The 144,179-nt window shown below is 42.2% G+C and overlaps 1 long non-coding RNA gene across 1 annotated transcript; it reads right to left on the bottom strand.

The window, feature by feature from the left end:
• Positions 1-75,823: 75,823 nt before the first annotated feature.
• LOC117871564 lies at positions 75,824-141,525 on the bottom strand. The gene is made up of 3 exons (XR_004644281.1): positions 141,324-141,525; positions 77,663-77,825; positions 75,824-76,583 (listed from the first exon to the last, which is right to left on the bottom strand). It is a non-coding gene; the product is annotated as an uncharacterized LOC117871564 (long non-coding RNA).
• Between the last annotated feature and the right edge of the window lie 2,654 nt (positions 141,526-144,179).

Genomic DNA, 144,179 nt, shown 5'->3' with positions numbered 1-144,179 from the left:
TATTTTGTCAAAATAGAAAATGTCAGCTGGTAAAACAATGGTTGAATGGCAAAGACAAGCCACTTACACTGCCATAAAGTTCTGCCTTCTCACATATTAAATTATTTATTTATCTAGCGTATTCTAACTGTGCCCATCACCATAGTATTTGAGCCCCTCAACATCTCAGATCCCACCTTTAATTCTGTTGGCAGCTGAAGGGAGAATGCCCATGTGAGGTGCAGAGATAGCCAGGAAAGAGGTCAGTTCTTATTGTACTGGAGCCACTTCTGCTTTTGTTGGTGACAACTGCCAGGCACAGTCTTTCACTCCTAAGTCACCACTTCACATCTAGTTTGGGTTGTGTTAATTTAAAATGCGACTTGCTATTTAAAATGAATTGTTGGTTTCAGTCCATTTGCTAGTGAACTTGTGTCCACATCACAAACCATCGAGAGGTGGCTGTGGAGTAGGAAGTACTCACCCCCTACCAGGTCAGGGTTGAGGCATATTGAAGCCTCCTGGGGAATTCTATACTGTACTGCAGATACATTACTGCTGGGTCTACAGTAGTTAGTACAAAACCTTTCAGTCCCAATTTTGTCTTTACTGAGGCAGGATGCAGCCCTTCGTGGGCATTACTTGCATGTGGTTTAAAAAGTGTTCATTTAACAAATCATTCAGTAAGACCAATATCACAGCTACCAATTTGTTTTCCTAAACTGATCTGAAGATTGTGGATTAAATCCACACCTAGACAATAACAAACTACTTTCAGCTAATTTTTAAAGGAGTCTGCAAAGAGTGCCGGAGCTGCTGAACATGGGTGGAATCCTGGCCCCTTTGTATTCAATGGGACTTCAACTGAGTTGGGATTTCATCCTGGAATGTTAGCTTTTAAAGTGTCATTCTGATTTGCACAGTTTTTTACAATCTAGCTGATCATCCAGGTGACTTTCATAATACTGGGGATCCCATCAGAGCAAAGGCTGCTGCTTTTAATTAAAACTTGCTTTAAACTTAAATAATAAAAAAATAATGAGTTTAAATAATATTTAATGTTGGCTTCCACTCTGCAGACACTGAAAGACGTTTACAAAGAATATGGGATGTAGAGGAAAAGGATCTAAAAGTTTAGGGTCAGATTCTGATACCCTCACTGATGTTGTGTTCTCCCTTACTCAATAAATTGTCCCATTGACTTCAATTGGAACACTTCTAGAGTAAGGCACTTTTCATCAAGAGTAAGGGAATTGCTGTCACAGGCTGTGTAGACATACCCAGAGTGTTCACACAAGATGTTATTTTTCCCATTCCTAAAATGAGCAAACTTACTCTGAGTGGAGAAGTGACTTGCCTAATAGTAGTAAATAGTAGTCAGTGGCAGAGCTAGGAATGGAACCTTGCTTTCCTGATTCAGTCACTGCTACATCCACCAGACCAGCCCTCCTTAAACTATGGGGCAGAACCTTGAAGCTGGTGACAAGGGGGGACCTGCTAGGTCACAGTCTTGCAGTTGAGAAAGCAGCAACAAAACTCAGCAAAATCATTATACACCTCTACCCCGATATAACACAACCCGATATAACACGAATTCTGACGCAGTAAAGCAGTGCTCCGGGGGGTGGGGGGGGAGGGCTGCATACTCTGGCAGATCAAAGCAAGTTCGATATAACGCGGTTTCACCTATAACGTGGTAAGATTTTTTGGCTCCCGAGGACAGCGTTATATCGAGGTAGAGGTGTAGTTATCAGTGCAGAGAAAAGGAGCAACTTGCTATTTCCCCACTTTTCCTCCTGCCTCTGACTCTCCTCTGTTCCTCCTCCACCCACTCCCAAAGAACACCCTCCCCTCCACTCCTGGAGAACGAACGTGGCATTTCAACAAACTCTACGCTGGATTCACAATCTCCCTAGAGCTGAGTTGTTTGGGGGAAGGCGAGAGAAGCCATTCCAAGAGTATCCCCCACATCTAGCACACCAGTGCCCATAACAAGTTACTGTAATTTAGAGCCTCAGGCTGCTCTAAATTACATTATGGGGTTGGTCCACACTTGGCAGCCCCTGGGATCATGGCTTAAAGCTAACCTTGCTCCCCCATCTCCTCAGGTCTGGCACAGCAGCCTCAAAGCTTCATTGAAGGACAGAGAAGCATTAGAGCAAAAATGCAAAAAGAATCAGAGTTGACCAGAGAGTAGGATAATTTCAGAATCAGTGTTTTTGCCTGATATAAAAAGAAATGTACTCCCCTGACAGTCAGAAGATGTTCTTCAATATGGGTTATTTTCTTGGCTTTTAATTATCATACGTATCTCTCTTTCTCACACTCATCAGGACGCTGACAGACCTGCATCTCAGGAAACACCATTTGTGTGCCATTTGAAAAATCCCACCCTGCAATGCATGCACTGGAGATGCATCAGAAAAAAAAAATCACAGTGCTGATTTTCATGAGATTTCTCTTCTCACTCTCTCCCAGCCTCCTTTACGCAGACACACACCTTGCTGGGTTTAAAGCCTCTGCTAATGGGACAAATATGGTCTACTCTATAGTTTAAGTTGATCTATATTACACTGCTCAGGGGTGCAAAAAAGCCCCCTCTCCCAAGCGACGCAAGTTTCGTGCTGTCCGCACCAGTGCTATGTCAGTGCAAGACGCTCTCCCACTGACTTAGCTTCCTCTTCTCACCAAGGTGGAGTAACTATGCTGACAGGAGAGTGCTTGGCCATCAGCATAGTGCGTCCTCACCAGATGCACTACAGCAGCGCAGCCGCATCAGTGCCACTGTGCCAATGTAGCGCTGTAGAGTAGACATGCCCTATGTTACGTGACCCCAGTGATGTGAAGTATGTCCTGTGATTTGCTGACTGTCTTGAATGGATTATTCATAATGTATTAAGCCAAGATAAGCATGTGGAAAACAGATTGGTTATTTCACCTAACGCCAATTTACCTGTTAGGCTGACATCACATCTTGAAAAAGCTGGAGATGGAAATAGACCTGTCACTGTGCCAGGTCAGAAAGGATTTCCCCTAACTCTGGCCAGGTTGAAGGACTCCCACCCTCAGCCTGCTCTGTGAGCATTGGACATCCTTTAAGGATTTCAGAAGCGCTAAGCGGGGCTAGCTCTGTTTCAAACCAGCAGTCATCATTTGGAATCAAACCCACCTTGTCCTACATAAGTTCTCTCACCCTGAAGTCAGTAGAACTCTTGTGTAAATAAGACGAACAGGGCTTCTCCCTTGTCAGGTATTTTTAGGAGAACATTAGTTTTCCCACATGGAAAACACTTAAACTCTTTTTAATTCCCAAATATGGGGCAAAACAGTTTTATTTTTTATTTTCACAAAATTAAAAAAAAATAATTTGGGGGAAAGGCGAGGCAGTGCTGAGAATTTGGTGGTGGTGTTCAGGGGTGCATCCTTACAGTGAAACAGCTGACAGTCGCTGAGTAGTATCTTATGAAATATCCACATTCCATCCTGAAGCCAAAATGAGATCATTCCATTTGTTTGCCTACTGAAACTAAACTAAACTAAATTTAAAAAGGCCTGCGTGAGTAAGCACTTTAAAGCAGCTGAGGACACAGTTGCTGAATATTTGGGGATCAGCATGGTACATTACGGGATCCAAGGACTCCAGGAGATCAGAGGTCTCCTCAGGACATTTTAAGAGCCTAGATTCCAAGATGCCATTCCCTGTGAAATATGAGGATGACCTTGAGTATTGCAGACAGTCTCCTGGATAAGCTTGCCACATGGCCTGTCTGATTAGTGAGGACCCATTAACAGCAAACTAGTTCATTGAACTGAAGAACAACAACAAACTAAACTTTGTCAGAACATAAGGCAATATCCTGCTTCAACAGTCCAATCATTAATAATAGGAGAATCCAAAACATCTTAAGCTCCCAGGCATTGCTTCTCATTCAATTTCATTTGTCTGTCACATCGGAGATGCTCTGATCAACACTAGACTGAAATCCTGGCCCCACTGATGTCAAAACTCCCATTGATTTCTCTAGGGTCAGGATTTCATCCTGGAATCTTAATGCATCATTTGATTAGTTTACTCACTCACTAGGGCAAAATCCTGTCCTGTGTTTCCTCAATCCTACAAGGTGCTGAGCACTTGACCCCATTCCAGTAAAGCACTTGAGTTCATAATGTTTTTACCCCTCAGCTCATAGAGAAATTTAATTTAACCACCTAAGGAATCTCATTGCTCCCAATGGCAGTATGTACATGCTCAAAGGTAAGCATGTGGTTAAGCGCTTTGCTGAATCAGAGCCTGGCGAGATCAAGTCCTTCAAAGGAGATCAAAGTCCTTCAAAGGAGACTGTGAAGGATATTGTAAGGGTCACTACATGTGTGCCCCTACAGCCTTCCCTGAGCCATAGTGCCAGGGCAGGGAAGAATGACAAAGCTTTCTTTGCTTACATGGTCCGATGTCACTCTGTCTCCCCTGGTCCATTCCCCAATGCACCTTCTGGAGCTTACTGTAGGACAGGATTTTGCCCTTAAGAAGACCTTACTACTCACCTACTGAGATCTTTGCTAGTCTTGACGGTAAATATTCCCCAGACTTTCTGTAAAGTCTACATCTGATCCCTTCCACCTACTAATTCTGTCTGAATATAAAAAATCACCATGACTACAAAACCCCAGCTAGGTTTTTAAAATATATAGACCTGTCTTTGTGTCAGACCAAAAATATCTGTAACCACAGATTATATGCCAATTGCACCTATTTCTCCATGAATGGAAGAGCTAACGTACTACCCATATTAAGAACCTGTGCAATCTGTGCGTTCACAAAGCAATTCATTCAGTGTTTAAATGTAAAAATAGTTTGTTTAGTTTGATCGGGTTATGAGGGAATGGAAAGGGAAAGACTGCTAACATTTACTGAAACAGGCATCCTGCAGGTATTAGAATCCTGCAAGCTTCCCCACACAGCTCTGCGAATAGAGTTCACTTTGACTTCCAACACCTCTGCTATTGCAATCTCTTGAGCAGTGACCGCCTGTCATACCAAATTGTGGGGTGGGTTTGTAATAGTCTGTAATATTGACATGCTTGAAATGGCAGGTAGAGAGCTTTCTTTGTCAGAGAACTGAGCTATGTTGGTACTGTTAAAAGCTAAAGTGAGATAATGTACTTCAATATAAGCGGGAACACACAGAGTGGAAGGAAGCAATCAAGCACTAAAGGCCAGATTCTGCTACCCTTGCTGACAATGAATAGTCGTACTCAAGTCAATGGGACATTTTGTGGAGTAAGTGGCACTCAGTTTAAGTATAGGTGTCAGAATCTGGTGCTAAGTTTTTGGATATTGTTTTCTATACTTAATGAAAGAAGGAACTCAAAAGAGAAATTCACTATATACATTAGCTTTGGGTAATACAGATACAATAGCACTTGAAGCAGGTATTGTAATCACAATCTGGTTACTCTAAGCCCTGGTCTACACTACAAAGTTAGGGCGCCTTGTGTTGACCAATTTGTTCATCTCCCACCAATGTAAGTGCCTTGTTATGGAGATACAGTAAAACCACCTTCCTGAAAGGCATGGAGCCACGGTTGTCCTACTGAGGTCGACACAATACAAATGTAAATACTGCATGATCTGTGTCAATCCTACGAGCCCTCCAGCAGCTGTCCCACAATGCCCCATTCTCTGCAACAAGTGATCATTCTGGTCACAATTGTAAACTCCACTGCCCAGGCTCATGGAGACCAGAGGTGCCTCCTCTCCTCTGTTACAGTCTGTATCCTTATGTTCACCCCTTTTACAAAACTATGTTAAATTTTGTACAAAAAATACTGTGTAAGGTATCATTTGAAAACTCATGATCTGCTGATCATTATTGTCCTGGTAAAATGTGTGTGGCAACATTGAATGTAAAAATATAAGATTCCACTCTATGATATTACCAAGACATCTTCCAACATATTCTGGAGGGCAGTCACAAACAAGTTCCCCAGAGGCAAAAGGCTAGTCAATGCCTCAGCCAGGTGTCAGTGAGCTCAAATGGACCATCACCTGAGTGAGTGGCCACTCTTCAGCAGGAAGAGGGTGTGGGCAAAAAATCTACATTTTGACAAAGAAGTAGCTTAAGGTTCCTGACCACACAGACTTGCTGTCTCCTGAACATCAGCTGGAAATGATTCTTGCACAAGAGAAAGAGCTATAAGAGGAGAGGACAGATGCCCCAAATCATCTCTCCCTTGCTCTCTACCATGCAATCATCAGCACCCGAAGGACAAAGGAAGAAGCATTGGACTGGGTGAGAGATCTTGACAGAAAGAGGTTCAGCCTGTAAGACTGCTGGAACATGTGGCAAGAGAGACCTTTGCTTTGTATTCATTTAGCATGTTAAGTTATGTGTTAGTTGCGTATTATCTTTTTATTTCCTTGTAACCAATTCTGACTTATGTGCCTCATTATTTGTAGTCACTTAAAATCTAACCTTCTGTAGCTCAAAGGTATTTTGTTGTTTTATCTAAACCTGTGCGGTTGGATTGAAGTGTTTGGGGAAACTCCATTTGGGATAACAAGATTTGCGCATATCATTTTCTATTAATAAATGATGCACCTTATATGACCTTGTATTGTCCAGGAGGGTTCAGGATAAGATGCACATTTCTGGGCGAAAACCTGGGACTGGGAGTTTGCTAGTGTTGCCCTGTAACGTAATTTATTAGTGGATGGCTAGAGCACTTGTACAGTATAGCTGGGAGTGATTTACAGACAGGAGGCTATGTGTAAACAGAGCTCTCATACTGAAGCAGGGTAAAAGGCACCCCAGGTTGGGAATTGAGGGATTACCGCTGTCCATCTGTCAAACCTGTACCCTGGGTAACCCTTTAAAGCCTCCTGTGTGGTTTTGAAATGTCTTTCCCTCATTGCCCAGAATGGCGAGCACAACTAGCAGCTCTCCCTTGGTGTGCAACTGCAACTGACCATGCTGGCCCCATGCCCGAGGTGCACTCCTCCTTGCAGTAGACAGGAGGTACTGGATCTCGTGGGCCTGTGGGAAGAGGAGGCTGTGTAATCACGACTATGGACCAGCTGTAGAAAAAAGGACAGCTACTAAGAGACTGCACAGGGGATGCAGGCACAGGGGTGCGACAGGGATCAGAAGCAGTGCTGTGTGAAAGTAAGGGAAGTTCAGCAGGCAGACCACAAGGTCAGGGACGCCAACTATTGATCTGGCACTGAGCTGCAGACCAGACACTTTTACAATGAGCGGTACACCGTACTTTGTGAAGCTCCAGCCAGCACCAGCACCTTGCAGATCACCGTGCTTGGAAAGTGGGATTTTCAAACAAGGTTAAGGGAGCTAGGCACCCAACAAGTTTCAGTGGGAGTTGGGTGTTTAACTCCATTAAGATCTCCTGAGAAGTCTATCTGTAATAAGCAGTGGCCTGACACTACTCAGACTGAAGCCAATGGTAAGAATCCCATTGATTTGCATGATCAGGCCTTTGGATTAAAATCTGAGCAAATGCTGTATGGTGATTTACACATTCTGCTGCAGAACAAGTGAAACACCCGTGAAAGGTCAGAGCAAAAAGTTTGCAATCAAACCTCCCTCTGTGACACAGCTGAAAAAGAAATAAAACAAACTGAAAAGAAGGAAGGGGGAGTCTATGGGCAAGGCCTTCATCTGGTATAGATCAGCATAGCTTCATTGAAGTCAAAAGAGCTGCACTGATTTAAAACAGCTGATATGGACAATCTAAAATTCAACGAAAAGATGCAATGATGGATCTCCTAAGTCTCTAGCAATATTTCTTTGTGCACTTTTCACTGACTGGAGGAAAAGGTTACCTACTGCAATAATGTTGAAAAATACAGCTTAGTTTGGTAATAACAAAACATTTTCCCGGTTAGTCTCATGCATTTTCAATGCCTACTGGCTGCAAGGCCTGTATCAAGTGTCTATTTGGAATACTCAGGCAAATGAAAAATAACTGGAAATGATATTGGGACAAAGGCGAATTAGCAGCTGAACAGTGGCTAGCAATAAATCAGTCACAAGTATTATATTACACTGGATTTTTTTCCTGTAAACGATTACATGAAGACCCAAACAAGCAGTAAACCATACGAAACAGAACATAATAGATAGTCATTTTCCAGTTATAGATTGTTAATGGCTTGCTCTTGTGAGCGTAACACTATGCAGACACTGCTCCATCGAAATAGCTCCAGCGCTTAGCTTAAACAGAGAGGCAGAATGGTCTTGTGGTTAAGGCACTGAACTGGGTTTCAAGTGATCTAAATTCAGTTACAGATTCTGAGCAAGCCACTTAAGGTCTCTCTACCTTAGTTCCCAGTCCATAAAATGGGTTAATAATTGTTCCTTTGTCTTATCTATTTAGACTTAAGCTTTTGGGGGCAGAACTGTTTCTTACTATGTGTAAATACAGCAGCTAGCACCAGTCCTGCCAACAGCAATTGCAGGCCCCAGGGCAGAACAGTCAATGGGCCGAGCTGCTGCCGGCTGCACTTCTGGTGCCCAGCAAACTGCCAGCTGCACTGCTGGGCGTGCTCGTTCAGCATGGCTAGGGCTTCCGCATGCCCGCCCGGCTGCCTTCACCACCGCCGGTACCACCCCACATGCTTCTAGGAGCCCTGTGGCCTGCCCAGGCGATTTAAAAGGGCCCAGGGCGATTTAAAAGGGCCCTTTTAAATTGCCCAGGCCCCTGGGCAATTGCCTCCTTTGTCCCCCTGCCTAGCGCAATGGAACCCCTGAACTAGGTGGGGCTATTACACTACTGTAATACCAATATTAAACAGGTCTGCTAGAATTGCAGCCCAAGTAATTAACTGTTATTACTCCCATCTTCTACAAAGATATTTTATCAATTTCATCTATTCTGGAAATTATTATTATTTTTCTTTTACAAAATTATTAATGTTTTTGTTTCCAGTTACAGAAAATGAAATAATGCTCCATGGAAATATTCCAGATAAAAGGTGTTGGTGGTTTTGTTTATATGTTGCCCAGAGGAAGTTTGGATACATAATATTAGCCAGTACACATATGCTAGGCACAGTATACACCACATTCATAGGTATTATGCACACTGTATCAATATTATATATAAGGTTTGGGAAGTTGTGTTAACTGAATGTATTATGGTCTCTCCACAATTGTGTTCACCCATGTCAAGTATATGACAACTCTTTGCAAAGCTGAAGTCAGCTTTGCATTGGAAAATAGGAAGCCTGTCAAAGTCAAGATAATGAATGATGTTGGAATGTACCTATATTCCCAATTGGTTTGGAATATTGTATCCAAAACAGAGATAAGAACAGTACAGAACAAATTAGGAACTGTTACAAACTGGTGGGTTGGATTTTAGTGATGTGTAGAGTTTAACTTGCAAAATTATACTATAAATACTGCTAGCTGAAATGCGTATTTTTGAAGCACATGTTCTGTATAAGGTGAATACGCTGCAAGAATTTGCTTTCCTGAAGGAGGGTATAAAGATCTTCTTTTCATATTGTACTGTTTTGGTTTTAGACAATACATTTGGCTAGATTCAGTTATTTGATCTCTTGAACATTTTTAAGAATGAACTACAAATGTAGTCAAACTATTGGCTACACCTTTTAGTCAATACTAGGAATCTTGTGGACACAGGGAAAATCCAATGTTGAAATCAATGGGGCTAATCCAATGTTTCCTCAATACTTTCTGTAAGATTTTAATTTTTTTGTAATGTTCATCAAGTCAAATGAAACAAACCTCCAAAACCTCCTTTAAATATATGCTGACAGTGTCTCTCAAACAGCAGGTTTGAATTTTGAAAAGGATAATAGAGTTTCAATACTATAAAGAGTCTATTCATAGATATAGTTCAGTGGTGTATGTGGGAGCTAGAAAAGTTGTTTTCGGTGTATTTTTAACAGATTTTTTTAGCATCCTGTGTTTGAGGTTGCATTCTTGGAGATCAGAGTTTTTGCACTGAGTAGTTTAAGTTATTTTAAAATGTTCAATTCGAAATTTTGAAATATGTTTTTATTGCAACGCCAACAGTTGAAAAACACTGACGGGTCCCTTCGCACAGGAAGCTGCAAGATGCAGTATAACGAGGTGGATTGTGCTGGATTTCTTGAAAGTTTCAAAGGGCATGATTCACACCATTTTATGTTGAAATCAGTGGGGCTACCCTGGCCTAAAATAAAAGGAATGCGATGGTGAATCAGGCCTTGTGGACCTACATCTGTACCGACATATGCACAAAATGATCCCACTGGATTCCACTCTGATTATACCCTATACAGTCTCATTGATTTAAAGATTCAGTGTTCAACCCTGCAAGGTGCTGGGCACACGGGCCTGGATCCAGCAAAGAGTTTAAGCACATGCTTAACTTTAAGCATGTGAGTAGTCCAATTGGTGTCAATTATGCTCCTGCTCTGTTGGCAACTTGTGATTTAACACAAGTCTTACAATATTTGGTGTAGAGCAGGGTGGGAAGTGATTTTTCCATTGCATGAGAATTTTTAACATCTCAAAAATTTTCACAAACAAAAATCTGATCAAAACAAAAAAAAATGGATTGGGTCAATTGAAATGGGTTTGTTTCAATTTCAGAACAGTTTGTTTCAATTTTGACTTTTGATTTTAATTTAACTTAGATTTCAAAATGGAAAGCTGTTTTGACCTGAAAAACAGAACTTTTTCATTTAGAAAATGTTGAAACAGGACATCCTGACCATTTCAAAACTTTTTTTCAAAATTTTTTCAAAACAGGAAATTTGCTGAAAGCAAACTTTTCCCACGAACAGTTTCAGTTTTGAACAATTCCCTTCTCATTCCTTCCCCTCCCTCTTCCCTGCTGGGCCATACTCACCATGGCTGGGGCTGGAGAGCAATTCTGTGTGCAGACAATCCAAGGCTGAAGTGTCAATAAGCATGTCTTGTTTAAAACGTTTGGGGAGCAAGGGAAGGGAATTCTGAGTCTTCACTTTTGTGTTTCATTGTGGCTATACTGACAATGATACCTCTGTGTTCTATCTGTAGCTACAACTGTTGTGGCATTGAGGGGTCCCCCTCCACACCCACAGAACATCTGATCATGATAAGGAGGACAAAGAAGAGGACTCGTGATGATGTGTAGCACTATAATGCAAGCCAGAGCTACAGTAGACTGTGTATAGAGAGTGAATCTGGCAGGGAGCATGGAGAAGGAAAGAGTGGATAGGAGAAAGGGCCAGGAATCCAACAGGAAAAGGAGAGGGAGATGCACCAGGACATAATGGGGCTTCTCCGGCAGCAAACACAGATGCTGCAGACTTTTGTTAACCTTCAGGTTCAACAAGCATGGGCTTGCTTCCCTTTGCAATTAATAGAGAGCAACGTTTTAGCACTTTCCTACCCTCCCCCACCATTCCATCTGACATCAGGGGCTGAATCTCTATGCCTACCACTCCATACCGGGGGACAATAAGGAAAACCACAGATTCACCTACTCTGACCTGAGAGCGCCACGGCTGCTGTATGTACACCCAAAATGAACTGAAATGGACATGAAAGTTCTTTCCCTTTGTTAAGTTCTGTTCCATTAATGTATTTCTGAAGTTTGTATTGTATTTGTTTTTTAATTGCACATTGGGGTTTTTTACACTGGTGTTAGTACACAATAAAAATCTTTTTTTTTTTTTGGAAAATAATTCATCTTTATTACTTCACAATGCAGAATGCCTAGCATTAGTGAAAGCACCCACTACTTGTTACTGTACAGGACATTGCAACTTGGGCTCTCAAGCCTAGGGGACACAACATTCACACTTCTATTTTTAGAGTGCTAACTTGAATCCTGCTACTGCAAGTTTGCTTATCTGAGCTGTGAGGTTCACTCTTCGCTGCAATATAGACATATCCACACTGTCTGGAAGGATGTTACAGTGAGGGGAGGAGGAGGAGGAGGATGCCATGTTGGCTAAACTCTACTCTCTCTGAAGATTTTGAGCCATTATTATCATGGTTCTTCTATTTTCATCCTCTTTGGGTCTGAAAGATGAGGGGGCTATTTTCTGTGCCTACCAACACCGTTGCCTTCCATCAGAAGTTACCTCTCAACTGCACCTCATGAGTTACAGGACTATTTTATGACCCAAATTTACCTCCACCTCATTACTACTATAGTTTAACATGAGAGGGTGGGATTTGTAAAAAAGTAATTAAGTGACTTAGGAGCACAAGTCCCATTGATTGTTGTTAGAACTTGTGTTCCTAGAAGCTTTGGAAAAATTCCCCCTCCCCCGCACCCGCAAAGTCTTGAGACTAGAGCTGGTAGGATATTTTCCAATGTAACAATTTTCAACTACAAAATGCCAATTTGTCAAAAATGAAACATTTCATGAATGAGTCAATTTTGACCAAATGTTCTCTCACAAATTTTTGGAGGAGTGGAACATTCAAGTATTCCATTTCAAAACCCTTTTTTGTTTTAAGTTTTTTTAAATTTTATAATACAAAATTTTAAAGAATCAAAATCAGAATGAAACAATTTTATCAAAATGAAACATTTTGATCCAGGCAAAACAAGATTTTTATTTTATTTTTTTTAGAATTTCATTTGGTGGAAAATTTCAAATTTTCAAAAGTTTTCATTCCATTTTGGAAAAAATGGCAGAAGGATGGATTTTTCTGTAAAAAGAAGAATATAGTTCCCACTCAACTCTACTTAAAACTCAGGCCACATATATCTTCATGTGAAGTAAGTGAATAATACATTTTTCAAACTTCTTCTGCTTCAGTTTTTAGCTGAGTCCACATTTCAAGCCTGTCACACATTGTAAAACTCAGTGTCACGTATCTGGGCTTTTGCAGACTGGGAACAATGTAGGTTTCATTGTTTTTGACTTCTTAGCAGACCTCACTGATACTGCCAGGAAAGGGCAGAGGGGAATATGAAGAGCAGCCGTTCCAAATTGCGAGAATGATACAGAGAAGTTCTGCCCGTCTTACTGATTTTGGTTTAATTTTGAAGTCACCGTGAAAGCAGCTCTTGTGATGAAGGCTTTTGCAGTAAATTTCAATGAATGTTTGAAATTTTACTCTGTGTTTTATTTTAGCTATTTTCAGATCTAATTATTAAAGTTCTCACACCTTTGGATCCCTGGCACTCAAGACATAGGGCAAGGGAGCTGATGAAAGTTGACCTGGTTAACATCACGGTACTGGCATGAGGTAGGAACTAGAACAGCAGAATTGGGGCAACTGGAACAGAGAGCATCCTGATACATCACTCATTCTTACAGCCTGAGTAACCTCTCTCCCTGCACCCCGCACGCCTGATTCACCATCCAGAGCAACTTCTGAGTCCCATTCTATGGTCCTTTCTGACTCTAATGCCAGTGGGCCATGTCAGAGAGTAAGTACCTTAAGTGCCTTTCCCCTCTCTCTGATTGGAAAGATGTACTTTAGTTCCTCTCCTGCTTTCCCAGGTCATGTAGGTGAATCATTCAAAGCCATGGGGCCTGAAGCAGGTAGGATGCAAGTGAGATCACCACATCTTAAGGAATGGAAGTTGGGCTGGTAAGTATCCAGAGAGGTTAAAGAGGAAAGTGGCCAGGTGAGGAAGAAGAACAGGAGTACTTGTGGCACCTTAGAGACTAACAAATATGATATGCATCCGAAGAAGTGGGCTGTAGTCCACGAAAGCTTATGCTCTAATAAATTTGTTAGTCTCTAAGGTGCCACAAGTACTCCTGTTCTTCTTTTTGCGGATACAGACTAACACGGCTGTTACTCTGAAACAGGTGAGGAAGAGCTAGATAGATCCTGGCAATGGTGTTATTTCACAAAGGACTCTGCATACCTAAAGCAGGTCCTGTGGAATAGTAATAGTTTTAATGGTTCCAAAAAACAAACAAATTCCCAAGCTTTTTGTGCATGTGGGAGTCAGTGAGCTGAACAATGATAGGATGAAAGATCAAGAGACAGAGTCGTAGGTGCTGACTCAAAAAAGGGGAAGGATGTTTTGCAGAGGAGCCATTTCAAAGCCAACCAGAAGGAAAGGGGACTAACAATCCACCAATAAAGTGACACAAACCATTACATCAGTTACCATTTTTTGCCATTTGTGGCAGGAATGGTTCAGCAGTACCAAGAGAGGGATATAACAGCATGGCAGGATCTGTGCCCTGGTATAGGGATGCAGGGCATTTCTGTCGACCCTGTAAGAAAGAGTTGTAACCCTGCATCAAGCTGATTGAGTAGATTCTGCTGACTCATTTGAGAAGTGCAGTTTGTTATTTCTACCAGTATATGAAAGGTGGGTGTGATGGGTTGGATCACAGAAACCCCTTTGGGGATGCCACCTAACGTGCTGAGACTACTTCTAACCCATTTTCCCTGCCAAACCTTGCCAGTTTGAGCCAGACACGCTAGCCTGCTATGAACCCAGACCCAGGTCTGAACCACGTCCCCCAATAGCTGCAGGCTTAACTGAAAACAGCTTAAGAAGTGTTCCTGTCTCTAAAACTCAGATGCCCAGCTCCCAATGGGGTCCAAACCCCAAATAAATCCATTTTACCCTGTGTAAAGCTTATACAGGATAAATTCATAAATTGTCCACTCTCTATAACACTGATAGAGAAGTATGCACAGGTGTTTGCCCGCCCCCCAGGTATTAATACATATTCTGGGCTAATTAATAAGTAAAAAGTGATTTTAGTAAATACAAAAAGTAGGATTTAAGTGGTTCCAAGTGATAACAGACAGAAAAAGGTAAATTACCAAACAAAATAAAATAAAACACGCAAGTCTATGCCTAATACAGTAAGAAAGTGATTACAGATGAAATCTCACCCTCAGAGATGTTCCAGTAAGCTTCTTTTACAGACTAGCCTCCTCCTAGTCTGAGTCCAGCAATTACTCACACCTCCATGGTTACTGTTCTTTGTTCCAATTTCTTTCAGGTATTCTTTGGGGTGGAGAGGCTCTCTCTTGAGCCAGCTGAAGACAAAATGGAGGGATTTCCCAGGGGCTTAAATAGACTTTCTCTTGTGGATAGAGACCCCCTCCTCTCTCCTATGCAAAATCCAGCTCCAAGATGGAGTTTTGGAGTCACATGGGCAAGTCACATGTCCATGCATGACCAGTTTTTACAGGCAGCAGCCATTGCCCACATGCTATCTTGAATGTCTCCAGGAAGACTTCTTATGTGGATTGCAGTCTTCCAAGATCCATTGTCAGTTAAGTGTTTTTTGATTGGGCACTTAATTTGCACATTCCTTTCTCGAGAAGCTGACCAAATGTTTTACTAAGGCTACTTAAACTCAAACAAGTATACAGCCAATATTCATAACTTTGAATACAAAAATGACACATGTATACAAATAGGATGAATATATTCAGTAGATCATAACCTTTGCAGAGATATGTTTTATGCTACATATGTCATGTAACATAAAACATATTCCAGTTATCAAGTATCAGGGGGTAGCCGTGTTAGTCTGTATCTACAAAAACAACAAAGAGTCTGGTGGCACCTTAAAGACTAACAGATTTATTTGGGCATAAGCTTTCGTGAGTAAAAACCTCACTTCTTCGGATGCATAGAGTGAAAGCTACAGATGCAGGCATTATATACAAACACATGGAGAGCAGGGAGTTACTTCACAAGTGGCGAACCAGTGTTGACAAGGCCAATTCAATCAGGGTGGATGTAGTCCACTCCCAATAATAGATGAGGAGGTGTCATCAAATCTCCTGGAATTGACACCTCCTCATCTATTATTGGGAGTGGACTACATCCACCCTGATTGAATTGGCCTTGTCAACACTGGTTCGCCACTTGTGAAGTAACTCCCTGCTCTCCATGTGTTTGTATATAATGCCTGCATCTGTAGCTTTCACTCTATGCATCCGAAGAAGTGAGGTTTTTACTCACGAAAGCTTATGCCCAAATAAATCTGTTAGTCTTTAAGGTGCCACCAGACTCTGTTGTTTTTGTATATTCCAGTTATGTCATATTTACATTCATAAGCATATTTCCATAAAGCATTATGGGGTGCAACATCACAGTGGGAGCTAGGAATACAGACAGGGAGATCCTGCAGGAAATCCTAATTTTATCTGATGACCTTTAAAAATCAGTCAGACAACAGTCTTGCAAGCAAAACACCTTCTTAGTCCAAATTCTTTACCAAAGAATCTCTAATGAGGCAGAATCCAGCCATTCCTCCTTTCATGCCTCCTCCTAGAGGTTGAAGGATGTTTTGCATCTCTAGGATTGTCTGTGTAAAATTCCCAAACAAGAGTGTAAAGACTCAAGTGATCCAATTAAAAACAAGGATTAAATTTAGAGAGAGGAGATTAGATTAAAAAATAGAAACATGGTTTAATCCCAGTTTTGCCATCAGCTTCCTGTGTGACTCTGGGCAACTCACTCAAGGGAAGGTTCAGATTCTCTGGAATATTACGCTTCTGCTGGGTACACCAGCTGTCCGGGAACTGGATTCTCTCTACAGCTGGTCAAAAAAGTTCCAATGCAATATTTTCCCATCAGAAAATGGCGTTTCATCTAAATTGAAATTTTCCACTGGGAAAATCAAAATGGAACATTTTGTTTCATGTCAATGTTAATCTAAGCATCTACCTAAGCCTCCGCAGTGCCTCCTAAAAGTTGTAGTTCTGGGTCCCCAGTGCTCCCATTATCTCCTATAGGCCCAGCTTCCTAGACAGACTACATCTTCCATGTTTCACTGTGATTTCTATGGTTGAGCTGCCATGGCGCAACATAAGACTTCCATATTTCAATATTTCCCAATAAAAACATTTTAGAACGTTTCATTCCATGGTCTGTGAACAGTTTTGATATTTCAACTTTTCATGCAGATTCAAGGCAAAGAAAAATGTTGAAATATTGAACAGTGGGACGGAAATTTCATTTTTCAATCAGCCCTAACCCCTTGCGCAAATCCCAACCGTAGCACAAGCTGGAGCAGAGCAAAGGCAGCATATTAAGACAGAGAATCTGCCCCTCAAACTCATAACATCTAGTGTGACATTCTGCAGCAGTTCTTATAATTAGCTTCATTTTAGGTTCAGTTACAGTCAATAAAAAAAATCATATGTGGCAAGAGAAACACCTTCTTTTCCCCCTTTCAGCAGGGCAGCCTGTCAGAAAGATAACCTTTGCTTCCAGGTATCTTATCTCATCCTTTCCCCCAGACCTGACCGGTTATACAATTTTTGTTTCCCTTTTGTGTGCCTGACTTTATCTATCATACTAGAAACACACTCCTCAGAGTGATGCTCCCGAGAGTCTATCGTTGCATGTCTGTATTCCAAATCCATTCAGGACTGTATTCATTGCTTGGGGTAAACAGTTTCAATTCCTATTTTTTCCCTACCATCTTTGCATCTATTTACCCCAAATATCATCCCACACCCCAGAGATCATCTACCCTTTGTTTTCTCCAAACTATCATGTTAATTGTCCTGGCTGGGGGTGTTAGACTGAGTCAAGCTCACTCTGCTTTGAAGGAGGCAGGGCTTATGTAATTCTCATGATTCAATCTTCACATTAATTCTACTTTACGCCAAATGTGAATCATGGACAGATTAATCTATCACAGTTAGAAATGGCCAGGCTTAGGGAGAAAGCTGCAAAATAGGTTTAAGTTTTATTATATGAGTTACCAATCATGCCAAACCAAAGGAAGTGGGTAAGTTTGACCTTATACCACTTCTGTAACCTTTATTTGGAACAGTGATTTTAACCTATGGTCCGCAGACCCCCTGGGGTGGGACCTAGAGCTGAGCGGGGGTTGAGCACCCCCCAGGACAATTGAAAGCCGGCACCTATGCCGTCAGTGGGAATATCACAAACCAATCCTTATAATATTATACCTAGAAGCACCACATTTCAGAGTTTGTGAGTTAGAGTCTCAATTTCACTAACACCCTTTACACCACCGGTATGATGTAAATGAACCTTAGGGTAAAAGAGACACTGTCAGGCAGCAAAGGAGCTGCAGTTAGGGTGACCAGACAGCAAGTGTGAAAAATCAGGACGGGGGTGGGGGGGTAATAGGAGCCTATATAAGAAAAAGACCCCAAAATCGGGACTGTCCCTATAAAATCGGGACATCTGGTCACCCTAGCTGCAGTATCACTTTCTTACCCTTGCCTCCTTCATGCCATCTAAACCCCACAATTACCCATCCCCTTAATTTACTTCTGTAACTCCCATTACCCTATTTTCTTTCCCATAGCTCCCTATGCTCAGAACCCTTTCTGATGTGTTTCTTATTTCCCTCCTTAAAGCTCTTCCTCATAACACTAGTTCCATAAAGAATCCCTTCCCTTGTGATGCTTCCCATTTTTCAGCTGTATGTTGTCTGGTTGGATTGTAACTACATTCTACAAGGTAGGAACTTCGTTCTCATACTAGTCTATAAAGTACATAGCAAAATTTTGGTATCATATAAATATAACAACATTGCTATTTGTAGTATACATAGCAAAATAGTCATCCTAATTGCAGGTCAGCAGGTACCATAGGGCAGTTGGATACTCACGAATGTATCAGTGTCAATTATAAGTAACCCAGACGGTTTAGAGAAGGAAACAATTTAATAATCATCATGTCAGCAGCCATGTCTTCCCTTGTCTTGTAGTTTTAACTATGACTGGCATTGCAATCATGCGACAATGCAGTTAATTAGCCTTACTGAATACTTATTTTGAATGGAACACCACATTGCCATCATGAACCAGAATACAGGTCAGTATTCAAAAACACACGTGAATAAGTCAACAGGTGTAAAGCTGCAAAAATTTCCACAGCCTTTTTATAGTATGGTATTGCATCTTCATAATATATTATAGACTTGATACTCTAGAAGTTACAGCTCAGAAGAAGCAGGCAAGTGAAGAAAAAATGGCAAAGGAGATGGGAATGGATGAGGCAGATTTGAAAACTCAAACAAAAAAAAGGAAACAAGAAAATGTGGTATTGCCAATTCATGCACGTTGGAGCTTTGCTTTGGTCTTTCAGGTCTTATTGCTTAGCAAATAGTTGACCATGAACGCAGAAATAGGAGGTAAATCTCTTATTTCGGTTTGTATGTGTGTCATTGTAAGCAAAATGGAAGGAAGAAAAATACCTAGGATTAATTTATTTATTTTTTGTTCTATCTGTGCTTTCAAAGGAGTTGCAAAAGCTGGTAACCAAGCAACTGCTTATTACAAAAATCTAAATAATTATGTCCTCTTGTTCGTCAGATTTTAGAACACAATGATCAACCCCCACTGCCTTACTAAAGGTCACTAATGATATATATCATGTCTCCCACAGCAATTGTTATTGATGTCATAAATGTATTTGTATAAACCTCCCCTTACTTTTTTTTTTTCAGTTGCCAGCTCTTGAGCTGCAAATTGTATATTACATAGAAGCTAACCGATACAAAGCAGGGATTACAGAGCGTTAAGTGACTAGGTGAATGTTTAAGTGTGCTCCTGGAACTGTTATTGTTACCCTGATATTTATTTAATGGACTAGACACACATACACACACAATGGTGAGAGGTGCCAATTATAGAACCTAGACAGATAAATCTTTGTTTGATTGGACCAACAAGAAGTGAAAGGGTTCAATCCTGTGATCCTTATGTGAGTTGCACCACTTATGACAATGATTTTAATGTCCAATCTTTTCTTTGTTTTTACATAATGATAACAGAAACAGAATATTTCAATCTTTTTGTCTTTTGGTAATTTAATATAGCCTAACTCTATCAAAAATATGGACCCAGGGTTGCATGGGTGTAACTGGAAGCAGAGTTCGGACCATGATTTGAAGGACATATGATTGGCCATTTACACCAAACTGATCTCTTTTGCTCCACCATGTACATTAATCTTCTGTGCATCTAAAAGGGTGTGCTGGGTACAGAAATTATTCATCCCCTATGACACCATGATATGCACAGTATTCAGCAGCACAACAACAGAGTATTACAGGTACGTGGGGAAGATTGAAAAGAAAAATACATCAAGGCTTTGTAGCATTACTACCATAGCTGGCAATGCAAGTTTAAAGAAACAGGACGAGAACAGCTTTTTATTAGGAAGAAGACATAGCTTCAGGGTGTAAAGTGGCTTTAGAAATGTACTTACAAAATTGATTCGATCCATAGATCTGTACAGTGTGGGATGATTTGGGGTATTTCCCCCCCATATATATATATATACACACACACACACACACTCCTTCAGTTTAGCTCATTTAAAATTAACTTACAGTCTCACCTATGCTTAAGCAGAAACTGTTACCCTGGCAACACTGAAGATATTCTAAATGTAGCATATGATGTAGGCAACTAAACGGGTTCTGTATAGAAAGTGATGTTGGCAATAAATGTAATAAGTTCTTTAAACATTTCATCCTAATGGAAGGTCAGCAGAGACAATCAACTCCCAGGGCTCAGAGAGTGACCAGGAAGGAATGGTCCCCCGTACAACATTCCACAATGGGGTGCGTGGGGTTGGCTTTTGTTGCTAGTCTGGTTTTTGTTTGTTTTCCTTTGTTTTTTTCCCCCTTACTTAAAGCATCAGGCATTAGCCACTGAAAGAGGCAGGATACATGATGTGCTACTGTGGAAATGCCCCTGGACAGCTTGTCTGGGGAACTGAACCTGGACTTCTAGATTTAAAACCCATGACCTTCCATTACTGGAGCTAAAGGTCAAGGTTTGTGAGACAAGGTGGGTGAGGTAATATCTTTTATTGGACCAACTTCTGTTGGTGAGAGAAGCCTGTGGCTCAGAAGCTTGTCTCTCTCACCAACAGAAGTTGGTCCAATAAAAGATATTACCTCACCCACTTTGTCTCTCTAATATCCTGGGTCCCACACAGTTACAACTACACTGCATACGTGGTTTGTGAATTTAGTAGCAGTTATATATGTGGTCCAGCCACTAGAGGGAGACAAAGAGACAACAGGTTAGTGTGGGTTACGATACTTTTCTACACCTATGTTCGTATTTCTCTCTTGTTTTACGTAATGCCCCTGATTTGAGAATCTGCCTCCGTGTTACTAATCTATATTGATATGCTGAAATAATGTTTTCAGCTTGCTGGGCTGTAGTGCGCCACCACTCGTTACTCGAGCTGCCATTTTTTCTGTGTAAAGAGGGCAGGGGCTGGACTGCTGAGTGCTGTGATTAGTGCTAGTCAGATCCTACGCAGCTGTAAACCAATGTATGTCCGAGATAGCACCACCAGTGGCACCAGCCTGGAGCAGTCTTCGCACTCAGTGAGTGGAAGGACTTCATTTATTATTAGCCCCACTGCCCATATTTGGTGGGACAAAGGGGAGGTTTTTGTGGCCATGCCCCTCTTGCATACCTGTCCAGGACTAATCATAACGCAGACCTGAATGATAAACATGTAGGTAACGAGTGTAAGGTTGTAACAGAGGAAAGCCTTCTCCTCCTCGTTTTAGTGAATGTAATGCTTGAGGGAGGTACCAGATAAATAGTCCTTGAGGCTAAAGTCCTTCAGTTAGCCACATAGCAGGCATGGCACGAGCAGCAGCAATGCAAACTTCCTGCATACTGCCCTGCCAACATGAGAATTCAGTCTCCATGACCCATTCAACCTTTTGGCCTCTCTGCTGAGATTGCCAACAGGGGGACCAATTATTGCTGTGAGTGTTTTTATGTTATGGACAGCTTGTTCACAAGAATTGGACTGAGACCACTAACTCACTTCACACAGGCCACAAAACAGCTACCAGAGCATAACAGTTTGCAGTTACTATTGACCCGAGCTGGAGTCAAAGCAATAACCTAGAGCAAAGAGCTACAGAGTCCATTACCACATCATCCAGCCCCTCACAAAGTATTCCATATACACACACACAAGTACATTCCAATTTTATGAACTATGAAACTTCCTTTTATACAAAATGTCTTTGTGTTCTCTAGCCTAGTAGCAGGCTATTGCAGCTTCCCCTCCCTGACTATATGATATCCAGATCATTTATACAAGAGGAGCTAATTGTGTTCTCAGTTTTCCTGGCTAGCTACTCGGCTATAGGTTCCATTTCGTATAAGGTCTGTAGTAGACTTGGAGGGAAGCCATGTGATCTGGGTCCTCAGTGTGCAGTCTGCAAAGAGCCAGCCAGGCACAAGGCTTGTATGGAATGGAAGGCATAGGAGACCATTGGCTGGATCACAAACGTTGCCAGGATGCTGCTGCTACGCAATACAATCTGTGATGACTTCTGAATGATGAATTGCTCTATGGAGTTTAATTATAAGAAAAAAGGGGCTAACGACATTATCTACCTTGAACTCTCAGCTAATTAAGAAAAAATCCAGGGTTGAGCAATTAATACTAAAGGTATTTTCAAGACAAGTGGAAGGATCTTCCCCAGATTTGGGATATTATCTGAAATGAAACTACATCTTTCAACATAGTTATGGGTCCTGATACTAAGGAAAACAAGTTAATTCCTGTACAAGATTCAAAGATGAGAATTTAAGTAGCCAAGAGTGAAGAATAAAGTAATAAAAAATTATTATTTCATCTGCTAGCTGATACGAAGTGAGGATGAACGATGTAAAATGGTACAATTAAAGTCCTGGTGAAGGATTATGATAATATTTTTTTTTAAATTCAATGGCTATTAGCCAAGATGGGTAGGGATGCAAAACCATGCTCTGAAGTGTCCCTAGCCTCTGTTTGCCAGAAGCTTGGAATGGGCGACAGGGGATGGATTGCTTGATGATTACCTGTTCTGTTCATTTCCCCTGGCATTGGCCACTGTCAGAAGACAGGATACTGGGCTAGATGGACCTTTGGTCTGACCCAGGATGGCCGTTCTTATGTTCAGATTTTATGAAACTTTTGGATGTTCACTTTCGGTAAATGAGATTCACCTATAAAGACCTTGGTTTGAGAATGGAGCTGAGGCGAGATTCTCTAGTGTAAAATGGACAGGAAAGAAGTGAATTTTTAAAAATATATATATTTGAATTACAGAATAAGGTGAGATTCTATAACCGGGGGGTGGAGTCTGGGGGGCAAAATAAGAGCACTATCTTTCTTTGCTGTCATTTGCTTTTTCATATTGAGAAGCACCTACCACTTTATTCCACAAGTGGCCCCCGTGATTTCAATGAGACTCTTGTAAGGATATCAGCCCTTAGTGATGCAGATAAAGTGTAAACTACCCATGTAAAATCAAATGACAGCTTCCATGGACCATCTGTGTCTCAAAGCAGTGTGGGAGCAGAAGTGGCCAGACTTTCAGGTAACAAATAGTAACTTTCAATTAGAGCCTTGTTGCCGTCTGTGCTCCAAATTCAAAGGCAATTGTGGCTGCACACAGAGTACAGGATCAAGCTCATAAACAAGCTCTCCTTAGGGCCACTAAACTGTTTGGACGGGTTGTTGTTTTTTTTCTTTCCTTAATTAAAAAGCAGCAGCAAGTGAATTTGCTCACCAGGTAGCAATTTTCCAGGCTCTCACAGCTCCTATTTTTACCACACTTTTTCTCCTCCAGATTTTTTTTTTAAACTTATAGAGCCACTTAGTTGACCAGTGTGTCCTGCCACTCACGATCCCCGGGGACGTCAGGTGTGCTGGTGCTCAAGTTGCTTATTGCTGTTGGTTACTCTTTATTAGCCAGAAACATGAAGTCACCCTGGAACTATATCTATTGCTTTATGTTCTGTTTCTTTAAAGATTTTATCTTACTAAATGATTAGTTGTTTATACTTGTATGGAGGAGTAAATGTAGAATGGAATCCCATCATTTACATTATTTAAATAGTTTCCGATTTTGGAATATGTTCTTAGTCCCTTTTTCTATTTATTAAACAAACCTCAATTTGCTAATCAGACTTTCAATGCTGGCTAGATTCAACTCTCTTTTCTATTTTCATTGGGGGTTTTAAAGCCAATGGGGACTCATGCTTCCAAGTGACTTAGGAATGTCTGAAAATGTTACCCTGGTGCACAGCGGCAGGTATTCACATTAGTGACAGATATGTGGGGTCCATTTCTCTGTTGTCCTGCAGTTGGCATAATCTCATTTAAAATATGTCTGAACTTACGGTGGCGTGTAGTGGACAGAAACTGCACGCCCAGCAAGCATGGGTATAAATAGCAGCATAGATGGTAAGGCAGAGCTTAGGCAAGTAGAGTTGAGTGCCCTACATGCCTGAACCCTAGGGCATACACCCTACATGGCTCACTACGCAGCCAAGCCGTGCCTCCCATGTCTACACTGCTCTTTTTAGCAGTGTAGCATCCCGCCGTCTCCCTGATGCCAGAGCCTTTCCCAGCCACAGAGAAAAGGGTCTGACAGTGGAGGAGGCAGCGGGGAAATGCTCCCTACTGCCTCACAGCTACTTGAGCCTTTCAATGCTACATGCAGCTACACACCGCAGTGACAAGTGTGGATGCAGCCTGCCTTCCACTGCAGCATGTAGCAAAACAGGTAGTGCCTGTACTCTACATGCCGCCGTAAGTGTAGACACAGTCTGAGACTTGTATAAATTGGGTAAAAAAATCCTACCCAATCAGAATGCTAGTGTATTGCCATCACTATGCACTGCTGTAACAGCACCTTGTGCAGTCATTAAAGAGAATTACTTAAACAGTCACTTACATTGATCGGGGAGTGGTCCAGAGAGAGAGAATACTGGTTAGCAGTTGGGTGCGGCCAAGAGACACTGCATGTGATTCAGAGCACACCAGTCATTTGTTCCTCTGTCTCTGCTCGCAGCCTGCCAACCACCATCTGTGCAGCCTGCAGCCAATGGCAACAGTGCTACCTAATATATTGTCAGTCAGTACTACTATCAGGAGAGTATCTGGACCAATGGAGAGAACCAAAAGGCCAGATGTGTGAAACTTGGCTAAACATCCAGCCTATATGGCATGGCCTCTAGCACTGAGGCAGTTGACACCGTGCAGACTAGAATATAATAGCACATAAGTGGCCTTTCTGTATAAACATTCAACATCCACATATCATTCCCACCTCTGGAATGGCCACACTTTTGGTCTAGTGTTGTTATTCTGTGCCCCTGTCAAAAGGTATTCATATCTACAGATGCAGACTGGTACACTGCCCCTGCAAAGCAGCTATGCAGCTCTAGGAGTAGGTACCCTCATGGATACGATGGATGGCTGCCCTGTAACATCTTCAGTCATTCCTCTCCACTCAGGGTCCTTGCAGGGATGGCTACTCTGCACCCAAGTCTAGCCCTTTTGTGACAGTCTCAGCAGAGAGACCAGGGGCCAAATGGCTATTGGAGAATTAACAACCACTTCACCCCCTGCAGTTCCAGAGAGTGTTAGGAGATTTGGCAGTTGAGGCAGAAAACAGGTTATTAGTGCCTATTAATGCCAAGAATACCTCTTTCTGGTCTCTTATGCCCCCCTACTCAGGCCCTCAGTAGCTCCCATTATTTAAAGACTGAGGTATTGGCAGCGCCGTGTAGGGAAACTGCTGCCTGTACTGTACTTCTTCTAGAGACAGAAGAGTCTAGTTTGCAATGCCATAAACCCAGCACTTTTCATTGGAGCTGATCTGTTATTAGCAAAGAAACAAAAGCAATGTGAACATAAGGACCGAGGCACTGCGTATCAGAAAAGCTCATACAACTAAGGGCACATCTGCACTGCAGTCAGAGGCCGGACTGCAACACATGCAGACATACTCAAGCTTTGATCTAGCTAGCTCCAATAACAGCAGCAGCAAAGCTGCGGTGACATGGGCACATACCCAGGATTCCAGGCAGGCTCGTACAGCCTGTGCTGCCACGGTTTCACTGCTGGTGTTATTCGAGCTACTTAGATCGAACCTAGCACAGGTACGTCTACACATGCTGCAGTCATCCCTCTTATTGCAATACTGATATGTGATGTTTTAATATGCAGACTAATGGCTATATACATTACAGCCCACGTTTTCTAGACTGGCTGGATAACTGCTCAACAGATTAGAAGAACTAACATTCGGGTTTCTTTGTATAATGCAGATGTGAACAAACTACGGCCTGTGGGCCACATCCGGCCTGTGGGACCGTCCTGCCCGGCCCCTGAGCGCCCGGCCGGGGATCCTAGTCCCTGACCCCTCCCCCGCGGTCTTCCGTCCCCTCAGCCATGCCGCCGCGATCTGGCCCGCTGCTCCCACTGGACAGCGTGGGGAGTGCAGCTGGCTCTAGCCGGCTGTCGCGGCTGCAAGCTCCTGCTACTGGTAAGGGGGTGGGAGGGTTGGATAAGGGAGCGGGGGGTCCTGGGAGGCAGTCAGGGAGGAGGGGGACGGTTGGATGGGGTGGAGGTTCTGGGGCAGTGGTCAGGGGCTGGGGAACAGGGAGGGTTGGGAGAGGGAGTCCCGGGGAGCCTGTCAGTGGGCAGGGATGTGGATGGGGTCAGGAGGGCAGTCAGGGGACAGGGAGCGGGGGGGTTGGATAAGGGGGTGGGATCCTAGGGGGTAGTTAGGGGCTAGGGGCCCGGGAGGGGGTGGTCAGGGACGAGGAGCAGAGGGTGGTTGGATAGGGGGTGGGAGTCCTGGGTGGGGGGCTATCAGGGGGTGTGTGGATAGGGGTTGGGGCAGTCAGGAGACAGGGAGCGGGGGGGTTGGATAAGGGGGTGGGATCCTAGGGGGTAGTTAAGGCCTGGGGGCCCCGGGACGGGGTGGTCAGGGACGAGGAGCAGAGGGTGGTTGGATAGGGGGTGGGAGTCCTGGGTGGGGGGCTATCAGGGGGTGTGTGGATAGGGGTCGGGGCAGTCAGGAGACAGGGAGCAGGGGGGTTGGATGGGGGCAGGGGTCCTGGGAGGGGGCAGTCAGGGAACAAGGAGCAGGGGGGGTTGGATGGGTTTGGGATTCTGAGGGGGGCAGTCAGGGAGCGGGAAGTGGGAGGGGGTAGAGGGACCAGGCTGTTTGGGGAGGCACAGCCTTCCCTACCTGGCCCTCCATTTAGTTGCGCAACCCCAATGTGGTCCTCGGGCCAAAAAGTTTACCCACCCCTGGTATAATGCATTAGTGTACCTTCATGTCCTTTTTAACTCTTAGCCACAGTTGGTGCTTCAATATGTGATATGGCAAATCAAGGAGCCAAGTAAGTTTGAAGCATGCTGCAAGAAAACAAGTTTTTACATGAAAACATAACTTTAAATCTAACAGTGGCAAAGGATTGTTTTTTCAGCTTTCCAGTACAAGCTGTTAGTCATGTTAGTTAATGTTAGTCATTTTTTTGGGAAGATGGCATTATTAGGTTTATGAAGAAAGCTTGTATGGATTGTAAGATTCTGAGTAAGATGAGGTGTTGACCCAGGAACCCTAACTGTATTTCATGGAGTGCTCTGGGACTGAAATACCAGCCTATAAGTAGCTGGGAAGTGTCAAGACATACTCATCTCTGTATATTTTGATCAAAACACGGAGAGTGGTAATGTCAAACTACTGGTCATTTTATTAAGTTTCTCTGAAAAGCATCCTGGGAAATGTGGGACTGTTTAATGAGTTATTAAAAGGTATGAGATTCCTGTTGCATTTTCATCTGACAGTGTGGCCTCAATTACTGGGAACATACACACACAACTTGCTAAAGCAAAATTGTCTGAGCATGGTTATAGACTCTCTCTGCCATTTAGATGATATTTGAAGAGTCAAGAATAAAAGCTGTTTCCAAGACATTTGAAAATGTATTTCTGGCACCTTGGGTCAACTGTCATTTTATTTTCAGTGCAGACACATAACTACTCCTTATGGAACCTGATTAGCAGAAATGGACTGGAGTCCAAGCCATCTTGTACTCAGCTATTCCCTCAAATATCCCTATATAGGGTAAAGTTCCCCTTTTCAATCCGCACCACAGTTCTCTTATCGCTAGTGCCGATCTCGGTTGCTTTCCTGCACATCACTGGCAAACAACAGAAACAACCTAGCTGCCAATTATTTTCTATTTTGGGTACATTTATTTTTATGGTGGATATATATTTCCTGGGACTATTACAAAATTGTGTATTTACTGCAGTAAACATGATTCAATTTGATATTAAGGCAGGGGTTCTCAAGGGGTCGCCAAGGCTGGTGTTAGATTTGCTGGGGCCTAGGGCTGAGGCCGAATTCAAAGCCCGAGCCCCACCGCCCGGAGCTGAAGCTGAAACCCAAGCCCCACCGCCCAGGCCTGAAGCCCCAGGGTTTCAGCCCTGGGAACGGGGGCTAAGGTAATATGCCTCCTGCCCAGGGCAGAAGCCTCTGGGCTTCAGCTTTTGGCCCCAGCCTGGGGCAGCAGGGCTGGGTGGGCTCGTGCTTGAGTCCCCTCTCCTGGGATCGTGTAGTAATTTTTTTGTCAGAAGGGGGGTCACGGTGCAAATAATTTTGAGAACCGCAGTATTAAGGGGAAGGTTATTTCTGAGTGAGAGCCAGACACCTCTCGGTCTTCCAACATTTACTCTACTGTCCAAAGTCACAGTATTGAACCTATATCGCCTGAGAGCTAATTCAGTGACAAACCTATACGTAACTGTACCTTACTGCACAGCTTAGGGTGTCACCATCTAAACTGTAATCTCCCTTCCTCACTGCCTCTGGTTTGTTAAAGCCTTTAATGCACAGTGCACAATATCAAGGTTGGATGGCGGAATACATAGCAAAAATAAACCCACCGCTGAGACTATGCATGGAGACTGATATGTATTTTCAGATTGACGGTCCAGTGTTTACATCAGAATATGCCTCTAAAAAGCAAATGTTCTAAAAAATTTGCTTTACTTTCCCAGTTTCTCTCTCTCACACACACACTTATATGATATACTGAATGTGAGCAAAAAGAAAACAGACTGAACATTGGGAAAAATTGACTGCAAGATCTATTAGGTTGCCGAATAAATTCCCTAGAAAATTGGGGAAATGTCCCCATCACTTGGGACATTTAAATGTATACTAGGCAATGCTCTAATAAAGGGAGTAGAGGTCAGAAACACTTAAAAACTTCGGCTTTCTGCCCTGGGCCCCAGCGAGTCTAACACTGGCCCTGGGGACCCCATGAAAATGAACTTGCCCACAGTTTGAGAACTGCTGGTAGAACATATAGAACACTATAAACAAGTCATTGTCTACTTGAAATTTTAGTTTGTACTTTTTATGTAATCTGTTGTCAAACTAGGCAAATATCTAGATGAGCTGATGCACCCCCTGGAAGACCTCTGCATACCCCCAGGGAGACACATACCCCTGGTTGAGAACTACCGGATTAGATGACCTAAGAGGTCTTTTTCATTGTTAGTGTCTATGATTCCATGATATGTAGTACATAGTTCTTTCAGTATACCTTATGTTTCTGATTTTTCTCTCCCACCCAGTCAGACAATTCAGCAGCAGTTCAGTCTATAAAATGGCACTGAATAACTATCTGTCATTTCATTGCAGCAAGATCATCAGAACCTGCCTTTTTGTGGTGATTATGAGCACATTTTTGCTGGAAAGGTCACAAGAATGAAGTGCCACCATGCTACTGAGGATCTGTACTGGACTAGTAGACAAGGCTGATGATGGCTGCTTAATTATGTTTTCACTGTGATGCAGTTCAGGAAATATTAATAAGAGTGAAATTTCAATGATGAATTAATGAGTAACTGAACAGCATTTGTGCAGTGTAAACTAGGGGCCCCTGCGGCATAATTTAGTTCTAAACGTCTTGTACAGCAATGGGGCCTTGAACACAGAGAAATCAAGCCACAGTGGGGATGTGATGTGATCCAGGGTTGTTGTTTTTCTTTGAGACGGGAAGAGGAAGGGAGAAGCAGCCTGAAAGCCAAATAATGTTGAGCCCAAACCCATCTAATTAGAAAAACTCATCTTGGTATCAGAGGCAATACGTGGGGGGCACAAAGGCTCACATGCCCCCTCCCCCATTTGCTGCTTGGCTTGTACTGAGCATGCTCACGCAGACTGAGCATGATCAGTAACATCTGCTGAAGCCTCTGCCTTCTCTGTCCCATCCCCCACCCCCTCTTCATCAGGTACAGGTCATCTCTGCTTGGTATAGAGTCTGATCTATTGATAGAGCAGCAATTGGCCATTTCATGCACTCATGTGGATGTCATGCACATGCACTCCATGGTATACAATTATAAATGTTTGAAGAGCAACTCTTATTTCGTGGTTATTTTTACCACCACACTGCTAGCTCTCTCTTTGTTATACCAGTTATGCTAATGGTTATATTGTAAGTCTGTATATGGTTATATTTCTTTCCAGATTCACGTAGCATGAGCAAAGCAACAGTTTGACCAGCATTTCCAGTTGCTAGCACCATTCAGGCTTGGCCATCTCAGTGGCAAGCTACTGATACCATGGCCCCAGCACCACATGAACATTGGAAGAAAAAGTAGAAGGAAAATTCAGTGACCACATCCATTTGAAACAGAACCTGGATTCCCACTGCCATCAGAGGGAGCCTAGACACGGGAGCCAGATGGCGTGAATGTTGGTGTCTTACGGATGTCACTGCCAGAGGGAAACAGACTAGAAAGCTCTAGCTTGGAGCAAAAAGAAATAAGGCTGCTCTGTTCAGAAGGGCTGGGGAAGCGAACAGATTGCCACTCAGCTTCCTGCAAGGAAGAGCCATGCCAGACTGTCAGTGAGGCCAGAAGTGGCAGTTTAGCTGCAGCTAGTTAATCTGTGCCAAGTCTTCAGCAGCCAGACTGAAGGGAGCCAGCATGACCTCCCGCTCACCCCACAAGACATCCAGGTTCCAGGTAGCGAATGCCAATGGCAAAAAAATCGCCTTGCTGCATGTATCTGTGTCTTTTTGGATGAAATATATTCTCGTGCATTTATGTTAATGTGCTGGTGAGGCTACTCTGGTTGTAGGGAACGTCAAACATTTTGGGGGTCTTTTTTTTGTGTTTGTTACTGACAACACTTTTATGGCTGCAACATGAAAAGCTGGCTGACAGTCTACAATAAAAATGGAGTGAATATTGCTCAATCTTCCCAACAGTATTTGCTACCCCTTTCTTACTCTGTTTTCTGCAAGAGCAAATTTTTGTTCCCAAAAGTTGAAAGAGAAAAGGTCACGCGTGATGATGCAAATATGTATTCACACAAGTAATCGTGCTGAAATTGTTAGCAGGAGCCATCTTGAAAACTCCTTGTGTGTGTGGGTAAGCCAACTAGGAAGCAGAAACAATACAACTTAGGTTGGAGGTATCCAATCATTCAGCATGAGTAGCTAATTACAGATACTCAGAAGCAACAGTCAGAGTGACAAGTACACAATCAATTCCTAGACTGCTAAAATAAATATATTCTCATCAACCATTTGTTGGAAAAAGAACAAGTACACCTATATTAAAGTCTGTTCAAAGATAGTTAACAAGCTAGATGTGTCAGATAAATAGTTCACTGCAAATAGTTTCTGGGCTTTATCTGGAATAGCAGCTCCACACAGCTTCCTTCATTAAGGTCCCAACTTAGGCAAATTGTTAATTTTAAGTGCACACTCAAATACTTAGTTGAAGTGAGCCCTAAGATGTTGGGGAAGTCAGGGCAACAGCCTGCAAGATGAACTCATGTCCTTGCGGCCTGATGAAAGTCCACGAGGAAGCAGTGAGTGTTACACTAGTGCAGAAAAGGCAGGAAGTAAAACTTAACTATAACTTGCATTTAGTTTTATTATCAAAAGCAGCATTTTCCAAACTTCTGAAAGTTCAGCCTGACCTCCCTTTCAGGAAAAGGAAACCAAACAAATCCCACTTCTCCTTGCAGCCGTGTCATACTCATCTTTATATGTCTTCCGTGTCCCCCAGTGCTCACCATTTTGGGAAATGCTGGTTTAGATCATCATAATATATTTCGTCTCCTTTCTTACAAGCTTTGATGAGCAGTAAAATTGTAACACTGTTGACATTTAAAATGAGCACCAATTCAGATGAATTCATTTCATGCAGTTAATACCTCATAGCTATTGTTTCAGGCTCTCTGCAAACTCAAACAGAAGTTACACTCACTTCATGTTTTCTTCATAATCATAAAAAGTAGAGACTTTTTTTTTAAAGTGAAAACTAAAACAAAATAACGAGAGGTGTGGCCCCTTCTCTGACTAGTGCTTTATGCCTTCTCAGTTGTGCACACACACCAGTTTGGAAAACACATATCTTAAAATAAATAAGACAGCATCCATTTGAAAAGTAAAACTGATTAGGAAAAATCTTTACTAATCTAGATGTTAAGGATTATGAAATGATTATGAAAGGTGATGATATTATATATGTTTTCTATCTCAACAGGGTCCCGTTAAAAAGAATAATTTGATGTGAGGAGACAAGACCCAGGGTTGGAGGTTGTCGGGTTTTGTTTGTTTTTCTGCAATATTTGAGTCAGAAAAATCTCAACTCCCCAAGGTAAAGTGAGAGAGCTAGAGGACTATCTTCCAGAACCATGGGCACAGCACTAGTGACACAGAGGCTGAAGCAAGTTTGCATCGTTCTGCAGCACTGCATCAAGCACAAAGGAGATTTCTCCTGACAGTGCATCGTTTTAAAAAAATAAACTAAAAAGGACCTGATTTCTAAAATGTGGGTTGAGGCTCAACTCATCAGAAATGTTGTGGCAGCTACAGCTTTGTTTGGGAATCAGCCATACAATTACAGCTGACCAGTGGCTATGCTAGTTGCAGGCAGGTTTAATTACTAATGTAGTCTGGCTCAGATATTAAAGGTAAAGAACTAACAGATTTTCTGGAAACTGTTTCAGCAGAGGTTCTGTCAAACTTTATTGAGCACAGTGTACTACAATAACCAACATCGTGATGTTTAATATCCACTAGGTGACTCCACACATTGGAGCTTAGTTTCCTGTACCAAATGCAGCTTACCAGCTGGATATTTACATAGCAAAGGCTATTGTACCTACGTGTTCTGTCCCAGCCAACCCTGGGACTTGTGTAAAACCTGGGGTTTATTCTTCAGGTGCTGTCTATATTTTGGTTCACAAATCTTAGCCAACAGTACATTGTAATATTGTGTTCTGGGAAATATTCTCTGTTAGTAGGGTAGGAGTGAGATTTATTCACAGGAATAAAATTATGTAAATACATAAGGCTCACTATTAAAATCAACATTTCCCAGCAGTCATTGCATACTGCGTTTATTTTCTATTCCAAGTATAGGGGAGCTGTGCCATCTCTCATACCACGGTTTGGTAACTGATGATTTTTGAAGGACTGTGCTATATTTCTTTTTGCAACAAACTCATGCTCTACCACAAAATAGGATAAGAACAGCCGATACCAACTTCCGGCCAAATCAACAACAATTTACTGTGCAATCTGCTCAGAGATCGCGTTTCATCCATGATTGTCATTCTGACCAAGAATTATATGTGTGTGTGTGTGTGTGTGTGTGTGTGTGTGTGTGTGTGTGTGTGTGTGTGTGTAATGCAATTGACTTTAATGGGAGCAAAAGCAGGGATTGGTGAACACCGCAGAGTTCAGAAGTTCAGCCTGATGTTTGAATGGGGTATCTGAAGTAATTTTGCTAGGAGGAGTTTGGAGGAACATTTTGTCCCTGTAAAAAAAAGCCTCTTCCATGGCCATGCTCTCATCAAGTCATTAAACGTTTTCCACTCCCATCAAAATAAGATCCCTGCTGCTAAAATCATTGTCCACACCTGTTATTCTAACATCCTCCTCCCTGGAATCCCCACATCTCACAAGCACCTTTCCTCCCATCTCCTGTCAACTACTTCACCCACACACATTCCTCAAATCAAGAGCTCGGTGGGAACTGGAATGTCCATGCTGTGGGAAATTTAACATTTCCTCACTTTTTTTTTTAAAGCTGATTTGGAACACAAAGAGTCAGAAACTTTCCTGCAGAATGGAAGTGTCTGAAACAGTTACTTCAGAAAAAAACAAAACAGAATTTTTCAAAAAATTATGGTCTCACCTTCCCAGGCTTCCCCACATCCCACCTGGCATCTGCCGAGGAGCTGGGAAGACCTACCTCCAAAGCAGCTTACCAGGCAAATAACAGGTGAACAAACTGGCAGGGAATCAGGCAGGTTTCGATCAGAATACTGACTACCCAATTTCCATTGGAAACCTGCCTGTTTTCCATCAAAACCGCCATGTTCCCATAGATCATTTTGGTTTTGATTAATTGGTTTTGACAAATCAGCATTTTCTGACAGAAAATGTTATATCAGAAAATTTTCAACCAACTCTCCTCAAATCCCTTTTCTGGCTTCTGGCCTCTTCCCACATCAAATTCCAGCAACACAAATTGCCCTCTCCTTCAACAAACTTTTGTTCAGCTTCTCAGGGTATAATTCCAATGAAGCAAGTGGGATGTTCGAATATGGATTTGTGGGCTGAGAACAGGCAAAGCAGTCCAATGTGCTGCAAGCCCATGGATCTACACTGATTTATACCAGGTCAGGATTCAGCTCTGAAGCTCACTCCAGGCAACAAGGACTATTCAATGTAACAATCCCTCTCTGGAGACCTGATTAATGCGTGTGCATTCCTTAGTCAACATCATTATGATTTCAAAATCATAATTTATTGGCAAGAGTTAAACCTGCAATTTCAATCCAAGACCATGTTTAATTCATCTGTTCATTTCCAGCCATCTCATTCTGTAACGTATTCGCCTCCTGCATGGCTAAAAAAATAGAATATTGCTTATGACAATTTCTTCACACCACTGGTTTGACTCTTACTAGGTTTACCGATGAGTTAAACAGCAGTTGTAGTCCCTTCATAATTATGTCCCTGGCTCACCTTGGCCTAGTTTAGCTAGAAAATCTGGCTTTAGCCCCAGCAAGGTAATTAATTTCACACTCACAATGTCTTTTATATTGCAGCTTTTGGCGGCTAACATTGTTTCAAAGTCCTAGGTCACGTGATGTCCTTAGAGCTCCATTAGAAGCAAAATAAAAATGCTCTGGGGACGCAGAGGCTAGGATCTAATAGCTTCACTGGCAAAGCATGTGCATACAGTATTAATTGCTGAACATTCAGGGCCGGCGCAAATCATTAGGCGACCTAGGCGGTTGCCTAGGGTGCTACAATTTGGAAGGCGGCGACCACGGTGGTATTTCGGCGGCGACCGTGGCAGTATTTCGGCGGTGCGACCTTCCGCTGCCTCTGTGGGAGGCAGCATTTCGGGGCGGGACCTTCCGCCGCCAGGGACGGCAGAAAAGCTGGCGGCGCTCCTGTGAACATGGCATACATGTGGTGATGTACACACACACACACAAACCACGTATGGGTGATGATAGACATATGAAAAATTGCATTGCCATATAGTAAGTCAGCATAGCCATGTGATGAATTGCATTTATTGTGTATCTTTGACAGCCTCACCTGCCTCCTGCCCACACAGCATATACTCTGGGACTTATTCCAGGATCCCAGCACTTCCCCCAAGCAGCTTACAAAAGCCTATAAACAAATCTTGTCCAAAAGTATTTCCTTTCCACAAATGGGGGGGGGAAATGCACACTTAACTCCTGCACCAGTCTTATTTCTCATGACTCTGCAAGACTAGAAATGGAGGCTTTATACATAGGTTTGGCAGAATCTGATCTTTATTTATTTTACAATTTTCACAGATAACACCAATGTTTATTTTAAAGCAATTTTATCTATTTACATTTTCACAGTTGTGTGGAACTATGGGTTTTAAGCATTTTTTTCCTTCAATTTTTATCAATTTAAATTTCCACAATTGCAGAAAATTATGGCGAGTAAGAATTATGTAATGACAGTAGGCATTGGGATTCAAAAATGTAAAGCTTTATTAAACCATTAGAACACAAATTGTCAACATCACATATCAAAATATACAAAGTAAATATCCTTAAATCAACAAATCATATCTGTTTTTACTTTTTATTCACTAGTCCATTTGTAACAAGCCTAATTCAAAAGTCGAAATCACTGGATTTTGGCTCTATATTTTTCTCTTTCTTTATCTGTAAATTTCTATTATTGATGGAAATATATTTTCATCAGTTTGCGCACGTATGGCAAAAATCAACATTTACAGAGAAACATCTAATCCTTTCGAGGCTATGTATACAATCAGAAGGGGGATGGCCTCAGCCTTCCAGAGGGACTTTTCCTTCTGCACCCCCACAGCACTAGTCACAATTTCAGCCTTAGTTGTCAATTAGCCACTGAATCAATTTATAGAATTAAAAAACATTTGTTTGCATCAGAAAATCTAAAATGAAGGAAATGTTTATCCGGGTGCACTGGAATAAAAAATATACAGGAAGCAAAGGCCATAACACCATTACTTTCATGTTCTCAGTACTAGAGCTGCTGAAGATTCATAGATTTTAAGACGAGAGTATATTATGATCATCTAGTCTGATTACCTGAATTACTCAGGCCGTAGAATTTAGAATTTCACCCAATAGTTCCTGCATCAAGCCCAATATCGTGTAGTTAAACTAAAGCCTACCTTTTTTGGAAAGACATCCAATCTTGATATAAGAACTTCAAAAGATAAAGAATCTTCTACATTCCTTGGCAATCTATTCCTGTAGTTAATTACCACCCCCTCCCCATTGTCAAAGATTTGTGCCTTATTTCTGATTTGAATTTTCCTAGCTTCTACTTCTATCCATTGGATCTTGTTATGCCTTTGTCTGCTTGATTTAACTATCCTTTTATCAGAGATCTTCTCCTTACGTAAGTACTTATGGAATATAAACAAGTCACCTCAATCTTTTCATTGATGAGCTAAATAGACTGAGCTCCTTAAATCTCACTTTTTTGGTGTGTTATCCACACCGTAAATCTTTTTGGAACACTCTCCAATTTTTCAATTCTTTTTGAAGTGTGGCCAGCAAATCTGGGCACAGAATGTCAGCAGTGGTCTTACAATTGCTGTATATTGTGGTAACACCACCTCCCTACTCCTATTCAGTATTCTCCTTTTTTCACATCCAAGCATCATGGTCTCATATTATACTTAGATTGTAAGCTCTGTGGGGCAGGGACCATCTTTTTCTTATGGGTTTGCCCAGTGCTTAGTAAAATGTGGCCCTCGTGCCGGGGGGCTAAGATCTGCCACAAATAATAATTAATAATAATGTTAGTCCTTTTGGCCACAGCATTGCACTGGGAGCTCATTTTCAGCTGGTTATCCACCATGAATCCAAAGACCTTTTTAGAGTCACTGCTTTCCCAAATACAGTCCCCCAGCCTACAAGTATGGCCTACATTTCTTTGTTTCTAGATGCATGGCTTTACATTTAACTACTAAAACACATAGCGTGTGACTGCAACCAGCTTTTCGAACAATACAAATGATTCCGTATTACAAGTTTTGTTACAAACCTAGAACTCGGGGCAGGTTTGCCAAGTGCTGCCAACCTTTCAGGGAATTTGGAAGAACCCCGAGACAAACTTCAGACAAACCTAGCTGTGTTGTATTTTTAGTGGAAAACTCGATGTTTTCCAGGTTTCTGACTGAAGCCATGTAAAATGTAATGCTTTAGCCTGTGTTTTGTTTTAGATTTAGGGCAATGTTCAGAATGTACAAACCCATTCAAACTGAAATGGTGAGTTTGGACAACTCTAATAAGATGAAATTCTTCCCTGCAGCCATCACAAGGTCCATGCACCGCCGAATTGCCTAATTCACTTGAAAACCATAGGACTTTGCTGGCCCCCAGCATGGGGTGAATTTCAAACATAACGGATAATTGCTTAGAACAACACTTCCTCAGCTCTCGTCCCCTTACAGCCCTACGCTACTTGTGCTACATTGACGACATCTTCATCATCTGGACCCATGGGAAGGAGGCCCTTGAGGAATTCCACCAAGCTTTCAACGATTTCCACCCTACCATCAACCTCAGCCTGGACCAGTCCACACAAAAGGTCCACTTCCTAGACACTACAGTGCTAATAAGTGATGGTCACATAAACACCACCCTATACCGGAAACCTACCGACCACTATACTTACCTACATGCCTCCAGCTTTCATCCAAACCACATCACACGATTCATTGTCTACAGCAAAGCTCTAAGATACAACCGCATTTGCTCCAATCCCTCAGACAGAGACAAACACCTACAAAATCTCTATCAAGCGTTCTTAAAACTGCAATACCCACCTGGTGAAGTGAAGAAACAGATTGACAGAGCCAAAAGGGTACCAAGAAGTCACCTACTACAAGACAGGCTCAACAAAGAAAGTAACAGAACACCACTAACCGTCACCCACAACCCACAACTAAAACCTCTCCTGCGCATCATCAAGGATCTACAACCTATCCTGAAGGACGATCCCTCACTCTCACAGTTCTCGCCTACAGACAGCCCTCCAACCTGAAGCAAATACTCACCAGCAACTACACACCACACAACAAAAACACCAGCCCAGGAACCAAACCCTGCTACAAACCCCGGTGCCAACTCTGTCCACATATCTATTCAAGGGACACCATCATAGGACTTAACCACATCAGCCACACCATCCGGGGCTCATTCACCTGCACATCTACCAATGTGATATATGCCACCATGTGTCAGCAATGCTCCTCTGCCATATACATTGGCCAAACCGGACAGTCTCTATGCAAAAGAATAAATGGACACAAATCTGACATCAGGAATCATAACATTCAAAAACCAGTAGGAGAACACTTCAATCTCTCTGGTCACTCAATAATAGACCGAAAAGTGGTAATTCTTCAACAAAAAAACTTCAAAAACAGACTCCAATGTGAAGCTGCAGAACTGGAATTAATTTGCCAACTGGATACCATCAGATCAGGCCTGAATAAAGACTGGGAGCGGTTGGGTCATTACAAAACCTAAACTTAATTTCCCCAATACTAATTTCTCCCTACTGTTATTCACACCTTCTTGTCAACTGTCTGTAATGGGCCAGTCTCTTACCCCTTCAAAAGTTATTTTTCCTCCCTCGGTATCCTGCTGTTAATTGATTTATCTCATTAGACTGACCTCACACTTGGTAAAGCAACCCCCATTCTTTCATGTATTTATACCTGCTCCTGTATTTTTCACTTCATGCAACTGATGAAGTGGGCTCTAGACCACAAAAGCTTATGTCCAAATAAATTTGTTAGTCTCTAAGGTGCCACAAGGACTCCTCGTTGTTTTTGCACAAAATATGCATTTACAGGACGGGAGGCCATGTCTACACGCCGGGTGCTATACTGGCACAGCTAGAGTGCTTGCAGCTATGCCACTATGGCGCTGTTGCGTAGATGCTTCCTACAGTGATGGAAGCACTTTTTCTAATTGATGTAGGTAATCCACCTCCTCCAGCAGCAGTAGCTAGCCATCAACCTAGCCCCAAATTATTGTGATAGCTGTTAAAATGTCAAAAACATTGTTTCTGTTGATCTTCACACATCTACACCAGGGGGTTAGGTTGGCTTAACTGTGGCACTCAGGGTGAAATTTTTACAACCCTGAGTGACGTAGCTATGACTTTTAAACATAGACCAGGCCTAATAGTGTTCAAATGATGCTCTAAAGCATATAGGGTTGGATCTATAATATTTTATTAATTATTAAGACAAGTTTCCTCGTATCATGTCCCGCACACAAAAAAATTAAGAAAAAACAGCTTAAAATAACATTCCTTGCACTATTTGCCAAAAAGTGAGAGAGAACATTTGCACTCTTCTCTGCACTGAAAGTGCAGTAGGAAGAATGGTCGATCGTGGCCCTGTAGGCTGAGTTTTGATCTTCTTAGTGAGTTTGACTGACAAGTGACAGTACTTTGGTTTCTGTTTGTTATAGAAAATTTTTGTGATTACTGTTAAAACTTAAAAACAAAAGAGTTTCTGGTTTCCCCACTACCACCAAAGATATTTGAACAATAGCAGTGATTACCTTAGACAGAAGAATACATTGTAATTTGGTGTACATTTAAATTCTCTTTCATCCCATTTTCAGTCAATTATTATTATTATAGTGACTCCTGGTTGAGCCTGGAATATTGTCATCCAGATGACCTGCCCTGCTGACATTCAGAGAAGTCAGATAGAGACTGTGTCTCCATCCACTGTCACAAGCCAAGTTCAGAATGTGGATATTATCCTCTCACTGTAGCATGCAATCCCCAATGAGGTTCCTCACATCCTGAAGCAGAAGATTGAAGCCTCCTGTGTAAGTGGGTGCTGAATTTCATCCAATGTACTTAACCCATGACTAAAAATCTGCAATTCTCCCCTTTGTACTGTCAAGAAAAGACTGAATTCACCACCATGCTCAAGGCCTTGCACCCGGCCTATCAACCACTATGTCCCATTATGTCCTGTTTACAGAGTAAGGAGCCCTTGTGCTGAGCTTCTTCACAGGAGCAAATTTCATCCAGAGGGAAGAAAGATTGAGAAGCTCCAGCATCTCTTTGTGATTTCCACCACCTCCATTACCAGGGTGCCATGCATGCATTGTTTAAGACATCCATCACTTGTACATAATCAAAATTTTAAAACCTGTTCTGGTTGTAAATCTGAATTAAACGAGAGAACAATACCCTTCGGGGAGCTATTGTGTTTAAACACTTTCTTCAGTGTTCTCAGTTCTAAATGTGATGCACTCCCCTGCATGCGTGTGCTAGAAGGGCAGACGTTAACTTGCTTAAAGCTATTTACCCTGATATTTCAGCCAAAGTTCAGGAGATGTTATGACCTTAAGGAAAAAGTGGGGAAACAGAAGTCATTTACAAACAAGGGTTTAAAGCTGGTTTATACGTTTATTTATATAAAGGACATCTATATGGGCTGGTCATATTGTGAGAGAAGTCTGCACAAGATTTCCACTCCACAAAGGAGGAACTACCATTCTGTAGCTTGGTGTGGAAAAAGCGGGAGTTCAGGGTATTATTTTTTATCTGTATCATATGCACCTCTGTTTATCTGTATGATGCTACACTGTCTCAATGCACAGAGTTCAATCAAACGCAGCTATAAGGAGAAAACCCACAGGAAACGAAACAATGAAAGATAAGACACCTGGGGTAAACAGCTTCAAAGGAGTTAAAACACCAATGCCTGGGACATCAACTGATGAGAAGTTACCTACCTGGCTCCATACAGGCAAGAATGGTTTGCTCTCTCCAAGGCTGAGCTTAGGATCAAAAGAGGATATTAAATTGTTATAGGACCCCAGACTCATAAAGGCAGAGGCTCTGCCAGGGGCTGCCCAGTGAGCATCAGAGCGAGCTGACAGGCTGTCAAGGAGACACAAAGAGAGAGAGAGAGAGAGAGAGAGAGAGAGACGCATTCAAACAACAGCAGGGCAGTCAACTTTCCCTAACTTGGAGATGGAGATAACTGGGTTAGGTGAAATGTACCAGAGCTTGCCAGGAAAGATTACAGGTTCGGTAAGAGGAAATATGCACGTAGACACTTTGCTCTGCATGCTTTGGCCTTTGGGCGAATGAATATTTAATGCTTTGTTCTGTAGAAGCTGGTTTTGAGTCACTTTACTCCACTTGCTGGTCACAAGTCCCAAAGTAAAAGGGCTCACAGGTGCCAAACAAAACTGGGCCTGTCACATGTACACTGCAGGGAGACATGGAGACTGCAGCCCAGAGATCCAGTCCCAGGTGATTGAACTTCCCCAGAGGAGGGGGAGGGGAATAAAGCCTATCCCCAGAGGGACTAAACGGAGTCTCAAGTGCAGTTCTCCCTATAACCTGAGACTCAGTGGGTATGTTTTGCAGTACTGCCCATCCCAAGCATTAAAATATTGTGAGCTAGGCATCCAAAACACACTACATTAGCTGAAAAATCATGAGATTTTAAAAACCCATTTGGGTTCTTTTATTTGCCTTCTGGTCTTTGAGCCTTTAGGATGCACTCAAGTCACATTTTCAAGCTTTTCTTCACAACCACAAGAGTAAAAAGTTATTCTTTAAAAAAAAAATGAAAGCTCAGATTCTTGCATAGTCACATCACTCAAGGAACTGCAGCTCTAGGAAACGTATCAGATATTGTGAGACTTATCTTATACAAATCATGAGAGTTGGCAGCACTGCTTGGGTTTTGCAAAGGAACAAAGCCAGAACACAGATGCAGAAAAATTCATAAACGAGGTGTGTGATGCCATATCTATGAGGTGCAAGTAAGTTTAAAATTTGGAAATATATGTGCCCATGTGTGTCTGAAAGAGGTCTGAACCTGCAAGTTTTACTTCTGATATTACTTTTCAATACCCTAATAACAGCAAAGACTGATCTGAGATACACCAAGGCATAAAGAAACCAAAGGAAGGTATTGAGTATTCAGGCTTTCCCTGAATAAGGCCCTTTTTCTCCCAGAAAGACACAGAAAACATGATTACTGACCACAGCCCTGGATTTCTGTATTGTTTTGGTTAATTTTTAGTTGCTAATTTGCACCTGAGAGGCTACCTTGTAAATATTGCCAAATTTTCCTGTCTCATATGTTTGAAGTTTGAAAATTACAGTTCATATTTTTTAAGTTCCCTCCAATTTGAGTCATTATCTCTATGAATCAAACTGAGCTGCCAGCATATTCTTTTTGGTTATTACTTTTGGTAGCTGCGAGTGCACATAAGATTTTGTTTTTATTATTATTATTATTGTTAGCCTGAAGTACAGTGCAGAGCCGAGTTGCAAAACTAACTAGTCTCAAACCTTTAAAGCTCACTTCAAATTATATTTTTCTTTAAATTACAGATTACGTATGAGTAAAGGGGAGAAAAAGCTTTAAAGCCTGTGTGATGACCGTGGGTCAAGCATCCTAATCAGGAAAAGAAACAGCTTGTCTTTCAGAGGTTTCAGTGAGTGAGTTCTGGCATTGCTTGAGTCATTCAGTTTGGAAAATGATAATTATCGGGTTTTGTTACACTAGCCAGTCAGTCAGCAAAGTGATCTGCTTGAGATTGGCACTTTCAGCATTCTTCACAGAAGAGTTTTGTTTACTATAAATTGATAATAGCTCTGCATTTTCAAGTGATACTTTTTTGGGGAAAATATCTCTTCTGAATGGGAGAAAAATATTAAAATGGCTGGTAAGAGATAATAGTAACGTATCAGAAACGTCATCCGTGTGGAAGTAGGAGTATCAGTAACAGATAAAAGCCATACAAGATAAGCAAAATGATGGGGGTTTGGGCATTCTGCCAGAGGAAGTCTAGGTGGACGTATCTTTTTTCAATCATGAACTCCCACTAGAGCCTGCACTTTATGAGTCTGACACATCTAAATTACATTCAGCAGCATTTAAATGTTGAAATAATAGGATAAATTCAAACCAATTAGAGAGCATATGGAATATTGCTTTCCTAATGGTATGCATAAGCATCTTTTGTCAGTTCTATCAGATTAAAGACCCCAAGTGCCTGCAGTGATCAGATCTGTGGTGATAAATGGGCACAGTGGTGCAAGCAGAGCTGCGTGTGAGCTCTGAGGTGGGTCTAATACAGGAGAAGGAATCTGCATTGCAGTTGGAGAATTCTCCCTTTGTTTCAGGGAAGCATGGAAACAAGACTGCATTCTTAGCCCAATCAAAGTCCATTGTTTTATCAGGTCAATGTCGTTAAAGAAGCACATTTTCATATTCTCACCTGGCATCACTGCCTTAAAATGAATGCCCCACAGAAAACCCCAATTAACCTTCAGCTGACAATGAGACAATGAATAATTCTTTCTTCTCTTTCTACTGCACAAAATAAAATAAAAACATATTCTGAGCTTGGAAGCGCAAAAAATATTTACATACAATAGCAGAAGGAAACAAGCTGTGTAAATGCTCTGAAAAGTCAAAAATAAATCACCAACCAAATTAGAAAAAACATTAAGGACTAACACCTCAAAGCTAGGAAGAAAAGAGCAATTCAACACATTTTTTTCAAGTGGTTCTTATTTACTATATATTGATCAATAAGAGCATCCACATCCTGTATAAGACATAGAGAAATATTATAGTCCGTCCCTCAAGAAGCGTAATGTCTTAGACCCCAATTCCCCACTAAGAACCGCACAGGTAGACCTCTAAATCAACAGGATTCTGCATGAGGGCTAGGTCCTGCCACATGTTTCTCAGTGAACAATTGGGGCTTAAAATGGGCAAACATTTAAAGAGGCTTTTAGATTTAAATTTAGTCATCAATACTTTTTTTAAATGAAAAATAGCTTTGTTGACTAAAACCAAATTTTTTTGTGGAAAATTGTAATTTTGGTTGAAATTTACTTCAAAACAAAATGAGAAGCCAGAAACCAAAATATTTCTGTAAAGAATTTTGGAAATTTGGTTAAAAAAAAATTCAGTTGTCAAAAACTCATTTTGCTTTTAAATGAGCCCTCCCTCCAAAAAAATAAAAATAAATCAACAATGTTTTTTGAAAACCACAAAATGTACAGGCTTGGTCTATCAAAATTGTTTAAAACTAGTATGTGCTCATATAATTAAAAATTGTTATCATAATGCACGTGGGCGGGGGGAATTAAGGCTGCAAAGCAACTTTAATTCTGGTATTTCAAGTGTTTGACTTTGCAACCTTAATTCTTTTTATTTATTTATTTATTATTATTATTGGTAAATGTAATTGCGTAATTTTATTTTAAAAAGCAAATGGAAAAAAAACTTCATCATGTGGAATCATAGTGACCCCAGCTTGGCTCATCAGCAGTGTTCAGATCTTTATATGCATAGCACAGACCACTACCACTTCAGCTAACAGAGTAACTGATAGCAGTAGTAGGCTATCTCCTAGGTGAGCCAGCCACTAAAAGGGGATGGGAGACATACTTTGCCAGTGGGTTTAATAGCTATTTCCTGACAGCAGACGAATGTAGAGATACAGGACAACTGGGTTCAATTCCAGAGGAGTTCAAGTGCAGAGGAGTATCTGTTAGGGGTTATAGACCCTTGTGCCCCTACCCTGCCTCTGTCTCCCTCTGCTTCTAACTACCCCACCTCCTGGCTCCTGCCCCCTGCTCCACCACTGTACCCCCATGTGTACCTATATACCCCTCCAGTACTCCACCAGTTCCTGTCCTCACTCCACCCAGCTCTTGTGCCACCCGCCTCCCCCCACATCTCCCCAACCTCTGTCTCCTGCATTTCTCACCCCTCTGCATTCTAGTGTGACTGACTCCTTGTCCTCCTCACTGCCTGGGTCCCCGCAAGGAGTGCACTGAAAGCACAAGAGAGACAGTCTCCCCACACTCAGTTCCTGTGCCTGATGCCACAGTGGTCCCAAGCATCTGACTGGAGCAACTGCAGGGAAAGTCTTCCTTAGCCCCTGCACTCGTGGGGTGGAGCATGTTCAGTGAAGCCAGATTCTTCAGAGAGTTTAGTGGCCAAAGTCTAAGTGTCTACTGAGCATGTGAAAACTGAGACTATTTTCAGAGGGTTATAACTTGGCCAAATTTGGATGGATTTTTATGGGATGGTAAAGGCACATCCAGGACAATAGAGATCTTGCATGATCTAAAAAATAAAAAGGAGTCATATAAAAAATGGAAACTAGGACAGATTACAAAGGATGAATATAGGCAAACAACACAGGAATGCAGGGGCAAGATTAGAAAGGCAAAGGCACAAAATGAGCTCAAACTAGCTACAGGAATAAAGGGAAACAAGAAGACTTTTTATCAATACATTAGAAGCAAGAGAAAGACCAAGGACAGGGTATGCCCACTGCTCAGTGAAGAGGGAGAAACAGTAACAGGAAACTTGGAAATGGCAGAGATGCTTAATGACTTCTTTGTTTCAGTCTTCACCGAGAAGTCTGAAGGAATGCCTAACATAGCGAATGCTAATGGGAATGGGGTAGGTTTAGCAGATAAAATAAAAGAAGAATAAGTTAAAAATCACTTAGAAAAGTTAGATGCCTGCAAGTCACCAGGGCCTGATGAAATGCATCCTAAAATACTCAAGGAGCTAATAGAGGAGGTATCTGAGTCTCTAGCTATTATCTTTGAAAAATCATGGGCGACGGGAGAGATTCCAGAAGACTGGAAAAGGGCAAATATAGTGCCCATCTATAAAAAGAGAAATAAAAACAACCCAGGAAACTACAGACCAGTTAGTTTAACTTCTGTGCCAGGGAAGATAATGGAGCAAGTAATTAAGGAAATCATCTGCAAACACTTGGAAGGTGGTAAGGTGATAGGGAATAGCCAGCATGGATTTGTAAAGAATAAATCATGTCAAACCAATCTGATAGCTTTCTTTGATAGGATAACGAGTCTTGTGGATAAGGGAGAAGCTGCGGATGTGGTATACCTAGACTTTAGTAAGGCATTTGATACGGTCTCGCATGATATTCTTATTGATAAACTAGGCAAATACAATTTAGATGGGCTACTATAAGGTGGGTGCATAACTGGCTGGATAACTGTACTCAGAGAGTAGTTGTTAATGGTTCCCAATCCTGCTGGAAAGGCATAACAAGTGGGGTTCCGCAGGGGTCTGTTTTGGGACCGGCTCTGATCAATATTTTCATTAACGAGTTAGATATTGGCATAGAAAGTACACTTATTAAGTTTGCGGATGATACCAAACTGGGAGGGATTGCAACTGCTTTGGAGGACAGGGTCATAATTCAAAATGATCTGGATAAATTGGAGAAATGGTCTGAGTTAAACAGGATGAAGTTTAACAAAGACAAATGCAAAGTGCTCCACTTAGGAAGAAAAAAAATCAGTTTCACACATACAGAATGGGAAGAGACTGTCTAGGAAGGAGTACGGCAGAAAGGGATCTAGGGGGTATAGTGGACCACAAGCTAAATATGAGTCAACAGTGTGATGCTGTTGCAAAAAAAGCAAACATGATTCTGGGATGTATTAACAGGTGTGTTGTGAGCAAGACACGAGAAGTCATTCTTCCGCTCTACTCTGCTCTGGTTAGGCCTCAGCTGGAGTATTGTGTCCAGTTCTGGGCACTGCATTTCAAGAAAGATGTGGAGAAATTGGAGAGGGTCCAGAGAAGAGCAACAAGAATAATTAAAAGTCTTGAGAACATGACCTATGAAGGAAGGCTGAAAGAATTGGGTTTGTTTAGTTTGGAAAAAAGAAGACTGAGAGGGGACATGATAGCAGTTTTCAGGTATCTAAAAGGGTGTCAGAAGGAGGAGGGAGAAAACTTGTTCACCTTAGCCTCTAAGGATAGAACAAGAAGCAATGAGCTTAAACTGCAGCAAGGGAGGTCCAGGTTGGACATTAGGAAAAAGTTCCTAACTGTCAGGGTGGTTAAACACTGGAATAAATTGCCTAGGGAGGTTGTGGAATCTCCATCTCCGGAGATATTTAAGAGTAGGTTAGATAAATGTCTATCAGGGATGGTCTAGACAGTATTTGGTCCTGCCATGCGGGCAGGGGACTGGACTCGATGACCTCTCAAGGTCCCTTCCAGTCCTAGAATCTATGAATCTATGAAAAACAGGGTGACCCCTCCTCCTCCTCCCCAACACACACCCCTTCAAATTTTAAGTCCCTGCTCCAAGGATGGAGGTGCCAGAGCTCCTCAACAAAATGGTTGTACTTTTAAAAAAATAAAACAACAGGAGCAAAACAATGTATTTTCCCCCTAATCTCATTCTTGGAAATGGCTGAACCATTTTAACTGAAGTTTTCTGAAAAATGCTCCCTGAGGCAGAGACACCCAGCATGGAAATTTAAACCTGGATGGTTAAAGTTTGGCAAACAACTGAAAACAGGATCTTATAGTGGAAAGTGTTAGGTAGTCTTAAGTACAGACAGCACTACCAGTTCTGCCAATAATAGCTGTGCAGTTTAAGTAACTCACTATGGCAGCATAAATCCTGTATACACTTTGGCTAGCACTCTATTGCCCCTTCCAACTGATTTCTTTTATAATTGTTTCTTGCACTTTAAATCAATTTAAAGCTTTTAAGATACATAAGTGTGAGGCGCCAGACCCAAGCGGGTATAACCTGAAGTATTAGCTCTAGTGATTGTAATGGATTTACATGGATTTATACAGCTCAGGAAGTATCCCAAGCAGTTTAAACTGTCTAGAAGCGTAGAACATCTGAAGCAGATGAATACTATCTACAACCTCAGTCTGTTTCAGATGTTCTAAGCATTAGGTCTATTTAAGATAATCTTGGTCTCAATTGCCTCCTATTATCTGATTGAAAATTGGCTTAACTGGGTACCTGGGCTTATAGGGGGTCCTTGGGAGATGTAGAGCCAGCATAGCAGCTTCTACTTCCCCACCCCCAAGTCCCTAGTGTAAGAGGCAGACCACAGCAAGACGGTCACCTGTGTTCTGGCAAGCCCCAACTGTTGCAACAGCCCCTTGGGCTGCTGTAAATTGTACTCTAAGCCCTTCTCTGTCTTGACCTAAGCACTGCTTATCCAGAATAGAGAAGCACGCTCCAGTTTGTGCATGTAAACATATCAGAAAAACATGCATATCCTCCAACACTAACTTTAGCACGTCAGCTGGAGATATTTAGGGCCCAGGCATATATGCCTTGAGAATATCTGAACAGCACGCAAAGCTCTTAAATGCTGCAAGCAGTGAGAATGCAATTCCCCTGCTCATGCTTAATTCCTCCTTTTACAATAATCTTCCCACCTCAGTTCACTTATCCCCACTCTCTCCTCCTCACTGCTATTCACTTTTAAGAAGTGCCTTCTCCGAAAGGCCAGTGCAGCTCCAGGGACTTGACAACTCTCATGATTTTATCATGAGTCTTATGCTATTTGGTGTTTTTCTTAAAGCCCTAGCTCCCAGAGGCATTTCATTACATGAGAAGTTAAGTTTTCATTTAAATAAAAAAAAAGTGACTTTCTAGCCCTTGTGGCTGTACAAAAGAGCTTGAAAATGGGACCAAGGTGAAGCCCAAAGGCTCAAAACCCAGAGAGCAAATAAAAAGAACTAATATTTTTTATTCTTTTAAAATCTCATGATTTTTAAGCCAGTCTCAGGACTGGCTTACAATTTTTTGAACGCTTTGGGTCAGCACTACTGGCTATTGCCACATAAATACTATCATCTACTTACATATTTCAGCAAATTTAGTGCTGGGTTCTCTATTTAGCCACATAATAGATACAGCATGAGCTTACTTCACTCCACCCCGCCAATATGCCGATAGCCTGACTTGAAGGGACCTTTCTGAGTGAGTGGGTTGTTCTGCCTCTTATCAGCCTCAGCTCCTTTGCCAAACGTGCTAACTACAGTGCCACAAAGTATTAATTGTGGCAATGGATTCTTTGTGCAAGGGCAAGAGAGAGAAATGGAGACACCTGTTCACTAAGAAAAAGAGTGGCCTCCACTGAACACCACTGAACAAATAATACTAATAATACCCAGCAAGCAGCTTCCTTCCCAATGTTTTGGGGAGTGATGATTAACTTGCTCCATTCACAATGCAAATGGCAAAGCATTTTCTATTTCAATACTGCAGGAATAGCTCACTGTTGGCTGTGAGATCAGGGACTCAACAAATAAGCCAAGAATAGTTTGGCTCACTTGTCTGAACTGCATTAATGCAAAGCTATGGGTTTCAAAGAGTTTATGATCTCAAAGGTTTTGAATAGGTCCCCCATTTCCTTCGCAAGAGCTTTTCTCTGGATTTAAATTTCTCTCTTGCCCTTATTTTGCTTCCTAGTTGTTAGGTTTTTTTTTTATTTAATTTAATTTTTTATTTGCCATCCTTTAAAATATACTCAACGTCAGATGAACACAAGTTTAAAAAAGCCTGTCTTGCAGCAAAATGGGGATTGGGGGACAGATGAAAGATGTACTGATTTACTTAAAAGAGCAAAATTAAATACATATCACACCAGCTTCTTTAATCTCCCCATGTTGAAAAACAAACAGAGCATGTTATTTTCACACTTCAGAATTTGTTTTTATTGCAGTTATTAACAACAGTTGTTGACTGAAGAGGGGGCAAATTAAGGTGAATTTAAAAGCGCTCTTTCCTCCTGAACCACACTAAATTCATCAGGATATAAAATGGGTATAATAGTTTGGTCTAAAATTTTCCCTCAGACATTGGATAGTAAAATCAATGGGAGGTATATGTATACTAAGGCAGCAGAATTTGGCCCTTTGGATTTCACTTACTTGGGATAATGTAACATTGCTGCACTCATAACTCTGTCTCCTTCTGCTGCATGAAAGTGAAAAGGCCATTGTTAGTTTCAGAAAAATAAGATACCTCCATATCTTAGTATATCCACTGATTTCTCTGGGAGTGTACCTTGGGAAAGAAAGACTGCAGGACGAATTCTGATCCTTGCACCAAACAAACTAAATGCTAGGTCTCAAATTCCCACTGCCTTGCCTAGGCCTGGAGAATCCTCTGATAACCTTTGAGAAGGCAGGACTTCACCCAGGAATCACTCAAATGCCCACATTTATTCCAACACCTTTATCAGCATGGAAAGAAGCAGTGTCATTGAAGGGAACAGTTAATGTGAGTCTAATAATGAATCCCCAAATGTTTACAAAGGTAACACCAACATAGCTGTACTTATACCTCTGCTTCCCTCTGCCACGTTTACATCAGAAAACAAACCAGTCTGAACTGCCCCTTCAGCCTTGGTCTGTTAGCCCCAGAATAGGTCACCTCCTTGCCTTTGGTATGGTAACTGACCTTTGCATGCAGGGTAGGCCAGCAGTGGCCATGCACTCATCAGCTCCCTAGGCTATTTCCCAGCACTTAGTTCAGGCTCAGTTTGTGACCAACCCTACCTTCAACCCTCTACAGCATCTTCCAGAGTGCCACTTTAGAAGATCCTCCAATGGGGAAAGAGCAGGTATCAGGAAGTGGGGTGTGGTATTTCCTGCCAGATGTCTAAACCAATCAGGGCTCTGAAGAGCACAGAGGCTCACTCCTTCGTAGCCATATGTTGCTGATAGGCAAAATGGTTTCTCCACACTACACACGTGCTGGGATAAGCCTCCACCCAGCACCTGGCTAGAATAGCCAGGCCAGGCGCTATGGAGATGTATAAGAGATGGGGAGAGAGGAATCCTCCCAACCCGGACTGAAAGCAGCTATACAGATGATCTATGGAGACTACTCCAGGTCAATCAATAACATAAGTCCCCTGGCCCACTCACTCCGCCTTCAGGCCCGTAGCACTCTATCTGCTTTCTGCATGCCATTATGTACCAGGGAGCCCCATATATCTCAGCTCTATGCTTTTCAGGGGGGTTACAGACCCTGGAATCCTGCCCCACCCTGCTCCAGTGCAGAGAGGAGCTGCATTAGTTAGCTCCAGGGATGTGGTGGCAGAGGCAGGATTGGCCCCACTGTGTAAAGCTGTGTCACACTGTATATTACATTATAGTGTGCAATTGTCAACCGGTTTGTTCAATTCCTTCTTGATTATATTCAGCTTCATTAAACCTAAGTAATGACCTTGCTTCGTTTTAATAGCTACCGTATTTCCATTTTAAATGTCTTACTGAATATTTTCTTCCTCTTTTAGACCTTTCTGTGACCTCTAAGCAGTTTCATGCCCAATCCCATTGTTCATTTTCCTTCTCATTCTGTTTCGTTCCATGCAGACAGCTTCCTCCCTATGAACTTTGTTGAAGCATCTCTCTGGTTTCTGCCTTTCAGTATCTCCAGGGGTCTGATTGTGCATGCAGCCCTTGAAACTGAATCAAACAGGCACCTTTGTCCTGAGATGATGGAAAGTTAGCTGCTTTGATTCCTGTTGCTATTGTGTGCAGGGCTTAAAAGTGGCAAAGCTTAGACAAATCCGCCATTTTATGGCTATTGTATAACTCTTTGCTCTTGTGCCTTTTTTTTACATGAACACACACTTTCAGCACAGGCTACTTCATATAATTAGCACCCCCACAAATATGTTAATTTGCATTTGATTCTTAAGATATAACACAGGTGAAAGTAGTACAATGAAAGAGTGGAACGGGCAGTGAAGATTAAACCTCTGTGCACCTACAAAAGCAAGGAAAACCAGAGTGAAAGCAGCCGCAGCCCCATTCACTCAGTCCCTTTGTGTTTCTGCAATGCCACCTGTGTAATCGACCATCAGAGATTTCCCCTAGATAATATCACTTGTACAAATACATAGTGTGAGACACAGCTGCCTCTATCTAGCTATATGCTTTTGTAATAAAATACGCTTGCCTAGAGAACACTTAATAGATAAATGCCTGATCAGGAGATATTATCAAAGGTAAGGGAAAAACTCAGGGCATTGGAGAGTTGTGGGTGGCATGCACATATATAAAGGGCTGGTAAAGGGGAAGAGGCAATCCCCTCCCTTTTGCTTGTCAATGGAGTTGGTCATTTTTGTTTCTCTTAGAGGAGTGTCCTTGAATTGTCCTTCCATGTGTATTCGTACTATATAACAACAGGGAACCTTATTGTTAATGGTATTTTAAGGGCTATATACTTTTTGAAAAAGACTTTTTGAGCCAATAAAGGTACATCTGTACTGCCATGAAACACCAGTGGCTGGCCGGGGTCAGCTGACTCGGGCTTGCAGGCTGTGGCTATCAAATTGTAGTGTAGACATTTGGGCTTGGGCTGCAGCCTGGGCTCTGGGACTATGGGGGGGTCCCAAAGCCTAGGCTGCAGCCTGAGCCTGAATGTCTACCATTTTATAGCCCCCACAGCCCGAGTTCCACAAGCCCAGTCAGCTGACCTGGGCCAAATGCAGGTGTTTTATGGTAGCATAGACATACCCTAAAGGACAGTTTGCTGTTCTGAAGAGTATATATAATCTAAAAGGATTAATAAAACACCTATTGCTATGATATGTTGGATTAATCAGAGGTTGTTGAGGCACAACAGTACATGGAGTGTTTAATAACAGTGGTGGTAGTTTGGGGTTTAGTTGAGTTCATTGTCATTTGATGCTAATATGCCTATTACTTTACTCTGCATGACTTTCAAAAAGCAGGTGCTCTTTGTAACTACTGCTCATGTTAGAGGCTGGGAATTGTATGGCTTGAGGGTAAAGCCCATTCTGACCTCAGCAACCTACACATCCCAGTGGGCTGCTAGGATGTATAGGTTACTTCCATAGCATTGTTGCTGGTGATGTGGGTTATCTGTTTAGTTGGAAAACTTAAAGAAAATTGCTTTTTTAGGAGAGTTTGTATTAAAGGGTGTAGCAACCTGCATGGAACCCGGAGGGAAGGGCAAGGGTTGCAGGAGAGACGAGTTTGGAGAAGGCACTAGGAAGTTAGTCTCCATGCACATGGCTAGCAATGCAAAATTGCAATTGTAGGAGTTCTGTGAATAGTTGTTTTAACATTGAGCCAGTTGAGATTACCCAGCAGATGGGCCAAAAAACATAGTGGGAGCAGTGGTTGAGTGGCCTGTGTTGTCCACAACACATATGTGGCTGTATTTAGAGGTAATAACATGGTGTAAGTTAGAATCCTCATTACACTAAGACTACCTTAAACCCAATCCCGCCCACTGTAAAGCTGTGTAAGGGAGTCTAAATTGGTGTAGTTTACATGCTGAGGAACTAGACGGTATAAGTTAAAATAGTGTGGGTATTAAACCAATTTTTTAAAAATCTTAGTTGGTCAGACAGTTTCTACACTACATTTTGGCCTGACAGAATAAAGAAACCTCAAACTTGAAGTGTGGTATTAATTTACCATAGAAAAGTCAGTTCCTCTGTCACTATAGCTCTGCTACCAGTATCACTATAATTATGAGTTTAATATCTGAAATTCATTGATTTCATATTTGTATGCATGTATGCTAACTAAAATTAATTAATTTTAATTGCATACACCAATTACAACATAAGACTCATTTTCCAACATATTATTCCTCACTGATTACATATCCTCTAAGATTGCTTTAATTTTTCATTTTGTGCTTTAAAGTCAAATAATAATATGTATTTCTAATTAAGCACACTTACGTATCTCACTGCTGATTAAATCACTATTTAATATTTTATAAAACAAGCCACCTTTAATTTCCCCCACTGAGAGCAACAGCCTTGCAACTCTTTTTATCCCCTCTGGTTTCACAGATCTTGCCATTTTCAGACTAGACTTCTGAGTTAGTACATCATGTTGCTAGCGGCAGAATTCTTCCATCTTCATAGTGAACTATCAATGAAGCACCTTGTTGACAAGAATTAATTCTCAGGGAAAGGAGATTTTCTTGACCAAAGTACTCTGATTTAGGGGGTGAGCAGGAATCAAGCCCTCTGCCCTATTCCCTAGAAGAGACGGAGGGGACATTTAGGGAGAGATTTTCAAAAGTGCCTAAGGGAACACATGTCCCATTGAAAGTCTCTGGGGTCTTCACCTTCTAAATCCCTTAGATGCTTTCAGAAATCTCCCCTCTGAGGCTCTCACCTGTACTGGGCTGGGAGATGCATAGTGGAGGGGAAGGAGAGGAAGTAATCTTCCCTCCTGTCCCAAGCTGCAGAGTGGTTGTGGAAACACTCAGAAGCTACATTAGCCCCTGCGATTCTAGAATAACCTGGGAAGTTCTGACCTGGCCTCCACAGCCAACTGTGTGCTGTGAAACCACATACCAACTTGTGCAGTGGAGTCACACTAGTTTCAATTCTAGGTAGTAGTTGGGGGAAGTGGAGAAGTAGATAAGCAGGATTAACCCCTTATTGAACTTGACTTATTTTTAGCGAGAGGCCCAAGGGCTTGTCTATACCAGGCAGTAGTATGCATCAATGGGGTATGAATTCTAATGTGTACTAGTGTGTTGCACACTACTTGGTCTATGTAAACGCTACTGGCACAGATGAAAAGTTCTCTAGTATGTGTTAACATAGTACACTGAAATGGGACTACAGTAATGCACAGTATGAAAATTTCTGTGCATGCCAGCAGGGTCTACAAGGGCCAGTTAGTGTGCAATACATTCGTGCACATTAGAATTCACAGCCCACAGGTGCACGTTACCACACCATGTGGAGAAGCCCCAAGAAAAGGCCCGAATTCAGCAAAGCACGTAGGGACTGATCCAAAGCTCACTGAAATCAATGGGAGACTTTCCATTGACTTTAATGGACTTTGGATGAGACCCTCAAGAACATGCTTATTACCCTCAATGACACGTAAGTACATTCATACGTATGTTATTGAATAAGCATATGCTTAAGTCCGGTGCTGAATCAGACTCCAAATTCAGATCTAAATCCAAACTTTCCCAAAGTCTGTGGGTGTTTGGATCCTGCACTTTGCTGTAACCAATTCCTGAGGATATGTCCACACTACAAACACCACAGCAGCACAGCTTCAACTACACCATTGTAGTGTAGACACTATGGTGATGGAAGCGTTTTTTCCATCACCGTGGTAAATCCACCTCTCCCGGAGGCAGTAACTAAGTCGATGGAAGAATTCTTCCATCAATCTAGCCATGTCTAGATTTCAAAAAATTCCTCTACAGTAGCATAACTTAGATTACTGCTCTGCTAGTAACTAATGAGTTGGCTAGAGAGGCATTGTGAATAGTCCAGGTCAGAGAAGAAAGATGATCAAAGTCAAAAAGGAGGAAGAAACTAAAACTAAGCAAGTTTGTCTCAAAACCAGTGAAGAAACAAAAATCACGACCGGCTGAAATTCATTTCCAACCCCAGGCGTTCAGCAAAAATAGACACAAAGAAAAAGCAACCAAAATAGAGGCAACAATAACAAAACAGAAAATAAACCTAAGGCACCACTGTAGCACTTCAGTGTATACACTACAGCTACGGAAGGGGTTCTTTCATCATTATAGTAAATCCACCTCCCCAAGAAGTGGTAGCTAGGTCAATGGAAGAATTCTCCCATCAACCTAGCAGTGTCTATACTGGGTCTTAGGTCAACTTAACTATGTCTCTTGGGGGTATAAATTAAACCAGCTCTAAATAAAAAGACAACCAAAGATGAACACACTGCATAGGGCTTTTTTAATAAAAGGACATGTTGGAAAAAAGAAAAGAAACTCAGGACAAAGATTTATTGAGGACAAATAAAACTAATTCAACGAAAACAGAAAAGCAACAAACACAAAAAATGAGTCAAGTTACTCCAGAAAAACCTAAGGATACAAAAAGCCCTTTATAATAACTTTTCTCTTCAGCTCTTTAATAATTCAAACTATGTTGGAGATTTCAGGGAATATTATTGCCATATTCAACAGCTTAACCTAGAAATCTCTTCAGCATGTGAAATGTACAATATTTAAACTAAGGAAGTAAACTTTGCCCGGCACAGCTAGCAGCCTTTTTCAGCAGAGTACACATAGCAAGAAGAGAATGACCTCTATGGTTACAGCACTGGCCTGAGACTTGAGAGACCTGAGTTCAAGGTCTCTGCCACAGACTTCCTGTGTTACCTTTGACACTTCATCTCTCTTTGCCTCAGTATTTCTCTACCTCATAGAGGTATTGTGGTTCAATTACATTAAATGATTATGAGATACTAAGATATTATGGTAATATATGTACGATGTAGAAAAAGTAGGACATTCTTTCCGTGGGTGGATTTTATTATGGAATCTAGGAGGAGTCAGGAGCTGAAATATTATATATTAAATTTCTTTACAGATTTGGGTAAAAACAACCCCCTATGTTTGCATATTGCCTTATTTATCTTTAGACTGTAGGTCCATCCTGGTAGAGAACCTGTTATTTTTCGGGTCCAGACTTCCAACTGTACAGCAGCATATACACTCATAGTTGTACCCATCATCAGTAGTTCACACTCATAGATGACATTCTCCAGTCCCTGGAGAAGAAGGAGAAAGTAATTTTCATAGCAATTTACTAGATCTCTCCACTAAGTTTGGTGGCGTCTATTATTATAGTACCTCCCCTTAAACACCTACCAGGAGGTTGATGGAGAAGAACAGGGAAGGCTCGAAGTTTACCTCTCTGGTCAAACTGGATGAATTTTTCCAAATTTCAATTTTTCAGTTTTTTTTTAATAGAGCTGATTTGAAATTTTTTGGAAAGCCTGTCATTTTTTTTTCTGGCCAGAACCAGAGGGTTATGTTGGACAGCTGCTCCTCTAGACCTAGACTGTTTCCCCATGGAATTCCATAAGACTCTACTCTTTTTCACAATTATGTGACACCACTAGCGGAAATTTTGAGACATCATTGATTCAAGTCTCTGTGATACACAGATAACTCAAGCTCATCCACTTCTGATATCAAGAGTAGAATTACCCATCCATCCGCATGCCTGGCCGAGAGAAGAACCTGGACAAAAGACAACTGGCTGAAGTTAAACCTGGACAAAACAAAGGTGATGGTGGTGGGAAGTGGAAAATATTTTGAACATTAATAACTGTGTCATCAGTTTCAACTGAAGGATTTGCCCTCACAATCTTGTACTTCAAGATGCCTCGATGCTTACCTTGATGAACATAATGTAAAACTAAATAGATAGAGCCCTCTTCGATACATGATCGATCCCTAAGTCAATATATACACTTTGTATGGAACTGGCTAGTGTTTGTATGCACTATCCTCTCTTTTGCACCTCCATCTCGACAATCCCTCATCTTTATCTCCTGAAAATAATAGGTATCTGTGACGGGTTCGGTCACAGAGACTCCCCTCAAGACTGTCACTCGATGAGCTGGGATACCACTGAGAACAATCCTCCTGCCAGAATAGGCGCCCCTCGACTCCTGTGTTGCTGAGTTAAAGACTCCAGTCTGCTCCAGCACAGACCCAGAGGTTGGGCCACGCCTCTCTGCAGTTCACTGAAACTGAGTCACTCACCCCAGGGGCTCCTCAATTAACAGGGACTTTCTTAACACCCAGTGTTCAGCCTTTCTGGGAGCCTGAACCCCAAATAAATCTGTTTTACTCTGTATAAAGCTCATACAGAGTAAATTAATAAATTGTCCATCCTCTATAACACCGATAGAAAGATATGCACAGCTGTTTGCTCCCCCAGGTATTAATCACTTACTCTGGGTTTATTAATAAACAAAAGTGATTTTATTAAGTATAAAAAGTAGGATTTAAGTGGTTTCAAGTAATAATAGACAGAACAAAGTAAGTCACAAAGCAAAATAAAACAAAACACACATGTTTAAGCCTAATACATTAAGAAACTGATTACAGGTAATATCTCGCCCTCAGAGATGTTCCAGTAAGCTTCTTTCACGGACTAGACTCCTTCCTAGTCTGGGCCCCATCCTTTCCGCTGGTGCAGTCCTTGTTAGTTCCAGCAGACATCTCAGGTGGTAAGCAGGGGTTCTCTCATGACTGGCAGCCCCTTTTGTCCGGCTTCACCCTCTTTTATAGCTTTGGCACAAGGTGGGAATCTTTTGTCTGTGCTTGTCCCCACCTCAGCCTCATCAGTGGAAAAGTACAAGGATTAAGATGGATTCCAGTATCATGTGACATGGTCACATGTCACTATAAGACCCGTAGTCTCCATTCTTCCTGGGTTGGCCCACACATACACAGGAAGGTTTGCAGGTAAATAAACCATTTACAACCAATTGTCCTAGTAAATGGGAGCCATCAAGATTCTAAATCACCATTAATGGCCCACACTTTGCATAATTACAATAGGACCTCAGAGTTATACTTCGTATTTCTAGCTTCACATACAAGAATGATACATGCATACAATTAGGAAGAATATATTCAGTAGGTTATAATCTTTGTTATGATACCTTACAAGAGATCTTTTGCATAAAGCATATTCCAGTTACATCATATTCACACTCATAAGCATATTTCCATAAAACATATGGAGTGCAACATCACAGTATCTTACAGGAATCTGTGATTAACAATGCATGGAAATACATTTTCTAGCATCTCTGCAATATCTTTATCCTTTTTAATTGCTCCCACAATTCTTGTTTCTATGAGTTCAGGTGTTGGCTAGGTCAAAACATTGTCTCAGTAGACAACAGGTGTCCCATGGGAAGACTGCTCCCAGGGACCTGGGGGTGGGGCGGGGAAGAAGGGGAGATTGTGATATTCAGAAACAGGAAGAGGAGCAGTGATGGTAAAGGATGGCATCATACAGCAATACAGTTTGCAAAATCCTAATGACTGGGTTCTAAGACAGGTTGGGCACACAGTGCTGAGAGAATATTTTCAAATAATCAGTACTGCCCACATGCTGCTTTGAAAACTTCCCTTTGTTTTCTGAGTGTGCACAGTGAAATCCTCTGCAGAGCACCCGAAGTAAACTCTTAACAAAATATCCCATGTTTTATAATATGTCAGAAGGCACCCAGAAACATTTAAAGGTAGACAGGATGACTTCTGAAGTTTTATATTGGGTATATTTCTGTTTCACACAGTGAGTCATAACCAGAGATGGGACTAGAATCAACACCTCCCTAGTCTCATATGCATGGGAATGCACAGTAATAAAAGGGCTTGTTAACAATAAATATTGATTCATTTCCCCCTGATGCGTGGATAGAAATGTCATCAATAGGTGTGTTACAGCCCATGGCAGTGACCCTTATAATGATTACAATAGGCCAAGAATAATCTGATGCTTTCTTATTTATTCTGAATTCCATATAGCTATATATCATTCTGTGTGATAGGAATGAATTTAAGATAATATGCAGAACATTTACACTATCACAATTTTAATTAGCACAACCACATTGGTATAATGACTTGATCTTGGCTTTAGATATACATCAGCTGACCCCCTCCTCCCCCATCTTTGCCATAGCACTAATCTTTCAGTCTCCTAGAGCTATATATATATATATATATATATATATATATATATATATATATATATATATATATATATATTATTTTAAAGCAGCTACCAGGATTTTAAATGAAAATGGCACACACTGGCAATTACGGAAAAGTTTCTGAGTCCTGCAGAACTGCTGTCGATTGCAGGTTAAAAAAAAATGCTAAGAACAATCTCTGCTATGCTTATCTGCCTCATTATAATAAGTGACTCTGAGCTCAGACAGAGTTAGCCAGTGAAACCCGTAGACCTCTCCTGTGTGAGAACTGTGATTAAATGAACAGAGATTGACTCATAATAAAAAAAAGATGCATAAAAACAGGGCAAGCAGAAACCAGATAATGATTCTCTAAAAAGTGTCATTCCTAAAAGTAATTCTAATTAATAATGATATTACATTAATACATTGTTACAACCTTATGAATTTAATTGGCATTGCTTGATTTAAAAAAAAATTCCAAATGTGCTACTTTTTTTTTTTAATGTTTTTGCCTCATTACACTTTTTTGCTATCTGTCTGGGTATTTATATCTTGCTCATCACCATGGTATCCGAGTGCATGAGCATCATGAGAATGCGTTGGTGGTGCAGTGTCCTTTTTCAATCTCATTGGGAATGAGCTCAAACCAGAAAACTTGGCAACAGATGAAGATTTGAAATATCGAACCACCATAATTTTGAGGGACTGGGGATTACAGTTCATCTCATAAGAAACATAGGGTTGCTTTACAAAATTTGAATCCAGAACCAGAGCTACATTCAGATTCTGAATGCCCCTAGAAGATTTAGGGTTTGGTTCAGATACATCTTTAATAAGAACTTATTTTTAAAATCACTGTTTTTTTTTCTATAGAGCTTCAGGCATCAATGGAAATGATAGAGATTGACCATTTAATGGAATATGCCTTGTTATATAAATAATAAAGTTTTCAGCAATGTGGCATATGTGAGTCACACACAGATTAACTCACTAGTGAGCTAAAAATAACTTGCTGGCAAAATTCTGAATAGGAAAGTAGAACAACAGACACTTGGTAAAGAATACAGGAGGAGCAAACTTAAATGGCCCAGAAGGCCTTGGAGAGGTCTTATTCCCTATAGGCATTCACACCACCACTGGGGGATTTAAAGTGCTGTTCTGCTATGAAAAGTGTCTCAGTAAAAATAGTATCATGCAGTTTGAAGCGTAATGTTTCTCAGTGATTCCAGATCAAATGTGCTTAGCTTATAATTAAAGGTGTTTTTTTTTCCCCCTAACAGCTAACCTGAAAACTCAACTTTCTATCTGCAAACCAAGCTGGATTCTTTCCGTCTTGTGCCCCATCACCGGTAATAAAAGTTGTGCAAGCCAAATGAGGCTCATAGTCACACTTGTGCAACCTGTCTTTGAATTTCACTCTGACACCTGTGTAACACCACTGATTTCAGTAGGGTCTCACGAGGGTATCCGATTGGTGCTGTAATTGAAATTTAGTACATAATTCCGATGAGGAGATGTGCATCATAATAGAATCCAGTTCACTCTTCTATATTTGTGTTATCTCTGCAGGGATAACAAAAGTACAGAAGCAGTAAACATTTATTTTTGTCCCTTAAGCCAGCAGATTGGAACTTGAATTCCCACAGGGAGCAGATCTGATAAGTTAAAAGGTGCCATTTTAGCATAATCACTTTTCAGAATAGAACTACACTTTCAAAGAATCTCCTGAATGGTGTTAAGGATGATTTTTCAACACAGTTAACACTTGAATTTTACAACAGAAGGGCCTAACAAGTGCTTTGAGATTGACAGGATGACTTCTGAGGTCTTATACTGGACATATTTTTACGTTTCATGGCTCATCATTTATAAAAGAAAGGGGGAAAAAATGAAAGTGATTACTTTTTCCGAGCTAGCAAATATGAAGTGATCAATCTTTATTATTCAGCTTTTGTATTTTTATACATTTTTGACACAGCCATTAAAGAGGTCAAACTAAGATGGCATTTGCAAAGTTTAAGTGCATTAGTGGAAACCAAATGGGTGCCAACTAGCTAAGAAAACTTAAAAACTTAAAAACTATCAGCAAAATTTGAAAATCCCAAGACACAAAACTACCAATGCTTTTATTATCTATTCCTAAAATAGGCTGCAGGTCAAACAAATATCTCAACCCTTTTTGATATGGCAATGCTTTCCTTGTTAAAAAAGAACCAAAAGTAGGTTTGTATTTCAGTGAAAACTAGGCTCTCTTAATCTCAAGGTAGTATCTGAAGAAAACATGCACCAATTCAGTAGAGATGAGTGAGAAATATGAATAAGTTATATGATGATTTCACATCTTTTTCTGCTCATGGAAATTTCATAATAATGTCTTTGAATTATCATTAGTCCTTTTATCTGTATGGATCAATTTAATTGCAAACAGTAAACCATAACTGTTTGCTATTCACACTGTCAGTGGATTGTGATTGGCCAAAAAGGTCACATGGTATTGTTTCTTTTCACAGATTGGAGGAGTGCCCAGGAACTTCAGGCACAAACGCTCACATGAATGGAAGTTTGGCAGTGCTGTAAAAGTATTCAGTAGAAGGACAAAAGAGTTCCTTCAGAATAAAGGAGAATGGCTAATAATAATCATAACAACAAGTAACCGTTGTAACCAGGCATCACACTCCTCAAACATCTTATCTCTCTCAGACTTCTGGTTAATTGCAACCTTTTGGGAAGGCCCAAGACTCTCTCACTGTTGACCAGGTGCTGAAGCCTTTTTTCTCTTCCTTCAAGGATCAGCCAACAGCAGTTATCCCCACGAGTTATAGCCAACATTAGTAATCTTAAATAAAAGCAAAGTTTATTTAGCTTCCCATAGAAAATAAAGAACAAAGCCACTATAAAAATAATTATTAAACAGAATCTTCTGTGACGATGTATGATAGAGTGAACCAACCCCACACTGGTGAGGTGAGGGTTAAGGAGTTGTTGTGGACACAGGAGGCCACACCCTCTCCCAGTGGAGGGAGATTTCAAAAGGGAACAACTCAGCTCAGTCTGGGCTGACCGAGCAGGAGGGTGTTACAGACTCCGGTAGAGGAGCTGCCGAGGGTCCTGAAAGCCGGGACTAGGCCCCCCCAGTCAAGCTGCCACAGATCCTCCAGCTGTGGAAGCCACAGATGCTAAACCGCCACAGACAGAAGGAGACCCTCCAGGGAGTGGCCTGAAAGAACTCCAAGGGGGACCCCAAGACAGACCAGTGACACCAGCAGAGGATCCAAATCCAGGTAGGATATGGCCAGGGAGCAGGCATAGGGGCACCCATCTCCTAGGCCACACAATTTGAATGATCGTTTCTCTGGGGCCTGGTTTGGAAACTGGTGGAGCAGGGGGGCCTGGGTTCCCCTACCCACGGTCACGGATTCTCACCCTTTGGGTGATGCAACTGCTGAACCTTGTCGGTAGGTCAGGCTCGCCACTGGGTGATACAATTGCTGAATCCTGCCACTAGGCAAAGTGTCCACTGACTCTCGTCACTGGGCAGCATAGTCTGGCATATTGCCACCAGGTGACACTGCCGGCTTGCACTCAACACCCCCGTTGACAAGATGACCGGACTAAACAGGTAGGCTCTACATTTAGTAACAGGGAATCTGTTACCCAAAAATTCATATTGCCAAAGTCTCCCCTCTTCATTATCCCAAGAAAAGACTGTTTCAGTATCTCTCTAAAAGGATAGTGTCCTTTGCTGTCCAACGAGGGTAACTGTCCAGTTTCCTTCATTCCTTCCTCTCTCTAATGGTAGGTCTACACTGTAATCAGAGACGTGATTGCAGCACATGTAGACATACCCAAGCTAGCTTTAATCTAACTAGTTTGTGTACCAACTTCAGTGACGCTGCAGCAGCATGGACTTCAGTACTAGCTAGCTGCCCTAGTATGTACCCAGGATCTCAGGCACATTTGTACTGCCTGTGGTGAAGCCTGTGTTACTGCAGCTTCCTGCTATTGGTACCTGAACTAGCTAGATGAAAGCTAGCTAAGGGATTCCTACACGTGCTGCATCCGCGCACACCCCGCTGGCAGTGCAGACCTACCCTCATAGCCCTGTGTGCTGGTCTGAGTCCCGGTGCTAAGTGTCTTTGTTAGCATGTTACCATATCTTGAATCCAGGCAGCAATACACACAGCTACATTTATATATCTGGGTTGCCACCTAATCAGAATTCCTTTCATGCAGCTACATAACATCCTTATTTCCTTCTTCTATGCACCACGGATGCAATCTGTAAAATCTTTGGGGCAGAGGATGTCTTTTTGATCTGTTTGTACAGCACCTAGCATAATGGGGTCCTGGTCTATGACTGGAGCTCCTAGGTACTTAAATATATAAATTATCACCCATTTAAAAAAAAGAGAGAGAGAGAGAGAGAGAAAAAAACTTCTTGCAACCATTTTAGCAGGTGAGTAACTTGGTGTTTATGGATAGATTTATGTATTCACGGTAAGTAGGTAGCCCAGAAAATGTAATTTGAACACCTTGGAGGCTTTCAAAGAGTTCCTACCTCACACACAGGGCCTGATTCAAAGTCAATTGAATTAAGGAGTCTTCAATGGATTTTGACTCAGGCCTAAGCTCTTTAGAACCATTTTTCAGAAGTAACATCTCACCCACTATACAGAATACAAAAGGCCAATATATATCATTTGAAAATCCCTGGTGACATGCACTTCTTTAACTACAGGTTGAACCTCGTTAGTCCGGTACCCTCAGGACCTGACTGGGGCCGAACAAGAGAATTTGTCAAACCATGAGAGGTCAATGCAGAGTGCCAGCAGGTCTCCATAGGGGCGAGAAGTAGAGGTGCAGGGGAACCCGCTGCCACCTGGGTCTCGGCCGCCGGCCCCTCACCCAGGGGCTCTGATACCAGCTCCAGTTCCCAGCCGCCGGCCTCTCTCCCAAGGTCCCAGCCATTGGCCTCAGGTCCTCCTCCTCCCTCCTGGAGCTTGAATGCTGTGACTCAGCTGTTCATGGCACTCTGGATGTGCTGGGAGGGAGGAAGAGGAGTTAGTAAGCATGGGGCCACTACTGTGTGAGTGCAGAGGGGGCAAAAGGGAGAGCTTGGTGCCGGTGAATGCTCTGCACCCACTAATTTTTCCCCATGGGTGCTCCAGCCCTGGAGCACTCACGGAGTCGGTGCCTATGCTGGACCACGAACGTTGCCAGACCAGGCAGTGCCTGATTAGAGAGGTTCAACCTGTATTTTCAAAGTCATTACCAATTCCTTGCCTCCAACAAGAACTCTTTTTAAAATACAAAGAAAAGTCATCTAGATTTTGACCTTGATGAAAATTTCACTAGTTATTTCTCCGGGAATCTCCAACTTGCAGTTTAATATTGTACACAGTAGGTTGTGTAAAAGAAGATTTGTTCTGTACAAAGTAGTTTAGTTCCCCATCTCTCCTACTCCACCAAAACAACCCAAGTCATGTTTCCAAGTGTTTTGCTTAAAATAGAGTCCTTAGGGGAGTGCTATGCGGTTGGATGGAGATTTTTAAACAATCAAGCAGTGAAGAAGGGCTTTTCTACGGGTTAAATCTGATTGGTAATTTTGTAAATTGATGTGGAAGGGAGGCATTAGGAGGGAAGAAAAATTGCCCAAGACTAGATCTGGACAAGCAATTTTTTGGCATCAGATCCAGTACTTGCAGGGGGAGTTATGCAATACACCATGATACAGATGAAGTAAGAGAAATCAGATTAGGGCAGATATATTTTTATAACTAATAAAAATAATACTCCCTAAAATCAATGCTTCAAAGTGGATATATCCCTCTCAGACTACTCCTGTACACTTGAGAAAATGGTGGGTCAAAAGAGGCATGTATCATTTGTAAAAATACTGGAGCATTTTAAGAGCAGCTTTGTATTTTAGCTAATTTTCTCTTACATTTTAAAAAGGCAAAATTGGAGTCACTAATCCCGCTAGCCTTATTTAATTGTAACATAACAGTGCTTCTTACTGGAATCCCTTTGCTTGGAATTGAGGTTATGATGATGTTTGTTATGAATTCTAGTATAATTTTGATGGAATCAATACAAAACAAATGCCATTATGTAAAGATTAATGAACACTTGTAAAATGAAGGGATACTTTTTTGTCAGACACTAAAATTGTGATATTTAGGCAGCTCTAATTAGGACCAAAGAGAGCCTAAATGGAAAGAAAATGAGTCTCATCAAACTCAGGTGAAATCAATGGGAGTCTTTTCTATTGACTTCAGTGGTCTTTAGGTCAAGCCATGTAAGCACACCCAAGGATAGGACTGGCAAACCATGCAAGGTTTTGATTCAGATAAGTACTAAGAAGCTCAAAAGTATATCCCAGCTTTGAACTACCCACCACTAACCCTCTCTCTGACTGACAATTCCTCCATCCAACAGGTTTCCAGTAGTCCACAATCTCTTTCTTGCTTCATGATAAGTACACCCACATATGATGTTGCACCCCATAATGCATTATAGAAATATGCTTATGAGTGTAAATATGACATAACTGGAATATGTTTTATGATAGATATGCCATGTAACATCTCTTTGAAAAAGTTATCTATGGAATATATTCATCTTATTTGTATGCATGTATCACTTTTATATCTGAAATTATGAGCGTGGGCTCTATGCTTGTAGGAAGCACATAAGGATTTGGTCAACATAGTGTGAAGGGGTTATCAAGTAATTGGGAGTACTTAACAAGCAATGGACTTTGGGAGACGCCAATCCACATTTGAGCTTTCCTGGGAATGTGGAAACTAACATGTAAACAATGGTGTTGGCCTGCAAAAAGCTAAATCATTCATAGACATGTGACTTGCCCACATGGCTACAGATGCCATCTTGTTGCTGTGATTTTGCACAGGAGAACAAAGAGAGAAAGAATATAAAAGGCTCTGAAAACTCCTCCATTTTGTTTTCAGCTGGCTCAAAAGATACCCTCTCCACCCCAAAGAGATGCCTGAAAGAAACTGGAACAAAGGACAGTAACTATAGGGGTGTGAGTGACTGCTGGACACAGAGTAGGAAGGAGTCTAGTCTGTGAAAGAAGCTTATTGGAACATCTCTGAAGGTGAGATTTACCTGCATTTAGTTTCCTACTGTATTAGGATTAGACTTGCATGTTTTTCTTTTATTTTGCTTGGTAATTTACTTTGTTCTGTCTGTTATTACTTGGAATCATTTAAATCCTACTTTTTATACTTAATCAAATCACTGTTTGCTTATTAATTAACCCAGAGCAAGCAATTAATACCTAGGGGAGCAAACAGCTGTGCATATCTATCAGTATTATAGAGGGCAAACAATTTATGGGTTTACCCTGTGTAAGCTTTATACAGAGTAAAACAGATTTATTTTGGGTTTGGATCCCATGGGGAACTAGGTGTCTGGGTGCTAGAGACAGGAGCACTTCTTGAGCTGTTTTCAGTTAAGTCTGCAGTTTGTGGGGGACATGGTTCAGACCTGGGTCTGGGTTTGCAGCAGGCTAGTGTGTCTGGCTCAACAAGACAGGGTACCAAAGTCCCAAACTAACAGGAAAAATGGGCTCAGAGGTAGTCTCAGCACATCAGGTGGCAGTCACAAGGGGGTTTCTGTGACCCAACCCGTCACACCACAAGTGCATGCCCTGTCATGATTTACTGTTATATTTGATGCCTTCTGCTGTCCCAATAGAGACTGGCCTGCTGAGACCTTGCAACAGATTTGGTCAGAAGTCAATACACACAGAATAATACAACAGGAACAGAACAGACCTTGGTGTATCTGTGAGCTACTCATCCAAAATATACTAACCTTCTACAACACTTTAAGTATTTATTTGAACAAAAACTAAATAATAAACCATTTTTTTGGACTGGTTTGCCAACTGCTAATACTGAGAAATGGAAGACAAAAGATTAAGGACATAAAACTGGAAAATGTAATTTACTCTGAGAAGCCAGATCTAGTATGCCATGAGATACCTATCAGAAGAGTGATCTGCAAGGAGCCGATGAAAAACATTCCAGAACAGCACTTACCAGCAATGACAAAGGGAAAGAGCAAAAGCCAAAATATATTTTAAAAAGGCACAAACACGAAGATCAAGAATGGATAGAACTATTCCTTCTAGTCAGAGGCTCCAGATATGAGCATGCTCCACAATTATGATCACCTTATTATATGTGGAAATAAAAAAGTTATAACACAGATTTGGCGCTTGCGTTCAAGTGTGGACAAACAACCAAAATTTGAGATACTTTTCTAAAGCTTATCCAATCTTCTGGAAAATGCAACACTGGATTGGAAATCTTACGAGAGAGGCTCTCTCGTGATATTTCTGGCATCTTTGCTTCCAGTCCAGCTGGAACCAGGAAATCCAAAGGGATGCAAAAATGAAAGGGATAAAAAAATCTACAGGAATAGTTCAGAACCTTAAAGTCTTGTTTCATTTAGCGTCTAAACAAAGTTTAGTGTTTGAGTGGACATGCCTTATTTTCCTGACCCTCTTCACCTGATCCTAGTACCTCAGGAAGCCACTGAAAAATACGACACAATGTTTTACCCTTTGGAGAAATGAGCTATGGTATATATTCCTTAATAATTAAGGAAAGAAAAAAAGGCACTCTCAAGGGGACTCCATTGTGTTATAAGAAATTCCAAAGACAAAAAAGAAATTAGATGCTCTGAAACTGCACGAGCTAGCATCCAATACAAAAGCAAATGAACATGGCCTTCAAGTAAGTAGGCACTAGGCCTTAGAGAGACTGAGGTAGAATCTCTCTGTACAGAAAGTACAGTAGTTATTACACAAAAATTACCAAGAGCACCAATAGAAGCAATAACAATAGATGCCACTAGTAGAAACTGTTTAAGCCAGGAATCAGGGAAGCATTCAATGGGAAAGAATATTTTAGATTAACAACTGCCAACTCCAAAGCGACAAGGCATGGAAAAGTGCTTCCTGATATTCATGTGTCCTAAAGTGCTCTTTGGTTCCTATTTACAAGATAACTTTATTTCACATTTAAAGTTAACCTAGATTTAAAAACTGAAATAGACGTGGTCTCTGTGTTTACAGCAGACCAAGGAGAAAAGCTTGTTGCATAAAGCCAGCCAGCTTCAATTTTCTTATGCTGTTTGAAGCATGAAATCACTGAGGTTTGTTTCTTTGATTGTTCAGTCTCCATGCGACCGTGTCTGTGGTTCAGTGTTGCAGCTAGGCTGTAAGGCTAAAAAGAGGAATCTTGCCAACATCCTTAACTTTTCAAAATTGTGGCTGCTCATTGCTGGTTGACAAATACATTTAACTAGGTTAAAAATATATATTTTAAGCCATTTTGCGTAATTCAGTTATTACTGATGGGTGAACCTGCAACCCGATCACATGTGCTGACAAGTCAGCATGAAGTTCCAGTGACTTAAATGGGACTCCACACATGTTGGGGTCTCTGCCCATGGAAATCACACTGCAGGATCAAGGCCAAGGTTCAGAAAACATTTCAATAAGCATCCTAAGCCCACCAACAGTGCATCTACACTGCAGTGTGCTTCCCAGAGTCGGTAGACAGACACCTGCTAGCTCATACTCACAAAACTGTCAGCTTCCCAACCCCCAGCCTTGTGAAAACATGGCCAAATTCACCCAACTTAAACAAGGAAGTGCAAATGACTACAAACGCCTGCGCAGACCCTGGGAGACTGTGACCCTCCTGCCTGATTATTTTCCATCCCATGTTGATTGTCAGAACTTCTTGTATGGAGGTGGTAGTGGGAAGCCTGCTGGCATACTGTTTGGTACCAGTGACCTACTGTAGTGAATTCAGTAGATGCTGATGAACTGTGATGATGATAAACAGGAGGTCTATCTGCTTCCGCAGTCTGTATATCTCCAGCACAAGTTCCACCATGGTGCCATTGAACAGATGGAGTAAGAAACCAGGGAGCATCAGCTTGGAGATGCACGTGATTGGTACACATTATCTGAAGCTTTAAAAATATATATATTTGTCTCTGATTCACAATGAAGTTCTGAACTAATCAGTACAGGCTCTCTCATTTCCTAACAACAACATTAATGATGAATTTGTTGGTCTTAATGTTGATGGCATTAACGTGTCTGATGGTATATATGTCACAATTCAGCAATAACATAGGGATGATAGTAAAAAAAAAATTAGAGCAAGCCACATCGTAAAGATAAACTGAAGTGCGTTAAGCACAAGCCAGTGTCAGATTGAGGCTCACAGTACAAAGAAAAACTTGAGGCGCTCTCTCTCTCTGCCTCCCTGAACTCCCTAATGCTCAGGAGGTACACATCCACTGTGCCGTTCCTTAAGAGAAAGCAGCATGCCCTCCCCTCCTTTGCCAATGTATACCTTTGTGAGGAAGGCAGGCAACAGTACCACTGATGCCTTCCATTAGGAGAGGTCAGCTTTAAATGGTGGCACTGCATTGGAGCCCCAGCATGAGTATAAAAGCTGCCAAGGTGCCGTACTATCCCCCTAATGTTGAGCGATATGATGTGCAGTGAATAGCCCCCCTGGTTGCTGTACTTCAATACAAAATATTGGTAATAATAATAGAACTGAGTGCCATAAACTGGAAAGCTGATCATTAAAATGATTTTGTCTAAAGATTTTTTAAAAAGTCCTAATAAAGCCAATCAAGTACCATATTGTCTATGGTACCATGTTAGAAGATTTGATAGAAATGTAAAACCTTAATAAAAATCCCCATAGAAAAAAGATTTAGATTTGCTTTGCAAGCAGTTCAGTTTTCCTATTGCAAACATAATGACTGGCCCTCAGGCTCACAGAGTTTGGTTTGGAAAAAGGGGGAGTAAAGGGGATTGAGGGATGCAGATGTGTTTCTAGGCTCTTACAGCATTTAAGGTTTTCAAAGAATTAGATCAATGATATTCAGTGACTAATGGCAGGATATTTAATGGGTTAGAAATGCTGTTCATTATGCAATCAGAACAAAAATAAGTTATACACTACACTAACAAACACCTCCCATATGGAATACATGAAAAGCTTGTGAACGAGATAATAGTCCAAATTTAAAATATTTGTAATACTTAATACATGCTTTAAAAAATTAAAAGTTTATTTTGCAATTAACTGGAGCCTTTTGCAAACTTGACTGTGCTACTTGGACTTTTTGCAGAAAAATTAAGTGTGCAAGAGTGCATGTGAAGAGGGGAAGAAATGCTTTTCTCCATCTTTATTACTAATATATTCCTACTTTCCATATGTAGGAGACAAATAGTTTGGCCTGTCATCCCTAAGAAAATCTTCCCCTATGCTATTTTGTGGATGTGCTGTTATCTCATAATGCACACGTGTGCGTGTATGTGGAGGGGTGAGGAAGGATGTTGGGTGAGGAGACATAAGAAGCTGAACAAAAATGGCTCATTGTGTAGAAATCTGTTTGTAAGGCTGTGTCAGCACTTGTGTTCTTCCCTAGGTACATGTCCATGTACTGCTCACACATGTACCCCGTACATACATGAAGTGTCCACATATGTTGTGCAGGGCATGGATATACGCTGTGCACAGGCATATACCCACGTCCATGCTACCCTTTTTCTAGTATGTGAAAGTAGTGTTACATTTCAGGCAGTATCCCAGAGTCCTTTGTGTCACAGGAGACATTCTGGGAAGTGCCTTGCTGCAAGTTGCTGGTACTGTATGCCGCATTCTCACATTTGGCAAAGGCAGCTCCCAGTCATCTCTCCCTTCTGCCAAACGGAGTTGAAGACAGGGAGCAAGTCCATGATGATGTGATTTTCCTCCTGCTACTGCACACAGGACAAATGTGGCGCAGTACCAGATACCCCATAGTAGGAAGATGTCTATAATGGGGGATAATCTGACCCCGACATTAGGTCCTATCTTAATCTCTTATAACTATTGCTAACTCTGGATTTTATCCATAGAAATGTCCAGTCCCTTTTTGAATCTTGCTAAATTCTTGGCCTCAGTGACTTCCTGTAGCAAAGAGTTCCACAGTCTATTTGCTGAGTGACAACGTGACAAATGGAACACCAGACAAGCATTACCTCATTGGAATACTCTTGTTGGCTAGCCAAGAACTGAAGGTAGGATTCTGTTATTTAGCCAGTAGTGAGAGCTATGCCCTAGCAGGGGAGGACTTCTCTGGAGTTCATTCCATTTGGATTCTATTACCTGGCAAGGAAGATTTCTCTTTCTGAAGGACGGCAAAATGTCAATCTTATAGCAGGTATATAAAACCCAGGCTGAATGGAGTTTCTTAGCAGATGCAGGAAGTTGGTTGGTTCCTTAAACTTTCCATAGACTTTAGTCTTTTCATTCCTCTTAACTAAATCCTAACTTTGCCTTCTCAGAGGTGATGAGTTTCATATAGGATTTATTCACACTACTTTTTATAATCTGTTCCCTTCCCACTAATCCACTATCAGATGCTGTCTGCAGCCCTATGTACACTGACCAATCTCTTATATTGCCTGAAGAGAGAATTTTCCCAAGGTTCCTGAAAAACCACTTGGCCATGTACACAATTTCCAGCTAAGGGAATGAATAAAGCCTCAGGAATTAAAAAGTCTAGCTGAGGAACAGTTTTGTGCATGCAGAGAAGAAGAAGATTGGAATTTGAAGATTATCCCTTTGAACCAAATGTCAAGCCGATATTATGTTATCACCAAGTCTGCTATCCATTGGTTCTTACTACAGAAACAAGCACATATGTTAATTGATTATATCTTACCTGTTGGATCTGTAGATACTTGCAATAATTTAAATTATTCTTATCTCCTCTCTTTCTCTGACAATAACTTAGGACAATGTGAAATGCTCTTAACTGGTTTGTTATTAGTATCTTGAAATATGAAATCTACCAAAACCAGACAAGATTGGTTGTGTAACAGAATAAACTCCTATACAATTAGCTCAATTTAAAAATGTTTTCTCCTAATGGGATTATGTTCTGTAAATGATCTTGTTACTATGGCAACTACCACAAAAACCTCACCATGTTATCAGTTCAATAACAACCATTGCACCTGTGCATCATCATTTCTTTCTGTGGTTTCTGTTTTCACTTTTTAGATATCAGTATAGATGTAAAGACAAAAAAATGTGACCTAGAAAAGATGAGGCATTGTTTCAACTAATTTTGCAGACAGCATCATACTAGTACTTTTCCTATATTTGCTTCTCTAATTAAAGATGTAATTGGGCAATTAAGTTATTTTGCAGAATGGGGTGAATTTGCCCTCAAATGTGCTTGCTTTAAAGAAAACATATTAAACTAACTTATTGCTGCAGAATGCAAGATATGGTTCATAATAAGTTTAGAGTGTGGTTTTGCTCTGAAACAGAACCATGTAAAAAGATCTGTTCTTCAACAGATCTTTTTCTAGCATGTACTCATAGTCAGAGTAATAGGGAGATAAGAAGGGATATGGTAAAATGAGACCCAACCCCCCCCCCTTAAGTTATCTTGATGGGATGAGAAGCAACCTGTCTCTCAACGCCCATGGTATTACCCAGAGGAATACGCTGGGGTTGTTTCCCCAGCTGTGGGAAGGAGTGGGACACTAGTAACTCCAGGGGACTTCCTTTCCCCGATCTACCTAGTTAGGCTACACCAGCAGGGCATTGCCCATGGGGTCCCGAGAACACTCTGGGATTGGGTTTAAGGCAGACCCAATTACCCTCCCTCTTGAGGAACATCACAGCTGCTTGTGAGATTCCAGGACTGAAACCTGAATACTGGAGACTACGGCAAAGGATCTTCCAAATCACCTCGCCCTCTTGTCACATTACCTCCTGTCCAGTTGCTCCTGTTACCCATGTCAATCCGTCTGTGAGGTGGAGTGCTCCCACCTAGTTACCAGATATGTTACTTATTGGTAATCTACCCCTAATGGGGAGTGCTGGATGAAGTAGGAGGCCTGCATGAGTGCTGTCAACAGGAAAAATGTGTCCTTTGTGTTTGTTGAGAAGTAGACATAAAGTAGCATGTCAGCTGCAAACTGAAACCATTGAACACTGTGTCACAATTTCTCAGGAATCCTTCTAGTACAAAGTAAGGAAAAAATTCAGCACTGTGGAACTCTGTAGCTGGAGGTTTTGGGTGATGAGGAAGAGCAACAGGCATCTTTCAGAGAGGAATTGCAGAGGGCATTCTGTCTAACTCTTGCCAGGTCTGTTAGGTGGATTAAACAGCATCTCATGATCAACTGTGTAAAAGACAGCTCATAGGCCTGATCATATTAGAATGGACATTTTATCTGTGCCTGGTGTCCTGAAGAGATTGTCCATCAATTGCCTGGACACTAGCTGAGCCATGCTCAGGTTCAAACCCTATTTCCTTTACACTTCTTCCTCAACAGTATCCAGAATATTCTCCCTTCCACAGTAATATGCCACAAACATTTAAACTTGAGGCGAGGAGGGGGAGGGGAAAGCTGATCAGAAGCAGTAGAACTATAGAAAAATATTCTGGTTTTAATAGAGCCTTTTCCCCAAAGCTTTTTTCCCTCTGGCAGATGGCTATTGAGGCTTTTTTATTTTTCTTATATAAATTCACAGATTTTAAGGCCAAGAAGGACCATTATGATCTTTATTACGGACATTAAGGGACGTTCAAATTGCAGAGCAATTTTCTCATTGCCATGACTCAGCATTTGCTTGCACTTTGATTATACTTCTGTTAGTTAATTTCTATTGCTTTCCTATTCATTATTTAGAGAGGATGGATGATCTTGTGATTAAGGCAATAGCCTGAGATTCAGGAGATCTCTCAGAGCTACCACAGAATTCCTGTGCCACCTTGGGCAAGTCACATGTCTTTCCTTTTGCCTCTGTTTCCCTTTTCACCCTATGTCTGTCTGGTTTATTTAGATTGCTAATTCTTCAGGGCAGGGACTCTCCTACTCTGTATCTGTTCTTTGCCTAGCACAGTAACATCCCAATTTCAGTTGGGACTTTAGGCATTACTATAGTACAAACACAGTATTTTTTGATTTGTGTAATGCTCCCGTTCTTACCCTTCATTTCGCCCTCAGAGCCCCTGCACTGAACTGATTTGTCCTTCTGTATGAGACACAGACATGGTGCCTTCCTGAAGAGAAAACTCCTTCCCCTTCTCCTGCCTTAGGCAGGTGAGGGCTGCTTGAGAGCTCTTGCATTAGGGGCCTCAATAAGCTGCTTTTGTAGCTCCTGCCCAGACACCAAGACATAAGGGCCACCATTTTGAATTGATAAGTGCCCTGATTTTCAGAGCTGCTCAACGCTCCCCTCTCCCATTCAGTTGTGAGTGCTCAGGGCAAATATAAGTGCTTAAATATGGATTTAAGCATCTAACTTTGAAAGCCCAAGTTTGAAATCATTGGCCCAAGACATTAGGAGTGCTAGTCCAGCCTTCTTTTTCAGAGAGCTGGGCCTGAAACAAAACCTTGGATCTGAATATACCTGAACACTGAGGAATTTTTCATCTGGTTCTAACCTTGGTGACTGAGGAGCACATCTAATTTTTTAAAAAAAATTTATGATGAATAATTACCATAGTATGACAGGGATACTGCACCCAAGCAGCCACTTAGCTTGGAAAAACTGCTGCTCAGTTTCAGACATAATTACCAAATGACATTAAGAAGTGGCGAACTGTTTTCTCCTAAAACATGACTCCTATTGATTACCCTGCATTAATACAGAATAATTGCATGAGACAGCAAAATACTCAATCAATCTACTGGCATATGAGGAATGGTCATTATTTCTACAATGATGTCCATTAAGATGGACAGAAAATGATTTGTTGCCATGACTTATTGCTCAGTCACTTTCAAGGTTTCTAAACAATGGTGGACAGGAGAGATTTTCAGGTTATCAACCTTTAGCCAAGAACTTCAAATGACAGAGAGAAGGAAAGAGGCAAAGAGCACTTCAGAACATAGCAGTGCATGACATTCTGAGATTATTAAGTTTTCATTCTGAGCATTAAACATTAACCAATAAACCTGAAGATAAACGGTAAGGAATGGAAGAAGAAATTGTTTTGTTTCAACTGAATTCCTTGACAAGACATTTTGATTCTGAAATATTTTAATTTAGAGGTTCTTGATAGTCGGTGGAGTTATCAAATACCAAATGCTAATTAGATCATAAGCCTTAACTAGCTGGACTGAAATGCCAAAAAAATTAAAGGTTATTTAATCATCACAGCAATAACAGTTCCAATCGGAAGAAAACTCATGTACGTGCACAAACAGAGTAAAACTACACTAACTGCTTTAATACAAAGTACCATGGAATCCATGTTCAGAGTCTTGTGGCCACAGTAGAGGTCTGGGAGTCCAAAGAACTAGATTCTTCACTAAGCTGTTCCAGAGATATCTGGTATGAACTTGGGCAAACTCCTTCCCAGCCCTGTGCTTACCTGCCCCAATCTCCCCTACTCCATGGAACAGAGCTAGGCTTTGTATCACACATAGGGTAAATCCTCAGCTCGTGTTCAGTGAAGCTCTACTGAAATCAGTGGAACTACCCTAATTCACACCAGCTGAGGATCTGGCCTAGGAAGTGCACATCTCTTACAAAGCCTCCCAAGATCTTTCCCCTGTTCTCATGTGAAGTGGAACCAACTATTCGAGAACCCTCCATATGCACAGGGAAGGGGTGAGGATAGAGAATCCAGTTAAGGAATTACACATGGCACCACTGAAATTAAACTACCTCTGAGATGGATCTGTAATGAGATGGATGACTGTGTTTTCCTGTGAACCTATCCTGTCAACAGGTGTTGATCATCTTGGGAAACATTCAGTCAGTCCTGGTGATTCATGGTTGCAGGTAGCTTGTTAACTCCACCTGGCATAAGGAAGCATGGGAGTGGCCCTTTGAAGAGAAAAATCTAGGTTGAACAATAGACAAATTCAAGGAGATAGCTGGGGATAGGATTTGGGTTACACATTGATTATACATTTCTTTGGAAATAATGCATAATGCCAGGATGGGAGTAAGTCTTGACCCTATACAAGGTGTGTTGACTGTGATTAGAGCTGACTGGGGAAGACAGTTGCTTACAGGCCTGAAACAACTATTTCAAACACACCAGCACTGCAGAACAGACGAGAGCAGAAAATTAAGAAAATATATCTATTGGAAATAGGTAGATATAATAAAATTACTAGAAGAATGAGAAATATATGTAAGAAGAGAAATGCAAGTATTTTCCTTGTGAATTCTATATTGGTCTAGAACCCATGAAATCTTCATCAAAATTGCACTATATTCAAACCATTTTCAGTAAAAATGAGACTACTTTCAAGGAAGTTTGTTTTCACTGTGAAAATGTGAAATTTCATGGTTATTCAAAATTTCAAGATGTACAAAGAGCAAATACTATATGAAAATTCCCCACAATTTTGCACAGCTTTAATAAATACCCAATCCAGAATTATCACTAGCCTAAGGTCCTCATTTCACAACTGATTCTGCATGAGTGTGCCCCTGCTCTAAGGCCCTTGCTCTTGTGAAAGCATTTAATTATTTTTTTTTAATGGCTAATGCAATTCTTAGATGTTTAAACAGGCGAAACTTGAGTTGAAGTTATTTTACATATGTATTTAGCACTGGTGCGACTGCTGTTGAAAAACTGTGTCTAGTTCTGGTGTCCACAATTCAAAGATATTTATAAATTGGAGAGGGTTCAGAGAAGAGCCCCAAGAATGATTAAAGGATTAGAAAACAGCCCTTATAGTGATAAACACAAAGAGCTCAATCTATTTAGCTTAACCAAGAGAAAGTCTATAGGTACCTACATGGGGAGCAAATATTTAATAATGAGTTCGTCAATCTCACGGAGAAAGGAGTAACACAGTCCTGTGGTTGGAATTTGAAGCTAGACAAATTCAGACTGGAAATAAAGTGTACATTTTTAACAGTGAGAGTAACTGACCTTTGGAACAACTTACCAAGAGTCGTGGTGGAGTCTTCATCACTGACAATTTTTAAAATCAAGATTGGATGTCTTTCTAAAAGATATACTTCAGGAATTATTTTGGTGAAGTTGTCTGGCTTGTGTGCCTGTGGTCTCGATTATTACAATGATCCCTTCTAGCCTTGAAATCTATGAATCTGTGAAAATGAAAGTTGATACTATATAATAGTTACCCTAAGAATACTTTAAATTGCAATTATTTCTATTCTGAACGTGTTTGAATGTTAAAAATTCTATACTACACACAGAACAAAATCAGTGGCACCTTTTCCAGACTGTGACCCCATTTTCCATAGTGGGACCCCCTCTGGAACCCCCTTCCATGGGCAGGGTAGTCATGACCTCCTGACATCTGTTTGCAGCTCCCAACTTGAAAACCCCAGATCTGACTATCTCTGAATTTCAAAATAAAAAATGGATCCAGATGTAATCTTCACAACCAGGCTTCATCTCCCCTGAATACCAGCATCAACAATTGATGAACTTGTGCCCATTCAAAGAATGTATTTGTCTTTCTGGGTCTTTGAGTAATAAGGGTGATATGTGCATGGTGTGTACTGCCATTCTACTGTAGATACCTCCTTTGCAATGCACCATTGAAGACCTGAATCATCTGTGATCAACTGTCCATATTTAACCATAGTGTTCTGACAGTCTGATTTGTTAAAAACTGATGCAAATGTCTTGTAAGTCATTTGTATTCAACAATCCATTCTTAAAGGTTTGTTTGAGATGTTTGATGCAAACCGGGAGAGAAAACAAAACAATTTAATAATAAAGCATTTCAGAGTTATGTTTAGAATAAACATATCAGAATATGACTCTGATATTAGGAAAGTTTTTCTGTCATATGAACCATGTGTTTATTTAGGGTTACCATACGTCCGGATTTCCCCGGACATGTCCGACTTTTTGGTACTCAAATCCCCGTCCGGGGGGAATTGCCAAAAAGTTGGACATGCCCAGGGAAATAGGGAGGCAGCATAAGCCAGGGTCCGCCCAGCCCCAGCACAACCCGTCGGGTCTGCAGCGCAGCCCAGCCGCCCGGCTACATTGTAGTGAGCTCGGGCGGGGGAAGGGGGAGAGGCACAGTTGCAGAAGGCGGCAAAGGGGCCGCTGCTACCCCTGGAGGCCGGGCGGACCGCGCGCCCCAACCGAGCCCGCAGGACCATGGGGAGGCCGGGCCCAGCCAGCGGCTCGGGCTTCCCTCGCGGGCGGGGACTCCCCGGCCACTGGGGGACCCTTCCTGCGGCCCTGTCACCCCGCGCAGCAGGAAGGAGGCTGCGGCATGGGGCAGGGAGTGTGGCGTGTGCCCGGGCTGCAGGGACCCGCGCTGTCCCGGTCGCCGCTGAGCATCCGAAGCCCCCGCCAGGCAGAGGCTGCCGGGTGAGCGGGGGAGCAGGGCAGGCGGGGGGGTGCAGAGGCTGCAGGGTGAGGAGGAGGAGGGCAGACGGGGGTGCAGAGGCTGCGGGGGGGGGGGGGAGTGCAGGGGCTGCAGGGTGAGGAGGAGCAGGGGGGCGCAGGGGCAGGGCAGGCGGTGGGGTGTAGAGGCTGCAGGGCGAAGAGGAGCAGGCAGGCAGGGGCATAGAGGCTGCAGGGGCAGGGGGGTGCGGGGGCAGGGCAGGCAGGGGGCGCAGGGGCTGCAGGGCCAGTGGGGAGCAGGGGGCACAGAGGCTGCAGGGGCGGGGGGTGCAGGGGCTGCAGGGCGAGTGGGGAGGAGGGAAGCACTTAGCAACCCCCAACCAAGATCAGAGTGGGAGGGAGGAGGAGGAATGCGGGGTGCTCAGAGGAGGGGGCAGAGTTGGGGCAGAGACTTTGGGGAAGGGGTTGGAATGGGGGCGGGGAAGGGATGGGGTTGGGGCGGGGCCGGGGGCAGGGCCAGGGGCAGGGCCGGGGAAGGGGCGGAGTTGGGGCGGGGCCAGGGGCGGGACTGGGACCCCATGGAGTGTCCTCTTTTTTAAATGTTTGAATATGGTAACCCTAGTTTATTATCACTGAATCACCTAATATGGTCAAAAGAAGCTCAACAGCTAGGTTCAGCCAGAGAAACTATATTTCAGTAATGGAGGAAGTGATTCCAGTTATATATAGACATATAGCCAAACGTGCAGTGTTTAATATCTTGTATATGTTATATATATTGTATATTACATGCCACTTTGCTGGTAATTTCCACATCATAAAATGCAGAGCTATGTGATACTATACACCTTTAGCCACCTATTCTCTGTGCACTATAAAAACTATTTTTAACAATCCATATAGATGCCTTTTTCTCCCACCTGTCAAAGAAAGGTTTGCTGTTTTCCCACAAATGTGAATTCATCCCCCAAAATTATACCAGTCTGAATGACAACATGATCAATATTCAGTCCTGCACCAGTGACATTTTAAGGTCAGATACTTGCAATACTTCAGGGCCAGAAACAAGAGATTTATACGATTGGAAAGAGGGAAATGTCAGCTTTCAATGGGATATGCAGCACATCCTTAGTGGAAATGTCCCTTAGACTCCTTCAGTTGGTCTTAACTGGTTTCTGTTTGTCTTGTGATAATTTCTATTGGTCTCTGTTGGATTCTGCTGGAGAACAAATAGCTCCAGGAGTCTGCAGAACAAATGATCAGTTGCTCTCTTCCAAAAGCTATCTGATCAAATTGGAGCCAGTAAAACTATTCAACTGGAATTTCTGAAAGGGTTGCTTTTACCTGGAAGATTCCAAGATATCAGATTATAAATATTATGTATAGGTTGTGTGTTTAGAGGCTTCTAAAAGCTTTAGTTATAATCTTCCATTCCTTCTGAGTCCTGTGCTGTGTCTTTACAGGCAAAGAGATATAAAAATAGTAATCTTGATTTTAAAAAACAACCACTAAAACATTTCCAATATAGTTTTCAGTATACCATGTAGCAATTACCCAGGCAAATACGGTGCTATTGGCACTAGTCTGAAAGAACCTGTATAACTTAGTCATACTCATCCCAAATCACATACAATAAAACTTTTATAACATAACATAAGCTCCCTTTCATCTGTCTTTCTATCCAACTGTAAACAAAACAGGTGGAGCATTTGTGACCTTTGAGATGAAAAACTCTAAAATATTCATTATTTTATTAGTATTAAAAAGAGTAACTTTAAGAAAACCCAATGTCATCAAATTGGTTTCACGTATTTTTGATCGCTATTGTCAGAAATGTTGGGGCAAAAGATAGAACTGTTTGGCTCCCTTTAGTCCCTGGTAGCACAAGTTTCATGACCATGCTAAGTACAAATTTAAAGAAAGCCTTATAATATTTATTTACACGATTAGTTTGATAATCTTGTCTGGAATATTTTCTTGGTAATGACTGTATTTATTTACCTGATAAACCATACTGGCCCCACAAATATCATTATAATCTAGCTGGTTCTTTTCATTCCTTCTGTTTTAATATGTCAACCTGCCACGTTCCATCCTACCTTTCACAGAAATTGATTATTCTCAGATATTTTAACATTTGGATCGAAGTCATTCCAGTATTATCTTTCTTTCCCATGTTTACACATGTAGTGTATATGACCCCAGAAAAAGTTTAAAGTTCACTCCGAGGTTGCTAGGTTGATAGTGTCCTGCCTTTATTGGCCATTGATCAGACAAAGAAATGATGAGATGCCCCACAGATCATCATGAGAAGCTATTAAGGGGGGAAATAAGTGTCTAAATTACAACCACATATTTTCAGGAACAAAAAACTGTATAACTTAATTGAGGGATTTTTTTGTATAAAAAAGAACATGATAAGCAACTATGAATTGTCAGACAATAATTGCACCAGGTTTCAATGATTTAATGACATGAGAGTTAATCTCAAGTAGCTATTATTTAAGGCATCTCTTATTTTTTAAAATGCCATTGAAGCAGGGCCTTTCAAAATGTCATCAGGGCAGATTTTTGTAGAAATATCTGCAGAATAGGCTGACCTAAATGAAAACTTCAATGAAGCTTCTGGCAAACTTATAGATCTTTTGACTGACAAAACATCCATGAATAAAATTTGGCATCATATATGTATATGTATATATATATATGGAGATATACCTAGCTCATAGAACTGGAAGGACCCCAAAAGGTGGTCAAGACCAGGCCCTGCCCTCACTAGCAGGACTAAGTACTGATTTTGCCCCAGATCCCTAAGTGGCCCTCTCAAGGATTGAACTCACAACCCTGGGTTTATCAAGCCAATACTCAAACCACTGAGCTCTCCCTCCTCCTAACATTAGAGCTCTGCATTATGAGATAGTCTGGGTACTACTATCTCTGATAGTGTACTTCACTCCTCTATTCAAGTACCAAAGGGTTGGTAAACCTAAAGTGTCTCTCTTGACATAGCTCTAGGATGTTTCTTCTTAATCTCAGGCATGTTGGGGTTGGTTTATGTGCTGAACCTGGTCAGTAGATATTTCTTATGCATTTTTATATTAGCTAGTGTAACTGCAAATGATAATTATTATTCATATATATGTCTAACAATACCATATGGTAGTAACTCCCACAGGCTAATTATATGTTGTATAAAATACCCATTTTTCATAGAATTGTAGAAAGGTAGGGCTGGAAGTAGGGTGACCAGACGTCCCGATTTTATCGGGACTGTCCCGATATTTGCTTGTTTGTCCAGCGTCGTGACTGATGTTAGGTTGGGACGCTGGACAAAAAAGCAATTTTGCCCTCCTCTCCAGTGCTCTCGCCCCCCCCCCGTGCCGATTCTGCCCCTCCTTCTCCCATTGGATCCCTCCCCAAATCCCTGCCCTGGCCTCGCCTCTTCCCCTAGCAAGACACCCGCATTCCTCCTCCTTCCCAGGCTTGTGCGCCGCTGATCAGCTGTATGGCGGCGGCGCAAGCGCTGGAGGGAGGCCACTGGACACCAGCATGCGTGGGATGTGAGGGGGATGGAGGGAGGAGGAAAGGGGAGTGGAGGGAGGAGATGTGGAGGGGGGATGGAGTGGAGGGAGGAGTGTTGGGCATCTTCCAAGAGCGTGGGAGGGGAAGGGAAAGTTGCCGTGGCTGCTGGGTGCTAGCTGGCCATGGCCTGGGCTGCGCGCAGGCAGCGGCTGGGGCTCGCTCCGGCCCAGGTGGGCAGCGCGGCCCGGGGGTGTGGGCCGCCAGAGACACGCAGCGGAGAGGAGCTGTGGGGGCGAGACTTGTCCCAGGCGGGGTGGCCGGCGGACAGGGGCGAGGAACCGGCTTGGGTCCCCCGAACCGATAAACTTCCCCGCCGCTGCCGGGGAGCCCTGCGCCTCTCCTGTTTGGCTGCACTCCAGCGGCTCGCCCTGCCAGGAAGGAGCCGCTGGAGTGCAGCTGAGTGTGAGAGGTGCGGGGCTCCCCGCCGGTGGCGGGATGCTCCGCATGTGCCCAGGGCTAGCTGGGGAGCAGGAGGCTCTGCGGGGAGAGCAGCGCGTGCGGCTGGGGCGCTGTGTGCGATCTGGCGGTGTGGCCGGGGCCTGCTAATGCCCCCGGCCCCTGCTCCGCCTCCCCTTGTCCTGATATGTCATCCCTTTGATCTGGTCTCCCTAGGTGGAAGGGACCTTAAAAAGGCCGTCTAATCCATTCCCCCATGCTGAGGCAGGATTAACATCCTTGACAGATGTTTGTCTAACCTGTTTTTTAAAACCTCTAAAGTTGGGGATTCTACAACCTCCCTAGATACTCTATTCAACTGCTTAACTATCATTATAGCTTTGATGTTTTTCTTAATATTTAACCTAAATCTCCCTTATTGCAAACTAAGCCAATTACTTCGTGTCCTGGCTTCAGTGGATATGGACAACAATTGATCACCATCCTTTATATAACAAACTTTTTACATATTTGAAGACTGTTATGTCCCTCCTCAGTCTTCTTTTCTCTAGACTAAACATGCCCAATTCTTTCAACTTTTCGTCATAGGTCACGTTTTCTAACCTCTTATTTTTAAATCTGAAACCTTTTAATTTCATTGGGTGCCTCCTTCTTGTACTAGGGCAGTGGTGGGCAACTTGCGGCCCATCAGGGTAATCTGATTGCGGGCTGTGAGACATTTTCCTGATGTTGACCGTCCCCAGGCACGGTCCCTCGCAGCTCCCCAAACCAGTGAACCCTCCAAGACTGGAATAAATCTTAGGGAGGCAATTTGTCTCTGGTGTGATTCTCTAGCTCCTGTAGCCAACTCCTCTATTGCAAGAATCCACTGGATTGTCATCCTTTCAGCAGAGGTAAAAGGGACTTTCTGGCCCAAGTTCAGTAAAAATTAATTGGCCCTTTCAGCAAGTGTAAGGAGTGGAAGCCCTGTGTCACAACCAAACTCAAACTTGGCTGATGCAAAGCCTTTTGTACCAACACTGCCTGTTCATAGAAACCTGAAAACAGGCCCATTTCAAAAGTTATTTTTAAACTTGGCTGCACACATTTCACACAGTTCTAGTTAAAATACTTCGCATACACTGCGGCAGAAAAATTGCAGGGTTTCAATGTGTGGATGAGATGATGGTGTTCACAGCGTGGGATTTAAGTTTATTAGGAACTGGGGAATGTTTTGGGGAAGAAGGAGCCTATAGAGAAAGGATGGGCTCCATTGAAGCCAAAACAGAACCAGACTGCTGGCATGTAAAATTTAAAAAGTCAGAGAGAAGTTTTTAAACTATGGGCTGGAGGAAAGCTAACAGGCGCAGAGGCACACATGGTTCAAACAGACACATCCTTTAAAGGGGATACCCTATATTCTAATAAAGAGTAGAGGATGGAGGTTGATAAAGTACAGGTAGGAACTGAAGAGAAACAGTCAAATGGAAGAGTCCCATTCAATCATGTGAAGGCAGAAAAGTAAATATTGACAAATTTTGTAAGTGCTTGTATACAAATACACTAAGTCTAAATATCAAGAGGGGTAAACTTGAGAGCCTGGTATTAAATGAGGATATTGACATAATAGGCATCACAGAAGCTTGGTGTAACAATGATAATCAAAAGGACATGGTAATACCGAGGTTCAAAATGTATAGGAATGACAGACACGGTTGCACTAGTGGCACATATGTGAAAGAAAGCATAGCGTCAAATATTGTAAAAATCTTAAATGAATCAAAATGTACCATACAATCTCTATAGATAGAAATTCCATTCTTGAATAAGTGTATAGCTATAGGAATATACTACCGACCACCTGACCAGGATGGTGACAGTAATTGTGAAATGCTTAGGAAGATTAGAGAGGCTACACAAATAGAAAATCCAAATAATAATGGGGATTTCAACTATCCCCATATTGACTGGGAACATGTCACCTCAGGACAGGATGCAGAAATAAAATTGCTAGATACCATTAACGACTGCTTCTTGGAGTAGCTACTCCTGGAACTCACCATGTTTTACGCTCCTTATGCCATGTAACATATCTCTGTAAAGGTTATGATCTACTGAATATATTCATCCTATTTGTATGCATGTGTCATTTTTGTACTTGAAGTTATGAATATTGGCTGTGTACTTGTTTGATTTTAAGTAGCCTTAGTAAAGCATTTGGTCAGCTTCTTGAGAAAGGAATGTGCAAATTAAGTGCCCAATCAAGAAACATTTAATGAACAATGGATCTTGGAAGACTCCAATCCACATAAGAAGTCTTCCTGGAGACGTTCAAAATAGCATGTGGGCAATGGCTGCTGCCTGTAAAAACTGAGTCATGCACGGACATGTGACTTGCTCATGTGACTCCAAAACTCCATTTTGGAGCTGGACTTCGCATAGGAGAGAGGAGGGGGTCTCCACCCAGAAGAGAAAGTCTATTTAAGCCCTTGGGAGACCCCTCCATTTTGTCTTCAGCTGGCTCAAGAAATAGCCTCTCCACCCCCAAAGGTTACAGGAAAGAGACTGGAACAAAGGACAGTAACCACAGGGGTGGTAGTGATTGCTGGACCCAGAGTAGAAGAAGGCTAGTCTGTAAAAGAATCTTACTGAAATATCTCTGAGGGTGAGGTTTTATCTGTAATCAGTTTTCTTACTGTATTATGCATAGACTTGCGTGTTTTATTTTATTTTGTTTGGTAATTTACTTTGTTCTGTCTGATATTACTTGGAGCCACTTAAATCCTACTTTTTGTATTTAATAAAATCACTTTTTATTTATTAATTAACCCAGAGTAAGTATTAATACTTGGGGGGGGGCAAACAGCTGTGTATATCTCACTATCAGTGTTATAGAGAGCGAACAATTTATGAGTTTACCCTGTATAAGCTTTATACAGGATAAAACAGATTTATTTGGGGTTTGGACCCCATTGAGAGTTTGGCATCTGAGTGTTAGAGACAGGAACACTTCTTAAGCTGCTTTCAGTTAAGCCTGTAGCTTGTGTGGGACGTGGTTCAGACCTGGGTCTGCGTTTGTAGCCAGCAAGTGTGTCTGGCACAACTGGGCAGGGTTCTGGAGTCTCAATTGGCAGGTAAAGCAGGGGCAGAAGTAGTCTTGGCACATCAGTTGGCAGCCCCAACAGGGTTTCTGTGATCCAACCCATCACACCCACCACAGTAGCATTTAACTTCAAAAAAGGGAACTACACAAAAATGAGGAGACTAAATAGAAATTAAAAGAAACAGTCACAAAAGTGAAATGCCTGCAAGCTGAATAGAACCTTTTTATAAACACCAAAAACAGGTGCATGTATGCCCCAAATAAAACAAAAACAAAAAAAAACAGTAAGATGATAAAAAAATGCCATCATGACTAAACAACAGAGTAAAAGAGGTGGTTAGAGACAAAAAGTCATCTTTTAAAAACTGAAAGTCAAATCCTACTGAGGAAAATAGAAAGGAACATAAATCTGACAAGTCAAATGTAAAAGTATAATTAGGCAGGCCATAGGCAGTGTGTGACTCTTGCATTTGGGGAGGCTGGGTGACAGCGCCAGAAGCTCCCTATAAGTAGGGGTGCCACCAGCACCCAGACCATGCCCCACCCCACTTCTTCCCCTGAGACCCCCATCCACCTGCCCCCTCCCCCAAGCCCTCTACTCACTCCTCTCCACCCCCTCCCAAGGCTCCCCCCGCTCTCTCCTCTCCACTGTCTGCCCCTGCCCCACTACCTGCCGCTCACTCCTCTCCACCCCACCCCCAAATCTCCCCTGCCCACTGCTTGCTCTTCTACGCCCCCTCCCGAGTCCCTTCCCACCTGCTGCTCACTCCTCTCTGCCCCTCCTCTCCATCCCCTCTCCTGAGCCCCCTCACCCACCATGTGTTCCTTTCTGCCCCCTCGTGCCTTAAGGGTGAGCAATGGGGGAGGACCTCGGGGGAAGAGGTGGAGAGGGGATGGTGCCTCAGGGGGAAGAGGCACAGTGTGGGCAGGGCAAGGGGGGGAAAAGGCTGAGTGGGAGTGGGGCCTTCAGGCAGAGTGAGGGAGCACAGGCGGGCAGGGCCGGCGCAACCCATTAGGCGACCTAGGCAGTCGCCTAGGGCACTAACATTTGGGAGGCGGCGGCCGCCCTGGTCATCGTCGGTATTTCTTGGGCGGGACCTTCCGCCGCCTCTGTCGGGAGCGGCATTTCGGGGGCGGGACCTTCCGCCCCCTAGGGCGGCAAAAAAGCTGGCGGTGCTCCTGCAGGCGGGGCAACAGTCCAGGCATTGGTGGCCCCCCAACTTCTCAGGAGCTTCCGGCAACAGTGCTCAGGAACTTTGTGGGAGGGGAGTTGATCCCCATTATCAGCTTCCCCGCTGTGCATTGCAGCCCCTGCCTCTGTGCCTGCCCAAGGCTTGCAGTTTGGGGGTGGGGAGTGAGAAGGCAATGCTTCCCCCTGTCTCTCCAAACTATGCCCATGTTACAAAGTGGGGGTGGGGCATGGCCCCCTGTCCACCCTTGGTTCCGGCATCCTTGGTCTGAATGTGAATTTGGGAGCCTAATTTTAAGCAGCCAGGTTAACAATTTTTTGCCCAAGCCTTAGAATTCCTCAGGGACCTGAAATTTTTATGATAGTTTGAAACATTCTGAAATAGGTTTCAAAAGCAGGAAAAATAATATTGGTCCAGAGATTTTACAATGTGAGTGGGAACAAATGGCAGTGCTATAAAGAAGAAAGCTACTGCTGCTGGTTTGGAATAGTTATGAAGTATTTAGCATATATCACCCCTAAGGATGATTATCTTTCTGTCATGAGCATAAGACAGATAACTCATAAGCCAGTTTAATCTTTTCTCATAAGTACAAGGGAGGTAACACGATAGCTCTTCAGAGGTTTAATGTATTTATTCTATGGGAATGGATTTTTATGATGATGATGATGATGATGATTGTTTACAAGGGACCAGTTTTTAACCTGAAATCATGCAGGGTTTTTGGCTAATGCAAAGTAGCGTTATGTGATCTCAACAGTTCTGTGTTCGTTTGCTGGGTTAAGCTTTTTATTTTATTTGCATTATGTTTGCTACAATAAAACAACAATAATCCAGAGAAACCAGCTGAATAAGGCAATGCATACAGATATGCATTTCCATAGTCGGCCTTACAGTGTGTGTGCATGCCCTGGTGTTCTTTGGGTATATTTGTGGATGAAAACCACTCCATAAAAAAAAATTCCTCAATATTATGGACCTTTTTTTCTATAGCTGAAATCACACTCGCTTTTATGATAACACAAACACAAATCGGAGGTGGAAACCACAAAATATTATAGTTTGCATAAAACCTGCATTTTCCCCCTTTTTTAAATTTCATAAATTATGCAGATTTCTTAAGGGTTCAGGGAAGCCATTTGCACACACCCTATTCACATATAGAAAAACATTATATGCTCAGTAGTGCAACCTATGGGGGAAAATTGAATACTTTATAATCCTGAAAACAGTTCTTCAGTATATATATAAGTGACTAAGAAGCCACTGTGATGGCTTTAGGGGGCTCTCCTAAATCCATGCATTAAGTGATTTATTTTGTGTAACCACAATGTAGCCGCCTCTTGGCAGACCAAACGCTCATTACATTCAACAGCAAACTCCCACAATAGGGGTCAGATCAGGCCCATTGTCAGAGAAACTAGGAAGCCTGCATTTCAGATTTCATAGGAAGGCAATGTTGCTAACATACAGGATTAAGTGAACCTTTCAACTAATAATAATACTTAGCTTTTACAGGACTTTTTATCAACAGATCACAAAGTGATTTACAAAGGAGGTCAGTATAATTACCTCCAGTTTACAGAAGGGGAACCTGAGACACAGAGCTGCAAAGTGATTTGCCCAAGATCACCCAGCAGATCAGTGGCAAGGGTGGGAATGGAACAGATATCTCCTGATTTCTAGTCCTATCCACTAGGCCACACTGCATCCCTTGACATAATTTTATACTGGCTTATAAATCCTTTTTGGGGACACTCATTTATGTTTAAGAATGACTTATTTTGGTTTACTTTAAACCTCTTCCCAACTGACATACACTAAACTGAATAATCCTGGTTTAAACCACAATAAAAGTATCCATACAATGATTTGCACAGGATTAACTAGATCAGTTTAAAACTACATTCAACTTTGCATGAAGACAAACCTACATGCTTTTATACCTCTTTTGGAATTTTGCAAACAAATTAAACTTTTGGCAAACCCTTTGCAGATCACCTTTAGACAGGTTTCAGTGGAAGTTATAGCAGTAGTATCTGGATCTTTGTGCATACCTGGAAGAAGATGAAGTTGTACACTACTAGCAAGTGCACAGGAATGTGAAAGTTAATTGATGAATTGTAATTAATTGTTTTGTCCTACTGTCATGCTGTCTGAAGTGGCTCACGATCGTGAGTGCCAACCTCAGGGCAGAGTGTCAAGAAGCAGGGCAAAAAACCCCAACTGGTTGTATAATCTATAATTAGATTTCAACAACCAAGTAGCAAGTATGAACTCCTCAAGCACTATAACAACCTTATCATGGAGTCACAAACAGCCCCCTTGGGTACTCCTGTCTATCTTGCTTCCCAGGCAAGCTTGACTTTGTGATAGATGGTCGCTTACACCAATAATCACATCATCATTCAGGCTACTCCCAGTCCCAAAGGACCTGTTACTTACACCAGGTCAATTGTACTCTAGATCTCTCAACAAAGACAATGCTTATAGCCAATGGTTTATTAACTAGGAAAAAGAAATAAGAGAATTATTTACAGGATTAAAGCAGGTAAAGATACACACACAAATGAGATACAGTCTCAGGTTCCAAAAGATGATAGTAACTGTTATTAATATGCATGCTTTATATGTCCTTTAGGGGTAACCCATGCTCAACATCTGGGGACTCCTGGTACATGCTTAGAAATCCTCACCCCTCAGAGTTCAAGAAGCATAGGAATAATGTTTCTTCTGGACAGGCATTTTTATTCCCTTCCCCCAGAGTTCAGACTGAGAGAACAAGTGTCAATGCCTGTCTCCCTTTCATGTGACTGGGGCAGGCAATCAACAAAGTGTTTGTCCTTTGATGTTACACAATGGCTCATTTGGTTTCAATAGATCCTCTTGTCTGCAGGCCCAGCACTTTACACTAATTAATGCTTCTTTTCTATTTTGAGAGACAAGGTGGGTGAGGTAATATATTTTATTGGACCAACTTCTGTTGGTGATAGAGACAAGCTTTCGAGACTACACAGAGCTCTTCTTTAGGTCTGGGAAAGGTACTCCGAGTGTTACAGCTAAATGCAAGGTGGGACAAATTGTCAAAATGCATATTTCAAGGGGCCATTCAAGGTGAAGTGGCCCATTAACACCCCTTCAGTCATAGGTGGGAAAGGAACCAGTAGGGGAGAAGGCAGCTGCAGAGCAGGGAGGAGTTGTTAGTGGGTTATAGATTGTTGTATAGCAAAGTTATAAATGTAAGCTCCCAGGCTTGTCTTTTGAAAGTGTTGTGCCGGTTTCCTTTGAGGATGAGGACTGAGAGGTCAGATATAGCATGATCAGTTTTTGAAAAGTGTTCGCCCATGGGTGACATGGTGTTTTTGTCTTTTATCATTTTCCTTTGTGAGGACAATGATTTTTGTCTGGTTTCATCCACATAGTTATTACTGGGGTATTTAGTGCACTGGATGAGGTACACCATATGTGTAGGATCCATGGATCCTGAAAGGTGTGGTGTGGGTGGTATTGATCATTGTAGCAGTAGAGATATGTCTGCAGATTTTTGCATCTGTTGTTCTGGCAGGGTCTGGTGCCACTTTGAGTTGGTGTATCCTTATCTAAGGGAAACTTGTCTCTGATGATGAGCTTGGAGAGATGGGGGGTTGTATGAAGGCCTTAAGAGGGAGTTCAGGAAAGATTTATTTCATGGGGTCCTCTGCAGCATGGGGCATGGGTCACTTGCGGGTTTAAACTAGTGTAAATGTAACTTGCAGTCTTTAAATCATGATATGAGGACTTCAGTCACTCAGCCAGAGGTTAGGGGCCTATTTACAGGAGTGGCTGGATGAGGTTCGGTGGCCTGCAATGTGCAGGAGGTCGGATTAGATGATCATGATGCTCCCTTCTGGCCTTTGAGTCTATGAGTTTAAATATTGAAAGTTTTTCTGGAACAAAAATATGAAATATCAAAATGTTTTATTTCATGTCAAGCTAATATTAAACAAAATCTGCCTGAGCTGCCACAGTGCCTCATGGGAGTTGTAGTTCAGGTGCCTCATGTCCCTATTCTTCCCTATTGGCCAAGATCCACAGCTTGACTACATCTTCCATGACCACAGTGTATCATGGAACTCTCATCAGAGCAGCTGGCCAGAGGGAAGACGGCAGTCCAGTCAGGGATCCCGGCCCATAGAAGAGAATTGGGGCATGAGGCTCCTGAACTCCAGTTTACATGAGGCACTGTAGCACCTCACACATATGCAGTTTAATATTGAAGTGACCTGAAGTGAAATATGTTAAATCTTCTTGATGGCAAATTGAAAAATGTTTGGAAACTGCATTTTCCATTTTAAAAAATTACAGTGGAAAATTACTGATCAGCTCCATTAAGTATATGTTGAAGTGCTTTCTTGAATTCAAATGCTTTCCTAAATCTGACCTTAAGTGAGTAGAAAAGTTAAATGAGTCTCAAAAGTGGCACTACGTGCATTGCAGATGACTTAAAATGTACCTACCAGATCATTTCGAGAGAGATTTCCTATAGAACTGAAATGACCAATAGAACATGCACAATCTCTCTAAAAGGTGGCACCTTTTTTTTAAGTGACGGATATACATTTCTCCTTTTCACTACTGCTTGCTGCTTATCTGTCACACAATCCAAGCTCTTTGTTCTCATCATCCCTGGTTATCCCCTCTGGTTTCCTTGACTGACACCTCTGTGCAAACATCATGTATGTTTCCTGGATCTATGTGAGAAAGGATCCCTGCTGTGCTGCTGCTGTATCTAATAACTTACTGGGGGAGTAACACTGCCTAAAAATAATTGAAAATAAACTTTTATAGACTTTTTCAGAGTGACTTTGGAATGCAGTTCTTTACCCTTTGCTGTCACTGCTTTTTGGGATTTTTTGTTTCCCCTTGGCATCTTGCCAAAATCCCTCACACATTCTCCTAAGCAAAGACCCAACACTTCTGGAATTAGATTTCTCATTTGGTACTTCCTTATCTTTATTTCCCTTAGACTCTGTCACTAAGATCTTATTCTCATTTTCATTCCTAGATACTGGTCAGCTGTCTATCCTTCCCACAGAGTTCTTTCATCTGCAGTCAGATAGAAGTGCCATGATGCTTGGTGTCTCCGTATTTGACACTGGTAAATTCTTTCTTTTGTTCCACTTTTATTAGTTCCTGTCCTTCAATAAACGTGTCTCCACAAGGTGTTGTTCTAACTCTAATTTTGCTGGTTCTTGATGAATTAGTGAAGGAATTTCCTGTGAAAGACTCCATCATTCACCATTGATGAGGAGGTGAAATTTGAAAGCTAAGCATATTATTAATTTAATAAAATACCTTTTACATGTAAAATTACCTTTTTTATCTTATCTATTGGCTTAATTAAAGCTGTTTCCAGGGCAGTTAGTTAGAAGGGGATGCAACAGTAGAAGGCTATATATGTTATATTGAACATGAGGGAAAGGTATACAGAAAGAGATATCTCCAGGCTTTATTATTTATCTATCTTAGGTACTTATGTGGCCCCATGAATGTAGTACGTGAGCATCTACCAATTTTAATGTAGAGACATTACTTCACCCAGTAGACAGAGAAATGCTATTATCTCAATTTTACAAATGGGGAATTGAAGCACAGAGAGGAGAGGTGACTTGCCCAAGGTCATGTAGGAAATTCATGGCAGCATAGAGGATTGAATCCAGATTTCTTGAATACCAAGGTAGTGCCCTAACCACTGGACCATCCTTCCTCTATACTGTAGTACATTAGTCCCTTGAGCTATAATTGGGATTGGGGCATCTCTGTGCTAGGCACTGTACATGTACATAATAAGTAACAGTCCCTGCCCTGAAGAGCTTACAATCAAAATAAATAATGTTACTAAAGGATGGGAAAAAGGAAGGATTATCTCTGTTATGCAGGTGGCGAACTGGTTCCAGTCCTGATTGTAATGGTGGGTGGTAGGAAAGGGAAAAAAGAAAAACATTCAGTGGAAAATAGGAGGAATTACATAGCAGCACAGACTATACTGGGATAGTGTATTAATTCATTTTATTTGATAAACTAAAGCTACAGGCATCCTGGCTAGTTCCTGGAAGTTGTTTGCCTGAGAACTTGCAAATTTTAGCTCAGTGCAGATGCAATGCAATAAAACAAGAAGTTATATATAAGATCTGTTCTTTGTTTGTACAGCACCTAGAACAAGGAGGTCCTGGTCCATGACCAGGGCTCTTAGGTGCTACTAGAATATCACTAATAATAATAAAATGCCTACCCATGTGGTGCGTTAAATGTTTTAATAAGAGGACTTGAACAGGAGAGGACAGGTAAAAGTAGGCCTGTCAGAAAGGTGAGTTAGACAACCTCTCTCTGGTAGAGCTGACTGAAAAATGGGCAAAGAAAAATCACTATTGTTGTTGAGATTTCCAACCTTTTGAAATGTTTTAAATAGCTTTTACTGTTTGGTTTGCTTTTGATTTGTATTTAAAATTAAAGTTAAATTTAAATTACCATTTAGTTGTGGCTGAACTAGTATTCAAATATGAGATATTAAACTGGAAGCATTTGCTCACAAAAATCTATTTAAGTGCCAAATGCCAAAAGTCAATCTGGTTTTGTACAGTATGTGAATTTCAGCTGAATATTTTCTTTGGTTGTAACTACTTTCAGCCAATGAGAAGATACTTTTTTTTCTGGTCCCATGTTATACTGAGACATTCAGAACATCTCTCAGACTTCTTTTGTTTTAGTCTCTTTTTATAGTTCCATTCAATTTGGTTTCCTAGTAATATAATTAGAAGCCTTTGAATAAAAAAATAGCATTAAAAAGGGATAATTTTCTAAATTCTGAGAGAAAAAGAATGATGTTTTCACAGAATTTAGGAAATTATTGCTTTCAAAAGGTAGATCATTAAAACTACTTTGATTGAGTGACAGTTCTGTATTGTATGGCTAGATCTTTCTGAATCCTGCAGTTGAAAAGGCTGTTTAGTGTTTGAAACAACCAGTGTCTTTTTCAGAATTTTAAGCAGCTGGTTTTTTGTTTGTTTCTGTCCAACAGACAGATAACTTATACCTTTTTATACTTTGTAGTTTAAAAGGTCATCATCTCCAATTTATCAAGGGAGATGAAAGTTCTCTCTACCTGTCAGTCCCTACCCCACTTCTTAAAAAGAGACATCAGCCAACTCAACCTCTATACAAAATTAATAATTTTCTAAGGAATATGTGGCTTAGCATTAAGGGTGAAATTTGCCTCTCTGCCAAAAGTTATCAGAAGGTTTAAATGGGACTTATGTAGTTAAGTTCCCTTGTATTGGCCTCAGGCACAGAGGAGACCTTCATCCTAAATTGAAGATGTATGTTGCAGGTGAGCTGCAAGGTTTGAAGCTTCAGTTTGGTTTATTAATAATACGATGATGACAAAGAAGAGTTCGTAGTTAATGGTCCAGATCCGTCAGGCCTTCCCCTTTGGATCAAATAAAATCAAACATATTCTTTGAACCAAAATGTCCCAGATGTATGTGTGACAGTGGCAGACCAGATGCCAGCTCATGCCAAAGGCCTGGGCCTCGCTGAACACTGACAAATGCAGAGCTGCAAACCAGTCTGGGTCACCTGTGTGTTAGCATTGTTAAAATAAATATTAAATCGATAAGAATTTGTTTAGTGTTTAGACCTCATAAATAGCTTATAGGATGCTGTATGTATTAGTCTCACTTATCTTTACCCTATGACATAGAGTGATAGCAAATGTTTGCATTGTAAACCTCCATAATTGTGTAACTCACCAAACAGGAAACATCCCTCACAATGATGGCATAGCTGCTTGCCTTAAATATTTACAAGACAATGGACAACCCTCAGATATCCACCCAAAACACATTGACAAACTCATCCGTTTCATCCTCACCCATAACAACTTTACATTTAGCAACAAACACTTTGTCCAAACCATAGGAACAGCTATGGGTACGAGGATGGCTCCCCAATATGCTAACCTCTTCATGAGCCACCTAGAAGAAGAATTTCTGGACAAATGCACCACAAAACCAATGATACAGTTGAGATACAATGATGATACTTTTATCGTCTGGACAGATGACTTAAACACTATCATGGATTTCCAGGACATCTTCAACAACTACCACCCATCCATTAAACTCTTTCTGGAATACTCTCACCCTAGCTGCAGAGGAAGGCAGAAGCCCCCAGGTCTCTGCCAATCTGACCTGGGGAAAAATTCCTTCTCAACCCCAAATATGGCAATCAGTTAGACCTTGAGTATGTGAGCAAGACGCAGGGAAAGAATTCTCTCTAGTAACTCAGAATCCTTCCCATCTAGTGTCCCATCACCAGCCATTGGAGATATTTGCTACTAACATTTTGACTTTTTGTCCAGATTTGGGATGAAAACAAAATATCAGAATTTCCCACAGGATAGAAATTCTGATATTAATGCTTCCACTTTAAAATTGTGATTAAGTCCCATTGACTTCTGGGGGTACTTAAGCATGTGCACAAGTGCTTTCTGGAATCAGATCCATACACCCTAACTTTCTTCATATTTGGTATTACACCAAACTGAAATGAATACTGAGAGATTTAAAAGACAGTCTCAAATTCTTTTCTAGTTAGTTACTTACATCAATACTACCTCCATACCTTTTTCTGCACCATTGTCACTGACTGAATCAAGGCAAATGATGTCAAATGAAATTCAGCACTCAAAACTTTGGATGCTCATCTAGACCTTATTCAAACGATCTGTACCTCTTTCTTATATAAAAGTGGTCTAGAATTTGGAACAGGCTTTGCAGAGTGTCATTTTTGGGGCACCAAGAGTCACATTTACCCCTGTAATTTACAGAGGCAAATTAAACTAATCTAAATTAGGTATAAAATAATATCAGAGAACCCACACACAGTTGATTTCAAGTATTGAAAAGCCCTTATATTTTGTTCAGGGAGGTTCCCAAGTGAGGAAGGTGTTCAGTACAAACCAGAAAGAGAATAAATAGTGTCAAATATTTTGAGCAGCATGATTTTGTATCACTGGTGAATCTATGCAGTTCTCAAACTAATATGTTAATGTGACTGTTACAATGAATGCATTATTCGCCCAAATTTCCTTCTTCCTGGTGATGGCCACTCCTCCCCCCCCCTTTTTCCTTTGGCATAGTGAAAGGGTTGGGATAGAATTGCTCCTCCCAGCAGTGACCTCAATATCATTTTCACCCCACAACCTTTGGTCCCACACCACTTATTCCTGCCAGTTGGGTCTGCCCAACAGCTGTTGCCATCATTCCCTGCAGCTAGTGTTAGAGAATGCTAAAATGTTAGCAAATGCTTCCTTGTACAGTTTTGCCCCTGGTAGTCTCCTCTGATATTACTATATGTGATTTCATTCTTTATAGCAGAATTTTCTACCGTGGTCTCTCTTCTCAGGTGGTGGACACATTGCTTAAGAGCATGTCTACACTACAATCTTAAATCGACTTAGGTTAGGTCAACTTACAGCCACCGCAGTAATTACTGCAGTAGCTGATATCTACACTACCCTCCTTCTTTTGGTGGGGCATGTGGCGGGGGGCTGGGAGCCAGGGATCTCAGCTCCATGCATCTCCCCACCAGGAGCCAGGCTGCCGTCTGGGCTTCTCACCTCCCCACTCCCAGCTGGAGCCAGGAGGAAGCTGCCTGGGGCTTTTCATCTCCGCCGGGGAGATCTGCACCTGGTTAGGTCAGCTGCCATGCTACCAGTGGGGAACCGAGAGCCCAGTGAGGGTAACTGGGCTCCCTGCTGCGAGCGGGAAGCCAGGACCTCAGGGGGCAGCCGAGCTTCCAGCAGGGAGTGGGGACCAAGGATCCCAGGGGGGCAGCAGAGCTCCCCACTGGGAGATTGATCAGCAGACCAAACCAAAAGTCTGGGTGGTAGCCTGGCTTGGAGTGGAGAGCCATCAGCAGCCCAACTGGGGAGCCAGGCTTTCTTGTCAATGTCACAGCTCCCGCAGAGCTGTGAAATTGAAAAGACAGCCAGCAGCCACTGTAAGTAACGCAGTGTGTATACATTGACTCTGCATCGCCCTATCTACACTGACATAAGCCTACCACCTCTCGTGCAGGTGGAATTATTATGTTGGTGTAGTAGGGGACCACATCGGTAGAAGCAAGGCTGTAGTGTGTAGGAAGCTGCCTTATGTTGACCTAATTGTGTAGTGTAGACCAGGGCTAAGTTTCTCCCTATTGTACCAAAACTGGGACTCAACAGGATAGCAAAGTGAATGTGAGAACTGATACGTGCACTAGAAGGTACTTGACCAGTGTAGCAAGGTGGGGCACTCACCTGTGCGACGCCACCTGCTGGTCAGTCTGGGAATTAGCTCATCCAGCTGAGGAGCACCCTCCTCTGGCCAGTTTCTCCCCTGCCCTTACCTGTCCCCCTGCAGTCCCTTTACCTCCACCAGTTCAGGCCCCACGTCCCTCAAGGACCATGATGCCCTTTACCTTGGGGTGCTGTCCCACAGCAGTGTTGCCACACTCTGGATCTCCCCCTCCTCAGGGGAACCCCAAACCTCCTACCCACTTTGCCAGAGTGGCTACTGCCAGTTGTCATCTAGCCCCTTCTCTCAGGGGCAATCTGCAATCTGAAATGGCCACTCATCACTGGCAAGGGAGTTGGACATGCTGCCTCCCAGCAGCCCTACTACCTCCTCAGGTCTTTGCCACAAGGCCTCAGCCTGAGAGGTCACCAGGCCAGAGCTCCCCAACTCAGTCTGCCTTTTCCCAGTACTGCTCTGTCAAAGGTACCCCTGTCTCTACCAGGCAGCTAGGTCCTTCTTATTGTACCACTGGAGCAAGACTTATTTCCTTTGCCCCAGGAGCCCTTCTTATACTGGCCCAGCCAGGCCCTGATTGGCCGCCTCAAGCCTGCTGGTGATTGGCTCCCCAAGGCAGACCTTTCCCAGGGCTGTTTTTTCCCCTTCCAATCCGGAGCGGGGTGACCTTCCCACTACAACCAGTTAATATTGTAGCTCTCACTATATGCAGAAGCAGTGCTGAGTATCTGTGTAGCTTCCTAATTATTACTACTACTAAGGCCTCTGCCTGTTTTGTGCCCAGACATCTCTGTGTACTCCTAGTCCTGCCAGCACCATAATATTGTGACATTGCACCCCATAATGCTTTATGGAAATATGCTTATGAATGTAAATATGACATAACTGGAATATGTTTTATGCTACATATGCCATGTGACATATCTCTGCAAAGGTTATGATCTACTGAATATATTCATCCTATTTGTATGCATGTATCATTTTTATATTCAAAGTTATGAATACTGGCTGTGTACTTGCTTGATTTTAAGTAGCCTTCGTAAGGCATTTGGTCAGCATCTTAAGAAAGGAATTTGCAAGTTAAGTGTCCAATCAAGAAACACTTAATGAATAATAGAGCTTGGAAGACTTCAATCCACATGAGGAGTCTACCTGGGGATGTTCAAGGTAGCAGGTAAGCAATGGCTGCCACCTGTAAAGTTCTGAGTCATGCATGGACATGTGACTTGCCCATGTGACTCCAAAACTCCATCTTGTAGCTGGGATTCTACAATGGGGGAGCTAGGGGTCTCCACGCACAAGAGAAAGTCTATATAAACCCCTGGGATACCCCTCCATGTTGTCTTCAGCTGGCGCAAGAGATAGCCTCTCCACCCCCAAAGGATACCTGAAAAAAACTGGAACAAAGGACTGTAACCATAGGGGTGTGAGTAGTTGCTGGACCCAGACTAGGAGGAGGCTAGTCTGTAAAAGAAGCTTACTGGAACATCTCTGAGGGTGAGATTTCATTTGTAATCACTTTCTTACTGTATTAGGTTTAGACTTTTGTGTTTTATTTTATTTTGCTTGGTAATTCACTTTGTTCTGTCTGTTATTACTTGAAACCACTTAAATCCTACTTTTTGCATTTAATAAAATCACTTTTTACTTATTAATTAACCCAGAGTAAGTATTAAAACCGGGGCGGGGGGCAACAGCTGTGCATATCTCTCTATCAGTGTTATAGAGGGCAAACAATTTATGAGTTTACCCTGTATAAGCTTTATACAGGATAAAGCAGATTTATTTGGGGTTTGGACCCCATTGGGAGCTGGGCATCTGAGTGTTAGAGACAGGAACACTTCTTAAGCTGTTTTCAGTTAAGCCCGCAGTTTTGGGGGGACGTTGTTCAGACCTGGGTCTGTGTTTGTAGCAGGCTAGAGTGTCTAGCTCAAACCAGGCAGGGCACTGAAGTCCCAAGCTGCCACGGAAAACTAGCTCAGAGTGTCAGCACATCAGTTGGCATTTCCCAAGGAGTTTTCTGTGATCCAACCCATCACAAATATGATACTAGGTACTGGGGGTTGCAACACCGTTGGAGATTTCCCCCTTGTTTCCATGACTTGCAGTAACAGCACTAGGCCACAACAACTCCCCCTTCCACTTCAATCCACTTTAACCACAAAGCAAATGTTAGCAAGTGGGCAGAGCGAAAGGAGAAGCAAGCTGGAGACTCAGTCAGTGGAAGGGGAAAACTAAAAGCTCACTGAAGCTCAGGACAGCAGCTTCAGTATGATTAATATGTATGCGCAACATTTAATGTTTGCGCACTAGTGGCACATAAGCAAATTCACATGAATAGGAAGATCAGGCAGGACACTGGCCCTGGCTGGGCAGCCCTCTTCTTCCTCCCACTTCCTTCCCCACCATCTGATTTTCTTTTTTCACCTTGCTCTCATTGCTCTTTTAAAATATGGTAGCTCCAACAGCTACTTTGAGTTAACTCATTTCAAATTTTGAATGACAAAACAGCTCATTGGTGGTCACAAATACAGTTCAATGGAAATGTTAAGGGTACGTCTTTCCCTTTCATGTAATAGTCAGAAACAATTAGTTCAAAAAGTTTGCATTATGGATATTACCAAACATTTGGAATACTGGATATATTGGTATCATGATTTTAACCAAATCCTTTTCAATTCCTGAGTGGAGAAGGCACTTCAGAAAAGGATTTTAGCCTTCATAATGTATCCTATTTGCTTAATCCACAAGCATTAAGACACTAATGAAAATGAGGTTTGGGGGCTGATTTGGATTAAAATTGGCAGCAAATTGTGGTTTTGGCAGGGAGGGTTGTTCGAGGTAGCTTTGAGCTTCTGCACATTTTATAGGACTGGAAAGTTGTCATTCCAAACAGGGATTTAGCAAAGGATTGAAAAAAAAATTAAAATAAATTGCATTCAGCCTGAAAACCTTTGGTAAGAGTGGCAAAAACACCCCGCAAAAGAGCTCTCTTAAATCTCTTAAAGTGTCACCATCTAAATGGTGCTTCAAATTATTGCATCCATGAGCTAGTGTACGGTTAATAGAAATTGACACTCACAAGCTCGGCTGAAGCACTATTAAGGTACAGTACTAATGAAGTTAATTACCTTTGCAAAGTGGGAGGCACTTTTGAGTGGACTCAATGACCCATTGAAGAATATATCTATTGTGGAACTGATTTTAAAACAGAGATATAATTGGGAAAAAAATGGGTTGTATGTTAAAAAAAAAGAGAGAGATCTTAAAAAAAAAAAAGTATGCCCTCCAATAATAGATTGGTCCAGGAGATTAAAGATTACATGATTGCATGTCATATGGATAATTAATTACATATGTGTGCACATGTATATTGCCTGTGTGTGTGCAGGCGTGTGCATGTGCTCCCTGGAAAAGTAGCATACCATCCTTTCTAAAGAACTCCAAACTGAAAAAGCAAATATTTATACCTTCCATATATTCCCAGCATGTTAAAGAAAACTGTCATTGCTTGAACTGACTAGCTATTAATAGCAACCTCTATTAGTCACCTACTGCAAAGGGATGTCATCACTTTTCCTCCACCTCCTCCAGCCCCTGCCAGGGCTGAGTCCATTTCTTCCTACTTCCTGCCTTGGAGGCTGTGTTTTTCTCACTTGTAAAAGCAGTTTCTGAAGGTAATGGATATAATCACCCTTCTTATTTTGTCACTCACATGTTACACTCTACAGTTGCACTGAAGTGTCTGCATGAAGAGTAGTACCTTTAGCCTACCAGATAGCATATATACAGTATGTGGTGGTCAGGAGACATGTGCCTACACTAGCACTTTGTTCGGTATAACTTATGTCGCTTAGGCATAACATGCAGGCCATAGTCATTGCTTTATACCAGGGGTCTCAAACTCAGATGACCTCAAGGGCAGCATGAGGACTAGTGCATTGGCCTGAGGGCTGCATCACTGACACCCCCCAACTTGCTGCCCCCGGCCCCGCCCCCACTCCACCCCTTCCATGAGGCCCCACCCCTGCCCCGCCTCACCTCTTCTCGCCCCTTCCCTGCCCCCATTCCAACCCCTTCCCTGAAGTCCTCACCCCAACTCTGCCCCCTCCCTGCCCCCAGGGGGGGCAGGAGGGGTGTGGGGTGTGGCGGGGGCTCAGGGCAGGGAGTTGAGCTGCAGGAGGTGTGCAGGGTGCGGCGGGGGCTCAGGACAGGGAGTGCAGGAGGTGTACAGGGTGCAGCATGGGGCTCAGGGCATAGAGTTGGGGTGCAGGAGGGGTTAGGGGTGCAGCAGGGGGTTGGGGTGCAGTGTGTGGCAAGGGGCTCCAGGCTTACCTAGAGCGGATCCAAGGTGGCAGCGCCATGCACCGCAGCCAGGGCAGGCTCCCTGCCTGCCTGCCATGTCCCCAGCCCCGCTCTGCTCTGCTCCAGGAAGCAGCCAGAGTCCCTGGGGTGTGTTGGGGGGGAAACGGCACCATGTGCTGCTCCTCCAGGTACCTCCCCCAAAGCTCCCATTGGCCACGGTTCCCAGTTCCCGGCCAATGGGAGCTGCAAGAGCACAGAGCCCTCTACTTGCCTCCCACCCCCCTGCCCGGGGCTACAGGGACATGCAGTAGTTCAGCTGCTTCAGGGAGCAGTGCGGGGCTCGCGGCGGCACAGGGTGGGTGGGGCCGTGGGGAGCTTGACGGGCCGCACAAAAGAACTCCATGGCCCGCATGCGGCCCGCGTGTTTGAGACCCCTGCTTTATACTGTACCATATACATAACTATGGGGCAAAATTGGGAGTCACATTGGTACCCTTTGCTTCTTCATTTAGATAGTCCATCCAGTCATTTTACCATTGATTTTTCTATTGCAGTAGGAAGAATCCCAAGAAAGATAATGATAGTGGAATCTGCCCATATATATATTACACACACACACACACCACAGCAACACTTCCAGCCCTACATTATTTAGTGCTGTTAAGTAGGAGCCTGAAATTCTAGCCAATCTTGCATAAAAAGATAGAAATGTTGTACTCTTTAAAATCAATTTACCACTGTGCTTACCAGGGTCTCTGGAGATATACATTAGGCCAGACCCAGGGAAGGTTATTGAATCACAGTTTCTCTGACTATCATTAGCAATGTTTTTCAAATTATAACAAAATAAGGGGGCTAAGTTCTGCAACCCATACTCACTGCACACGCGCACACACAACGAATGGAATGGAGCTCTGAAGTAACATAATGAAGTATGCCTCTTTGGGCTGAGGGGCCTGTTTAATCTCCTAGGTCCACCATTAGGGGTTGGCTGGCTCTCAACATCCCACTTGCAGTCAGCAGAGATATAAGCTCTTTCTTTGCCAGAACAAAAAGAGCTAATAATTGGACTAACATGGCTAAAATAAGGCATTAAAATGATCTATGGGGGAACAACCTCAGTGTTAATGAAAAAATGATATTAATAAGATTATAAGTTATTTATTTAAGTTGTTACAAACTTGTTTGCGCCTTTACTGAAAATTAAGACATAGCTACAAGGATGTTATAGCCAGGATGCTTGGAAATATAACACATATGTTTAGCAAAATATGTTACAAAATGTTAAAGCTAATCAAAGTAATTCCAGAAGCTTTCTGCTTATAGCTCCCAAGGACAAGCAAATCTCAAGAAGACAAACCATGTAAACACCATTGGAAGAAACTTGATTGTGAAAGGATTGCAGGGTTGTGTTATCAGAGCAATAAATCTAGAGGTAAAGTGGAGCTATACCAAACGATCCTTTTTCTTCTTTTCAAAGAGCAGATCTACACTATTGCTTACGTCGATCTAACTTACATCACTCAGGGGTGTGAAAAAGACACACACACGCACACACACACACACACACGCACCCTGAGTGATGCAAGTTACAGCGACCTAAGTGCTGTCCACACAGGTGCTGTGTCAGTAGGAGATGCTCTCCTGCCAACACAACTTCTGCCTCTCGCTGAGGTGGAGTAATTATGCACTCTTCTGTCGGCATAGAGTATCTTCACCAGACATGCTACGGCAGCTCAGTGCAGCTGTGCCAATATAGCGCTTCTAGCGTAGACCAGCCCAAAGAAAAACTTGAGTTTAAACCCACACATCAAATTTTAGAAATATCCTTACAGAAATTGATTTCTTTTGCAAACACACTACAATCTTCATTCTCAAATCTGGAGAACAGTTATGGTCGGAAATGTTTTACAGAAAATACTGGTTATTTGCAACATACGTTTCCACTTAAAGGTGAAGCCTTTGTTGTTTCTCAAATGCTTAAGATGGCATAAGATTCCTTTACTGTATATTTGAAAATATTTTGTATCTAAATGCAAGCCTCTCTATAATAACTGCCTGATATTGTTACATGAGTAATAAGCTGTTTTATGTGCAAATATAGCAAGGTCAATTGATGCTAGAGTAATTACTTATGTAAGAAACCATTTAAGTTAAATTATTCCAGAAATTGTCGTGCAGAGTCAACAACTTAGACTAAAGACTTTAAACAGTCTTTTAGATTAAATAACTCTTAAAGAACTAAAAACTCTTACATAAAGAACAATGTTTGGACTTTTTGAAAACAGAAGTTCATTTCCAGTCAAACTCTAATCAAAGTAAAAAAAAAAATTCAGAAAATGGTCTCAATAAAAAGACAGAGTTAAAACTAACTTGAAAAGGTATCTGAATCCTTCCCGCCAAGAGAAGAACAAAGGCAGTTAAAGGAATGTTGCATATTCATTAAACAGACTGCACATTTGGGAGCTGGAAGTGTCACCTAAGCCAACCCCAAAGACAAGGAGCCAATGAAAGAGTGATACCAACAACCTGCATCTAAACAACCATGAAAGAAGTGTGTTTTCCTATAATGTCATGAAAATAAGAAGGGTACAAAAGACTCTAAAAGTGTGCTCACGCTCACACACCTCTGCTACTCTGCTGAGACTGCAAGCACTATTCCTCTCATCCCACCCGTCTCTATGAGCATGCTGCCACAGACAGATAAGAAAAATAAAGACTAAAGAAGAAACCAACTGAAGTAAATCTCCACAAAACTTTAGCATGGATTGGTGAGAAGAAGTTAACTAAAACACTGCAAAAGGATTAGATTTAAAACTCCTGTTAGGATTTTGTTGGAATATTGAAATACTGTTGTGACTTAAAAGACTAACAGCTTCTCCTGTTTATCACTAAGTGGTTAGACTCCCATGAATTCCTGAAGAGGAGACAGGGGATAAACATTGGTGAACAGAGAAATAGTGGGATTTCATTGGATTTAAAATTCCTAATATTGATTGATTGGCCTGCCTCAAAACAGCTCCTTAAATGGATTCTTCTAGGTAACTGATTTAAATATTGTCTTCAGTTTCTCGGGATGTAAAGATTGCTTTTTTGGTCAACTCTAAACTAGCTGGTTATTTATTAATAACTAACTGGTCCATCTGCACTAAACTCTCATGAGTGTAATCTCTGTTAAAAGGTCTCCACAGAGAGATATACAGAAGAGATTGTAATGGAAGTAAGCAGTTTATCATTTGTGTTGCTTAATTTTTTCTATTTCCTTTAATGTTCAAATAGCCATGATTCGTAATTGTGATGATTTTGCTTGGTCTTGATCATGGTGTCCTCTAAGATATGTAAAGGATTCCATCTGACTAAACAGTGGGAGCCACACCCCTGAATTGGCAGTACAAGAAACAATTAGGAAGAAGTGGCCTACCATTTCCTGCTTCTCTAAACTGACTATTTTTAGGAATTTTTAAACAAAATTGGTGTCCAACATTTTAAAACTACCTCTTTTAGCATCACAGATCCAAACGGGCTCCTTTCTGAAAGGTGTATTGGTAATGGCACTCTTCATTGTACTGTACAACATTTTTGCCTCAAAATGTCTTATCTGTCTCTTCCAAAAATGAATATTAACCAAAAATTTTGACAGTAGGAAGGAAAAGAGTATTCCATAGCCAAGACATATGGCTGTGTCCATTATTAGTGTTTAGCATTTATACAATGCCATCAATGTGCGTGGCATTTTACATATGAAAATGAGCTTGTAACATGCATGTGATTTGAGTAAGACATTCCACAGCACGAGGTTATAACCAAAGGGTGGAGTGTAGATAAGGGTTGCAACAGTGAAAGTTCATGAGATGTTTCACAGGGCTTGGTCTTGACCCCTGCTGTGTGCCTGAGCTGTGGAGTAGTGAGTTACTTATATCCCTTTTAATCCCTTGCATGGGCTACCCATTTTGCTGGGAAAGGCAAGAAACTGCTCTTGGAAGGAGATTGGTGAACAACCAACTGAGCAGAAATGGCAGATCAAATGGGGATGAATGCGGAATCAACAAAAGATGAGAAGTAGACTGAGACAGCCTTAGAAGTAAGATGAGAAAGAAGAGTTTGAATTAATAGCTTCATAGATTCCAAGGCTAGAAGGGACCATTGTGATCATCTAGTCTGATCTTCTGTATACCACAAACCGTAGAACTCCCCCAAAATAATTCCTAGAGAAGACCTTTCAGAAAAACATTCAATCTTGATATTAAAATTGTCAGTGATGGAGAATCCACCATGACACTTGGTAATTTGTTCCAATGGTTAATTATTCTCACTGTTAAGAATTTATGCCTTTTTATCCGGGAACAGTGAACTGCGGCCACTGGGAGCTGCGAAGGGCCATGCCTGCAGACGGTTAACATCAGCAAAACGTCTGCAGCCCGCAATCAGATTACCCTGATGAGCCACACGCAACTCGCAGGCCGCAGGTTGCCCACCACTAGTCTAGCTTCTACTTCCAGCCATTGGATTGTGTTATACCTTTCTCTGCTAGATTGAAGTGCCCGTTATTAAATATTTGTTAAAGACTGTAAGCAAGTTATCCCTTAACCTGCTCTTTGTTTAAGCTAAATAGATTGAGCTTTTTGAGTTTATTACTATAAGCATGTTTTCTAATCCTTTAATCATTCTTGGAGCTCTTCTCTTAATCCTCTCCAATTTAAATTCTTCTTGAATTGTGGACATCAGAATTGGACACAGTATTCCAGCAGCGGTCACACCAGTACCAAAAAAAAAAAAGAAAAGAGATAAAACAACCCCTCTCCTCTTACTCAAGATTCCTCTGTGTATGCAGCCAAGAATTGCATTTTCCCTTTTGGCCAGAGCATCATACTGGGTAATCGTGTTCAGCTGATCGTTCACCAGGACCCCCAAATTTTTTTCAGAGTAACTGCTTCGCAGGACTCAATCCCCCATCCTCCAAATATCACCTACATTCTCTGTTCCTAGATGTATACATTTATATTTAGCCATATAGCACATATTGTTTGCGTGTGTCCAGGTTATCAAGCAATCCATATTACTCTCTATCAGTGACTTTTCCTCTTCATTACTTACCACTTCCCCCACTTTTTGTATCATCGGTAAACTTTATTAGTGAGGATTTTGTTTTCTTCCAGGTCATTAATAAAAATGTTAAATAGCGTAGCGCCAAGAACTAATTCGTGCAGAACCCGACTAGAAACACACCCATTCAGTGATGATTCCCCGTTTACAATTACATTTTGAGACCTATCAGTTAACCAGCTTTTAATACATTTAATTTGTGCCATGTTCGTTTTATATTTTAGTTTTTTTAATCAAAATGTCATGCAGTACCAAGTCAAATTCCTTAAAGAAGTCTAAATATATAATATCAACACTATTATCTTTATCAAACTTGTAATCTCATCATAAAAGGATACCAAGTTAGTTTGACAGGATCTATTTTCCATAAACCCATATTGATTGGCATTAATGATATTATCCTTCTTTAATACTTTATTAATCATGTCCTGTATCAGCCACTCCATGTTTGATTGCAGCCTGACAGATCTATAATTACACAGATTATTCCTTTACCCTTTTTAAATATTGCCAGAATATTAGCTTTTTTTTTTAGTCTTCTGTAACTTTCCTAGTGTTCCAAGACACATTGACAATCAACATTAAATGGACCAGCAAGCTCCCTAGCCAACTCCTTTAAACATTTTTGATGCAAGTTATCTGGACCTGCTGATTTAAAAATGTCTAACTTTAGTAGCTGCTGTATGTCTACACTACGAAATTAGGTCGAATTTATAGAAGCCAGTTTTATAGATATCGGTTTTATACAGTCGATTGTGGGTGTCCCCACATAAAATGCTCTAAGTGCATGAAGCCGGCGGACCGCATCCACAGTACCGAGGCTAGCGTCGACTTCCAGAGCGTTGCACTGTGGGTAGCTATCCCACAGTTCCCGCAGTCTCCGCCGCCCATTGGAATTCTGGGTTGAGATCCCAATGCCTGATGATGCAAAACAGTGTCGCGGGGGGTTCTGGGTACATGCCGTTAGGCCCCTCTTCCTCCGTCAGAGCAATGGCAAACAATCGATTCGCGCCTTTTTACCTGGGTTACCTGTGCAGACAACATACCTCGGCAAGCATGGAGCCCGCTCAGCTCAGCTCACCATCATCATGTCATCTGGGTGCCGACAGACGTGGTACTGCATTGCTACACAGCAGCAGCTAATTGCCTTTTGGCAGTAGACGGTGCTCTATGACTGGTAGCTGTCATCGAATATCTGGGTGCTGGCAGACGTGGGGTTGCATTGCTACACAGCAGCAGCCCCTTGCCTTTTGGCAGTAGATGGTGTATTACGACTGATATCCATTGTCGTCGTATTCCAGTTCAATCAGAGGCACCTGGGCAGACATGCTTTGTCTCCTGGAGACTCAGTCCTGCCGGCAGTCCCATTGAACCGTCTTGACGATGATAGCTAGCGGTCGTAGTACAGTATCTTCTGCCAAGCACCCAGAAGATGCCGAGGGCTATCAGTCATGCTGCACCGTCTGCTGCTAGCTTAAGATGTAAAAAATAGATGTATTCATTTGCGTCCCCCTCCCTCCGTGAAATCAAAGGCCTGCTAAACCCAGGGTTTTGAGTTCAATCTTTGGGGGGGCCATTCTATGTGACAGTTGTTTGTGTTTCTCCCTAAAGTCACCTTTGTTGATTTTAATTCCCTGTGCCTGTACACCATGTCGTCAGTCGCCCCTCCCTCCCTCCGTCAGTTTCGCACCTTTTTTCAGACCAGACACCATAGCACTGGGCTCATGGAGCCTGCTCAGATCACCGCGGCAATTATGAGTACTATGAACACCACGCGCATTGTCCTGGAGTATATGCCAAAGGGACATGCTACGACATGCCAAAGCAAAACCAGGACCCGCCAATGAGGCGATTGCAGCGCGGCGACGAAAGTGATGAGAAAATTGACATGGACACAGCCCTCACACAAGGTACGGGCCCCAGCAATGTGCAAATCATGGTGTTACTGGGGCAGGTTCATGCCATGGAATGCCGATTTTGGGCCCAGGAAACAAGCACAGACTGGTGGGACCGCATCGTGTTGCAGGTCTGGGACGATTCCCAGTGGCTGCGAAACTTTCGCATGCGTAAGGGCACTTTCATGGAACTTTGTGATTTGCTTTCCCCTGCCCTGAAGCGCCACAATACCAGGATGAGAGCAGCCCTCACAGTTGAGAAGCGAGTGGCAATAGCCCTGTGGAAGCTTGCAACGCCAGACAGCTACCAGTCAGTCGGGAATCAATTTGGAGTGGGCAAATCTACTGTGGGGGCTGCTGTGATCCAAGTTACCAGGGCAATCAAAGACCTGCTGATATCAAGGGTAGTGACTCTGGGAAACGTGCAGGCCATAGTGGATGGCTTTGCTGCAATGGGATTCCCAAACTGTGGTGGGGCGATAGACGGAACCCATATCCCTATCTTGGCACCGGAGCACCAAGCCACCGAGTACATAAACAGCAAGGGGTACTTTTCAATGCTGCTGCAAGCCCTGGTGGATCACAAGGAACGTTTCACCAACATCAACGTGGGATGGCCGGGAAAGGTACATGATGCTTGCATCTTCAGGCACTCTGGTCTGTTTCGAAAGCTGGAGGAAGGGACTTTCTTCCCGGACCAGAAAATAACCGTTGGGGATGTTGAAATGCCTTTCGTGATCCTTGGGGACCCAGCCTACCCCTTAATGCCATGGCTCATGAAGCCGTACACAGGCAGCCTGGACAGTAGTCAGGACCTGTTCAACTATAGGCTGAGCAAGTGCCAAATGGTGGTGGAATGTGCATTTGGACGTTTAAAAGCGGGCTGGCGCAGCTTACTGACTTGCTCAGACCTCAGCGAAAAGAATATCCCCATTGTTATTGCTGCTTGCTGTGCGCTCTACAATATCTGTGAGAGTAAGGGGGAGACATTTATGGTGGGGTGGAAGGTTGAGGCAAATCACCTGGCCGCTGATTACACGCAGCCAGACACCAGGGCGGTTTGAAGAGTATAGCAGGGCGCGGTGCGCATCAGAGCTTTAAAAATGAGCTTTGTGACTGGCCAGGCTATGGTGTGAAACTTCTGTTTGTTTCTCCTTGATGAACCCTCCGCCTCCCCCACCCGGTTCACTCTACTTCCCTGAAACCAACCACCCCACCCTCCCCTCCCCCCTTCGAGCACCGCTTGCAGAGGCAATAAAGTCATTGTTACTTCACATTCATGCATTCTTTATTAATTCATCACACAACTAGGGAGATAATTGCCAAGGTAGCCCGAGAGGGGTGAGAAAGGAGGGAAGGAAAAGGACACACTGCAGTTTAAAACTTTAAAACTTTAACACTTATTGAAGGCCAGCCTTCCGATGCTCGGGCAATCATCTGGGTGGCCGGAGGCCCCCCCACCGTGTTCTTGGGCGTCTGGGTGAGGAGGCTGCGGAACTTGGGGAGGAGGGCTGTTGGTTACACAGGGGCAGTAGCGGCAGTCTCTGCTCCTGCTGCCTTTCTTGCAGCTCAACCATACGCTGGAGCATATCAGTTTGATGCTCCAGCAGCCAGAGCATCAACTCTTGCCTTCTGTCTGCAAGCTGATGCCACCTATCATCTTCAGCCCGCCACTTGTTCTGTTCATCCCGCGATTCAGCCCGCCACCTCTCCTCTCGTTCATATTGTGCTTTTCTGTAGTCTGACACTGACTGCCTCGACGCATTCTGCTGTGCTCTTTCAGCGTGGGAGGACATCTGGAGCTCCGTGAACATATCATCCCGAGTCCGCCGTTTTCTTCTTCTAATCTTTGCTAGCCTCTGCGAAGGAGAAACATTTGCAGCTGATGGAGGACAAGGGAGAGGTGGTTAAAAAAAAAAACACATTTTAGAGAACAATGGGTACACTCTTTCACGTTAAATTTTGCTGTTCACATTACACAGCACATGTGCTTTCGTTACAAGGTCGCATTTTTCCTCTTATATTGAGGGCCTGCCCGTTTGCTATGAGAGATCACTCACGCAGTGCCAGGCAACAGAATTCGGCTTGCAGGCAGCCATGGTAAGCCACAGTCTTTTGGCTTTTTTAACCCTCATAACATGTGGGAATGGTTTCAAACAGTAGCGCCCTCATTTCCCATACCAAGGACCCATTGGGTTGGCCATTTAAAATGGGTTTGCAATGTAAAAGGAGGGGCTGGGGTTTCCGGGTTAACATGCAGCACAAACCCAACTACCCCCCCCACACACACACACAATTCTCTGGAATGATCCGTTCACACCTTCCCCCCCACCACATGGCTAACAGCGGGGAACATTTCTGTTCAGCCGAGCAGGAATGGGCACCTCTGAATGCCCCCTTAAGAAAATCACCCCATTTCAACCAGGTGACCGTGAATGATATCACTCTCCTGAGGATAACAAAGGGAGATAAGGAATGGATGTTGTCTGCATGCCAGCAAACACTGGGACCATATGCTGCCATGCTTTGTTATGCAATGATTCCGTACTACATGCTACTGGCCTGGCGTGGTAAAGTGTCCTACCATGGCGGACGGGATAAGGTAGCCCTCCCCAGAAACCTTTTGCAAAGGCTGTGGGAGTACATGAAAGAGAGCTTTCTGGAGATGTCCCTGGAGGATTTCCGCTCCATCCCCATACACGTTAACAGACTTTTCCAGTAGCTGTACTGGCCGCGATTGCCAGGGCAAATTAATCATTAATCATTAAACACGCTTGTTTTTAAACCATGTGTAATATTTACAAAGGTACACTCACCAGAGGTACCTTGTGTGCCCTCAGGGTCTGGGAGCACGCCTTGGGTGAGTTCGGGGGTTACTGGTTCCAGGTCCAGGGTGATAAACATATCCTGGCTGTTGGGGAAACCGGTTTCTCCACTTCCTTGCTGCTGTGAGCTAGCTTCATTGTCTTCATCATCATCATCATCTTCCGTGTACCCCGTACCCGCTTCCCTGTTGCGTTTTTCTCCATTGACGGAGTCAAAGCAAATGGTTGGGGTAGTGGTGGCTGCACCCCCTAGAATGGCATGCAGCTCCGCGTAGAAGCAGCATGTTTGTGGCTCTGCCCCAGACCTTCCGTTTGCCTCTCTGGCTTTGTGGTAGGCTTGCCTTAGCTCCTTAATTTTCACGCGGCACTGCTATGCGTCCCTGTTATGGCCTCTGTCCTTTGAGACCTTTTCTAATACTTTGCCATTTCATTTACTGCTACAGAGTTCAGCTAGCACTGATTCGTCTCCCCATATGGCGAGCAGATACCGTACCTCCCGTTCTGACCATGCTGGAGCTCTTTTGCAATCCTGGGACTCCATCATGGTTACCTGTGCTGATGAGCTCTGCGTGATCACCTGTGCTCTCCACGCTGGGCAAACAGGAAATGAAATTCAAACGTTCGTGGGGCTTTTCCTGTCTAGCTGGTCAGTGCATCTGAGTTGCGAGTGCTGTCCAGAGTGGTCACAATGAAGCACTGTGGGATAGCTCCCAGAGGCCAATAACGTCGAATTCCATCCACACTACCCCAAATCGGACCCGCAAAGGCCGATTTTAGTTCTAATCCCCTCATCGGAGGTGGAGTAAAGAAACCGGTTTAAAGGGCCCTTTAAGTCGAAAGAAAGGGCTTCGTCGTGTGGACGTGTTCAGGCTTAATTTGATTTAACCCTGCTAAAGTCGACCTAAACTCGTAGTGTAGACCAGGGCTCAGTTAGGGAGTGACAGTCAGATTGGCAGGTGAGTAGAATAATTTTAAAAGCAGGATGTTGAATTGATTTGAGGCCTGCAATGGGAGAATTAGGAGGATATACAGCAGATGGTAGTCATTATAGCCAGATTAAGGCAGTACTGGCATTGGTGCTGGGACTAAGGATGCTGTGCCTCCTCCCCCCCTCCCTCACTTGAAGTGGTTTCCATTATATGCAGGGTTTACAGTTTGGTTCAATTCAGCATCCCCACTATAAAAATTGTCCCAGCACTCCTGATTATGGGGCCATAGGCACACCATGACATGGGGTCCCCACGGCCCTGCCACCCACTTGAGTGATGTTTCTAGGCTCCTTCCCTTGTAGCAAGGGTTCCCCTTCCCTTGGGAGCAGTGGGGCAAATAAGAGGGGTCCTTTCTCCCTCCCAGAGTGGCAGGGAAAACAGCAGTGAGGCCCTCCAACATTTAATCTGGATATAATCATAGAACAGCTGAATTGGGCTAAGCCCACTGTACTCTTCTCCTAACATGTGCAGAATCCTCTATGGGGCAGGTATTGGCAGGGCCCTAGCCCCTAGAGCAATGGATGCAGTGGTTGGCTTTAAAAAAATCTAGGCTATCTGAAATAAGGTCAAAGAGGGCAGGATAGGGCCAAGAACTGCAGAGAAATCCACTGGAGATGATACCCTGGAGAACCTGGAGATCAGAGAGGATTGAACGGTGGGGGAATAGAGGGGAGGAGTGAGCAATGTTGGTGGCGAGCAAAGAGAGGAAACTGGGACACTAAAAGATCTGCAGGAGTGCAGTGGAGATTAAATAGAGGCAGCAGGTTGGTGAGTTTGCCCAGACCTGAAGGTGAAAGGAGATGGTAAGGGGAAGAAATTGGAAGAGAAACAATGTGAGGAAAGTAGAGGCCACAAAGGGAGGAGGCTGTTGGACTAGTAATAGCTGAACAGCTGGGGCAATTATTCCTTGTAGGGACAGAGAAATGTTGGGGGCAAGCAGACCTGGCCATTCCCCAGGTGCCCCTGTGGAAGTACAGCAATGTCTGATAGGTGGTTTCCAGAACTCTGTGGAAAGACAGCTTCCACATACAGAAATCCCACTGGTATAGCAGCTATGTGCATTCTCATGTGATTTTCTAATTTGGAGTGGGGGCAGAGGAAGAAAATTGTTGATCAGAAAAAAACCTGTGGATATCAGTAGTATTTGACCAGAGCAGCAGTGATCTGTATGAAAATACTGGACTTGCTGCAAAAACTGTGAGCACGTGCAGGGTATGAAATAAGTCACTTTCATCTCAGATAATCTAATCAACAGCTCTCTTTAGAGACTGGTTTGATGGGAGAAATTAACTCCATAAAAAGGTTTTAATAAACAAACACATGGTAAAATAATTATGTTCCATCACTCCATAGAGCACATTGTAGCAAAACCTGTTCCAGAGTCAACTAGATGGTTTCACTAATTTTATGGAACAATAAAAGTATTTTAAAACTCTCTCACTATTCAAACACAGAAGTAAGCTGCTGGTGGGCAGGGGATCTTGCAACTGCAAGATATAAAAAAAACAGAACTTAAATATTGTTAAGATTCCACTGGATCCTGTCAGTGTGGTTTAATTAACAATAACTATCCACCCCCTGTTTTGCTGCTAATGTAATCTCAGAAGCATCACACTAATTCCACTTACAGATTTTATGGTAACATTTTAAATTAAAATGCCCTGAGTACACTTAACTACACATTCAATGTGGATTTAATAAGGTGGTTATATGTTCATTAAGTAGCAATTGATTATTAACTCTTCAGCGTCCCACCAATGTGTACATTCAGCAAAGCTATGCTTGCACTGTCCTAAAGACAACAACATACTTTCGTGACCTGGCTCTTTAACACATCAAGCTATAAAACAGCTTGTTCCTTCAGTGCACACTATGAGACCAATCCGGCTCCCATTAGGGTAAATGGTAAAGTTCCACTGACTTCACTGTTAGCAGAATTGAGATCTATTAATGGCTTGCACTGAGGGATAGAACCAGAGTATACTGGGAAAATGCATTATCTTAGAAAACAGTAACTAACAAGAGAGTAACATTTTCTCCCATTTTAACCAGCTCTAATTAACATGCAAGAGTTGCTGTCTAATCTAGACTATGGGTAGGATTTCCAAAGGTGTCTAAATGGTTTAGGAGCACAAATCCATTTGAAAAATCAATGATACCTAAGCTGAATAGGGGAAAGTTTTCAAAACACAAATGACAGGTGTCTATCTGCCATTTGTGCTTCTCCAAAACTCCTCCTTAAATTCTTTGGAAATGCCACCATATGTCTTTTTTCAACCACAGTTTGAGCCAACCATTTTACTGTGGGGAGTAATTGTCTTGGTAGCATTATTCTGTATTTCTTTTACTTGGTGATTACAGCAGCAGATTCCCATGTCTTGGGATGGTATGGGATGGACTTCCATTTTTAACAGCCCCTTATACATCATCTTCCTTTGGCAAGAATCAGTATGGGAGAATTTACGCTTCTTAAATCCCTCAAATTTGCATCTCTCAACCTCATTTCTGGTCAGCCTTACGCTCTACTTCCTTTAGCCTCACCTCTATAAGCCTTCTATAAAAGTGTACCTTCTTTTGTATGTTGGACATGGGTCATCATTGCAGTCATAGTGTTCACAACTGGTGTAAGACTGCAACTTTCTGGGATTGTTTAAGCATCTCTTTTTTTGTGACAAAAATCAGTATCATTGCCATCTTCATAAAGTGTTGGCAGGTCATTCATTTCCATTTTATAGGAGGCATGCATTGCTTTGGTTTTATCAACATTGATATTAAGTCCCATAGATTTTGCAGTGTTTTGCAGCTCTCCCAAATTACCTGTAGTTGTTCAGTAGTCTCTCCAAGTAAGGCAATGTCACACATGTTTGAGGTTCTCTAAACAGGAATCTTTATATTTCACAACTCCTATTTTGGCCTTCATCAGTTTTGTTATCCGATAATCTACTCAATCATTAAATAATTTAGGTCAGAGAATGCATTCCTGAGTCTACTGAAAGTCAGTCTGTAATACAACCATTGACCCTCACATAGCTAAATGAACTGCGGTACAGTTCTTCCACTAGGCACACTAAGCTCTCGGGCACCCCATACTGGTGTAGCGGTATCCGTAGTGCTGATGGATATTCCTCTTTTTTTAAAATACTTTGTGATCTGAGGTTTAAAAAATTTGGTTAACTTTTTTCCTCCCTTATTACTCTTATGTGCCTCCTTTTAATGTCTTGCCTCCTGTCAGTACTGGGTGTGGGTGTGCCAAAATACATTGAGATAATCTGTTATCCTAGAAATCTAGTGTGAAAGCCTGTTCTTGGGAGGTTTCCAATTCAGTTGTGAAGACTCAAGGATTGGATAGTTCAGGTAGCATTTTAACTTGGAAGTATTTTTACTGATTATCTGAACCAAACCTCCAAACTGCTTCATTCATTACCACTACTTGGGGCAGTCTTATAAATGAAACCATGGTTTGACAGAAAAAACATTTGAGTGCAGTCCCAAACCAAATTAGCATGAGCACTGGAAACCTGGTCATTTTAGGGAGTGTAATCTGAACAGATATTTATGTTGCAGATATAATTTACTGCACAAGGTGAAATTTTGTATAAGTCTAAACTTCAAAACAACTTAATGCAAATACCCACCGTGCTTTGAGACTACAAAAAACTCATCATCTAACCTTAACCCAAATAATTAGTAACAAGAAGAAAAATGATCACACTAATAGGAAAATACAGAAAAGTTCTAATGCTACCCAAACACAAAAGAGCTACTGTCTATTCCCAAGTCATGAAATGTGCAGAAAGCAGGGTGGGAGTGGGAAAGCATCTGTAACAGCTAATTGAGCAAGTCCCCAATGAACTGCAGAAGATCAAATCTTATTGATTGCTGATTAACAGTGTGGCCGAATGAATTTTGTCTTGTCCAAAAACACAGCCAGAAAGAATTATTTCTTCACTGAGTGACACACATAATGATTTATAGGAATGCTGCTGCTGGCTACTTTTCCATTCTTATTTGCTCAGACACAGAGACCATGCATCTGCATGCCTGAACTTTGGACCAATCATCCTGCCAGTTGCTTGCATGCAACTGACGGGACAATTAGGCCCCTCAAGTTTGGGGATGTAGACAAAAATACAATTATTTTCACTTATTCAGTGCAATTCCCTTGTGCATTTGAGATTCCTTTACTTAAAGGAGAGTTCAGTTTAATGGTTTCAGTGTGGGAAGAAGACCTTTTGTTAATTAAGTGTAGCATGTGTTTTTTAAAAAAAAATCTTTCTACCACCAGTACTTCCCACCCTCAATGACAAGCCCTCACCTTTCCATTAAACAACCAAAGAGTTGTGCACACTCAAACATGAACAGGGTATCCAAAATGTATCTATTCATATGAGTTTTTAGCAGTGTTGTTGTAGTTGTGTTGGTAGAGAGACAAGATGGGCCCAATTTGGTCCAATAAAAGATATTACCTCACCCACCTTGTGTCTACTCCTATGAGCTCCATTATGCTGCATGCTCATCTGTTCAATCACTTGCATTTAAGATTGTTGTTAGAACTCCCAGTTCCTCATTCTGATGCTGAATAGAAAAATGAAAACAATACTTTGCCAAAAAATTATCATTTGTACTGTGGTAGCACTCAAAGATCTGAAACAGGATTGGGGTCCCATTATGCCGGTTGCTGTACAAACAGATGGAAAGACATGCTTTGAAGATCTTACACTCTATCTACTGTATTGTATATAACAACCTGTAATCTACTTATGTTATTGTTTTGTAAACTCTCAATTACAGATTGTCCCAAAATAAATCCTTGAGCTTTGGGAAGTTTAGATTGAGATTCAGGTCTGAGTTCCATGGCTACTTCTTCTCTCGATTATGGAACAAGCCAAAACCCCAGCCCCCAAGTCCCCTGGTTCCAAACATTGTGGGCTATCGCTAATCTAAATAAAGAAAATAGAAAACTGAAAGGGCTGTGCCCTGGTTTCAAATGCTAAATCCAAAGCAAAACTATCATCAACAAACCATTTTAAATATATAGCATCCAAACAAGTTCAATTATACTTAGTTTGTTTTTCCTGCATTGGTACTTCCACCCTCCCCTTTCTTCTGGAAAAAGAAAATATTTTCCAGGTAATCTGACAAAAGAGACTGATAACTTTTTATTTCATATAATGTAGATGTGCTGTACCAGCCAAATGACCCTCTTTATGTCATCCTTCAATGAACTTGGCATCTGTTATAAAATTCAGGTTACACTTTCCTTCTATTAAAAACATTTTTCCACTTTCCGTGTCACATCAGACAAACTCAGACTGATAGTGCCAATGTGTCTAGTCTGTTATATATAGTAAGTGGAATCTATAAACACTCACCTGGTCATCCTTTCCTTACATCCCTGTCAAAGAGGAGACATAAGCTACTGACTAGGTTCCACAGCGAGGAGAGACATGGACACAGCCTCTCCCACCTAACTAGGGCCCTGATTCATCAAAGCACTAAAGCACATGCTTAACTTTAAATCCTATTGAAATTGCTTAAGGGTCTGACCCTGTACCCACTGAAGTCAACAGTAATATTCCCATTGAACTCAATGGTGCAGGATAAGATCCTCAGCTGGTGTAAATAATCATAGCTCCTACTACTTCAATGGAGCTAAAACAACTTACACAAGTTGCTTAATGTGGGCCTGGCTTGACATAAGTAACATGCCTCATGTTTAGTGGGCATCATTGGGAAGGTGAATGGAAGGTTAAGTTGTAAACAGGGGCTTGACAAGCAGTATGCTGGAGTCAGGATGTCTTTGATGCTAGGGACTATGGGACAAGGTAAACCTGGATTGTAAAGATCCACATGAACAGCACATGGACAGAACATGCTGTATAGGAATTGGTTCCTGCAAAATGACCAAGCTAATCCCAAAATGTGTGATGTAATGTATAGCAAACACAATGTAATGTGTAAAGGTAAATAAAGGAAAAGGTTGTCTGTGTATCTTTGGATGTGTGGTACACCCTATATCTATCCCCGACACGTGCATCTGATCAATTTAGCGTAGCTTTGCTGTCTGCCCAATAAAGAAACCTGAGTGATGAAATCCAGAGTCAAACTGAGTGTTTTGGATCCCAGAGAACTGCATGAAGTGTTCTTCCAGAACTGGACAAGGTGTTCATGATAAGCCAAATGGATAAGGTCTTGGAGGGAATCCCACCACTTAAGTGCTTTGCTGCTTCAAGGTTTAGGTTGGATAATGGTAATATATAATGAGAATGAGGGCTCTTGACTGCCCTTCTCTAGATACTTGCCTGTGATACAAAACAAGATGTTGCCCATATAGCACAAAAATTGTGTTGGTTGCCTTTGCCGGACTTTGTTCACAAATCCATCACCAGATGCAACTGTTTCTAAAATTCCAACCTCCTGAGTGGTTCCAAACAATCTCCACTCAAAAAAAAAAAAAAAAAAATCCAACACCCAGAAAAGTTTTTCTTTCCCCCTAACATGGTAATTTCCCCCCAAAAGAAGCCTGACTTCATCCTGCACCACTGACAAATTTAAGTCTACTTTCTCACAATCCTTCAGGGATAGAAACATATATAGTTCCAATATATAGGAAAGGGGAGTTTCCCAGGTTTCCAATGGAATATCTAGAATGAGTGACATGTCTCCAAGTGAGGGACATAAGAGAGATATGACGGCATAGTATGCGTTAAAGGTTTTCTTGACATTCATTTGAGACGACCTGCATAATTTACACATAGACTCATCACTCATGAGTGAAGTGAATATACCAAACTCATGTCAATCTTCATGCCAAACCACAGTACCATACATTCTTTATCTGTCTAATATGTTACATAAAAACTGTGGTAAGGAACATTATTTAAGTTGTAAAATGAACTACTCAAAAGTTAGGAAATGTCAGATTTAAGGTTGCTTGTAAAACCCATGAAATCTAAATCCCCTGCCCCACCCTCACATATGCAGATGCATTATGATACAGTCTTTAATGACAGGATCGTATACTATTTTTCCCACAGGACCACTGCTTTATTCAGTGCACAGGATGGACACTGTTCAGGGAATAAATTGGGGCTATGTAGTGAATGAGGCTTTTGTTTGTAGGATTCCTGCTTGATTTGCTTTAGAAATTGGAGATTTTTATAACACCAATTCCCCATAACAGATTAGCATGAAGTTAAAATGGATCCATTGATACCATTTCTTATGTGAAAGTAACACAAGTATTATTACCTCATTTTACAATGGGGAACTGAGGCACAGAGAGATTAAGTGACTTGCTTAAGGTCACACAAGAAGTCTGTATTGGGGCTGGGAAATGAACCTAGATCTCCTGAGTCCCAGTCCACAGGCTTAACTACATGCCATCCACCCCCAATCCTCATTCTATCTAACTCCTTCTGGTTATTTTATTTCTATAGATACATTTTAGGTTACTATTTAACTCACAATGGGAAAACTGCATATGAGTGATACCCATACTGCATATTAGAGAGCTTGGCATCACCCAATAGGATGTCAGAGTGCAAATACAGAAGATAGCTAGGGTAATGGTTTAAGAATGCTGCTGGCTCATCCTTCATAACCAGCAAGTTCATTCACAACGGCATGCAAATTCAAGATTTAATCAGGTTAATCGGTTAAAGATTGGTCACTTACAGGAAATCATGCAACTGCCATCCCCATATACTCATAAAACAGTGATGTTGCTAGCTCAGTTTGTTAGGTTTGAATACTAGGAGGAAAAAGGAAATAATAGGGGATCAAATTTCCTGACCAAGGGAACCCAGGTGTGCAACAAATGCAATCATCTGCACAGACATGTATAATAGGAAAGCATGAGTCAGGGGTCTTGCTCTAAATGTTGGCATTTTGTTCCATGCTTCAGCTGTATCCAATCTATGCAAAGAGTGTAAATTTCCCACTGGCTCCAATACCTTAGATGTAACATTTGCTTCAGGCACATGTGAAGCTAATGAATGGACTCAGGCCCTCCATAATAACAGAGCCTACCAAGTAAATAGCAAAAGCTTGCTAGCTTGGAAGAGCTGCTTGGGGAGCTTGCAACTGATATAAAGCAACTTAGATGGCATCTACATCAATCATTCATCAGCCAACTCTGGTGTTGGAGGCACGTTGGGGACAGGTCAGTGTGTGCTTGCACTCCAGCAATGCTCAGCTGGCATACAGCCCCTCAGAAACCAAAGCCAGCTGGCATAAGATAGAGCAACCCATCAGCTGCTCTAACTTACAGTGGAGCAGTGCAAAAATCAGGATGTCAAAATCATCACCCTAATTGCCTCTTCCCATCTTGCACAGAGCATATCATAACACAGAACAGAATATGGGCCACATACTTAAGACTTTGGAGGATCCAAATTTGACAGACTCAGGCCAAGGCATCATCATATCACAAATGAGGATACCTCTGAAAAGACCATGCAGCAGGAGCCCAGCCCTAGGTGTCTATTTGCCTGTGCAGTCAGTGCACTGCCCCTCCCCCCCACCATTACACACACACACACACACACACACACACACACACACAGCTTGCAGTCCATCCCAGAAATATGAGCTCAATCAGGCAGATGTTGTAATGGCATCCATGTCTCTCTTGTGACATAACAGTAATTTTCCCACTTGAGGTTAGGAATTCAATGAACCCAAAATCTGAAATGTAGGTTCTCCCACTCCTAATAAATACCAAGGGAAGAAGAAATCCTACATGCTTCCTAACCCACACCCCACTCAGCATTAGCTACTGATATTAAAATGTTTTATTAGCTTGCCCTGCCAATGTATCCAGGACATATCATCTCTGTTCCTGAGGTCACATTCCTTGTGACTGTGCTGGCAGTCTGAGAGATAAGCCCAAAGCCCGTAAGTGCCATGTCTGAATTCATGGGCTCATATAGCTTGCAAACGGGGATTACAAGAGCAGGTGGTCAGCTCATTAAATCCAGCCTCCTCCTTTCTCACCACCCTCTCCCCACCCCCAAACTTTCTGGATTGGGAATGAGTGTGCCGAGCCTTTTAAAAGCACACCAACTGTACTGCTAAACTCTTACATGCATTTGGTGTAAGAGCTCAGTGACAAGAATCTGCAGCTGTTCAAGGGATGATGAGGTGGGTGAATGGTAGCCAGAGCTGAAACGTCTACCTCAATTTAGAGGCCTATCATTATATGTATGTGAATGCAGAGGAGCTGGGGGAGGAGAGGAGAGGGACAGGAAAATAGAAAACTCAAGTTTTTCACCTTTCCCCTCCCCCAGCAAGCAATAAAATATTCAGGATTGGATGGTGATGACTAACACCTATATGAACCAAGCCATACTGAGAACTTAAAACAGCAATAAAAATAATGTTGCCATAATTAAAACTTCTGTTTAAAGTGGATTATCAATACACTATCAAATGTTAAAATACACAGCTCTGGGGACATGGCTTTAACCCGATTTAAAGGGGTTTATGCTAGAGGGCAAGACGAAAAAGAGGTGTAAGATGGTTTGTACATGAAATAGGAACACTAGAGAGGGCATAGGACATTCACTAATGCCCAGTTACTTTAGTTTTATAGGCCTTTCCAATTTGCCAACAAGAATACTAGTAACCCCCCCACACACATACATACACACACACACACGCACCAGCACAAGCCTTTTGTGCCCCCTGTAACCAAACAATGTTTATAGTGTTTAGTGTATAACATTCAGTGTTTTAGTTTTCAACATTGCAAGCAGAGCTGGGTACGTGCTGAAATTTAAAAAAAAATCAACTAGTATTCACTTATATTTAAAAGTGCAGGTGCTTTGGCTGTTTGTGTCCCTTTTGTGTTTGTTTTCTGTGAACATCTGAGTGAACAAGTGCTACTGTACTAACATTTGCAGAAAGTGAATTTTAAACTACCACACCCAGTATGCACACCAGAAAAGGCAAGTTTTATATGGGATGGGACACAGATTGACCCAACAGGGTTTCTACATCTTTAAACTCCTTAGAGTTAAGTCCTATGGGGCTCCCAGTAGGCCTGTGCATTGGGATTTGTGAGGGCAGGGCAGGAGCTGTTGAATACAGCTAATAAATCCACTGGCCTGTGTAGTGCAAAGGCACTGAAGCAGTGTGGGCTGCTTCTGGCCTCAAAGCTGGATGTGTCTGTTTATGTTGAAGTGGAGAGTTAACAACAAATTGTTTTGTTCAACTGGCAAATTCACAGTAATTTCCTCTATTTAAAAACAGTTATGCCAGGGGCACACCATTTGCCACACATTGTAAGTATGCAGCTTCTGTAAGAGGAAATGTTTTTAGTGGGTAGAGCAGGGAACTGGAAGTCAAATTTCTTATCCTAGCCCTGCCACTGTCTCAGAGTTTGGCTTTGACAAAGTCACTTATGCTGTGTGTACCTCTATTTACCAATGTATAATATAATTATTTACCTGCCATACAGGGGTTTTGTGAGGTTTAATTCATTAATGTTTATAAAGAGCTTTGAGATCATCAGATGACAGTTGCTATGGAAGTGCAAAGCACTGTTAAAACACAAGAAAAAGATTCAACACCCATGCATACTTTGCTGGTGGTTTTTGATTTGTATTTTTAATTATCCTCTTGCAAGCTCGAAAGTAAATACCACTCTACTCCTTTCCTCCTTCCAGACTGACAAACACTAATTCCTCTCGCTGCTCCTTCAATTTCTAAGGGGGAATAAGGTAACATAGTGCATACTTGCTTCCTTGTTTGTCATCAGCATTATTAATGTTATCAATAATGTCAATACAGTTCTTGGCACAGGATGTGTTGCTAATATGACTTTGCTCCCTCTGCTGGCTGCTCTGTGACTCTAACAGCAGAAGTAACAATCTCTGCAACGTTTTTGGTACCTTTTCAGTCAGAGAGTTAAGCACAACTAAATACAAAACTCAAGTCTATTCCCTATCACATTATAACGGTGCTAAAGTAAATCAAATTTGTGCCTAAACTGTCAGTGTCCCTTTAACTTTTCCCTGGTACCTTTGTGGAAGATACTTTTATCTCTAAAAATAAGTTGTGGTATTGATTTGTCTGTATTAAAAATTAATTATATTCATTTGCTTTGCATTGCATTAATTGTGCCAGGAAACCATTCCCACATCTTTACTGTCCTAACACCTGGGTACACCCTTTCAGACATTGCATTGTAGATGAATTTGACATGTACTGAGTGGTAAGCATTCCCTTTCAAGCATTAAACAGAAAAACAGACCTGGAAAATTTTCCTGCACAGATCTGCTGATGACACAGTTGTCTTTAGTGTGGCAGGTGCTCTGAGAATCATACTGTTTTAACATTGACTTTAGCTGTTTGTAATAAAGAGGTTATTTTTTATTACTTTCATCATAGGATATTTCCCTGTTGTGAGAAGAGCTCGCTCAGGAGTTTGGAAATGCCAGATTCTGCCCCCTTGTCCGTATGCCTTATGGTACGGTCCTTAATTACATGATCACATGCTACTTTTTCCACAGAACCCCAGCTTCTCTCAGTATATAGGATGGACCCAAGGAGGTAGAATTAAGGTTGCCTGGACAACTGTAAATCTGACATTTCCTAACTGTTGAGTACTTAACTTTGCAACCTAAATAACTTTCTAATGTGTGTGCGCACACAGTTAATTTGTAAGGCACAAGCTATGGCACTGGCTCAGGCACCTGCTATGACTCTGTTAAGTGAAAGCAGAACACTGGGACTGGAAAAGACACTGCAACCATATTCCACTGCAGCCATGACAACAGCAAAGCAGCTCAGAAAGGGTCAGGTGCAATTCAAGCTAGATCTTAATTATTTTTCAAGAACTGGGTCAAGCATCTCTACATTTAACGCTGGGGGTTGTATTTGTTTCTGGCTTTAGTCAACCTTCACTTGACATCTCATACAACTTTCGTAACCCACAAGTTGTTTTCCTTACTTGCTGGGATAAGAGGAACTGGAGCTCAACACAATTCCCAGACTGAAAAACTAGAAGGTCTAGGGAGCAGATCTGAAAACAAACTCTTGGAGAAATATGTACCCCTCTAATTGCAGATGATTCACTTAGGTGAGCATTCACAAGGAATATGGGGTTGAGTGAGGGGACGCCAATGTGCAGTGAGGAGCAGGAAAAGGAATAGGGTTATAGAGCAAAATTATTTTGTTGAGTAGGTAAAGGCCTCACCCGCTTATTACAGTGTGTATCAAGCATTGCCAAGTTGGTTTCGGGGGGAGGGAGGGCGCAAGCCAACTTTGTGTCTTTGTGTGCTGGGATTCAAAGTATTAATAGCGTTCTCTTTGATCTGAAGACTGTTGCTAGAAGGAAGTGTCAGCACTAGTCAGACAGGATGGATTTATGGCTATAAGCCTAAACTATACATTGTTCAAACACCACTGGCCTTCCTTCCTCCCCAGTGTTTTGTAAGTAGAACAGTCTAAAATGTGGTTTGTACCACAGATCTATGTAGTTTATTTGTAACAGATTCAGAGAGTAGGCAGAGACGTTGTAACTACTTTAACAAAAATACTAAAAGTAAATACTAAAATAAAATACTAAAACTTCCCAACAGCATTTGCTGTGAGCTGCTGGCAGGTGTTATGTTCATCATCTCGCCCTGTAGATTAGAGCCAAAGTCACAGAATGTTTCAGCTGAAGAGGAAAAAAAAAATCCAGACACATTTCCCAACCTTCTCACAGACCTATCACTTTGCTATGGGGGATTTGGAGGTTTTTTTATAAACCCTGGGTCAAATTCAACCGTGCAGTGTGAGCAGTTCTATTTGTTTCAATACATTACTCCTATTTACATGGCGGTTGGATTTGGACCTGTGACTGCGGCTATGCAAAATAGCTCTGAAAGAATAATCACAGACTAGTACTTCAAAGGCATAATTTTGCTCTCATTATTTTAAAGCTCACAGATCAAATCAGCCATAGATGGCAGAGGGCTCCTTTTTAGCCTGATTCAAAGCCCATTGGAAGTCAATGGGTACCTTTCCACTTTGGATCAGGACCTTTGACAGAAGGATAATAAATCAGGACCCACCTACATCCCTGAGCCAAAATGGACCTTCCCATGTCTGTGGAAGAAACTTGTACAACAGAGCTTCTACGGCAATCATGGTGCAGCCATATCGGAGTGTTCTATCTAATTAGGCAGAGATGTGGTAGAAAGGGGAGAAAGAGAACACATGACGGCATGCTATAAACACTGTATTGACCTGAGTTTGGGATGACCTCACCACTAAAGACTGGTGAAGCATGTCAAACCAAACAAGTGCCAATAAAACCTTTATACCACACTATTTTGTGTGTCGTATATACCGCATGTGTTATAGAAACAACTATTTTAGGAATGTTTCAGAGAGATTTTTAATAAAGGATTTTTGATATTCCATCACCTGTAAAGCCAGGCACCTTGATTATTAGGAGCCCAACTATACAAGGCTCTGGGGGAGAGGAAGTTCATATAAATATAACTATAAATACGACTTTTAAAAGCTGATAATATACCTAAAGGCTACTCAACCTGGAATTTTTGTTCTATGGGAAATTCCAACATTTTGAAATTTGTTTCTGTTCTTAATCAAAAAAAAAAAAGCCAAGATTTAAATGTTTCCCACAAAATGAAAATTTAAAAATAAAAATTGATTTGGAACCATTGAGCTGTTTCATTTTGACAAGGCAAAAGTGTTTTCTTTCAATACATAACATAGCACAATATAAAATACATTATATGTAATATTAAATACAATAAAATTAACATTTTATTATACAAAACTCAAAATTAAATGAATCAAAATAAGCAAGTTGAAATGAAACATTACAATGTTATCGAAACAAGAACGGAACAATTTGTTTCAACTTTTTCCTGTAAAGATTTAGTTGAAATAGACACATTCCTGCAAAATATTTAGATTGTGATAAACATAATCCTGCATTTTCCCCTGGAAAACTGCTTTGTCAATACAGTTTCAGCTAGCTTTACTAAAAATGTCACAAAGTTAAACTCCTTTACCTTAAGCCCATTCAGGTGTAGAAGCCAATGCTGAGTTCCCCCATTTTGAAGCTGGGAATCGTCTTTTCCCAGTGGAGGAGATAATTATTTTTATGAGAAATACCAGAGTTTGGTGGAAATCTCTGTCAGGTTGATTTTTTTTAAAAGAATGGCTGCTCATTAAAGCTGATGGCAAGTAGGCAGGAAGTGTTAAATCCCAGGCAGGTGAGAAAGTGAAAAGTACACAATAGATTTATTTACACCTGAGGTCACAGTTTATCACATGGATATCACCTTTACATATGTAGTATACCTGTATATATATTATACACATTTCATTCACCATTGAAATGCAGCCCGCAATGAAGTGAAAGGGACCTCTGGCAATGCACATCAACACTACACAATACTTCAAGAGAGAGCATGAATAATACTGCATACAAATGAAACAGCAGAGGGAATTCAGGAAGACCGAAAAATGTAATTAGCCAGTTGGAATTTGGCCAGTGACACATGGGCTAATACCTCTAACTTCTACAAAAGGTGCCATGGGATCTTTACTGACAGCAAGTGGTCAGGACCTTGGTTTTTAAATAACCTAAGGAAGTTTAGTCCTCATTATGTTTCAACAAGATCCACATTCTTTTGGAATGGTACAGATTCCTGCAGACTCCAAACCAGTGATGTTAATGATTCTTTAGGCTTTCCTTGCTGCCTCGATGTCTCAGTCAGTTATTAGCAAGTTTATAAAAAGGAATACCACACATACACACCCCGGCTATATACACAGACACACCCCAACTCCACTTCATACCCCCAACTTAAGTTTAGTATTTCTTAAAGTGGTTAGCTCAACCTGTTAATGATCATAAAGAATTCTACATTGTGGCTTTTTCACGGTTTTCCCACTCCTGGCTTGATTTTTGGGTTTGTTTGTTTTTTTTAAGAACACATTAAAACCAAGACCCTCCTCTTGTATGGGTCTGCACGTACAACTGGAACAATTTCTTTAGAAGATAAGCATGTGAGGTTGTGGTAATACAGCAATCATTAACAGGTGCACTGGAAGAGAGTCACATGAGGTCATGAAACCCAGTGTCAAAATCAGGAATTCTTATGCAGAGCTAATGTTCTCATCAAGAATGTTGAAGAAAATGTGATATATGATTGAATATATCTCTAAAAATATTTATAAGCTAAATTTAAGTGATATAGAAACCCTAATTCCACTCTCAGAAGCGAATACAGATATTAGAGGAGGAGTCTATGTGCCCACTGATGCAAACATCTAAATCCTGTTAGTATTAAAAGGAAGCACATATGCATAGGAGGGAAGGGTAGACCCTCAAATGTTTCAATTTCAGGGTGGTATTTGTTACCAAACTACTTGTCAAACATACTGCAGCACTGCTCTGCACAAAAATAATCCTGCAAAATCATCAGATCCCATTGAGCCAGAATGTACAGTTTTTAACTGAGCAAAACTCACTGGACTAGATTCTCTGCTGGTGCAAACTGGTGCAGCTTCATTGACTTTAGTGGAACTATGCCAATTTAAACCATCCAAGGATGTGGCCCTTGACTTTACTGGTCAAGGGCCACATTGGGTGGTAAGGGTGTTTAAGTGGTTGGCTAAATCAGGGCATAGTGCTCAATGTGCAATATGGTGAAATTATTGTTGCTATCGAAATGTTAACTTTTGCTTCTCTTGACTGTTACTATGGTGTTAACTCTAAAAAGGTTGCATTAAAGGAGATTTTTGCATTGATCATTTTTTACCCCGTTGACTGGTCCATTTAAAAGAATACATTCAGCAAACGCAAGTCTACACACTGGATTCTTTCATGTACTAAATGCTTCAAAATACTATGAAAAGGTTAAAGTGAAGTTTTTGTACAATTATTTTTTAAATAATTAAACTGACGGCTTCATAAATTCCTGCCCTCCCTCCCCTATTTTTGCCCAAAGGTCTCCCTTCTCTGACTAATATCCACAGATTGCCATGAGTTGTCGCAAACACAAGGCAGTCCTACCTTGCCATGGAGTCACAGACTTGCTGCATCAATCCATTGACATGTATTTGCTCAGTGAAGCAGACACCTTGGAGGAAGTCAATATCTGCTCATTATTTCAATGTTTTAGCCTCTCTATGACTCGTGTCGGTATAATACAGGAAATCACTAGCAAATTTAAGGGAGATTTTCCAGGATGCTGAAGAAATGGGTTATGAGCATCCTTGCCCCGCCCCAAACACAAATCACTTTAAATCCCAATTATATTTATACTGGCAAAGGTTCAGATTAAGAAGTGATGAGGTAAATACCAGAATACTACTCCTAATACAATAATGCCTAGAGCAGTGGTTCTCAACCTATTTATCATTGCGGGCCACATATATGGCCCACAAAGTGTTACCTGGGCCGCAGGTTGAGAGCCACAGTGCCCCCAACCTAACCCCTATACCCAGTACCTTCCAACCAGAGACCCCTCAACAGAGTGGGGCCAGGAGTGGAGAGTCGGGCGCAGGGTAGGGGCAGGGATCCCGACCCTGGACCCTCCCCGTATGGGGCCGGGACGCAGCTGGCAGCCTGGACCCTGAGCCCACTGTGCAGCAGCCCGGACCCTGAGCCCGCCACACAGCAGCCCGGACCCTGAGCCTGCTGTTCAGGGCCAGGTGGAAACCGGCAGCCCAGAGCCCACAGCCTTTAGCACGCAGCTGAGCTGGGCCTCAGCTGAGTGCTAATTGGGCAGCATGCGGGCCACAGGTTGATAACCACTGGCTTAGAGGCTCCAACCAGTTTCAGGAGCCCATTTTGCTGGGCCCTGCACAAAGTCATAGAAAAACAGTACCTGCCCAAAAAATCTTACAATTTAAAATCGATAGAGGATGGGATAAAGGGCAGTGTTATCTCCCTTTTACAGGCATGGGACTGGGGCAAAGAGAGAATAAGTGACTTGCCCAGGATCACACAAGAAGCCTGTGGCAGAGCCAGGAACCAAAGCCAGATCTCAAGTCCCACATCAATATTTTAACTACAAGATATCCTTACTCTCTAAATCCTACAGTATATTTTGAAACTGAATTTTTGATTACATCATCCTGTGTTAAACAACCTAATTACAGAGACGCATTCAGGAACTCACTGCTGACCATAGCCGATGCCTCATTTCTAAGCAGGGCGGGCTTCCGGCACCAGCTTACCAAGCAGGTGCTTGGGGCGGCCACTCCGGAGAATGGCGGCAGGTCCAGCTGTTCGGCGGCAATTCGGCGGATGGTCCCTCACTCCTGCTCGGAGCGAAGGTCCTCCCGCCGAATTGCCGCCACAGATCGTGGCTTTTTTTTTTGTTTTGTTTTGTTTTTGTTTGGCTGCTTGGGGCGGCCAAAACCCTGGAGCCGGCCCTGTTTCTAAGACAATTAAAGAGGTCCCTTTCTGCTACAAAATATAAATGGTCAGCAGTTTGTCCTTTCTGTCAAATGACTGGAACATTCTGTGTTACATGTACACTATTGTATATAGCCAATACAGGAACTTCATTGCTTCCTAGGCCACTACTCAGCAGGCCAACTTCTGACCTTGGATGTGGATGTGTGGCTCCCATTTGGCCCTGTGTATCTTGCATATGATACATTTTGTATTTACTAGACCTGAGGCTAGGGGTGGTATATATTTTACATAAGAGAGAGGTTTCTTAACAGTGTTACAAAATATATGGAACTTTGTAGACCTATACTGCACACTGAGTCAATTACTGAGAAAAAACTGCCGGCATCGAGCTACAATCACTGCTAACATACTGTTAACAAATGGAAAAAATATATTAAAAAGTAACTTTCTGAAAAGGGGGCAATGGCAGCTAGCAACAGCAATGTCATTAAAACGATGGAAACAGCGAAAACAAAAATTATCTACTCTGTGCCCATTATTATTTTCATGAATAAAGTCATTGGCTTTATCTCGCTTACCTCTAGAAACCAATTGTATCTACAGTGAGAGCAGACATATGGGAACCCTATATATGTATCTTGACACCAGCAATAGCTACACTATGGAACTTCATTAAACTACTAGGGTCAACCATCACCTCAAAGTTAACCATGCAACAGCTGTCAAGTCCTGGCACGCAATGTGTTGTATTCAAGCGCCTGAACTAGCATTAAGGAAGGGCATGGTATGACATTTCCAGTTAACTCAAAAATGAACAAGTAACCAAATGAATCATTTTTCTACTATTTGCTTTAAGGAGCTTAGTAGATTGCATCATAAGACCATCTGCTACAACTTGGATATCAAAAGCAAAAAGCTTCCACAGACCTTCATGCCAGCATGTCTGAACCTTGCTCTGGAGGGATCACCTCAAGGAATGAGGATTAGTTTAGTCTCCAGGCCATTCAAATCTTCAGCCTCACTGCCAACAAGAGTGCCAAGGGTGCCAATAGGCTTTTTAGTGGAGCATCCACTTGAAAGTGCATTGAGACAAAAAACTCATTTCACCTGCAGTGCATAACTAAAGAGCCATCCAAGCATAACTTTGAGCTACTCCCAACTGGTGCTGGATTTAAATCAATGGCACAGAAGTGAAAAAAATCCCAATCACCTCAGTCACGAGTCCCAAAATATATAGTGGGTTTTTTTGTGCCACATGCAATTATTCCTTTAAATACAAACACTAATGTGCTACTGTGGTATACACAGGTTAGCAATCCTAGCATTATACAATCCTCACACAGTATTTTAGCTTCCTTTTTAAGATTTTTCTAGATAAGCATCTCTTGAAAAATAAAATGGCTGCAGTTTGCTGGCAGTTAGGGGATGACCATTTAACCCCTCTGTGTTGGGCTACTTGTAGAATTGTTGTCTGTACAGCAATTATATGAATCAGATAGATGAGTGAAAAATGTATTTTTCACTCATGTGGCAGGTGGCTCCATACAGATAGATGTGCTGGTGACTTTGGAACCATCTTTCACTCTGTCATCTAGTATAGTTATCCTGCTGATTGACTGCCAGGTCTCCCTTGTCATCTTGGAAGCCTATAATTTTTTTCTTACCTTTGATTTTGAGGAATTTTCCTTCCTACTGTGAACAAAGCTGTCAAGAATAAAAGTTTCATTATTAATTCTTCATCTGGTCTGTATGCAAGCTGTATTGTGCTTGGAGAAAAATGTGTCCCTCATCCCCCAACTCTTTTATGTTTTTACATATATATATATATATATATGTAAAAACATAAAAGAGTTGGGGGATGAGGGACACATTTTTCTCCATATATATATATATATATATCTGTCTACAAATGTGCTCTAAAACCCACTGAACATGCTGGTAGTCTGTTATTTAGCAGAATGAATGTTCTTTGTTGGTCAGGAGTAGAATAAGATATCACAGGGTCTTTAGAACACAGAATAGTATATTTTTAAACTATTATGCACACATTACACATTTCTTCTCCCCAGGAATACATAAGAATAAAAGACTAAAATGATAATGATGTAATATGAGTAGGTTTACTTTTGTTTGCAGTTGTAGCCGTGTTGGTCTCTGGATATGAGAGCAACAAGGTGGATGAGGTAATACTTTTATTTCTCCAACTTCTGTTGGAGAAAGAAGCTTTTGAGCTCCACATTTCAGGTTGGGGAAAGTTAATCAGAGTGTCACAGCTAAATACAAGGTGGTACATATTTATAAGCACAAGAAGTTAACATATATTGCAAGAAACCATTCAAAATGAAATGGCAATTAACATTTCTTGTGAACCTTTCAGGATCCATGGGTCCAACACATGTCTATCACAATGCACAACACGTACCTTATCCAGGGCACTAAATGCCCCAACAACAACTATGTGAATGAAACTAGATAATCACTACGCTCTTGAAGGAACTCACGCAGGAAAATGATAAAAGACAAAGACACCACATCACCTGTGGGTGAACACTTTTCACAAAGCAATCATGCTGTATCTGACCTCTCAGTCCTCATCCTCAAAGGAAACCTGCACAACACTTTCAAAAGACAAGCCTGGCAGCTTAAATTCATAACTTTGCTAGACACTAAAAATCACGGACTGAATAGAGACACTGGATTTATGTCTTATTACAACAATCTATCACACACACACAAACACACTCTGCAGCTGCCTTCCCCCCTACCTGTCCCGTCCCCCTCCCCATGACTGAAGGGATGTTAATGGGCCACTTCACCTTTAGAGGCCCCTTGAAATGTGTTAACTACTTACACTAAACAATTTGTTCCACCTTGTATTTAGCTGTGACACTGGGAGTACCTTTCCCAGACCTGAAGAAGAGCTCTATGTAAGCTCGAAAGCTTGTTTCTCTCAAACAGAATTTGGTCCAATAAAAGATATTACCCCACCCACCTTGTCTCTAACACTTCTGGCAATCATAGGACAAAGGGAGTTGGTGGGTATAGACTGTTGTAATCAGACATAAAACCGGTATCTCAATTGCATCCTTGTTTTTTGGTGTCTAGCAGAATTATGAATGTAAGCTTCCAGTCTTGTCTTTTGAAGGTGTTTAGCTCCCCACAGACCAGGACACACCAACTCAAAGTGACACCAGACCCTGCCAAAACAGATTCACAACCTGCAGACATATCTCCACTGCTATAATGACAAATACCACCTACAATACACCTTTCAAGATCCATGGGTTCCACATATGCCTATCACAACATGTGGTGTACCTCATCCAATGCATTGAGTGCCCCAATAACAACTTTGTGGGTGAAACCAGACAATCACTATGCTCTCAAATGAACTCACACAGAAAAATGATAAAAGACAAACACACCATGTCACCTGTTGGCAAACGCTTTTCACAAAACAATCTCTCCATCAGTCCTTGTCCGCAAAGGAAGCCTGCTCAACACCTTCAAAAGACAAGCCTGGGAGCTTAGGGCAAGTCTACACTACAACATTAAATTGAACTATGTTAGCTCTATATACAGCCACCACAGTAATTACTGTGGTGGTTCATGTCCACACTACCCTCCTTCGGTTGGTGGTGTGCAGCCTCACCAGGAGTGCTTTCACTGACTTAACTGTGGGGCACTGACAGCTGGAGTCCCCCGGCCCTGCAGCCAACAGCTGGAGTTGTCAACCCCGCGCAGGGCTCACAGCTGAAGCCCCACTGTCAGCTTGGGGCACATGGACAGCTTGGTCTGTCAGCCCCGGGGTGGGGGGGCTCCAGCTGTGAGCCCTGTGTGCAGCTGACAACCAACAGGAAATGTAAGGGCTTGTACACATTACCACTTATGTCAGTATAACTTATGCTGCTTAGGGGTGTGAATAAGCCAGCCCCCTGCACGATGCAAATTACACCGACCTAAGCGCTGGTGTGGTTGGCACTTCCACCGACATAGCTACCAGCTCTCATGGAGTTGGTTTTATTATGCTGACAGCAGAGCTCTCTCCTGTCACCAATGACCGTCTTCACAAGATGCGCTACAGTGGCACAGCTGCTCTGTCCCATCTATTGTTTAAATATTCAAAGACTGTGGGTACGTCTATACTACCCGCCGGATCGGCGGGTAGTGTTCGACGTATCGGGATCGATTTATCGCGTCTCGTCTGGACGCGATAAATCGATCCGCTAATCGATGCCCGTACTCTACCTCGGCAGGAGGAGTAAGCGGAGTCGACGGGGGAGCCGTGGCAGTCGACTCGCCGCCGTGAGGACAGCCAGGTAAGTCGAACTAAGATACTTCAACTTCAGCTACGCGAATAGCGTAGCTGAAGTTGCGTATCTTAGTTCGAACCCCCCTCTAGTGTAGCCCGGGCCTGTGTCTGTTACTAAAACTACTTCTAACTAGAAACAAAGCCGCCTAAATGATATGAGATTTTAGTTACTGTCACTGTATAAGACCACTTCATGACATTAATTTGTCAATCAATAGTTCAGTTAAAGTCAACCCACAGCTCTGATAGCACTGCAAGGAAAAAAAACATCAAGTGCTCAAAGTCAAAAACAAAGCCGATTAGCTCCATGGAGACTCATTTCTGAATCAGACAATGTGGCTTATTGGTCCCACAAAAGGTTGCAGTATTAGGAATGTCAGCCTTGTGACACAGAACACACACATTTAGAGGTTATCTATGAATAAAAGTAATTGACGACTGTGTGGGAAATCTATTTCCAGCACGCACAAAGGAGGCGTAGAGGAAAGTAATTTACATTGTTGTGTAACCTACCTTTCTTTCAAGTGTTTCCAGTGCAAATAAGCAAGGGGTTGGGGTGTCACAGTAATATTTCTTTGATCACAGTGTACAGGCACTTCCCACATAATGCCCCAGTTCACTAATTCATCCCTATTCAGCAAAGAACTTCAGCAGGTGCTTAAGTCCTATTGAAATCCATGTCAACCGTAGCATGCCGTCAGTAGCTCTTAAGCAGTTGTTTAAGTGTTCTGCTGAACAGGGAGGGACTGAAACATGTGCTTAAATGCTTTTCTGAATAATTAAAGGTGGCCTGAAAACCTAAATAAAGCTATTCTCCAAAAGTTACTGAACTCCATGAAAACAAGATAAAGAAATCAGGGTTACTAAGTGGGTTTTCCTAGCTCAATTTCCAGGGTTGTTAGTCAAGCACTTTTCCTGAGCACTCCATGCAAACCAGACTTGCTGGTAGTAACTGCTACAGCTGAGACCAAAACTATATTTACAAATGTGGTGTGTTTTTACATCAACATCTCGATCAACAACCTTAGGGGAGACGAGGCACTGTAGTGTTTACCTCTATGTAGCTAGTCAAGGTAATTCCCAGGTGGGGCATACAAAGGTTGACCTCAGCTAACTACATCCAAGTAAAAGCATCACATTCCTTGTCTCCTGTTGGATTTTACATTGAGATAGTTTTGCAGTGCAGGCAAAGCCTACAGTCATACTTCCATTTTAGCCTCCCTTTTCCAGTTGCTCTGAACGTCCTCAAATTCTTCTTGGATGAAATTTCCTATGCTTGGGGTCCACCCCAAACTATTTTTCTAAGTTTGAGCAAAATTGGCCTAGCTAGTTTAGAGTTATTATTCAAACAATTATTTTATGCAGAAAAAAGTTTAAATTCCACAAAAAATAGAGGAGGGGCCCTCAGATGGCAGACAAGTTAAGGCTCCTCCTTGAAGGTGATGTTGATCAAACTCTAACATTCAAGAAAATCTGCAGAAGATATTCAATTCCAAAATCTCTGCAGACTAAACTGGTTTCAGGCTGTTTTATTCAGTTGTCTCTTACTGTCATTATTAGTATCATGAAAGCACTTACTGGCCCCATTTGACACCAGGGTCCCTGTAGTGGTTCTGACTCACCGCCCGGGTTCCTCCTGCTGGTCATGCTGGGAATTAGCTCTCTTGGACCATCAGGGAATCTTTTACTAGCAGTGTCTCACTCGCTGCTACTTCCACTCCCTCCACCATCTGGGCCCACGTTGCTCCCGGACCGCGGCATCCTCTTCAGGATACAGCCCTCCAGCTGTGCCCCAGCCCGCTGACTCTCCACTTTCGGGGGACAGGCAGTCCTCAGTCCTTCTACTTGTCTCAGCAGCCAACTGCTGTCTCTAGTCTAGCCCCTGGCTTCAGGGGCAAACTGCACTCTGAATTTAGGCCATTCTCCACATTGGCAAGTAGGGAGGGGTAAAGGGGATGGGGAAACCCAGGCCTGCCCACTACTCTGGGTCCTGGCTGAGGGACCCTATAGCTGGCAGCCACTTACTGCCCTTCCTCCTATTCCCACTGCCTACTTTCCCTGGGCCACTTCCCCCATAGCCCTAGCACCTTCCCTGCCCTTGCTTCAGGGCCTCAGTCTGACCATGGTCAGCCAAGAGCTCCCCTACTGCTCCACTACCCCGCCCAGCACTGCAGTATCTCCGGTGCTCGTTGGCAGACAGTGCTACCCCTTTGCCCTCTGCTGAGCAGCCCTTTATACATGGGCTGCTCCAGCAAGCCTTCTCTTGATTGGCTCTCCCAATGAGCACTTTCCTGATTGGCTGGGTTCTGCACAGCCTCTCCAAGGCTGCCTTAACCCTTCTCCTGCCTGTGTGGGGCAGCCGCCCCACCACTGTCCCATTGTGCTAGGCACTGTACAATCTCAAGGGGGAGGGCGAGTCCTTCCCCTGAAAAATTTGCAATCTATGTAGAAAAGACAGACAAAGGGTAGGAGGAGAGGCACAGAGAGGTGAAACGATTTACCCAAAGTCACACAATGGGTCAGGGGCAATGGCAGGAATCAAGGTCTTCTGACTCCTAGACAAGTGCCATATCCACTAGAGCAGTATTTCTCAATGACCAGTCCATGGACTTGCGCCGGGCCCTGAGATCTCCCTGACACAGTTTAGGAAGGCAGCAAGCCGGTCCCTGGTATCTAAAAGGTTGAGAAACACTGCACTAGACCATGCTGCCGCCGAGAGATTACAGATGCTCCAAAGACAAATAACTCAGGAAATACAAGTACTTTTTAAAAAAGGATTATTCATAGCATTTTTTCTATAATAAAAAGGGAGAAACAAGATGAAGAAAGGGGTGTTCTGGAAAGCTCAGGATATTGGAGTCTGGGAGAATTGGACACCTCAGGAAATCAGTAATAAAGGATAAAATGTCTTTTTACTGGGTCAGAATAAAAAGAGGGGAAAGTAAAGAGTAAGCTCAAGAATACAAGCTAAAGCATTGAGTCCTGCAAAGATTTACACCCATACCTAACTTTGTGCACTGTGATTAGCCCCACTGAAGTCAATGAGATTGTGTGCAGCAGGGCAGGGGCCTAGAAAATGATACTTCATCTCTTAAAAAGGGTAAAGGTTAGTAATATAAGAGTCACTGCCAGATTCAATTTGAATGTAGATTGACTTCAGTGGAATCAGACCTGTGACTAATATGACCCACTGTGAGCCTGGTCCCTTGAAGCACTGTGAGCCTGGTCTCTTGAAACACTCAACATCACCTTGGAGTTGCTGAGCACCCCCAACTTCCACTGACCCCAGAAAGTCAATAAACTGAAACTCATTTTGCTTAAGTTTATGGTATAACTAGTATCAATCTTTAGAATATTCAGGTGTGTCAGGTTTAGTGAAAGGCCTCAGCATAGTCAGTATCAGCAGTTCTTTCCCTCTAGGGAATAATTAAAAGATCCCAAAGTCACGTTAAACTGTGATAATGATGGAATTTAAAACCATTTTCAGACCACATGCTGCATTCCAGCTCATTTCCATATAGCCTTTCTCCAACTAAGGCAGTGTCAAGCGTATAAGGTCTCTTGGGCAACAATATGACCCAAGCCCTGATGCCTGGAAGGAAGCTCAAGGGGAAGATACACATTGTCATACTATGTGTGATAAGGGCTCTGTTTTACAAAGAATGGCAGCAAGAGGAACACGGGATGTCCCTGGAGATACAGACTATATCTGTCTCTGCAGCACAGATAGCTGCTGAGATTTGTTTTTCTGTTGCTCTGATTCACTTGCACTGAAAATTTGCTGTTACTGGCTATTCAGTAGTCCAAATATTAATGACCATATTATCACCAGATCAGTCCAGCACATAGGTATCACAGTGATGGGCACATTGGAAATCCTTAGACAGATAAGATAGCCTGTAAAATGTCAAGGGGTATGAGTTCTTCTGTTCAAAGTGCCAGGTTGAAATGAAGGGGCCTATGAGTAAGGGCAGTCTCCAAAGCATCCCTTTCCTGATAAGCAAAATAAAACATCTGGATTGAGAAACAGTGGCATTGAATGGAGACGTGATCCAGGAGGGAATAGCCCTTTTAAAAGGAAATGAAAAAGATGTAGAACAGGTGTGCAAAAAACCTGCAGGAATTACAGTCTGCTCATTAGTATGGGACAGGGAGACTGGTTTGGAATATAATTAAGTCCCATCTTTATCCGAAAAATTAAACAACACTAGAAGCAAACCTCCTAGAGTGAGAGGTCTAAAGTTCAAATAAATTATCACATATTTATTATAGGCAGGTTGGTATCCCTGCCTAGTAAGATTGCCTCTGCCATTTCCAGGTGGCTTATAACTTTGCCCGATTTTAACCATTTGGGCTGAAATTTTCCATGCCTGTTGTCTGCCTTAAGCTCAGTTATTTATTTGTAAAATTTCAGCCAAAACAGTTCAGCTGTTTCTGAGAACAAAGCTGAAAAATAAATTTTGGCCATGTAAAACTACCCGAATGTGACCAAGTTATAAGCCTTTGAAAAATGACAGTTTGCAGGTGTTTAGCATAGGCTTGCTAGAGTTTTGCAGCTAAGTTCCCTTGAAGATTTTGTCTGCATTGAGCATGGTCCAATCCTGGCCTGAACAGGGCTTTCTCTGCAATTGCTGCTCCATGCTGCTGTAGGCTGGGCACTGGAACTGAAAGCTGGGAGTTTGTCTCTCCTGTGCTCTCAATGTAGCCCTCCATTCCACTCCCCCAGGCACATGGAGGAGGAAGTTGCCTGAGTCAAATGCAGAGGGACAAGAGCCATATGTGGGAGGGGGGAAGAGTAGATTGGGGCAAGGAGCTTGTTGTGGGGAAGACTAGAACTGGATGCTGGTGGAGAGAGGGGTGAGGGTGAAGGGAGGCTAAAAGAGGGAAACTGACTAGGAGTCAAGGGAAAGAGGAGCAGGGCAGAAGAAAATGGACCTGGCTGGGTACAGAGACCAGGACTGGGATGAGAAGCCTGAGGAGTGGAGACCAGGTCTGACTAGGAGACTGGAATGAGGAGCCAGGGGTAAGGAAGAGACAGGACTGAGCCTAGGACAGGTTGGAAGGCAAGGGGCAGAAGGGATCAAGTTTGACTTGGGGTAGTGGGGGAGGGGGGGAGAGAGTCTGAGCCTGGAATGGAACACAAGATTCCAGAGTCTCACCATTCCTCTGTTGTCAGCAAATATTTGTGAAACTCACTGGCAAAGTGTCCCAATCCCTCTAGTGCTGGTCCACATAGAAGATGATAACCTGTTATCAGTTATTCCATTAGCTCAAGTGGCAGAGGTGTATGTGGTAGATCGAACAATCCAACCCTGCTAATGACCCATGTACGTGTCAGTGTGATGCCAAATGATTCAATTTTCTGTTTTTTTTTCCAGCTTGCTTTTCTAAAAACCTAGGAAATTACACACAGAAAAATTAGATTAAAAGAATATTATCCAGGTTGCAAAGCCCTTAAAAGTTAGGAAATGCCAGCATTAAAGTTGGCTGTGCAACCTTTGTGCATATGCATTATGATACAAACTTTAATTACATGATCACATGTTATTTTTATCACCGGACCACTGCCTCATTCAGTGGACAGAATGGACTTGTTCTGGGGATAAATCAGGAGCGAGTAGTGAAGGAAGCTGTTGTCTGTAGGACCTTTGCCTCATTTGTTGCAGAAGTTGGAAGGTGTGTGGTAAATGAAGCCGGAGATTACAGGAAGAGAAAGGATGGGTAAGGCAGTTGAATATTGCACTGGAGAACAGGATTCTATCCCGGCCTCTACCAAAGAGTTCCAATATGTTTCTAAGGAAGTTACTTAAAACACATTTTTCACAGGTGGTCACTAATTGTATGTTCCTCATTTTCTGAGCGCCTGACTTTGTGCCCCATGGGGTCTGATCTACAGAAATGCTGAGCATTCACAACTGCCACTGAAGTCAGTGGGAGCTCTGCTTGAATATATAATGTGCTACACAATGCTAAGTAAATTGGGTCTTAGATGTCTCGAACTGGGCACCCCAAATTAGTAGAAATTTTTGATATCTGTACCTCAGTTCCCCATCTGTAAAATAAAATGAGGATAATATCCTCTCCCCTCACAGCTGCCTTGTGAAAATAAATGAATGTTTGTGAGGCACTCAGACTCTACAGTGATGGGTGCCACAAATAAGTCCAGGAGGAAATCAATAATTCTGCCTTCAGAACCAGGTCTGAATAGTGTGTAGTAAATGGGGCCACACACTGAACCGTGAGGAAAAAACAAAATATTGAATAGCTTATCATTAAGTGAGCACTGTCTGTTTGGACACTGAACAGGGCAGGAGCTGTGACATACCCACGGGTACCGCCTGGATCGATAAAGAGCTGTGTCACCTCAGCTCTTTAACCTGGGGTGCTTTTTATCCTGCTTCGCTATGAGAGCTACCACTCCTGGTCCACACACACGCAGCCTCCAGCATGTAAGTTACTCCCAGTCATATGGTAAGAGTGCTGCAGCCTGCCACTCTTGAATTACACTACAGAGCAACACCTGCAAACTCCCAGTCCCACACTTTCCCCAGAAGTGTACGTCTTATACAGCCAAGCTCTCTCCTGGACAATACAAGCTCATATACAGTCCGTCATTTTATTAACAGAAAATGATATGCACAAATCCTGTTATCCCAAATGGAGTTTCCCAAACACTTCAGTTCAACCACATGGTTTAGTTAAAACAATTAAAAAAGTTCATTATCTACAAATGGATACATTTTAAGTAAATACAAGTAATGAGGCATAAAAGTCAGAATTGGTTACCAGGAAAATAAAAGTAAAATGCAACTAATGCCTAACTTAACAAACTAGAGTGAAATCAAAGCAAGGTCTCTCTCACCACGCGTTTCAGCGGTCCTCTTGCTGAACTTCTTTCAGTCAGGATCCCTTCTCCAGTCCAATACTGCTTCCTTTGTTCTTCAGGTGTTGGGGGTGACAGAAAGGGATGGATGATTTGGAGTGTCTGCCCTTCCTTCTTATAGTTCTTTCCCTTCCTTGAGAAGCTTCTCCAGCTGAAGTTCAGGAGACAAAAAGTCGGTGTGGATGGGAACCCGCAGCTGTTACTTTTTAAAATGTAGATTTTTCACCCATGTCCCTTTTGCTGCCCATAAATAGCCAGTTAAGCAGGTGATAGCCCATTTGGCCTCTTTACACCTGGCTGAGGTGTCCGCTTATATTTTGTCTTTGAGGAACTGTTTTTTCCACTCCCCAGACTTGGAATATGTCTGAGTAACACCATGCATTAGAACCAAATAACTTTCAGACAATGTTACTACACGTATTTTATCAGAACAATGTTGACCAGCAAGTTATTAGTTTTCAAATGATGCCTAACATGGCATACTTGTACAAAGATTATCATAATAGCATGCAAGGGGTGAATACTGGGATACAGACCGTCACAGGAGTCCTGTGGAAAAAATAGTATGTAATCATGTGATTAAAAGGCTGTATCATAATGGGGACTGAATTAAGGTTGTAAGGGCAATTTTAATTCTGGCATTTCCTAATATCTGAGTGCTTGACTTTGCAATAATGGATGCTAACATTTCCGTTACCCTTCTGGAGAAAGAGAGATCCTATAATTACATCATCATCATGCTAAGGATAGTTTCACTGCTCTCCAAGAGAAATACTGCACATAGGGCAAAGTCTGCTTTCAGAATACTTGTAGGTAGCTTCCACTCAAGTCAATGGAACTAGGGTATCTTACATGGGAGTGGCTTACATATACTTCCAAGGACAGATTTTGACCTAAATTATACATTTGCATGTACAATCACATCAGAGCGGTAGAGAAGAGAGTATTGCTCACACACAGAGCATAGGTATGGAATCAGATGCCAGCCACAAGTTGTGCAAAGTACATAGCCATTATACCAGTTCAATCAATTTTTTCCACCATCTCTTCTCTGCCACTCTATGGGTCATCTCTAGAGCTGATAAAAAAAATCAACTAAAGGGTTATTTTTTGTTGAAAAATAAACTTAAATTCAACTGTTGATATTTTCAGAATGTTGTTAATTTTTGGTGACTATCAAAGCTGTTACTAAAATTTTTAGTTTGACAAAATCCAGTAAAAGTTAACAGCTAAGAAAAAAGTTCACTAATTGTTTTGATAATGGTTTTAATAAAATGAAAAGCGGGTCCATTTCAAATTCTGCAAAACGGAAACCACTTTTAGAAAAAAAAAATTGTTTTTTTTTCCCATCAGCTCTAGTCAGCAGGTATAGAAATAAACTGACCTCTTTCGCAAGGGATATAGGAAACTCAAATATACGGTCACCTCCCTGCTGAGTGGTAGCAGATATCAAGGCTCTGTAGGTTGACTGGAAGTCAGTGATATGAAGTCCAGATATATTCTTAGGCTATATCTACACTACATACCACTTTTGGTGGCATGTAGTGTACATGTAGCTACACACCGCAGCAAAAGGCAGGATGCGTCCACACTGCAGCGTGAAGCTACATGTGTCAGTGAAAGGGTCTGGCAGTGAGGAAAGGCTGACCCTTTCCCTGCTGCTGAAGTCTTTCACTGCAGCAGGAAAAGTCTCCAGCTGCGAGGAGGTAGCGGGTAGCAGTGTAGACAGAGAGGTATGGCTTGGGCGAGTAAGGAGCCGTGTAGGGCACGTACTTGGGTATGTACCCACACCCTTCTGGCATCTTTACTCTACTTATCTAAGCTGTGCCTTACAGTCTACACAGGTACTTATACCTGTGCTGAGGGGGGCTACATGGGTATGTACTCTACATGCTGCCAAAAGAAGTGTGCCATGTCAACCTACCCTCTGTGAAGCTTGCTTATTTTCCACTATATACACAACAGTCTTTGAACAAAGGGGCTCACAGCCAGCCAGAAGGCAATCCCCTTTCAGGAGTCTCTCAGCCAAATACCCAGTATAAAGGGAACAACTTGACCAATTAGAGAGATTAGGGCAAAAAGAAAATGCCCTGGCTACTTGCCACATCTCTTCCCCCCACCCACCCAAAAAAAACACATCACAAACTCAAGAACAATACAAGCCTCTCTTCACCGACTGTAAAGTGTTTGATGCTAAGAAAAAGAACTAGCCAGACCATGTGTAACAGCGCCATCTGGTGACTCCCTCCATAACACCCTCTGAGCTCAGTAAGAATTATACACTTCACCTATGAGTTGTGAGCTTCATTGGGTATTGAGTGATGTGCCTGGTTTTGACAGCAAAAAAATAAAAGACAGGATTAGGACCTAGATGTCCTCCTGACTCCTGAACTCCAATCAACAGACCACACCAGCTAGGCAGGATTTACATGTTCCTGTTACTTACACACACATGCATACTATAAATTATTAGTGCTGTAACCAACCGCTGCATGGAATCCAAAGCCTTGCAAAAACTTGCCTATTTTTGTGTTTGTTGTAGTCTCAAGAATCAAACCAAGTTCATCAAAAGGTCTGAGACTACTTGAAGCAAGGCATGGTTTGATTTTGATGTGGAACCAGATTAAATTCAGCAGTTTCATTTTGAGTTAAACTCAAGGGGGATGACCTATGCAAACTGAAACAAAAGAAAAAGTTTCCATGAACTTGAGAACCAAAACTGCTGAGATTTGCACAGATTTATAAATTATCCTTCTTTCCTCACTCTCTTCCTTGATAACCAATAGTGATTTGGGCACTCAGATTCTGCAATGGATCAGTGGTTTTGGCTGTGAA

Source organism: Trachemys scripta, chromosome 2, assembly GCF_013100865.1.
Source record: "Trachemys scripta elegans isolate TJP31775 chromosome 2, CAS_Tse_1.0, whole genome shotgun sequence".
Classification (NCBI taxonomy): domain Eukaryota; kingdom Metazoa; phylum Chordata; order Testudines; family Emydidae; genus Trachemys; species Trachemys scripta.
The sequence above is the reverse complement of the archived record's forward strand: the minus strand, read 5'-3'. Positions and strand labels throughout refer to the sequence as shown.